The sequence below is a fragment of the Haliotis rufescens genome, unplaced genomic scaffold, assembly GCF_023055435.1.
Source record: "Haliotis rufescens isolate VD_foot unplaced genomic scaffold, xgHalRufe1.0.p SCAF_18, whole genome shotgun sequence".
Lineage (NCBI taxonomy): Eukaryota > Metazoa > Mollusca > Gastropoda > Lepetellida > Haliotidae > Haliotis > Haliotis rufescens.
In genome coordinates, this window is record NW_025963868.1 from 13,529,221 (window position 1) to 13,673,399 (window position 144,179).

The following is a 144,179-nucleotide window of genomic DNA, read 5'->3' on the forward strand; positions in this document are numbered from 1 at the left end:
TTGTTCCGCAATCTGTTGTTGCGTTTCCACAATCTGTGGTTCCTCGTTCACAATCTGTGGTGTCACCTGTTGTGATTGTGTCTCCATTTATATTATTAAGTGGACACGTATGTTTAAATTGACAATACCTAGCCGTTATTAAAGCTGTGGTGAACGGAGCTAAGAACATTCCGAATCTATGATAAAACTCACAGCTCACTGCGCTTATAGCGTGTTCGATGAATGGGTCTTTCTCGAGAGATTCGCATAAATACAGGCGATGTTCTGCCGGGATGGGGAGAAACGTACTAGCTACGGCTGTGTATAGTTGTAATATAGAAGACCCTATCGTTTTAGTCATGGTAGCTCCCAGTCTAGACTCGTAACGCGCGTACAGTTTTTTAATCTCTTCGTCGGTCATGTTATCAATTTTTTCGATGGTATAATTTTCCCCAAAATATTGGGAACATTTTCCACCGGCTACCAAAGCGGCAAGTCTTTCTCTATGTTTATCTGTAACTACTTCAGCATGTTGATCAACATCAGATTCTTTGAGCATTTGTTCGATGAGTTCGTCGCATTCCATAATGTAATACCTAAGGAGATATTTAAGTCTAACATAATATAATATGACATATCCAATACATCCCCTAATAATGAACTGTTGTGAAAGAATGAGGATTTCGAACCACATTTTATGTAATATTAACCGCTAATGTTCAATTTGCTATAATTTGCTACATTTTGCTATAATTTTGCTACAATTTGCTATAATTTGCTAAGCAATTGCATAAGCAGCTGGTTGATCGGTTTTTAATACGAGTTTACAGTGCTTCGTTGCCGCTAACACTTTTCTGACTTTGTCTCGTTCGCCCTTGGTATAAATGACATCATTTTCGCGTAAACATTCCTCGAATGAATCTCGATCTTTGCAATGAAAAAGCGCTACCCATTTGGTCTGCTCTCTGAGATCTTTCAGGACAGAGTTGTATTTTTCAGTAAGTACCCAAACGCTATGTTGAGTATGCCGACCGGAGAATGGTAAATACGAAAGCATATCTTTCTTTTTTGTGAGTTCTTTACTCGCGCTGCAGTCGTCTATTACGAAAAGGGTTGATTCTCCTTTGTATTTTTCGTGACATACTCGGAATCAGTCTTTATTAACGCTTATAGTCGGGCACAGAATAATGATATGATCGAAAACGTCCTGATATTGACTTTCTAAAATATCTAGAATAAAAGCTGTTTTTCCGCAGCCTGTTTGCCCGCATATGATAGCGCAGTGCGGATCTTTAGGTAAAAGATTATCAATAGATTGCTTGCACGAATCTCCCATTCTGTATATTAAGTTGCGCATCCATAATCACGTACAAATATATGTTTAATTTACCAGCCGCTTCCTGGAGCTTCGTTATCTGTATGGTGGCACCCTCGCTAGCATTTTCTATTCTCCTCCCACTTCCGTGTAATTGGTCATCGTCCGTTGTTCGCATGTCGAGCCATAGCGCGTACTTCGTGGTGAGGTATTCGCCCATCGATACACTCCCGAGAGACAGATCTTTCACGACCGCGTTAACTTCCGGAGAACGTTTTATAGAAGGAAGTTTTTTAATCTCATCCCACTGGTGATACGCTAGCATTCCTTGGCTATATAGTTGATTAGGAACGCCCTCGATAGTCAATTCTACTTTTGTAATCTTGGGATTGTAGAACTTCTCGGTATTTCTTTTAAACGCATCGGAGGGGTCCTCGAACAACATTAAAATACCCTTCAACGACCTCGTGGGAACGTTTAGATTGATATTCCACATCGTATCTTTTTTGTCCCTCGTGATCTTTCGGTGTCGCAGCACGCGATCGTACAAAATGGCTAAACTTCCGGTATACTGGTTATGAATTTGTCTGGCTAATTCGGGATCCGTTATCATATCGTACTCCAGCGAGATATTGTCAATGGAATAGCTAGCATCATCATTAGCAGATCTGATTACTCTACCGTAGTCATTAAAAGTGAGTTCGTATTCTAACCTATCGCCTAGGGATGCTTGATAAAAGGGCATGTGGGAATCTAGTAATTCAAAGTCTAGGGGAACATAGAATCTGTTACCTAATGCGTCGGCAACAGCCTTATCTTTTTCGTTGGTATCAACACCATTTTCAGCGCCCACGCGCAGTCTCAATGTGTTCTTATTACAAATACCTTGGTACTGTAAGTTTTCCCGCTCTTTATCCGTTCTCCAGAGATCCATGTAGCAATAGTATACATCGCTATCGTCGATACTCAAAACCTCATTACCGCTAATTTTAATGGCGATTTTCTTGACGATAGCACGACCTATGTTCTGAACGGGCTCCCTGTTAACGTCTGTAGAAGTCAAACTAATCGTAAACGCTAGTCAGACAGTTCCCGGAACTAACACATCGTGTGCGCCGAGATTAGGAAAGCGAACCAGAAGCGTTTGATTCTGATCTATGGTACTAGGGTTATTAGTTATAGTTACAGACTGACGAATTGCTTTGACCCCTAATGGATCTCGAAGTCTACGTTGTGGGTTTAACTTGCGTCCGTATTGCGAAGACATTGTTTATATTGAAATTATGTACCCTATGTTTAATATAAAAATGGCTAATTTTGAACATAATGACTTAGATCTAAGTACACTTGATGACTTTGATAACCCAAACGAAGAGGGTACTGATGAAACCAACTTTGGTGGCACGAATCTTAACGATGAAATTTTACAATCAACCGTCAATGATTATTACGATGCCTTAAAAGATGATAAAAATTATGTTATCCCAATAGGTCGTGAGTATTCAAAGTTTAAGCTAGATGGTAAAGGAATATTGCGAGTGCGTGACTCTCCGCATATTGATCTTATGCATTATAGTACTCGTAAGCCCCTAGCCTTGTCTACTATAGCTGGTAAACATAGTCGCGAGTTTGTTCGTGATAAATTAGGTTTTGTAGAATATGGACGAGCAAAACTTCCCGCGAAGACTACTAAGGTTCTTCGAACCGTGCGTACTGAACTCGGTAATACAGATGATTTGGAAGCTGCCTCTAACGTGGCCTCGAACGGACTCGGAGAAATCTTAGATACCTATTACGATAATTCCACGGTCAGTGTATCACCATATTCAGAGTTCAGTATTAGGGAATTACGAGGTCTTGACAAGGCAATGCGAACAGTGCGGGGAGAACTCATCAATAATACAGCCAAGATATCCGAAATCGACAAGCATATAGCTAAAGAGAAAACAAAACTCGAACAGGCGGGCGATGAGTTCAGTAGACGCCGCGTAGCGGAAAGATTACGTAACTTAGAAGACAAAAGATCGGCCCGCCTCGAAGCTGCTTCCAGTAATAGAAAGGCACTTCGTTCGCAAATCAGTCGTATTCGAGAAACTATCGATCAAGTCCTCAACGATGACACTACACTGGCCAATAAAATTAAAACATTGTTCAGAGAACAGGGAATAACCATTGCCAGTATTTTAACCGCGTTTGGATTTATTATATCGACTTTGACTCTCTCGTTAACAGGTGGTAGTACTGGTGGCGGATCACCGCCTAGCGATAAAAATGGTATAAAAGAGTGGATAAAAAAGCATTTAAAAGCATTAGGTTCAGCACTGGGAAAGCTCGCTGAGAAAGCCGCAGCCGCACTTCCCGGTATAATAGGGAGTGTTGTTTCCTGGCTATTGAATTTATTAGCTAAGACCACCACTTGGCTTAGTCAAAACTTGTGGGGGTTGATCGTAGCAATTGCAGGGCTGTTGTACGTGTTCGCTAAGAACTATTTAACCAAATCATGAGTAAGCCAATCGAGACTCCACCCACCACAAGCGCTGTTTTTTCATCGATATGTTGTTGATTTTTAGCCTCAATATGCGGTGGTACTTGAGCATTAGTAGATGGTTGATCGATAGTTGGTGTTTGTGGCTTGACTATTCCCTTTTCGCCCGTGATCGTTTGCGTTATTAATTCGACGTTAATATCTGAATTTATACCTGGTTTTTGTTGATCGGTAGCGATAACAATTTTATTATTATAGCCTATCACTTGACCGATCTTAAGTTCCATATTACTCGGGGACATGTATAGTCCCGGCGCATAAACGAAGTCCACTTTGGATTGAGCGTACTGTAATGCATCTTGAAAACGCTTTATAGACGATGGTATGTCAACTGGTGAATTAATGGCGTCCTCCACGTTTGCGACAAACTGTTTTTGTGCATCGAGCGCCGTCCCAGTACCGATAATGGATGTTCGTGTTTGCGATTGTGCACCGAGAATTGCCCATACATAAGTTCTTATCGATTCATTAAATCTTACAAATCCTGGGTTAGTAAAATTATTTTCCGTTTTATCATTAAGAAATTCATTCCAAGCGTTTGCGGTATCGTTCATTTGTATAAATTTTGTAACAATATAAGCCAAACCACCCTTAAAACTCATAAGGGAACCTCTCCAATCGTTACTCGAAAGTTCCCAGCCATGATTAAGATTATGCAATCTTACAAAAAGATTGTCTTTCTGTAAGAATTTAAATGGATTGAATGGTTGATGAGTTTTTTTAACTAAATCATCGCTGACTTCTTTAACAGTTCTTTGTCCGCTGTATGGAACACCTAGACCATGGTTTGCTCCTTTAATACGCCAATCTTTACTCGTAGAAATATTAAATTCATTACAAATACGCTCATACGCGGACCTATCATAATTATTATTTGTGGAATTCCATGCTCGATCCTGCGGTAATGGAGCACTAATTTCTTTAAGTATACGTCTTATCTGATAATACACATGAAATAATAAAACAGACTTATTTAGCATAAATCCTGGGGCATTAACAGATACGCCACATCCCGATGTGACACACCATATGGCAAAGTTTAACTGATTCTGCCAAAATTGCATCGGATTGTGAAACCAATCGTGCACCATTTTATCGCTAGTTGCCGTGACCCTGTACTTTTCAAAGATATCTGGGAATGTAACGAAAATTCAGCACCAGAGGCAGTTACTATAATCGATTGATTAGTAATGTATCTCGATTTCATATTTAAGTTATGATATAGTATCATTGTATATTTAATATGTATGTTACACTACCTGGAATAACAAATGGTCAGTCTATTGAACTGCTTCATACTATCGATAACTCGGATGGACAACTCGAAGTAGCTCTATGCGATGTAACGTATTACCAACGGTGGACCAATATAAGTGCTGCGAGAGGTAATAATAAGATATGGATATTAGATGACCAAAATAGAATTAATAGAATTTTTACTATACCTGATGGGTATTACAGCATAAGCTCACTCAATGATTATTTTAAGGCTGATATGGAATTTTCATTTTTAAATACTATTAAATTTAGTATCACACAAAATGAGTCGAATTGGACAATGAAAATCATCAATGGAAACGAAAAAATACTTATTGGTGAGAACTTAGCATACACACTTGGATTGGGAAAAGAAACAACATTATCTCCCGACGTAAGAATGTTTTTACCTAGTACATTATCCGATTTAGTTCCCTATAAAGAGTTGTTCATTCATCTTGATCAAATAAGCACGACGGATAATATTCAACAAGAAAGTCCTTCAACTCTTCTCAGAAGTGTTCCAGTTAAAAATGAAAAATATAATAGCAGTAGAACGGAATCTTTCTCGTTATTACAATATAAAAAAATGAAGCGGGGTATTATTTCAGACCTTAAAATTTCTGTATTAGATGTAAAACATCAACCTGTACATATAGGATACTTAAGTGTAACACTCCATATTAAAAATAATGGTTAATTCCATATTTAAGTTATGATATAGTATCATTGTATATTTGATATGTATGTTACACTCCTGGGAATAACAAATGGTCAGTCTATTCAACTGCTTCGTACTATAAATAACTCGGATGGACAACTTGAAGTCGCTCTATGCGATGTAACGTATTACCCACTGTGGACCAATATAAGTGCTGCGAAAATTAATAATCGGATACATATATTAGATGAAGATGCTCCTGACAAATACATTACTATACCTGATGGGTATTACAGCGTATGCTCACTCAATGATGAAATTTTTAAGCCTAATGGAATTAGTCTCTCACAAAATGAATCGAATGGGATGCTGAAAATCGACACTGGAGAAAATGGTGTAATTCTTATCCCATACTTAGGAATTACACTTGGATTTGAGCTTAAAATTATAAGTTCTAACGAAACACAACATGGAAATACATTGCCCGATTTAGTTCCCTATAAAGAGTTGTGCATCCATCTTGATCAAATCAGTACGACAGATAATATTCAACAAGAAAGTCCTTCAACTCTGCTCAGAAGTGTTCCAGTTAAAAATGAAAAATATAATAGCGGTAGAACGGAATCTTTCTCGTCATTACAATATAAAAAATTGAAGCGTGGTATTATTTCAGACCTCAAAATTTCTGTATTAGATGTAAAACATCAACCTGTACATATAGGATACTTAAGTGTAACACTCCATATTAAAAATAATGGTTGATGCATCAGGCCCTGGAACAGTAAGACAATGTAATACAATTGCGCTTTCCGATCTCGGAGACACGGAAGGATTTGATAAACCCGGTGACAATGGTAAGTTATACGCTTTACACTTACACGATAATGTATACAAGCGGAAAGAAGTCACATTCATGGGTAATCTAGGAGATTTAAGCGATGTCGACGTTAGTAGACTCCTTAAAAACACTTCGTACAATATTACTCGCAACGATGATAATAAATGGACTATGGTCGAAGCAAACATCGAGTGGCTACTGAATATCGTCATTATCCCACCTCATGTGATGATGGGTAAGGGACATAATTTAACTAAGATAATAAATAGTGGCATCGTACTCGCGGCTTATATCCCGTCAAAACGAAAAAGTGTGTTGGTCACTCCCCTGCCAGAAAACCCAGGTCATATGTTATATAGTCGTCCGTCCTTAAAAAACATTAGTTTAAATTTGGTTACTGAATTCGAAGATATTAAAGTTAACCTGAGTGCAATACCTAATATTTCTACGCTTATTATTGAAGTCTTGTTCGGAGATGTACCGGTAGATGCCTTCGAAATATTACCAGGTCTATCGATTAAATGGTTCAAGAATCACGAGCGTCAACGTTGCAGTATTATTCATATCGGAGCATCGCCCGTTGCAACCCTCGAGGGGGTCCAAATTATTAAAAGTGGTAGTATTTCTCTTTCTAAGATATTCTTGCCGTATAATATACATTTAATAAGGTTGATGTATAGTCTCAAAACATTTAAGCAAGACCAATTAAAGACTATTATATGATCGTTATATACACTATGAGTTTATATCCGGCGCTCAATGAAGCATTTGAAAAGATGGAAACTGTTGATGGATTTCGATTACATCAAATAAACGACATAAAACATCGAATAGAGAAGGATAGGGAGTTGAGACTTGGATTGTATAAAAAGTATCGCAGAGCCGTGAATGCTCTGGACGGAGTTCACACCGCTCTTGTAGTATCTGGCATGGGACTCGGTGTAGCGGGTATCGGTTTACTATCAACTATAATCGCCGCGCCTATCGTGCTCGGCATGGAAATAACCGCTGGAGTCTCGGGACTGGCCGGAATAGCGATAAAATTCATTTCTCGTAGGTTACAAAAGAAAGCATTAAAACACGATAGTATTCGGATACTCGCCGAAGCAAAGTTGAACAGCATTGAGGATCATATTTCGACAGCAATGGCCGATTGTAAGATATCCGAGGATGAGTTTCGTTTAGTGCTGTCGGAACTCACCAAATACAATAAAATGAAGCAGGAGATTCGATCAAAATCTCGTAAGACCAGTGGTATTAGCGAAGACGAGAAAAAAAAGTTCATAGAAGAGGGGAGGCAACAAGCGCGTCAATTATTCCGTGCCAAAACCAAAGAACTGGTTGGAGATTAAAAATAGATTGCTTACTATCGTGTGATTACATTTAGACAAATGCTAACATAAATATATAATAATGGAGAAAGCTATTCAATGGAAAGAATTACCACAAGGTTTTTATTATATCAGTGATGCCAAACCAACCAAATACGGTTATCAGTTGTTTCTTATGAATTTACAAAAAGAGTGTAGTTATATAGTCTGGTCTCCTAGTAAAATGAACGAAGAACTTAATAAAAATGTTGAATATCGCTTTATCGATAAAAATAATAAAGAATATTTTTATTACCATTTAGACTCATCTAAAGCAATGATTGGCCCCAGGTATTGGTAGTGGTCCAGAACCATCATTACCTATAAAAATTTATATCATTGACTCCACCTAGAGCCAATTTAACTTAATCTTATGACTATCATTAAATCGCATCACCATTTTGGCATAAAAAATTCCTCCTGTAGTAGCAGTATAGGTATATAAATCCAGCTCCAGTGGAGTTGCGGCAGAACCATCATTACCTATACTACTCAAAGCGAAAATATGGCGTAAACTCTACGAGCGTGTACATTTACGACTGCTTTGTGAAACGATACCCTGGTTTGCAGGTCAGTCATATACTCGACACTTCCAAAGTGTCAACTCTGTACATATTCTCTTGTGTCCTGGATTGCAGGTAAGTCGTATGCTCGATATACCAAGGTCCAGGTGAGTCATACTCTTTATACACCCAGGTGCAGGCCATTCCTGTGCTAGATAGACCAGGTACATGTCAGCCATATGAAGGACACACTCAGGTATCGGTCAGTCTTGATAGTGTCTTATTTTCATGTCCTCATTGTAAATGTATTTTTGTCTCTGATGCTCAGATAAGAAGAAGAGGTACCAGCAGCTGCAGTCCGGCGAGGGATTGTACTTGTCCATGCCTCAATGACAGTCCGTTATGTTGGATTGTACTTGTCCATGCCTCAATGACAGTACTTTGTGTTGGATTGTACTTGTCGTTGCCTCAATGGCAGTACTTTGTGTTGGATTGTACTTGTCCATGCCTCAATGATAGTACTTTATGCTGGATTGTACTTGTCCATGCCTCACTGGAAGCACTTTATGCTGGATTGTACTTGTCCATGCCTCACTGACAATACTTTCTGTTGGATTGTACTTGTCCATGCCTCAATGATAGTACTTTCTGTAGGATTGTACTTGTCCATGCCTCAATGACAGTACTTTGTGTTGGATTGTACTTGTCGTTGCCTCAACGGCCGTACTTTGTGTTGGATTGTACTTGTCCATACCTTAATGATAGTACTTTATGCTGGATTGTACTTGTCCATGCCTCAATGACAGTACTTTATGCTGGATTGTACTTGTTCACGCCACAATGACAGTACCTGAGCTAAATTATGGTTGGACTATTAAATCTCAGTCTTGGTGCGTTGTCCGTCGTGTGATGACTTCGGTATTAGACAGACACATTGTGCCTAAACCACTGCAAACATTTAAATAAACCATTGGTTTCAAACGCTTGTCTGTCCAAAGGGCATAATATCTTCTTTCAGCGCTGATCAGCTCATGCACCCAAGTGTTTCCTCTTGCCTGTTGAAAATCAGCTGGATGTTGCTGATAATATCAATCACTGGTATGTCTAGTCCAAACGTTTACATCCAGCCATGTTACTGTTGGACTTAAGACCCTGTACACACCCTCTAGTGTCCTGTTGTGCAGGTGAGTCATATGCTAGATACATTCAGGTGTGGGTCGACCCGTGGACATCCTGGGTACAATAGGTCTTCAGCAACCCATGCTTGCCATAAAAGGCGAATATGCTTGTCGTAAGGGGCGACTAACGGGATCATCGTATCCCAATTGCGTTGGCCGATGGTCTTGATGTCAATCACTGGATTATGCAGTTATCATATACACAGCGGAACAAGCCGATTAAACTCGGAATGTTTTATAAATTGCAGCCATCTAGCGTTCTTTGTTGTCAACGTTCTTTCGTGCTCATTGACATTCTTTAGTACGCATTGTTCTTTTCGTAACATTTGTCTAATAATATTGCGTACTTTTGACCTTTACTTCAACTTTGTATTTGTTTAGCCGGCGTCTGTTTGTTTTGTATTTTGACCTTTATGAGAAACATTTAATTCTCTATTCGCAACATTTGACTATTATTGCGTACTTTTGTCCTTTATTTCAACTTTTGTGACAGATTTGTCGCCATTAGTTGTCTCTGCTGATCAGATAAGAAGAAGAGGTACCAGCAGCTGCAGTCCTGGGTCAGGCGAGGGATGGTCCCCACATTTAGGGACAGCGGTCAGTTACAGGACAACCCAACCAGACGGGAGAAGGCTATTGTGTCCAAATGTGATACAGCTCAAGGGAATTGCAGAAACTCTTGTAAGTCTATAAAATGCCTCGCTACACTCTATATTTAGTCAACAAATATTGAAACTGACGTCATAGGGCATTGTTTCATCGGTATACCTTGCAACAAAAAATTTGCAAATTACATCACAGGGTACTGTCACGTGTTTGTAAGCTTTGTGGTGTGGAATTCTAAAGGCAGCCAGCCAATAGTTTCTAAGAAGACGAGCATGTGGACAACAAACGCAAGTGAACACACTCGGGTTACTCGTCAAAGTTGTTTTGGAAGACATTCTCCTGTGCCTTAGCTCCCCACTTTTGTGTGAGCTATGACATGCACTTATTCATTCTGTAATTTATTATTGGAAATTTAAGGTGGTTTTGAAACAGAACCTCTGACACGCAAGTGTTTGGTAACAATACTGGGACCATAAGCTCTAGTATCTTCCCGTGATAGCACAAAGTAAGGCTTTAAATCCACTGATGTAAGTAGATACTTGTATCTTCCCTTTACAACACACAGAAGAGAACTAAGTTCATATGTTCCCAGTTTCTTAAACATCTCCCATACCGCAAGCTGCGTTCATTCGTTCTGTAATTGAATTAAAGTCTATATTATGTTATTACCTCATTAATTCTGCATATCTATAGCTTCTAATAAAGTTACTACCCTTTTCCTGGATTTCAGAAAGTCGTGAATAGTGAAAATAATTATTTCTTAATATTACATTATACGTTATGCTGAAGAAAATTAATATCATGAAACCAATCCTACGATGTTGAACCGGCATTATGATTTATTTGTTAGTGGGATTTCGAAATAGATGTGTTTTTCACATAAAAACAAGTGTTGCTGGGACACAGTGATGAAGTCACTCAGACGTCAGTCACAGTTATGTATCACCTTAAGCTTCATCTTCCAGTCCTGCATGTTACATCACACGATTCATACTGGCCTGCATATGACCTGAGCGCACTTCCACTTGGTCGTCGTCATAACATCACCCCAGACTACAGTTCATTGACTGAGGTGTATTAAATTCATGTCTTTCACGCGCTTTTCAAGGCGCTCAAAACAAACAGGCGTTGCTTGGACACAGTGGTGGAGTCACGCACCCTTACCTTCATCTTCATGTCCTATACGTTACATCACACGATGCTGGACAAGATCGTTCTGCTAGGACACGCTACGGTGGAGAAGACCTCACTAATACCACAGTTCACAGAGAGATCATACCGCCGGACCTACTCCCCCACGGTCGAGGACTTCTATACGCAGGTTGTCAAGTTTCCAGATGGGTCTGAATATGACTTACAGATATGTTGACGGATGAAATCTTTCAAACCAGGAACAATCAGGATCTAAATTAATGGTTCAGAAATCAGCGAACCTGCCCAATTAAACTTTCATTGTAGGTCAGGTGAAATGGGGTTTGACGTCGCGTTCAAGACTATTGCACTTATACAGCGACGTACATGCACGTGTATGTGTGTGTGTGGCTGTTTGTAATAGTCCGGACTGATGCCGATTTATAGTGCTAGCCCACTGAGATACCATGCCGCAGTTTAAACATGAATACCCCACCCAGACACAGTATACTGACTCCGAGCCGACCAGCCCTTTAATGCCGAGCGCCAGGCAGAGTAACAATAGGTACCATCTTTTAACGTCGTTTGGTATGACGAACCCCGGACCTTCTTGTCTCCGGGTGAAAGCTCTACCATTGGACCGCGGAGGTGGTCACTTTCATTGTAAGAAGAATCAGAAGGAGAATCGTCAAATACTGTAGCATATGCTGCTACTACTACTACTACTACTACTACTACTACTACTACTACTACTACGTGATATGACTGAGTGTCACCGATGGTATAGAAAGCTGCTCATTTTATCAATCACTGGACTGTCTGGTCAAAACTTGATCAGTTACAGGCCACCGAAATATAGCTGGAATATTGCTGAGTGCAGTGTTAAGCAACAGTTCCAGTATGAATTTGGAAATTACTGGTTAATCAGAGGCCTGCGTGGGCACTATCTGTGCTCCCCCTCTTGCTGATCTGTTTCTTAATGCATATGAATCAGAAGTTTTGCTGGGATTGGCAAAGTCAAAACAAGATGTGTACTTTAAGCCTCGGAAATATCGATGATCTGATATCGTCCATTACCCACTCAATAGACAATTGCCTACCACTGCCTTTCCCATCTGATCATGAAGTAGACATAAAGACGACCAGTGAGACCGCCCCGTCCGTTTCATATTTAGAACTAAGCATAAAGATTCAGAGTGACAAAACACTATCGCCAAGACTGTATGACAAGAGGGATGACTTCAACTTTGCAATAGTCAACTTTCATGTTGAGCAATATTCCATCAGCTCAAGCTCCAACATTTCACATCAGTGATAACAAATGATGTCCGATGTAATTCCCTATTTTGAATTGAACCATATGTTTCCCTTTTTTCAGAGGAGCATTTGACTTGCCTGTGCATGTGTTTGTGACGGGTTGATTTTGATTCATAAACACGTGCTCATGAATAGTACCATCAGTTGTGCTTTTAGAAGACATTTCTTGTGGCCATTGAATTTTGTTTGTCTTAGGCCTATGTAACATACCACTGTCACGTGAAATAATGTATCGGTCGCCGAGTGTTCGGTATTTATATATGACGTATTTATCTTACGTCTGATAGTTTGCCTTGACAAAGTAAAGTGACAGTTGATTTGAAGATGGCCTATTTCGAGCTGTGGAGATCATCGACACTTCCGGAGGAGATAACTTGCGAATCACACAGGGAACAATTTTCATCGTAGTGTACGACCTAGACGACATGCATTCTTTGCATGATTTATTTGTTAGTGGGATTTCGAAATAGATGTGTTTTTCACATAAAAACAAGTGTTGCTGGGACACAGTGATGAAGTCACTCAGACGTCAGTCACAGTTATGTATCACCTTAAGCTTCATCTCCCAGTCCTGCATGTTACATCACACGATTCATACTGGCCTGCATATGACCTGAGCGCACTTCCACTTGGTCGTCGTCATAACATCACCCCAGACTACAGTTCATTGACTGAGGTGTATTAAATTCATGTCTTTCACGCGCTTTTCAAGGCGCTCAAAACAAACAGGCGTTGCTTGGACACAGTGGTGGAGTCACGCACCCTTACCTTCATCTTCATGTCCTATACGTTACATCACACGATGCTGGACAAGATCGTTCTGCTAGGACACGCTACGGTGGAGAAGACCTCACTAATACCACAGTTCACAGAGAGATCATACCGCCGGACCTACTCCCCCACGGTCGAGGACTTCTATACGCAGGTTGTCAAGTTTCCAGATGGGTCTGAATATGACTTACAGATATGTTGACGGATGAAATCTTTCAAACCAGGAACAATCAGGATCTAAATTAATGGTTCAGAAATCAGCGAACCTGCCCAATTAAACTTTCATTGTAGGTCAGGTGAAATGGGGTTTGACGTCGCGTTCAAGACTATTGCACTTATACAGCGACGTACATGCACGTGTATGTGTGTGTGTGGCTGTTTGTAATAGTCCGGACTGATGCCGATTTATAGTGCTAGCCCACTGAGATACCATGCCGCAGTTTAAACATGAATACCCCACCCAGACACAGTATACTGACTCCGAGCCGACCAGCCCTTTAATGCCGAGCGCCAGGCAGAGTAACAATAGGTACCATCTTTTAACGTCGTTTGGTATGACGAACCCCGGACCTTCTTGTCTCCGGGTGAAAGCTCTACCATTGGACCGCGGAGGTGGTCACTTTCATTGTAAGAAGAATCAGAAGGAGAATCGTCAAATACTGTAGCATATGCTGCTACTACTACTACTACTACTACTACTACTACTACTACTACTACTACTACTACTACGTGATATGACTGAGTGTCACCGATGGTATAGAAAGCTGCTCATTTTATCAATCACTGGACTGTCTGGTCAAAACTTGATCAGTTACAGGCCACCGAAATATAGCTGGAATATTGCTGAGTGCAGTGTTAAGCAACAGTTCCAGTATGAATTTGGAAATTACTGGTTAATCAGAGGCCTGCGTGGGCACTATCTGTGCTCCCCCTCTTGCTGATCTGTTTCTTAATGCATATGAATCAGAAGTTTTGCTGGGATTGGCAAAGTCAAAACAAGATGTGTACTTTAAGCCTCGGAAATATCGATGATCTGATATCGTCCATTACCCACTCAATAGACAATTGCCTACCACTGCCTTTCCCATCTGATCATGAAGTAGACATAAAGACGACCAGTGAGACCGCCCCGTCCGTTTCATATTTAGAACTAAGCATAAAGATTCAGAGTGACAAAACACTATCGCCAAGACTGTATGACAAGAGGGATGACTTCAACTTTGCAATAGTCAACTTTCATGTTGAGCAATATTCCATCAGCTCAAGCTCCAACATTTCACATCAGTGATAACAAATGATGTCCGATGTAATTCCCTATTTTGAATTGAACCATATGTTTCCCTTTTTTCAGAGGAGCATTTGACTTGCCTGTGCATGTGTTTGTGACGGGTTGATTTTGATTCATAAACACGTGCTCATGAATAGTACCATCAGTTGTGCTTTTAGAAGACATTTCTTGTGGCCATTGAATTTTGTTTGTCTTAGGCCTATGTAACATACCACTGTCACGTGAAATAATGTATCGGTCGCCGAGTGTTCGGTATTTATATATGACGTATTTATCTTACGTCTGATAGTTTGCCTTGACAAAGTAAAGTGACAGTTGATTTGAAGATGGCCTATTTCGAGCTGTGGAGATCATCGACACTTCCGGAGGAGATGACTTGCGAATCACACAGGGAACAATGTTCATCGTAGTGTACGACCTAGACGACATGCATTCTTTCAGGGAGGCCTTCAAATACTGCAACATGATCAAGACATGCAGGAGTACACCCACATACAGGGTTCATGCAGCACTAACAATTCTGGAAAAGCTATGGGATAATTTATATTATTTCATGCCAGGAAATGTTTTTAAAAATAGAAATAACCAAGAAGTTACGTTAATATCAAGGAACCTTTGCGCCCGCACATTTTCCTTATAGAAGTTTATATCATTTGTTTTAATGTGTTTATAATAGATCAATTTCAAGGAAAAATTGAAATTCAGTGTTATTTGACGACTTCCAAATTGAAACAATAACCAGATATCTATAAACAAAAGAGTTCAAACCAACCAACAACAATAAGTGTACTATAAAATAAAATTCAATGATTTCAATTTTCATAAATGATTATTTTCTACCTCAGGGGTAATATGCTATGCAATGCGCCAGTTTTCTTTTCAATTATCACGGATCATGAACATGAACATACCTTTTGATCACGAACATAAACTTTTGATCTTTTGATCACAAGGCTACACCTCACAATCTTCAGGCTACCATTGTGGTGAGTGCGAGTGTTCATTATTTTCAAAACGAAAACCGTTACCAATAAAAGTTACATTTTTTTTAAAATAACAGTGTTTACTCACTCAGAGATCATAACAAATACATGAAATCACTAATATCGCATAGTTTTTATTATGTTGACTGGACCAGTCGTTTAAGTCGTTTTGCGCAATATTTAAGTCACGATCTAAACTTTTTCTACAACTAGGATATCTAATATCTTTTAAAATAGCTGAAGCCGTGACGCCAAGAAGGAGAGTCCATTTCCCTTTGTTTCCAGTGCAGACAGAAAATGAAATTAATAAATACATAAAATTATATTACATAAGGAGACTACAACAGCTAAATATACACAATATATACTCTTCCAAAAAAGAAACGCGAAGCCAGATTTGTGTGAGGGAGGAACATACATTTATACGAGGAACCGTAAATGGTATTGAGCCAAAATGTTTGTGATTGTAGTCATCTCAGTTATCAGTACGTAGGAAAAGTCCAAAGTGAAGGTCAGCTACCATCAATAACGCGTATGTCTCCCGTTGGAATCGATAGCGGCCTGACATATTCCTGCCCATGGAAGAGACGAGTATGCGAATCACATCCTGGTGAAAGGTAGCCCACTCGGCCTTCAACGCAAAACCCAACTGCTGCAACGTCTGGGGTTGTGGTTGACGTCGGCGTTGCCATCTATCCAATTCATCCAACAGGTGCTCTATCGGGTTCAAATCCGGGGATTGTTGTTGTGTAGACATGCTCTTGTGATCCGTGCTGTATGCGGTCGAGCGTTGTCCTGCTGGAATACACAGTTGCCGTTGGCTGCACTTCGTAGGATGTGTGGTAGGAGAATTTCGTTGATGTATCGTACAAGACATTGAGTTGAAATAAGGTCGAGTAAAGCTACATGTTGTAAGAAGGTTGGCCCTCTGGTCGTTATATACAGGGCATAAAAGTAAAACATGTTCTTCCTCCTCGACACAGTCTGTACAGTTAAAACAAAAAATTTCCTGCCATGACGAGAAATATCCGCCCACATAATAACGCTACCCACACCAAACCAGTCTCTTCCTTAACGCTGTTTCCGGCGTAACGTTCTCCCCGACGTCAGTAGGCCTGTGCTCTGCCATCCCCATCTCCATCACTGTTAAGGCCATATCCTGTGTTTTCGACACTAATGCAGTCGTTGTTGGCGATAGAGTCGACTCAAAATGACGCGTCGAACAGGACGTTTTGCTCGTAGGCCTGCTGCTCTTACACGGTCTAGTCGGAGATTCTGCGCAGTCCGGGTATTTGGGATGCGGTTGAGGTGGCTGTGGTCGGGATGGTTACTCTTGGTCGTCCCGACCTTGACTGATCACGTGTTGACCCATGCTGTTGAAACCGATCCCACAGCCTTGCGATGGTGCTGGGTGCTACTTTGAAAACCCTGGCTACACTGATCGGGATTCCCTTGTCTGCAGGCTGCCAGTGACATTTTTATTTGCATTTCTGTTAATCTTGGCATGTTGTTGAACTGTCATTGTTCGGTTGATGCAAATGCCTGGTAATACGAAACCCTGCCCTCTAAAAACAGCTCCATGGTCCTTTTGTTAATGCACGGGGTTCCTTTTTTCGAATCGTACGTTTTTCCCGACTGATAGTTTGCATGTCCTTATGATCATTTTGATTCGGGAAATATGTCACTGACACTATAACACATTAAACCTCTTCATTTTGCACCTCTAGGTCCGCTTATTTTGCTTTTATGGCCCACATCTGTATTGTGGTTCTTTCGTCGAAGAGTATACTTAAAATATTCTAACGTATATATTTACATATACATCACATACATTATCTGTATAAACTCTGTCAGCGCTTACTTAAAATAGCATAGCAGGTTTTTGGCAATGCCAAAGATGAGATCCGTGTTTACTAAAATACTACTAAAGTGGTCTGTACAAGACATTGAGTTGAAATAAGGTCGAGTAAAGCTACATGTTGTAAGAAGGTTGGCCCTCTGGTCGTTATATACAGGGCATAAAAGTAAAACATGTTCTTCCTCCTCGACACAGTCTGTACAGTTAAAACAAAAAAATTCTTCATAGGTTTACAGCGCATTCATCGCCACGCTAATAAAGTGATTTTCCGTTATTCTCAGCGTATTGCAGACTCTAAATGGGGTATTGTGTTGCATAGGGATGCACTTGTTCATTAAACAATAGTACAAAGTGGCATTTCATCAAATTCACCAGCGAAAGGGTTGGACACAGCGATGTCAACGTTGAAAAATGCCGTTTTTTGTTCACCGCATTTTGAGGCATTTGTCTATGAGAAAGATCCACACAAACTAAAAGAACTTGGTCACGAAAATAAATTTTGCATTCGTTGTTAAAAAATAATCCGTGACAACAACACCTACAGAGGACTATGCACATTGATCAGATTATATTCAAGTCAATATACTTGGCACAGTTTAGGTGTACATAAATTCAGATAGTGCATAGTCTTGCCTATTGAAACCCTTGTACTCTTTTTATTCTGCAGGAAAGACCTCTCTTATTTTATTCACAAAACATGCAAGATGAACTTTTCTTCATTTTTAGGACATCTTTCGTAAACTAGACTTGAAGTTGAGAATCTACTGTATGCACAGTATCTGTATTGAATTGGGTTCTCATTTAAAAATCAGTAGAAAACAAGTTATACTCACCACCATGTCAACCATATGCACCTTTCTGTAAATATTAAACAGAATATATGACACAAATGAAGGTGTGGTAGCCACTGGTTTAAAAAGTAATATCATGTATATGTACTTGCCTTGGGAATGCCTTTCCTACAAACGTTAATGTGAAAACAAGTGTTCATGTTTTATTGGAGTGAGTGAGTTGGGTTTAACGCCGCTTTTAACAGTATTCCAGTTATATCGCGGCGTGTCAGCTTAATGTAACAGGAAAGCCTGAACTGATGCAGGTCTCAGACGTTTACCACTTCGGTGAAACCCACGAGCACGGGTATAGACTGACAAACCTAGAAACATAAATGGGATGAAACGGGATTCGAACCCACAATCATAGGTTTCTGGCGTGCCCAAGGGACGCAAAACGGGGCGTAACGCTGGCCGTCGGGTCGGATGTTGTGTTTCCCTTAACGGTTCTGCTACTAATTAGTCTCAATTCAGGAATTGTTCGAGCTGTTAATGTGGCAGTTCGGTGTCGATTCAGTAGGTGCAACAACTGAATACGGTTGTCTTGTTGACGTGACTTTCCACGTGGACGATCGGCCCGTGGCACGTGACGTGAGGTGCTTATTACTGTGTTTCGATGAACATTAAATGTCTGATAACATCGTTTTGCGCCATTCCTGATTGCAGCCTACCCAAGGCGCGTTTATGTTGATTTCCACTTACCCGTAGCATTGCGTGAACGTTATGTACGGTTGTATAAAAGTGTGCTTTTTCTGAGCACGTTGAAGCAAGACAAATAAGTTTTTTAAAGATTTTATTCCCTCCTTAAGTTACGCTTAAACCCTAATAACAACACTTAAATGCAAATTAATTCCAAATTAACTGACACTAGCTTTACCTATCTAAGCCTATTTCTACTAATACGTAAGTCCTACTAACAATACTAACAGCTACTACTAATGCTAATATCTTACTACTAACAATACGACGATCTCTATGATACTATACTATTACTAATAGTCTATTTCTAACCATACTAACATAATACTAATACTAATGTCCAGATAATAACAAAACTAATACATACAATGAATTGATAATAGCACGGATGTACGTATATACAAAACAACAACAACGCCACTCCACTGTCTCTTTCATATTAGCTATATACATAATTTTCAGAGTTTCTGATGAGGCCAGTTCACAAGAGGACACTTCCTCTTTTTATTGAATAGGTGATCTTCACATCCAGGCGAGTTGAGACTGCCTGTGTTACTTGGCTGTCACGGCTGTGTTCATCCCACTGCCACGGAGATACTTCTCATTACGTTGTGTCGGAGGTACCTCTTTTCTCCTTACTTGACTCTAAGGATAAGGAGTCAGTTACGTAACACTTAATAGTAAATAGTTTTCGGAAGTAATTGAAAAAAAAAGAATTTTGGTAATTCCTTAAACTGTTGGTAATATAAACCTTTTGAACTTGATGAGATGCATTCTCGCCACTGTTGAATAAATTGGTCTTTAAGAATTATCTCGACCTTTGAAACCAGCTATGATTTGGTTGGTTGGTTGGTTGTTTTACGCCGCACTCAGCATTATTCCAGCTATATGACAGCGGTCTGTAAATAATCGAGCCTGGACCAGACTATCCAGTGATTGACATCATGAGCATCGGTCCATGCAATTGGGATACAATGACATGCATCAATTAAGTCAGCGAGCCTGACCACCCGATCTCGTTAGTCGCCATGAAGATAAGTTTAGCAATACTTCTGACAGTCCGACATCATTTAGTATTGTTTTACTGTTGCTATCCATTTTGAATTTATATCATAATCTTAATCACTAGGCTACCCTACCGCCAGAGGGTACAGAGTCATCGTTTCATAAGAGCAATCAAATAACTGGTAAATATCAGAAACATGTACAGTATGTGATATGACAGTAAGTTCATTTTTAATACATTGTAATAATTGTAAGATATAGTTTCTAATATTTATCAGTTCATCAATGCTTGGGCGGCGGGGTAGCCTAGTGACCAAAGGACAGTCTTCGATTTACCACATGGCCACAATGTGTGAAGACATTTTTGGTGTCCCCGTCTTGAAGTAGCTGAAATGTTGCTGAAAGCGGCGTAAGACTATACTTATGCACACAATACGGATAGACGATCCCAGAGGCGTAACCAGCGTTACTTTCCTTTGTTTGTTTGTTTGTTTCTCTGGACTAGACAATCCAGTGATTGATATCACGAGCATCGATCCACGCAATTGGGAATGATGACATGCATCAACCAAGTCAGCGAGCCTGACCACCAGAAACCCGTTAGTCGCCTCTGACGACAACCATAGTTGCCTTTTACGGCAAGCATGGGTTGTTGAAGACCTATTCTACCCCGGATCTTCACGGGCCGTGCTACATATAATATATTGGGATATATATATATATATACTACTGAAAAGAAGTTAAGGATCACCTGATGCTGATTCTTTCATATTACTATCGTTAATCTCTCATGGCATGACAGATTAACTTTACCATGATAAAAGAATCGGGTGATCCTTAACTTCTTTTGAGTAGTATATATATATATATATATATATATATATATATATATATATATATCACGACCAGCGATCTTTGGTTCAGAAGGAACGCAACTCAGCACAGCAAGTCTATTGGCTGATAAAATACGTTGTCGTTTATACAGATTTGTGAAAGAGTAACATATTTGAGGGTCATCAGCGATACACATTATACTTATTGGCATGACACACACGTGTTATCTTGAAGGTAGACGCTATTAGTGGAAAGCCCATATCAGTGGATAAATGTTCGGCATTGTTACATTAAAATAGATAGTATAAATAAACAGTTGATATCATTGGCAACATCTTTCCCCCGTGGCCTACATATTTGTTATAGGCAACGTAGAGTTGATAGAAAAAGTCGTTATTGTCCGGTGAACAGAAACGAAAATTGAAATGAAAATATTTCCTCACAATTGCAAAATGCATCCTATTTGAATTTCATTGCTATTGAGTAAATTTAGGTAACAGAAAAAGACAAATTGGAAAACTCAAAAGTGTTTAATACTTTCAGAAACTGGGACACCAGAAATGGGCTTCACACATTGTACCCATGTCGGGAATCGAACCCGGGTCTTCGGCGTGACGAGCGAACGCTTTAACCACTACTTAGAATGAGAGTGTTACTATTCTACACCTGCGCCCGTGCCCCTGCCATGTGTGAACAACTAACTGCCTATAAAACATCTCTGGGAACTAAATATTTCACCTTTTCTTGCGCTTGATATGTTCCCTGACTATTAATAGTGTGAATATAAACACCCATTTGACACTTCGGACTAACATCATAACTTTGTTTTCGCTTGCAAAACTCCTTTGCCGCTGCAATGTTTGGTTGGGAGAACCCATGGAAGGAATTTGTTCTCCGTATGGGAAACTTCCCGCGAATCGGATCCGGAGAATCCTTCTCACTTGGGAAGCAATCAAAGAGGCGTCGTGTGACTTTGTCCTCATTCTTTGGCTGAACTGTGCTTTCCTTTCCTTCAGCGAGCTTCATCGACAGGACCATTTCGAACATCACCTTGACATTCAAGTTCCATCTGGCGCTCACCTCGATATAGGGGCAATTTAACTTTCTTGCCATTTCTAGTGCCATCTCTGATGTGATGATTCTTTTTTTGGCGTTGTCCAATTTATTAGCAGCGAGTAGAATAGGAATGTCGACTGTTTCTGCAACAAATTATGTAAACTTTGAAAAGGCCAATTAAAAGAACTCATCGAGGGACACCAAAAGCCTGGAAGACCTTAACTTACACGTGACTATGAATACGTCAAGTTGGAATAACCTTTCTTCACCAGCAGTTTTTGTACAAGCACAGATAGTCGTGCGTCAAAGATTACAACCCTGGTCGTCTAATGTTTCGAGCTTCACTATGCCTGTGTTTTCTAACCATGCATGAGTGGTTTACCCATGGCTCGGTGTACTCCGTGTACTCATGGGCCCGTATACTATGTTTGGGAGAGACTATCAATGGGCATACGGGTGTTTGGGTCGGGACAACTTAAGATAGTGCTTCAATATAGAGATAATTTGCACTGTATTTATTCAAATACTGAGTAATGGGATAAGGTTAATTAAAGGTTGTTGTTTTTCAATTAGGAAATGTACGTGAAATAAACAAATGTTAGACAATACGGACATTAGCAGATAATAGATTGGAACACTTTTTAAAAGGATACGATTAATTAAAGGCTTTTTTTCAATTAGGAAATGTAAGTGAACTAAAAATTGTTCGACAAAATGGAGATTAGCAGATAATAGTTTCGAACACTTGGTAATGGGATAGGATTAATGGCATTTGTTTCAGTTAAGAACTGTAAAAGTAAATGCGTTCGTAAATGCGGGTAGTTGGAGTATGGAAAAGCATAGCCAAGATTTGGAGTGGAGTGTGGAGTTCTGCAAGTGTAGAGCACTTGTTTGGAATATATGAGGAGTTTATACAATTCCCAACCAAGGGAATGACAAGCGAATACTGATTTTCGTAACAAAATCTAACTTGGAACATTTCTGTGATGCAGACATTATATATGCCGATGGAACATTTTATCCGTTACAGTGTTTTTTCGGACAGATATACACCCTTCATGTGAAGAACCAGGGACACGTGTACTCTGTGGTATACTGTATCCACAGATAAATAAATGATGCAATAAAACATAAATGTCTTTTTTTTTTAATTCTGTACACCCCTGTTAACAGTAAAATGGGTTGATCAACATGCCTACTTTGTCTAACCAGCAAAGTTATTCATCCCTGACTATACATGGGTTGTCTAATTGCTACTGTTTACCTGTTATTAAGAGATGACGGAGCAGGTTGATACCCCAAAGATAGCATGATAATGAAAACATCGTGTCGGCAGTAAGCAGTTTTTGGAATCAGTGTTCGATGACATACGGTTGGAGATGAAAAGGTTTTTTTCGAGAAGAAGTAGTTCAGAGTATGATTCGTTCAAATTGTTTGAACGTTTGTTACAGGCGGGGAAAAAGATATAATCCAACCTTTTCGAAATTGACATGATTAACATACTGTTTTTCTAATACACTGGCAGAGTGAGTGAGTGAGTTCGGTTTATCGCCGCTTTTAACAGTATTCCAGTTATATCACGGCGTGTCAGCTTAATGTGGGAGGAAAGCCCGAAGTGATGCAGGTCTCAGACGTTTATCATTTCGGTGAAACCCATGAGCACGGGTATGGTGCTGACAAACCTAGAAGCATAATGAGGACGAACCGGGATTCGAACCCAAAATCATAGGTTTCTGGCGTGCCCAAGGGACGCAACTCTGCACAGCGAATCGCGGGGCCTTAGACGAGTGCGCCACCCGTGCCCCCACACTGGCAGAGACAACCTTGATGAGTGGACGACGAAATACCAACAACAAATTGAAGTAAATTCCATATAAGATATAATACAAACCATTGAGTAACACTAATTTGGAGGGGAGAAGGTGAAGTTATCAAATGTAATCGCCTTGTGATGTCTACTCAAATGTATTTTAACGGCCATATTGGATTTTTGGCTAAAGACGGTCATGGCACTGAATTTGAAAAAATTTATCTATTAGGAACGCATTAGAACATAAGATACACTTTAATAAACAAATGTTTAGCCATGAAAGGTTCCATGATATTTTCATGACTTCTTGGTTATTTTTCATTTTCCAAAACATTTCCAAGTTGTATTGTATAAAAAATATTGTATAAAATGCCATGATGTTTCCATGACGTTTACTCCTGCTCGAACCCTGTATGTGGTTACTTACTCCTACATGTCTTGATCATGTTGCAGTATTTGAAGGCCTCCCCGAAAGAATGCATGTCGTCTATGGCGTACACTACGATGAACATTGTTCCCTGCATGACTCGCAGAGATCTCATAGCAGGAAAGTCATCTCCGCCGGATGTGTCGATGATCTCCAAAGCTCGAAACAGGCCATCTGCAAATGAAATGAAATCACTACACCTATTCAAGGAATTTATAGGCAAACTATTCGACGTATCATATATACATTGCGGGGAAGATAGAGGCGAGACATTATATCACGTTAGGGTTTTGACCCAGGCCAAAGACTAAAAATATAAAGCAAGAAAACCCCATCCATTGCCAGGAATCTCTGCTGAAAGAAGAGGTGATCGTACGATTCCAACTGTGTCATGAGCATGTGTTCATGAATTACTATCAAATAGTGATGACACCATGAGTTTGCGATACAGTGAGCGAATTTGCCCCACGTTGACACCCGTCACAAACACACGCAAAGACACGTCAAGTGTTCACCTAAAAACACAGGAACACAATATAATAATATATATATCGTTAAAAGATCATGTTTCCTTCCAGACCTCTACAACACAATGTATACTGTCACTGATCCTCACAACACTCTGCTGTCAGTGACCCTTTCAAGACATGTCTACTGCCACATATCCTTACTGAACATATCCACTGTCACAGGCACTTTCAACACAGTGCCTATTGATACCATGATACCATGATCAATGTTCCATACCATCAGGATCGAGGTTCACGGTCTGCCTTCTCGGTTCCAGTTGACTCTGACGACAAGGCACATGAAATCCCTATTGTTTGATTGTTGCTTTACGCTGCAATATTCCAGCTATATGACAACGGCCTGTAAATAATCAAGTCTGGACTAGACAATCCAGTGAATGATATTAAACGTTCTACGCGTTGAACACCCGTGTAGTAGCCTGATAGTAGTAGTAGTAGTAGCAGCAGCAGCAGCAGCATATGCTACTGTTTTTGGACGATCATTATTATTATTTGTATTATTATTATTATTATTATATTTACAGATTAAAATAACGAATTCAGCAACGAGGGTATTCGTGTTCCTGGCATAGTCAGTTATTACACACAAATTAAAATAAAAAAAATGCAGCAAAGAGGCACAAGACAGGCTGGTTAGGCTCATCATCAGCTCAGGGTCCTTGCCCCCTCTACACGCAGCCCAGACAGCGAATAGGACTTCTCCCAGGAAGCGCTGCCTAGCCAAACCCACCCAGCTCTTTTGGGAGAATGTGAAGACTCCCCAACACTGCAGCCTTTTTTCATTACCCATATTGTCAGAAAGGCTGTATTCCTGGTAGCAAACCCGCGTACTCCCAATGTCAGTCAACCGATTTGGAGGCACCCACTCTAAGACACCGAGACCAATGGTAAGTCGGATAATTTGGTACTTGGGATGCAAGCATGACATTTCGAAAGCGAGGTCTGCATATTTGCCATGTTTTTCCTGAATCTTGTCAGACAGAAAATTCAATAATATGAATGATATAATTGGATTTATCAAAAAGGACAAGATCAGGTTTGTTGGCCTGGATACGTCTGAGGCTGTATACGGGCCTATTCCAAAGAATTTTGTATTTATCATTTTCCATGACGCTCTCTACATATTCTGGGTCGAACCGGGGATGGACCTCTGTGTCAAAACCACAAGCATAGCGAAGACGGTAATAAAATGATCGAGCCACTCCATCATGTCGCTTAAGATACTGTGTCTGTGCCAGAGCTGGGCACCCACTGACAATGTGTTGTGCAGTTTCATTAAATTCATTGTATAATCTATATTTCATATCTACATTTTGATGCAAAATCTTAGAGTGACGGTTTCGAGTCGAAAGTGATCAGTCCTGAGCAGCAAACAGAAAGCCTTCTGTTTCCCTCTTCAGGGGAGTCAACTTCATCCAAGCAAAGGACCCTGCAGGGTTCTCAACACACTGCATATCAACTCGATACAGTGGTCGTTGAAATAGCCTCTTCTTGAAAAGCTGATCATTGAGCCGATGTGATAGAGCACTTCGCTTGGTTGACACTCATTTCTGTACCGTCCAGCAGTACAGACCCATCAACAAATTCAACACTTACATTGAGATTATGTCCCACATTAGCTCGTTTACGAAAATTGGTATGCCTTCTTTTCATCATGAGTCTTGACATGCTTCACAAGAGGATCATCAGACAAATGAATGTGAGCAAAAGTGCACAATATTCTATCATAAAGGGCCCAACCGTTAATCAAACCACGCCCTCCCATAATGATTGGTAAATATAAGCGATTGCGGGAAGAGTGAGGGTAGTGGGATCTATTGTCTGACATGATTCTTCGTGTGAGGGTGTCAATACCCTGGATTTCGTGTTTCGTCCAATCAGCATCACCAAAAGAATATGAAAGGACGGGCAAGATTATGTTTTTGTGACTTTAACTTTATTGCGAGCGTTCAGCTCTGAAATCCAGATTTTCTTAAACCTGCATTTGTACTCTGCACGAAGTCTTTCCTTGATATTGTCATTCTAGAGTTTGTACCTAACCTGCATCCCCAAGCGACCGCCTCTGTGGTCTAGTGTTAGAGCGTCCGCCCGGAGATCAGGAGGTCCGGAGCAGATGATCAGCTCGGAGTCAGCATACTTTGTCTGAGTGGAGTGTTCATGTTAAACTGCGGGATGGCATGTCAGTGGTCTAGCACTATAAATCGACATCAGTCCGGACTAGTAGAAGCAGCCACACACTCACGCGAGCATGCACGTCGCTATATAAGAGCAATAATCTTGAACGCGACGTCAAACCCCATTTCACCTCACCTTCAATGACAGTTTAATTGGGAAGGTTCGCTTTAAATTAATATTGTAAATTCTGAACCATTAATTTAGTCTAGAATTGAAGGAGATCCTGATTGGTCCTGATTTGAAAGATTTCATCCGTTAACATAACTGTAAGTCAGATTCAGACCCACCTGGAAACTTGACAACCTGTGTATAAAAGTCCTCGACCGTTGGGGAGTAGGTCTGGCGGTATGATCTCTCTATGAACTGTTGGATTAGTGAGGTCTTCCCCACCGTAGCGTGTCCCAGCAGAACGATCTTGTCCAGCATCGTGTGATATAACGTATTGGACTGGGAGATGAAGGTAAGGGTGCGTGAATCCACCACTGTGTCCAAGCAACGCCTGTTTGTTTTGGGCGCCTTGAATGCGTGTGAAAGACATGAACACACCTCAGTCAATTAACTGTAGTCTGATGTGATGTTATGACGACGACCAAGTGAAAGTGAGTTCAAGTCATATGCACTCAGCAATATTCAAGCTATATAATAATCGTGTCTGGACCTGACAATCCAGTGATTAATATCATGAGCATCGATCCACGCTTTTGGGTTCGATGACATGTATCAAACAAGTCAGCGAGCCTGACAATCCGAGCCCGTCAGTCGCCTTTTATGACAAGCATAGTCACCTATTACGGCAAGCATGGGTTGCTGAAGACCTGTTCTACCCCGGATCTTCACGGGTCCAGTAGGAAGTGAAGTTGGGGAGAAGGGCATGTGTGTAAGAGATATTTCTCAATCCATCCAAGGTTTTCTTGTTTGTATATTGAAATGCACACCATAGATGTGGAGCTGAGGCGTCCAAGAACGTCTACCTAAACAACATTGAGGAGTAGCCATGGTGGGATCACGTCCGATGGTTGTGCGAACGTTCGTCTTCTTTGTAAATATTGGAGACCGTTTAAAGGCTCCAGGGTAGCTGCCTTTAGAATTCAGCACCACAAAGCTTACAAACACGTCACAATACCACATTTCTTTATTTGTGTTGCCAGATATACCGATGAAACAATGCCATGTGACGTCAGTTTCAAGATTTCTTTACTTATTTAGCATGTTATAGCTGCAAATAGTTTGTGCTTTTTCCTTAGAACTGTATCACACTTGCACACAATAGTTTTTTCCTGTCTGTAGGTTGACCTCCCAGCCACACGGTCGATAGTTGACCACAAGCTATGGTTTGGTTGTTCTGTAACTGACCGTTGTCCTTAAATGTGGGGACCATCCCTCGCCGGACTGCAGCTGCTGGTACCTCTTCTTCTTATCTGAGCATCAGAGACAAAAATACATTTACAATTAGGACATGAAAATAACACAGTATCAAGACTGACCGATACCTGAGTGTGTCCTTCATATGGCTGACTTGTACCTGGTCTATCTAGCACAGGAATTGCCTGCACCTTGGTGTATAAAGAGTATGACTCACCTGGACCTTGGTATATCGCGCATACGACTTACCTGCAATCCAGGACACAAGAGAATATGTACAGAGTTGACACTTTGGAAGTGTCGAGTATATGACTGACCTGCAAACCAGGGTATCGTTTCACAAAGCAGTCGTAAATGTACACGCTCGTAGAGTTTACGCCATATTTTCGCTTTGTTTACGCCATGGACTAAGACTGTTTCACAAAGCTACACTAAAACTGCCGTCACCTCGGCCAACTTACAAACCCGTAAAACACTACGACTGGAGCTCTTTCCCTTTGTGAGGTAGGAAAATCAACACTAGAGTTATCTACCGTGGCAGGTGCTCTGAGCAGACGACGAAGCGCAGTAAAATGGAGGACATTTGCGAAAAGAAATCATGGATAATAAACTTTTCGGCCACAGAAGTCGAAATTCTCACTGAAGAAGTTGGCAGCAATTCCGGTGTGTTGTTTTCGTTGTTTTCGTCCTGCATCACAAACAATCGAAAGAAAAAGATATGGGATGACATTCTGAGGTTGAGGATATACAAAAAGTCGCAAAGTTTGTGAAGGATTCAGCGTTTCATTTATCATATCTCTGACAGCTAGTAATCTAACCATTATTCAATACAAGCACTGTCATGGAGGCATGGACAAGTACAATCCAACATAAAGTACAAGTGCATAAAACGTCAGTTTTGAAATACAGGGACGCGCCAGTGCACAGCGGCGACGCCGACGCCTTCGCACCTGTGGCTTTGAGGAAATATTGTCTTATCGTGGTTAATTTTGTAAGAATTAGTAAAATCTTTAAGATACCACTGGTCCTATTGCTGAATGGGGTGTTATTGGAAACAAGATACAATTGCTTCGATTGCAAAATATCTTGATCAGCGGTCTAACAAGACTCTCCAGCGTTTTAGTCCGTGAGCTGTAGGGTCCGTCAGTTGGTTGATCAACGGTCAAACAAGAGACTCTCCAGCGTTTTAGTCCGTGAGCTGTAGGGTCTGTCAGTTGGTTGATCAACGGTCAAACAAGACTCTGCAGCGTTGTAGTCTGTGAGCTGTAGGGTCTGTCAGTTGGTTGATCAACGGTCAAACAAGACTCTCCAGCGTTGTAGTCCGTGAGCTGTAGGGTCTGTCAGTTGGTTGATCAACGGTCAAACAAGACTCTCCAGCGTTGTAGTCCGTGAGCTGTAGGGTCTGTCAGTTGGTTGATTAACGGTCACACAAGACTCTCCAGCGTTTTAGTCTGTGAGCTGTAGGGTCTCTCAGTTGGTTGATCAACGGCCAAACAAGACTCGCCAGCGTTTTATTCTGTGAGCTGTAGGGTCTCTCAGTTGGTTGATCAACGGCCAAACAAGACTCGCCAGCGTTTTATTCTGAGAGCTGTAGGGTCTGTCAGTTGGTTGATCAACGGTCAAACAAGACTCTCCAGCGTGTTAGTCCGTGAGTTGTAGGGTTTGTCAGTTGGTTGATTAACGGTCAAACAAGACTCGCCAGCGTGTTTTAGCAAGGTAATTGTTTGAAACTGTTAATTATTGTGATTAAATTTGGGAATAATTAAGATAGTAACAGAGGCATAATGTTGGTACATTGTGCAAATTGACTTATTGCTAGGTGTCACACCGCCTTCAATTAATTCATTTTCAATTAAAAATCATAATTGGAATGAAATACAAATTTCTAAGACTTTGCTGCTTTTTTTTCGCGCAGTCTGTTTACAAATTTCACTAATGAAAAAAGTAGGCCAAAAGAGGAATGAGTTTAAATGTTGTTTAATGGTGCCTGTCAAGAGCGGCTCAGGAGCAAAGTTTCCCTTTGGGATTGTTATTCAAAAGAACACAACAATTTATTACTTGTAATTTTACTACCGATCCTGCGGATTGTCTTAGCAAAATGTGTTAACAAAGTAATTACGAAAAGTGCACTTGACATCCAACATGGCAGCCATCAACCAAAACATGCTCCTCACAGATTCAGCTAGAGAAAAGTGTGCCAGAAAGACCACATCAAACTCATTATACTTGGCCTGAAAATTGTTGTGTTTTGGCAGATCATAATCTCTTAAAATAATAGAACCCAAGAACACCGTGGGAACCCGGGTTAGAATCTGTCCCCATCACCCCATTGCTGGTCGTAAATGGTGACCAAAGTGGGCAACCCGTTAGCCCAGGGTTGCGCCCCAATGTCGGTGGAGGAAGGGAGTCTGGTGATTGAGGGCGCTGGAGCCAGAAACAAGGTGTTCCTTTTGCCGCACACATCACTTTGACCCTGACTTCACCAACAATCGGCTAGTCATGCCAAACCATATGCTTGAAACTTGTTTGTTTTGAGGTTAGTAAAATTTATTCTGTGTTTGGGCTAAGTATTGCTTGTCATAATTACAGTTTACTGATATATGTGCCTGGCGTCCCATGCCAGAAGGCTGTGGCCAATCTTGTGACGTCAACCTCGACGTCAACGAATTTGATATGTCCTAGGCAGTACCAGATGGACATTTAATCCGCTCAAGTTGAACATGTCCGCTATCTCGATGGGCATCAAAATGTCACTCGTCTTCGCACTCGATCTCTCCTCGCGGAATATGAACACTGACAACGGTCTATCCATCTGCTGGGGTTAAAGCAGTTTGTAAATGTCTCGGTTGTGTGGGTCCACAGTAAACTGAACTCACATGGAGGAATCATTAGAGATCGCGCTCTTTGTCTCTCAGACATGAGCGAGGAAGAGATTATTTCAGAATTAACACGCCAAGGAGGTACTGCAATCAAAAGATTTACAAAAACAAAATGACACTTTTACCAAAACAAATACTTACTTTTGAACTCTTGCTAAGCCAAATCTTTCAACATCTATGGAAGCCGGATATTTCAAATATCGGAGTGGAGGTGAATGTGCCAAATCGACTTCAGTGTTACACATGGTAAAAATTTGGTCATGGTGTCAAGGGGGGACGGGTGGCCCAGTCTTCTAAGGCGCCGCGATTCGCTGTGCAGAGTTGCGTCCTTTGTGAACGCCAGAACCCTGGGTTCGAATCCCGGTTCCCCCTGATTATGTTTCTAGGTTTGTCAGCACCATACCCGTGCTTGTGGGTTTCACCGAAGTGATAACCATCTGAGACCTGCTTCACTTCGGGCTTTCCTCCCACATTAAGCTGACACGCCGTGATATAACTGGAATTCTGTTAAAAGCGGCGATAAACCCAACTCACTCACTCACACATGGTGTCAGCATCTGCACTCACAACATAGTGTGCTTCCGGTGCAGTGCGGCTCACGACAGCAACCATTTGGGAATTTTGGTATCATACCAATCTAAAATCCTAAAAGTTAAATATACGAACAAGATTTCATTTCTGGAAGCAAAAAGGTTGGTTCCTGAACCCTTTTAAACTCTCTATGTACCAAGATAGGATTTTGAGTAATATCCTGGGCTTGAAAATAGTAAAGTTTTCTGGTCATCATTAAACCGTTTGTCAGCCAGTGGACCTCAGCCTAAATCTTTCATTGAGATTGATGCTTGGTTTTCCTATTTCACGCAACAGTTTGATGTTGCTAACAGCTATGAAGGCTAATGGTGAATCTGATGGGAATATTGATTATCTTACCCAGATCATATTAGATTCACCAATTGGTGAGCAGGAAGTTATACATTCAGTGAACGATTAGAAATGTGGTAAATCGGCAGGAAATGATAAATTAATATCTGAGATGTTAAAACATTCACAAGATATGTTGGTTCCATATCTGACTCTTCTGTTTAAGTCAATGTTTGACTCTGAACTGCTAGGTTCCCACTACTGTGGTCTTCTGGACTGGTACCAATTAAAAGGACACCTGCTATCAACCTTCCATTCTTAGCATTTTTAGTAAGATTTATACTTTTACAAAAGATTGCAGTTTGGGTGTGATGCGTACGATAAGCTTGTAGAGTAGATATCCCATAAAACATAATATGTACATTTTGCAGTCTGTACTTGAGTTATATCTGGCAAGAAAACGAGGTAAATGTTACACCTTAGTCGTAGACTTTGGTGACGCCTTTGATTCGATTAAGGGGTGAACATTATGGAGATTTTTTGTTTCAAAAATTCATTTTTCACCCAACATGATTAACTGTCACCAGTTCATCTTTAGCATGTGCCTGTGAAGTAACAACACTTTTTCAGTGTTAGGCAAGGCTGTGTATGAAGCCATCTGTTGTTTGGAATGTTTATTAATGAATTGGTCTAGAAATAGAATAAAATTGTAGCACAGGAATTCAGCTTCATGAAGACGTAGTCCAACTCTTCTTACTCTGATTTTCCGACGATGTTGTCCTTATTGCAGATACATTATATCGTCTTCAAAGGCATATTGATTTATTGGAACAATATTGCAATAATTATTCCTAGGAAGGTAACAAAAAATGTTGTGTTTGAGAAGGTTTGTGTACATTCCAAACATGAATTATGTTTTTGGATGGTATAGCGCTGGAGTGTTAAATTGGTATAAGTATTTCGGTGTATCATTCTCAAGAAATGTAACCTTGTCGAGGTATACTGATAAGTTGTCTTGCAAAGGAAACAAGTACTGTTTTCTATTTTAAGGTCATGATGCCATATGAAACCAAGACCAGTAAACTTATTCTGTAAATTCTTTGATGTCAAAGTAACACCAGTTTTATGCCGATGAAATATTGGGAATTGACAACTGAAGACCTCCATGTTCTGACTGCATGTCGGGGTCACAGAAACTAAAGATGACAGACTTACTTGCGTCCTCTTTATTATAGGTTACACACGTGGAAATGGACGAACAAACAATCAAAAGATATAAATTTGACCTTGCACAAGAACAGTATTGTGCCTTGCTATTTCTTCTCAATATTAAACTAGTTCAACAGTGATTTCACAGGTTGCCGGGACAGTTTCAGCTGCATCAGGAATACATGCCCAGTCCCATACTTGCCTTTTTCGAAACTTGAACAAGACCAGGGAACACAGTCTCCCTTTAATGGAACAGGTGTTGGACATTAGGTTAGATGGAACGAGACTATGAATCAAAACAGACAGATATATGTACTTGTCTATAACGAATTTTACAAGTATCCCCAGTAACCAATAACAATAAGTAACATACTGTATAAACGATGGTGTAATTTTCATCTTGACCTGAAGCAATGTGGTTATATGACGACTGCAGGCTGACCACGTATTTTAGCAGATCTGTGTTGGCTAGGCGACGAAGAGTGTTGATTGTATGGATACCGCGCGTTGACTATTCATAATAAGAACGTTGTTTCATGCTGACTTCTGTAAAGACACAATGTTTCACGTGTATTAAAGTATATAGTGTTTGTACACTGCTGAAGAGTATACAATGTAGAACATGCAATACCGTTTGATTCAGAACTGCCATCTGCTGAAACAAAGGTATGTAACGTTTATTAACGTATATAGTGTATGTACGCTGCTGAAGAGTACACAATGTAGAACATGCAATACCGTTTGATTCAGAACTGTCATCTGTTAAAACAAAGGTATGTTACGTTTTTAAAGTATATAGTGCATTTAAGCAGCTAAAGAATATAAAAGGTGAAACATGTTATTTTATTTTACGTAGATCTAAACAAATCTGGTCGTTCCTTCAGGTAAACGACGTAGCCGTAGGAATCTGTCGTGTACTCCAGCAGTGATAGGTGGTCGACAATTGTTCTCACGTGGTTTCTTTCCCTCTTTTTATCACATTTCTGCAGTACCTCATTCTTTCCACACAAATAAATTCCAATCAATGCATAAACGGAATTTGACGCTTGTTTGCCACAACATTAAATAATTGTTTTTACCATATAAAGTCTAACGCGCACCTGGCAAAAGGTTAAACATCACTGTTCTGTCAAACCAAAACCAAGACCAAGACAATTACTTCTGAAAAATGTGTGCATATGTATTTAACATAGTAACATATTCAGTAGTTTGAAAATAGAATGAAATTGCTATTAATTAACCTGTTTCCTTAAAATTACAATGAATGGTACACTCCAAAGGAAATACATACATGTTGCAGTTACATTTACATTTCATCTTCTAACAATTGTCTTAAGGTAAGGAATATCGTACACAAAACTACTTGATTATTCCTATGTGAACAAACAAACGGGGGACTATTGTGTGGCATACGAATGATATGATATTAAACATTGATAAATATCCATCGTGAAGTTAATTGCGTGAAAAAAAAGGAAAGAGATATGCATAAGAAACTGTAAGCAGCAGGATACAATGATCGTGTGTTCTTTCATTTCTCTGACATTCGCTGCATTGAAAATACCAAATATGTACAACAATGTTGACGTATGACATCACTACCTCTGACAGACTTTTACAAAATGTCGTGTTCAATGACATCAGTACGTGGGAGTTTACGAGGGGTCTTTCGTTGATTCAGGGATCGTATATACATATTTGTAATGTGTCATATAAGTAATCAGAAACATTCTACGTATTATTGTTTCTATTTTTTCACCATAACCAAGACAAAGGTCAGACATCCCGATAGTTGAATTTACCAAACACATTATGACGTATCTAGTATTAATTCCCTAAGTTGTCTTACGGTTCTCTTCCTATGCCTATTCTAAAAAAATATGAGCTGATGTTTGCAACGAATAGACGAATGGTTCTCTCAAAATATAAGAACATGTAAAATGTGCTTTGTGTGCATTAAATTTTCAAACAAGTGCAGTTTTCCGAATACAGCGTTCGTTCTTACACGATCCATAATATGCAGAGGTCATTTTCATAATGAGGATTTAGGGTGGATACAAGTTAGACATTTTTCAACTTCGTTTCCGTCATTATTTCTCATTTATTGTTGCTCAAGACCTAAGTGCTTTGTGTATACTGTCTTCATTTGTGTGATATGTCATGCAGATACCGACACTCTCCAAATATATATTAATCCCAACACATTCCATAACGGTCTGAAACTGTTATATTTCAATCATTAGGTTTAAATATACATACTAGAGTTAAATAATGGGCGATCTTTTGGTTCCAAAGGGCTATAACTCTCCTTTTGAAATGATGTACGCCACGGTCCAACCTGTCGCTTCCCGTCTGGTTCCCGAATCAATGCGCGCTGCGACAACTAGTGACATGTAGAGACGGAGCCAAGCTGAAGCGTTACTCTGTTGCACCTTCGTTCAAAACGGTCGTTTACAACTGAATTTTTTTAACTAGCAGATGTTTTGTAGTGATTATTAGTTTATAATATCAACATTTGTTGAGTCTTCAACTACAAGACGAATTGTCACTTTAGAAGATAGCGGGAACAGCGTCATGAAAAACAGTATATTGCCACGGTATTTTCTACGTCAGAAAACAGCGAAGCATTCTGTCAGTCTAGGCCAACATATTGCATCAATGAAATAATACAGACTCATTTTATTTATCAGCCTTTGTGTTATTTCCCACCACAATTCGAAGCATTTAAATCTCAACAAATACCACCATGGACTTTAATTTAATAAAATTAGTGATACGCCTAGATTCTACATTTGCAGCACACAGAAATCTCTGACAGGCCCAGACCTTTACCAATGATCTATAAAGTAAGTATACATACGTGCCTTTACAAATATCTTAAGAAGAAATAACATTCAAAATAATAAAACAACTGATTTTAAATGTTACTTTTTATATCAAAATTAAAGTTGCATCTGAATATTTAAATTTGTATTATTTATTAGAAATGTGCCAAATGAAAATCTACCATGCATCAATTAAGCACTCAGTTACTGTGTTGCAATATACATATTAATCATCATGATTTGAAATGAGAGATTTACCAATATTATTCTGCCCCTTATAACATGTGTCCCACCATTAAGTGCTCTGAGTCATCATAGGTGTTGTTTAATTCATTGATCCATCATTTCTTACATGCTCTTAAAATAGAAGTAAATTACAGAGATTTGTCCAAACAGACAACAAATCATACTGACTACACCACAAAATGTGTATGATACATAAATAGATGTAAATCATAGTTTTATCTTCTTGTTTTAGCAACATTATATTTATTTTAATCTTGACAAATTACTTCCCATACAAACCCACACACTAGCCTGCTGAGGCTATGTATCCTGATTTTCATTTAACAGTACTTTCAAGACACCTGGGGCGGTATTCATAAACATTGTCCGACCTAAGATTTACTCTAAGAGTTTCACTTAACACTTACCTAAAAGTTACGCTCCGAGTCCCTGTGATTACACTCCTAACACATAGCTAAGAATTTTCTTAGCGAGTTAAGAGTATTCTTAAGAAAATTCTAAGAATGTTTATGAATACCGCCCCAGTAGTATAAAGTATATTTTGTAGATATTATTATCATATAGCAAATAGGAATTTAGGATGTTTATCATGAAATCTTCTGATGGTTAAATAAATGCAAATTGAACCCCACAATCATTCCATGTAGATAAATGGATTTATTTATGTTATTTGCTTTTGCATATAACAGATTTTACTAACATATATTACAGTCAGTGTCTATAATCAGGCCCAATATGTATACTGACTGAAAATTTCAGTCAATATGTATACTGACTGATTCACTCAGGCAAAGTATATATTTGTTCTTAAATTTTCATTCATATATTATTGCCTGAAAAATAGGACTGGATTATTCTAAGAATGTTTATGAATACCGCCCCTGTAGTATAAAGTATATTTTGTAGATATTATTATCATATAGCAAATAGGAATTTAGGATGTTTATCATGAAATCTTCTGATGGTTAAATAAATGCAAATTGAACCCCACAATTATTCCATGCAGATAAATGGATTTATTTATGTTATTTGCTTTTGCATATAACAGATTATACTAACATATGTTACAGTCAGTGTCTATAATCAGGCCCAATATGTATACTGACTGAAAATTTCAGTCAATATGTATACTGACTGATTCACTCAGGCAAAGTATATATTTGATCTTAAATTTTCATTCATATATTATTGCCTGAAAAATAGGACTGGATTTTAGACAGACTGACTTAAATGAATTAGACTGCATAATTTAATCTCCTCAATTTAATTTGGATCTATTTTGATTTTATGAAGATCAAAGTAACTTATGTAGGAAATTAAAAATGTTTTCACAATGAAATTGATTGATTCTCCAAACATGAAAGGAGTCCTTTTTATGTTACTTATCTTTATTGGCATAATATTCAGTTCAGAAACATATGACTGCTAAAAAGTCATGCACGTGTATCAAATACTAGTACTAGTGCACATGCACAAGTATGCAAAGATATTAAATAAAATAATAAGAGTCATTGTGCAATGCAGATATCTGTTGGTGTGAAGAGAAAAAAGAATAACATTAATAATTTGTTTATGTTGGAATTTGAAACATCAGTTTAGAACAAGGAAACATAAAAAGCAAGGCCTAATGAAGTTAAGAATGAGCCTTATCTGTGTTACAATCATATGATTATTGTCAATACAAACTGGATGTAGACACTGCAATGTAAATACAATCAACATTATAGAGATTGAAAATTAGTATGAATATATTGTCTTATTTTATAAAAATTGTAGTTGGTACAAATACTCTTGAATATGTATTTTAATATATAGGGTCATCTGTGTCTGAAAAAGATTTTTCTACTTTGTAAAATTTGAAAAAGGCCAAAAAAGTCTATATCTTTCATTGATCATATTGAAATATAATCATGGTAGGATTTGGCAACAAACAGCCACCATTCATACATAAAATCCGTTTATACAACATGCATCAATTAACCCTTAAAGGGGCACTGATCTAAAGCAATTCCCCGGGACTGGTTGTTGCCTTTGTTATTGTTTTTCCCCGTGAGTACCTGGATGATATAGCAGAAACCTAGACTATGCTGCGCAATTCGTAAGCGCATTTGTCACTTTTATTGATAGTATAAAGGCGTATGGTCACATCTATCAACAAAAGGAAATACAGTTTTGGAAATAATAAGGACATGTAGGTATCTTTGTGGGTAGCATCGGTAATGGTGACAAACTTTTGATAAGTTACTTGCTTGGTAATTGTGCGATTTTCGTTTACACTATTTTGACTTGCAACACAAAATAAATATTTCTCCTAAGCATTGCTTATTTTATCGTGTTTATATTTTTTACAGTAAAAATGTGCAAAATTTCCACTTAGGAAATTTATTAAAAGCCCGAATATTCAGTAATTTTACAAATTGACTGGAAAATATGTCCATTTGTATTATTATGATAACGAATTCCAAACATTTTTATATTTAATATAATCACCAAGTGACTGAAAATGTTACGATGAAAAGTATATTTCTATATTGTTTGGCTTCTAACCCTACATAATAATCTATTGTGATGTTTATAGGCCCTTTTGATCGTCTTAATCAGTTTTAGTCAATTTGTTAAAGAAATAGACAGATTTTTCAGTCAAAATTACTGAAATATTTACACATTTTATAAATTGCCTGAGAAAATCACATTTTACAAATTGACTGTAATATATACACGCTTACAAAGGAAAAGACTTGTGAAAACAACGTCTATCGCGAATCGAATAATTTCCCAACCAAGACGTAGAGGAACAGGAATGAATCTGTCCAATGCTACAGCAAATAAAGGAAAACAAAATGCAAATGTCATAATTACAACCTACCAAATGTATGTGTATAATTTTAGGCAACTTAAGGTTACTGGTACTTCCATTTTCTGGCCGCTGCACATGGCAAACACGTACGCTAGTTGATATTCTCACGATCTTACTAAACTGAAAAAAAAGGTTTTATTGACTCCACTGTATTTTTAATTTTAAACTCCCGGACGTCTGATGAAACCTCCCGGACGTTTTACACTCAGTGAACCATTCTGGGGCCACACTAAACTAGAAGTTAAACCATACATCAAACAGGTCAAACAATGTTCTAACTGCCTTAGATATAACCACACCCAATTAATGTACATTCAAAAAAGCTAAATGTAAAAAATGCGCCCAAACCGATTGCCCAGGCACATGCTCTCCCTGGTGCATTCATTGCAAATGCATAAAACATACATCACTCTCAAACCAGTGCCCGCACAGACATGCCCTAACACAACAGGCCAACAAACACATAAACATAGATTCGGCCAAAATCCAAGCCAGAAAATATGCACCTCCTGCATCCAAAACCTCTCCTCCACACATAACAATCAAACACCACGCACAAACTCCCGGATTCTGTCTGGGGCAACCACATAGAAACCGCAACCCATCACATCCACACATCACCTCACACAGCTACCTACCAACTCCCCCATACCACACACTCCCATAACATCAACACCCGCATGCAAAGCAAACAGCAAAACCACAGACACACAACGACCCTCAGCCAAACACTCTCCAGCCCCCAAGGCAACAACACTTCCCAACAAGCAAGCACAACAACAAAACACAAACACTGAGGAAACCACAGCTACACCCAACACGCAAGCACACTACAAACACCTCCACAAGCCTCCACAATGGAAACTGAGGATTTAAATACCCTCCTCCAAATAGGCAATCAATCTACAATCTTCCTAGGAGACTTTATTGCCCACCACCCTACCTGGGGTATAGAAGATAAAATAGACAAACACGGAAAACTCATTTCAGAATGGATAGAACAAAATGACCAAATACTACTAAATAACAACCAACCTACTAGATACGACAAAATACACCACAAAATGTCGGCTATCGATTTAACCATATGCATCCCAGATTTAGCCCAAAGTATTCAATGGGAAGTACACGGAGTACCCCTAGGTAGTGACCGCTTCCCCATAAATATAACTATAGGAGACATAAACATCCAAACACCAACCCAAAACCAGGAACCTAAATTTCACTACAACAAAGCCGACTGGGACGAATATCAGGAAATTTGCAACCAGGCTAACCTAGCTGACCTAGAAAGTAACGACCCCGAAATTTACTGTAAAAACCTAACTGACTATATAATAAACGCTTCAAAACAACCAACATAGGCAAACCCTCTGTTCCTTGGTGGAACGAGGAGATAGAACAAACTAGACGTAAACGTGACTTCAAACACCTAAAATTAGCACACGAACTAAATCACAAAGTACAAAGCTTAGTTAAAACAGCTAAAACTAGAGACTGGAAAAGATTTTGCGAAGAAATTAACCATCATACAGACGCCAGAACAGTTTTGCGCAAAATCCACGCAATTAGGGGCATTAAACGTCATAAAAAAACTCCCGACATAAACAATTCAACAAACCCCACTCAAAAAGCAAATAACCTAGCAAATCACTTCTCAGCCGTCAGTAGCAACAGCAACTTCAACCAAAAATTCCAGGAACAACTAAAATCAGAAACCAATTTTACCAAAGAGCCAAAAGATAAAAACCTAGAAATTAATCTCCATCTCACAATGGAAGAACTACTTCACGTCCTACAAAATAGGAAAAAGGGCACAGCCCCAAGCTTAGACCTTACTTCATACCAGATAATTAAACAACTACCACCCTAACTACTCCAAACTCTTCTAAAACTCTATAACCTTATATATCTAAACGGACAGGTCCCATCACCTTGGAAACAAGCCCTGGTCATACAAATCCACAAACCGAATAAACCAGCTGACCAGGCTAATTCATACAGACCAATCTCCCGAACTTCTAACTTATGCAAAGTAATGGAATCAATAGCAAAAAAACAGGCTACAACACTACTAAGAACAAAACAACATAATAAATCCAGACCAAAGCGGTTTCACTCCTGGACGCTCAACCTTCAATAACCTCGCCCGACAAGGCAGAACATTAAAACAGGCCAACTTAACAAACAATATACTACAGGCATCTTTCTAGACTTCTGCAAAGCATTCGACATGGTTTGGCATAACGGGCTAATACAAACACTACAAAAAATAGGTCTGAAAGGTCAAATAATCACCGCAAAATCACCGTGGGCATAGACCAAACGCTATCGGACCAATGTCCCCTAGAAAATGGCACTCCCCAGGGCAGCATCCTAAGCCCCACGCTCTTCAATATTATGATTAACGATCTATTCGAGGGGCTATTCCCCAAAGTAAACACATCAAAATTCGCGGATGATGGAGCCCTCTGGATCCGCACTAAAAGCATTAAAATGGCCCAAAACTTACTACAAAAATCTCTAAATAAAATACAAAAATGGGCTGACAAATGGGGCTTCTCCCTAAACTCAGAAAAAACACAGGAATAGTATTTAAACACAAAAATATGCAACCCGCCTCCCTAAACCTCCAACTAAACAACAAACCAATCAAATTTCAAAAACAAACCAAATTCTTAGGATTAATCTTCTATGAACATCTCACCTGGGATGCTCACATTAAAAACCTAGTAACCAGATGCAGCGAAGACCTAAACACCTTAAGATGCCTAACCGGCTCCAACTCTAAAAACACCCTCCTCTCACTCTATATATCACTAATTAGATCCAAACTAGACTATGGCAGGGCCATTTACGACACCCTTAACAACTCTCTCATTAACAAACTAGACTTAATCCAGTATCAGGCCCTAAAACTAATCACACGAACTCAACATGGCACCTCCTCCACCTCACTCCAGGCCTTAACAGGAGAAATGCCACTTAAACTACGTAGGGAACAACTTACCCTAAACTTCTGGGCCGCGTCCCAATCAAACCCTCTAATCGAAAACTTAATAAAAAAACAATATAAGCCCTAGAAACCAAGCCCTAGCCCGGACAAATCCACTACTTTCTCTTATTTCCCAAAGAATAACCAATTACCTAAATGAACACAAAATAAATAATCTTAAACAAAACAATAAATCATCCAATATCTTCACTCCAAAACTTAAAATACCAAAAATAGACACAACGCTAGCCGATACACTACATAAACAGACTGATCCTAACATCGCTAAAACCACCACACTAGCATACATACACATAAATTGGCCAAATTGGTGTCACATACACACAAATGGATCCTCAGATCCGATCTCAAAACACACAGCTTTCGGAGTCCACATCGCATAACCAACCAAAAACACCCAATCTTACCGACTCCCAAACAACCAATCCATATTCACGGCCGAACCCATGGGCATGGCCTCAGCACTACACAATCAGCAATCTAAAAAACACCCAAAAATCCTCATCCTAACCGATTTCCTCAGTGGACTACAAGCCCTCAAAATAAAAACACTAAAAACCGCCCCAAACTAATAAATCAAATACTCAAAAGCTCAAACAACTTAACTAAGGCAGGTAAACAAATAGAGTTCATTTGGATCCCCGCCCACGTAGGAATCTTTGGAAATGAAAACGCAGATAAAGTAGCAACATTATCCCTTAAACTCCCAGAAAAAAGCTTAAACTTACCCAGCTCAAAATCAGAAATCAAAAGTGTCACTAAACAAAAAATCAACAAAAAAATGGCAAAATATATACCAAAACTCAAATCAGGAAAATACTCAAAAAAAACTAACTTAACCAAAAATACTATACCCATCCAAAAACATCGACAGAATAATTACTAAACTACAAACAGGCCACACCAAACTCAATAATCACCGTAAAATAGCTAATCTACACACAACAGGAAACTGCCCACATTGCAAACAACAAAAAACACCAGAACACGTACTCATTCACTGCACACACTACCAAACACACCGAACAACACTACAGACCACCCTAAATCTTAAAACCGCACTTACACTAGAATCAATCCTAAATCCACAAAATAAATTAGAAAAATTCAAAGCCTTAGGCATATACCTAATTAAAACAGGACTAATTAGTCGCATTTAAATTAAACCCAAATACAATATCAAAACCAAAACTACCTAATCTAACAACCACCCAACTCACACAGCTCCCTTAGTTCGTCCTCCACCCACTCTTGGCATTCATTCCAAATCTCAAAATTACTATATAAGCAGCCCCTAAAGCCCCCCTCCTGGGTTGCACAAACTTACTTTTCCCCTTTTCGGAAACACATTAAATGGCCTGGCCGGGCCCGTGTGCGACATACGCTTGCAGACGGAAAGCGCACATTAAATCTACAATATAAGTAAGTAAGTAAGTAATAAAACATTTTTTTCTCAGTTTGGTAAGATCGTGAGAATATCAACTGGCGCATGTGTTTGCCATGTGCAGCGGCCAGAAACTTCCGGTTACTGGTACTTCCATTTTCTAGCCGCTGCACATGGCAAACACGTGCGCCAGTTGATATTCTCACAATCTTACCAAACTGAGAAAAAAATGTTTTATTGACTGCACTGTATTTTTTATTTTAAACTCCCGGACGTTTCCGGACGTTATGGAATAGTATACAGAATGTGACACTATAAAAGAACATTATTTTTGTCCCATAAGCAAATTTACATTGTATCCTTCAAAACCTATATTACGAATACCTCCTCAGTTCGAATAAAATCAAATCGTATTTGCTTCGCAGATTCACAATTTGAAAAGAAAAGGGGTGTATGTATTTTTTTTCCAGCTATATGGTATTTTGTATAATTAATACAAGAACACAATTATATAGAATACACTTTATTATTTAGTATCATTCTCCCGAACGCTCCCGGACGTTTCCGGGCGCCGCCGGGCGTTATTTAGTAGGACCGGTGTTTGTTTCTCAACTGATCACTTAGATTGTTTCAGGTGTTTCACATAGGTGTCATGTCTCAAAGGTCGGCTAAGAAGGCCCACGTGACAACTATTTTCATAACTTCCACGGTTCCTAAAAAAGTCCATTGAGTTAGATAACAATGAGCAATCAATCAATATATTATCGGTTATCCCTTTGAACAAAGTATGTAGTTTTTACATCGGCACTTCAAACATGAGTGTATTCCCTTTGTTTTAGTAAACCTAGACATGTAAACACTCACTTTTGACATATCCACAAGATAACAGTGATTAATCAATCAATGTATTTCTGTTAGTCATTTGATGACTAGGAACGATCCGTTGATTTACAAAAAAGTAAATCAACTGATCATTCAGCTACCACTAATTATACCTGTAATAAATTCATTAACTGAGCATCAAGTGAATGACGACAAATACACACAAGTGTATGGTTATACGAGAAAACGTGGATGACAACAAGGAAGTAGTAATCGTATTATCGACGCAATCCGAAATCCGAAAATGATTTCACTGCAGGGATCCTCTTTTATTATTAAACCATAACAATCATTTAACTATTTCCAACTGACGACATCCGATGAGCTTCTTTTTTCTGTTTGTTTAGGCTGAAGAAATTAATTAACATGCGCCCTTTGTCGAAATCTTTATAGATTACGGTCAACCAATCAGTGTTCAAAAATGAGTAAAACAATTATTGCCTCCAAGTTTGTTCAGCTGTCCTTAAAGAGGGTAGTCCAGTCTCTTGTCACGCTCTGTTGCGTTGCGTATCATTAGGGTTCTCACGAGGAAAATACAATAACAAAGGCAACCACCAGTCCCGGGGAATTGCTTTAGATCAGTGCCCCTTTAATTATCAAAACAGATTTCAGTGATTTCCATTTCTTTTATTTTGAACATTGTATTTTGATGTGGAGTTGATGACATAATTTTACAGTGCCTGTTTCTCATACAATTTCTTGAAAACATTTCTCATTGGTCTCAGCTAAATATCTGACAAATACTTACATGTGTTGCTGTCAAAATTCATAACATTGAGGCTACGGGCAACTTTACGTTGCATAAGACCTTCACATTTCGCGTACCGCTGTACAAACTGAAATGCATGCATATGATGTAGCCTGGTGATGCTACAACATAGATATAGGAACGTATACAAAATCTACTTAATTTTTAAAAGTGTGATACATCATACATCAAGGGCAACACTTTCATTACCGATTGCAAAACGTCAACAAAGCGACCTGGAATGAACGATCAGCTGATCTCACCGCATCGCTTCGAACGCCTATCTAGTGGTTCATCCCTGATGTATCATTAAGTCAAGGAACATTTATTTCCGGCCATGACAATAGATAAATCTTTGTTTAGGCGAAAAGATATGCTGTCCAGGTGAAGCTTATACTAGTTAACTGTCTATAGGCGCCATAGTAACATGCAGTGCTCGTATCGGGTAACCACATGCGCCGTCAGTTTAAGGTTGGACCGTCCGGGTCAGCGCACCTAGCGGGTTAGATCGCCCATTAAGTTACGTGTGGATATGGTCTGAGTGATGTGAGGTGAAGCTATGTGCTGTGCACATACTGGTGTAAGGATCTGCTGATTGTGGTTTTGTGCCACTTTTGTTTGTTTTGGTACATCATTTAAGAATAACTTCCATATGATAAATACGTTATCCACAAATAACTTGTTGCTTTATATTTTGTGAGGAGTGTATGCATCTCATCATCAGAAATAAGTCACAGAAATGTAAACGAGTAGGAAACGGACAGAGTGCAAGAAACTGTTTCAGTACGTTACAAGTTAACCTCCGAATAATTACGTACGGAAGTAATGAGTAAAACGCGGAAGAAAACACAACAGGATGATATTATTTAATAATTTTATTAAAGCAGAGACGCAAAAGGAGATACAATGTCAATTTATCAGATGATACAGAAAATATAGGAACATCAAATCGTTAACTGTGAAAATATGACTATATGTTGTGTTGTTAACTGTGGAAATGTGACAATATGATGTGTCGTTGTTAACTCTGGAAATATGACAATATGTTGTGTCGCTGTTAACTGTGGAAATGTGACAATATGTTGTGTCGTTGTTAACTGTAAAAATGTGACAATATGTTGTGTCGTTGTTAACTGTGGAAATGTGACAATATGATGTGTCGTTGTTAACTCTGGAAATATGACAATATGTTGTGTCGCTGTTAACTGTGGAAATGTGACAATATGGTGTGTCGTTGTTAACTGTAAAAATGTGACAATATGTTGTGTCGTTGTTAACTGTGAAAATATGAAAAAATGTTGTGTCGTTGTTAACAGTGGAAATGTGAAAATATGTTGTGTCGTTGTTAACTGTGGAAATGTGACAATATGTTGTGTCGTTGTTAACTGTAAAAATGTGACAATATGTTGTGTCGTTGTTAACTGTAGAAATGTGACAATATGTTGTGTCGTTGTTATCTGTGGAAATGTGACAATATGTTGTGTCGTTGTTAACTGTAGAAATGTGACAATATGTTGTGTCGTTAACTGTAAAAATGAGACAATATGTTGTGTCGTTGTTAACTGTAAAAATGTGAAAATATGTTGTGTCGTTGTTAACTGTGAAAATGTGACAACATGTTGTGTCGTTAACTGTGGAAATGTGACAATATGTTGTGTCGTTGTTAACTGTGGAAATGTGACAATATGTTGTGTCGTTAACTGTAAAAATGTGACAATATGTTGTGTCGTTGTTAACTGTGAAAATGTGACAACATGTTGTGTCGTTAACTGTGGAAATGTGACAATATGTTGTGTCTTTAACTGTGAAAATGTGAAAATATGTTGTGTCGTTAACTGTGAAAATGTGACAACATGTTGTGTCGTTTACTGTGGAAATGTGACAATATGTTGTGTCGTTGTTAACTGTGGAAATGTGACAATATGTTGTGTCGTTGTTAACTGTGGAAATGTGTATTCTGTTGTGTGGTTAACTGTAAAAATGTGAAAATATGTTGTGTCGTTAACTATTAAAATGTGACAATATGTTGAGTTCTTGTTAATTGTGAAAATATGTTGTGTCGTTGTTAACTGTGGAAATGTGACAATTTGTTGTGTCGTTGTTAACTGTGGAAATGTGACAATATGTTGTGTCGTTGTTAACTGTGGAAATGCAAAAATAATACATCGAAAACGAAATAAAAGTTGTGCTGGAGATGTGCTGAAGTCGTTCGACCTTCAAAGAGTTGCTGAAAATGTATTACTGTTTCCCGGAGTACCGTCTTCTTTCCTCCCCGTCTTATAATAAAGGACACTGATTGTGTCTAAAATATGTTTCCATTGTTTTGTTTGAAAGTGGTCATTCATCAATTGAACAGGGGGATGTGTTCATGATCTGTTCGAATAATTGAGCCAATTTTCATCCTCTGACAGTTCGAAAATTACATTACAGTAAACTACGGTTATAACGAACTCAAAGGGACCACTTATTTTAGTTTGTAATAACCGTAGTTCGTTATAGGCATATATACAGCATTTATACAACAAATGGTCGGGACTAAAAAATAAGTTTGTTATATAGGTCAGTTCGTTATAAGCGTGTTCGTTATAAACGTACTTTACTGTACTTGACTCAAGGCCAACACATTATGTTCAACACAATGAATCCAAACGAGGCACAGTTAGAAAAGTTCAAACAGAGGAACAATAGTTACGCTTTAAAAGAGCTATGATGTGTATGGCAATGCACGTGCTTCTTTAATTGTTTTGTGAATAGTGGCATTGTCATACGAGTGTAATATGGACACAACTGCATTGCAATTGTGTCGGGTAATGAGGAAAAGAAAAGACAAAAATCCACATCTGGACCAGTTTCCTTATAGCTAGAAGTTCACATTGAGAATTGTTTGAAATATGAAGTTTCACCATGTGACCGGCGACTTCCTTGTAAATAATGTTTAATTCTGGTTATAGTCATTCAGCGAGAATAGTCAATTAATGTATGTACATGACCATAAACATATGTTTTCAGGTTTAAGGAACATTTTGAATGCTGAGTTAACATATCATCATTTCATCCATACAGAGATGTCGACTTAGATGACAACACAGAGTGGTAGAAGCAGCCTGACAGGTATGGGCACACTGATACAAACAAAGGATAAACGTGACGTCCTGTGTGAAAAAAGAATTATTATCCTGCAACATATCAGCTCCCCAATTACATCAACAAACCTGAAACCTTTCGTATACAACAGTAGGATATGCTTAACAGCTGATTTGACCTGCGCCGTCATTGAATAACGTATGACGTCACAGTCTTCTACAACAATCAAATACGGTATTCGTGTCGCCATGCATTCTAAATCATTGTGAGACTGAAAATATGCATAAACACATACTATCATCCATTATTTATTTGAATGAAATAAACATTTATACACAATTAAATGGATCCTTCCGCTAGATTTATATCAGCCTAGTGCATGTAAAAGGAACATCCTCGAAAAACTAGAAAGTTGTTCATAAACAAATCTTATTACCGTGTGTTCTGAAATAAAAGAGCAGGACTGATTCACAGTAAAACCCTTACCATACGGTTCCGACTATTTCATGAGCATGTGTTTATGTATCACTATCAAAATAATAATGACACCAGATGTACACGAAAAGATGAGCGCATACTGTCACGAACCATCCGTCACGAACACATGCAAAGGCAAGTCAATTGTTCATCTAAAACAACACACATAATTCATTCAGTTTCTGAACTGTAAAAATCCTACTTCATCAAAAGTATTTTTGAAATATAATTATTATCTAAATAAATCTTCGTCGTAGTATGTGTTTTGGGTCTACCTTTCACTCTGCTGTAACTGCTGCACAGGGAAGTTCAGGTCGGGGTTCGGCTTTGTTTTTATTCAAAACTGCATACAGCTCCTTGTCAACATCAGGCTCATCTGTCCCTGCAGGTGTGTCCACGCAACGATGTTCTGACAGTTAACCTAATTCAGGTTAAGCATGTTCACCCTGGCTTGCCCTCCAGGCATCTCAGGAGGACCAACATCTTTTAATGGGTGTTGTCGCCCTCCACAGATAGCTCACACAGTGTACATGATAATCAGGAGGAGTATCAGAAAGGAAATTCTGACAACAATGGTTGTAGCCTCAGCACTGAGGTTGGTGTCTGTACTTGCAGTGGTTGCAGATGTTTCAACACCGGAGGCACCTGGAGGATGTTTAATCGAACACATGGTAAGTCACAATAATTATAGTTATAATGTGCATATTTGTAAAACACCAAATCAACCCTCAATCAAGTTAACAGTCGCATTGCTATCTCATCATACAGTGAGGAGGGGGGCGGTCGAGTAGCCTAGTGGCTAAAGCGTTCGCTCGTCGAAGACCCGGGTTCAAACCCCGACATGGGTACAATGTGTGAGGCCCATTTCTGGTGTCCCCCGCCGTGATATTCCTGGAATATTGTTAAAAGCGGCGTGAAAAGATACTCACTCACCCACTCACTCATCCTACAGGGTAGCCATTCACTGATGAGTTAAGAGAGGTAACATTCTTCAACATCTCAGTCATACTATGACTGCAGTAGCTACAATACTTAATACAGGACAAGTAAGGAGAAGCATAATGGTATTATCACTCATCAAGTACAGCGATATCTGGAATAACATAAGGTTATCAGTGTGTTAAATGTGGATATAGTTTTACTTACGTTTGAGAAGGTGTTCTGCTCCATCACAAGAAACATCCCAGGTCCGAGTGCCACAGGTAAACCTAAGCTTCACATCAGCAAAGATTAGCTCTGTTACACTGACGGAAGTGACAAACACATCATCAGTTATGTCAGTGACAGTTGTATCCATCAGATTTCTTGCGGTGCGTCCGGTCAGAAGTTGAAGGTGGGTCACTTGAGAACAGTAATAGCCTGTAACCACTGTCCGCACAAGGACGTCATCGCCACTTAGACCACTGGTGTTCTGGTCTGATGTTATGTTACATGAAGGAGCCTCTGAAAGTCAACCACACACCTTAAAACCTATTCTTCGTGTTATAATCATAAAATAATGTGTGAAATATTAAACTTGATGCAGAAATGATAGGTATTCAGTGTTATTCCTTTTTTTCACATAAGGAAAAAGACATGTTACACAGAATGTACTTCATAAGTATTCTTCAGTGAAAATAACTAATTGCTACTTACTTGCAACAGTCATGTGACAAGTGTCATGGTTAGCTTGATTTGCATCTACACTACATGTCCATTTCCCACCATGTGACTGCAGCACAGTGGGTATAGACAGGACACTGCATGTGGTGTTGATGACAGATGCGCTGAAGTCACCAAGTTGTATACACTTTCCATCTGATAGGTCACACGAAGCAGCAGTATTTCCACGAGGTGTTGAGTAGGAATGGGCGTTACTGACATGCATAATATTACATGTCAGATTTGCAGGGGCGCCTAATTCGACGACTTCTTCACAGAAGAGATCAGCTGTAAATGTGACAATACAATGGCGTCAGTGATTTCGTCAGGAATACCTTGCAGGTCAAGTTTAGAAGTATGTATAATGTGAAAAAATGTAAGGAAGCAAGGAGCACCGTTATCAACAGTGACAGAGGAGTTACTTTCATCTGGAGTACAGGTGATTAGCTCTAAGATACTTGCCTTTAATGAACGGCATCCTCAAGCAGAATAGGAACAAGACAAGAACTATTGCTGCATGTGGACATGACCTTCTCACAAGTAGCAACTGAAAATATTGCACCAAGAAATGCTGCAATTATTATGCAGATATAAAACGAATTAACATCATAACAATCATTTGAAAAACCATTAAAGGTGTGTCGTGGAAGTGCAGTTTTCAATGTCTTAATAGTTTTTGGATTAAATAAGTAACAAATACAACTTACCATTCCTGTACGATAGTTGAATCTTCAGAGACACGTCATGATGCTGACAACCCGAACTCCGCATGTGTTGAATACGCGGGTTTCATCAAAGCATACATCAACAGAAACCATACTGAATATATATATTTGGAGCCTTGTGAAAGTGTGTTCAAAATAAGTCAGTTTCCTGCACTATTATTACCATCTAACAATGTCAGTTTGACTCAATACAAAATAACCCAATGCGTTGCTTCGTGATAAGTTTCCCGCTGGGTGCGAATGATAACACACTCCTCTGTTATATGCTACATGAGATGTCGGTTATGTTTTATTCATCTAAATGAGTCCACAGGAAATGGAAAATACTTTTTTAGCCTGGCAAATCCAACTTCCGTCATTATTACACTATTTGAATATATAAAAGAATACCTTCAGAATGAACGTGAAAAAACGTGGAGTCAGCAAGTTTAAAATGTTAGCCCCTTTTTTCTCTGGATATTGTTCAAGAGGGAATGTTCAAGTGCCATCACACTGACGAGCTTGGTAACCCGCTGTCTATATATTTTTTTACATATTCTTGTCTCTATACAATAAGATCTATCAAGACACCCATAAAACAACTTTACGTGTAGCAAGTACATTAACTTAATGTTGCATATTTTACAAGGCAAATGAGCATGAAATATGAAATTGCATATTCAGTATGTGTACAATATAAGAGAGACTACATTCCACATTCCATTGCACTTTTTTAAATCAGTGTGAAGACCCTGTAGCCAGTTTCCTGTGTGAAACTAAAACGTTGCTCTGGTGTTATTAAAGTGTCCGTTAAAATAATAAACAACAACAAAAACGTTCGCTTAACCGTAATAATCATTTTTATGACATGATGAACGAAAACGAACCTAGAAACATAATCGAGACGAACCGGGATCCGAACCCACAATTATAGGTTTCTTGATTTCCCGCCGAACCAGATATTCCAGTGACTCGATAACGCATGTACTGATTTTGTTGAAACAAATAAAAACATGTTTATTTTGAATTGCGTCTGCTGTGTACAAATGCAGAGATTCTGCTGCTTACAATTAAAAAAATCGTTTAAGAAATAAATAGAGGGGGATGGGATGGGGCGGGGGTAGGTTTTCTTTGGTAGTTGACTCAACATACATAACTCTACTGAATTTCATTACACCTCAACCCGACTTCCTTGTGTATACAGTCATGATGAGGGCATGAAGCTGAACCTAACACCAGCCTTCCGTGTCCACGGGAGATTTGCAAAACAATTTCCTTGTTGGACACATTAAGCAAGTAGCGAATTTGTTTCACAAATGGTAATCAAAGCTAGCTGCCCTGAAAGTGAAATATGAACTTCAGCAAGCAAAAAGTGGTTAAAACAATAATAATATAATGTTTTTATGTACTGTTTTCCACACGGTATAATGTATCATAGCAAACGGCTCAGACTAGTGTTGAGACGGGTTCTTATTATACTGTAATATATCCATGTCAAAGTGTTTTTGTCAATGCAACACAAGTGATACTAACTTCACCTTTTACGATTAGACTCTAACTTGAGGGAAACAAACCCAGAGCATAACTCTTGTGTGTGTTCTCCCTTCACAAACATGAAACCAGTTCCAGAACAATGTATAGGTACGAGTAAACTGCGCGTGAAATAGCAGCTATATCTCACTGTACTGTATCGCTCCTAATCTTATCAACACAAACTAAATAATATAACAGTACATTCATGATCAATTCCCTTAATTTGACAGCTGATGGGACCAATTGTATATTTTCAAAGTGTGTCACGAAGCATTTGTACTGCTGAATCTAAATGCTGTTATTGTGGTGGTGACAACAGTGCTCACTCACTCACAACAATGAAGGACACTAATTGTGTGTAAAATATATTTCCATTGCTTTTCCTTAAAGTGGACAGGCAACAACTGAACAGGAGATCGTGTTCATGTCGGGTGTTCGAATATCTGATCCAATCTTTTTCATTTCCTGGCAGTTCTAAATTACAATTACCGACTCCATGAAAGGCATCTGCACGGAGAGCTGAAGGTCGGGGGTTCGAAAGATAGTTAAAAGATGGTACTTGTTGTTACCCTGCCTGAAGCTCGGCATTAAGGGGCTGAAACAAGGACTGGTCGCCTCGGAGTAGTATGTGTTCAACACAATGAATCAAAACGAGAAACAGTAAGACATATCTACGCAGAAATATATTTACGACGAGAGATATAATGTGTATTGCATCATACATGCTTCTCCAATGGCATTGTAAATAAGTGACACCGTCAATAGTACAAGTGTTGTGTGGCACCGCTGCACTGCTACTATGTCGGGTAATGGGGAACGAAAGAATAAATACACACCCTCGAGCAGTTTCCCTGACAGTGATCCGTAGCTATAAATGTGACATTCAGGACTGTTTGAAATATATAGTTTCACCACGTGACCTGCGATTTCCTTGCAAACAATCTTTAATTATGGATTTTCATCATTCAGCGAGAATAATCATATAGTTTGTACATGTGCATGGAAATATATGTCATCCTATGTTTTTGGCTTCAACGAACAAGTTGACGATTTACTTATTACTGGGAATTTCACTAGACAACTTCGACTGATGCTTTTGATCAAAGTTGGTTTGGATGGTATTTTTATTATATCAGCGTGTGCATGTTTACAGCGTGCGTTAAAATTAATCGTCGCAACATCTTCATTTCATCCATATAGCGACGCCTGCTAATTAGGTGGCAAAAAATACCACAGATAATCCCAAGAATACGAATATACTGCTTCTGACACAGACATTAATATGACATCACAATTTCCTATTTTCTGAATACAGCATCCAAGTCATGCTGTTAAACCATGCTGTCAAAATCATTTCAGAGACATTCTGTGTGTAAGTTCAAATTTAACATTGTAAAAACAGCATCATTTCATTCACAGAGCGTTGTCAACTTAGATGACAACAGGAGTAGCAGAGGCAATCCTACGGCTATTGGCATTCTGCTACAAAAAGGAGCAACGTGATGTCCTGGCAGAAAAGAGATTCAGTTCAGTTTTAGATATTATCCTTCCAAGTATCAACTCCTCAATAACATCAACAAACCTGAAATCTTGAAACCTGAATTGAGATACGAAAGCTGATTTATTCCGTCAGAATGAAAATTCAGGGCGGGCGGGAGATTGGAAACTCAGAAAAAATACGGACAGCCTTAGTGGTACCCTATTATCAATAACGCCGCACTCAGCAATATTCCAGCTATATGTCGGCGGTCTGTATATAATCGAGTCTGGACCAGACAATTCAGTGATTAATATCATAAGCATCGATCCACGCAATTTGGATCGATGACATGCATCAACCAAGTCAGCGATCCTGACCACCCGATCCCGTTAGTCGCCTTTTCCGGCAAGCATGGGTTGCTGAAGACCTATTCTACCGTGGAATCTTCACGGGTCTCAAGGCGGATTTGCTGATTTTTTGGTGCCATGAATATCATTAGGGTGCTCTTATGCATGGAAATGAATACCGGAAATTGGTTTATCCTTCATCTTGATTGGCGCCGTGTTATTCCCTATTGTATATCAGTACTTCCTTTGTTGATACCACATATTCGATTTTGAGATGTCAGTAAATCGAATATGAGATATAACAAAATGAAGTTTTGATATTACAAAGTCGATGTTTGTTCATCGTTAACTAATTTTACACACACAAAAGCGAAACGTATTATTGGTATTAAGAAATCGAATTTGTGACATCAATAATGTACGTCTTGCAGGCATTTATTTTACGGATGCATTTTATTGTGCGGATGTTTGAGCAAAGACGAAAAGGTTTCAATACGTCGTGCCACGTTCTTTGAAGTGGTGAGGATTTTCTCTGAACATAATAAAAAGCGAATCAAGATAATATTTAAGATAATTGGAGACAAACTATCAAGTACAAAATACCTTTCTAAGTTCTATATAAACACACAGAGCAAACAAACTCATACTCTGTCAAAACTTGAACCCATAACGCGGCTCTAAAATCTACCCGGTTGGTCGCGGGGTAAGGGAGGTAACCATGTGGGCAAATTCCCTGTTTCCGGGGAAAATCCCCGTCGTTTCCGCATCACGAGCTCACGCGCTACTCCGGCAGGTGAATCATATATCATAATTTCTACATTCTGGTCGTTCTAAGGCACCAATATTTGGACTGTCAAACTCGTTTCGTCCAAAACATCGTGTGTAGCTTTTTAACTGTGTTATATGCATGTTTGTATGACGATAAGACCCAAGGTCAAACCACGCTGTCTGTACAGGACTGCATCAAGTACGTTATTATCGCCTCTCGTTGAAGTGCCTAATGAATACTACAGCCAGCTTGTGTTTTATTCATATACACTGTGTTCTTAGTGCAGACTAAACTACTCTCGAAATATACAGCCGCCCTACCTGAACATTGTCTTTCGCACATATTGAAAAGAGCCGCTGTAAAATCATAAGTGACGGGTAAGGGAGGCAATCAGCATTGTCTCCCTGCTTCCTATCGTTTCTTCTTGGTTACTGAATGACTTTGTTTTGTTGTTAACGTCGCACTCAGCAATATTCCAGCTATATGACGGCTGTCTGTAAATAATCGAGCCTAATCCAGACAATTCAGTGATTGATATCATGAGCATCGATCCACGCAGTTGGGATACGATGACATGCATTAAGCAAGTCGGCGGGCATCAAAGTAGGAATATTTTGTGCAAAAAATAAATGTTTATTTTCTTGATATGACGTCTCTTTATTCATGTATTAGGTACATCATGAAATCTACATATTATGTTTTCAAATAATTGTGTAAGTCACACAGATGAGGAGAATCACTATTATAAGTTAGTATCAGTCAATAGCATATATGAAACTGGGTACTGAAAATCAGATGGTTATAGATTATGTATGAAATTAGGAGAAATTATTCTGTTGAATTAATAATTATGATTAATTCCAAACAATGAAAGGAAATGTTTGCACAATTTACGCATCGAATACCCTTAATCAACGAAGCGCAAACCTACCCTCAAGTACAGCTAAGAAATAATATTTATTTTAAAAGTGTCTTTTACAGATATTCCACAAGCGATTCGAAGGCAGAAGATGGAGATTCGACATTGCACAGGTAGCACACATGACGGCATTCAATACACACAGCATTCGTATAGGGAGTATTACGTGACGTCATACTTACAGAGGGTATTACGTGACGTCATACTTAGAGGTATTACTTGATGTCATATTATAGGGAGTATTACGTGATGTCATCAAATTCAGTATGACTGTAATTGATTTATTACCAACGCTTTGTCATAAATTGGAGAGATAACTATTATTATTGATTTTATGATGAAATGCTGTATTTACATGAAAACATATGATCGATATTTCACTCCAGTGAAATAACACGTCTATTCACTTGAGTGAAATAACTCTTAATGCCGCATCTACTTTCGGCCTGCCTCAATGAAACTAAGGTTTTCAGCGAAACACCGTAAAGGTCTGAAGGAAAATACGTAATAAATAGAACATTTGTATTTTCTTGTGAAAAAAGATGAGCTGATGCTTGCAAAGAATAGACGAATGGTTCTCTCAAAATATGTGAACATGTAAAATCTTAATTTTGCTTTGTTTGCATTCAATTTTCAATGCAGTTTTCCGAATACAGCGTTCGTTCTCACACAATCCATAAGATGCAGATGTCATTTTCATAACGAGGATTTAGGGTAGATACAAGTTAGACATTTTTCAACTTCGTTTCCGTCATTATTTCTCAGTAATCGTTGCTCAAGACCTAAGTGCTTTGTGTATACTGTCTTCATTTGTCTGATATATCATGCAGATACTGACACTGTACAAATATGTATTAATCCCAACACATTCCATAATGGTCTAAAACTGTTATGTTTCAATCATTAGGATTAAATATACATACTAGAGTTAAATAATTAAGTTACGTGTGGATATGGTCTGAGTGATCTGAGGTGAAGCTATGTGCTGTGCACATAGTAGTGTAAGGATCTGCTGATTGTGCTTTTGTGCCACTTTTGTTTGTTTTGGTACATCATTTAAGAATAACTTCCATATGATAAATACGTTATCAACAAATAACTTGTGCTGCTTTATATTTTGTGAGGAGTCTATGTATCTCATCATCAGATATAAGTCACAGAAATGTAAACGAGTGGGAAACGGGCAGAGTTTCAGTACGTTACAAGTTAACCTCCGAATAATTACGTACGGAAATAATGAGTGAAACGCGACAAAAAACACAACAGGATGATATTATTTAATAATTTTATTAAAGCAGTGACTCAAAAGCAGATACAATGTCAATTTATCAGATGATACAGAACTATAGGAACATCAAGTCTTATATCTTATCTTATATTAAGAAAAGGAAAATACGAACTGTTTTGTTTTTGTCGCACCAATTTGAGGCTGGACAACCGGGTATAGGCATATATACAGCATTTATACAACAAACGGTCGGGACTTAAAAATAAATTCGTTATACAGGTCAGTTCGTTATAGGCGTGTTCGTTATAAACGTACTTTACTGTACTTGACTCAAGGCCAACACATTATGTTCAACACAATGAATCAAAACGAGGCACAGTTAGAAAAGTTCAAACAGAGGAACCATAGTTTCGCTTAAGAAGAGCTTTGATGTGTATGATAATACACATGCCTCTTTAATTGTTTTGTGAATAGTGGCATTGTCATACGAGTGTAATGTGGACACAACTGCATTGCAATTGTGTCGGGTAATTAGGAAAAGAAAAGACAAAAATGCACATCTGGATCAGTTTCCTTAACACTGATATAGCTAGAAGTTCACATTGAAAAATGTTTGAAATATGAAGTTTCACCATGTGACCGGCGACTTCCTTGTAAATAATGTTTAATTCTGGTTATAGTCATTCAGCGAGAATAGTCAACTAATGTATGAACATGACCATAAAAATATGTTTTCTGGTTTAAGGAACATTTTGAATCCTGAGTGAGTGAGTAAAAATTTAACATATCATCATTTCATCCATACAGAGATGTCTACTCAGATGGCAACAGAGAGTGGTAGAAGCAGCCTGACAGGTATGGACATACTGATACAAACAAAGGATAAACGTGACGTCCTGTGTGAAAAAAGAATTATTATCCTGCAACATATCAGCTCCCCAATTACATCAACAAACCTGAAACATTTCGTATACAACAGTAGGATATGCTTAACAGGTGATTGGACCTGCACCGTCATTGAATAACGTATGACGTAACAGTCTTCTACTACAATCAAATACGGTATTCGTGTCGCCATGCATTCTAAATCATTGTGAGACTGAAAATATACATAAACACATACTATCATCCATTATTTATTTGAATGAAATAAACATTTATACACACTTAAATGGATCCCTCCGCTAGATTTATATCAGCCTAGTGCATGTAAAAGGAACATCCTCGAAAAACTAGAAAGTTGTTCATAAACAAATCTTATTACCGTGTGTTCTTAAATTAAAGAGCAGGACTGATTCACAGTAAAACCCTTACCATACTATTCTGCCAATATCATGAGCATGTGTTTATGGATCACTATCAAAATAATAATGACACCAGATGTTGACGAAAAGATGAGCGCATACTGTCACGAACCATCCGTCACGAACACATGCAAAGGCAAGCCAGTTGTTCATCTAAAACAACACAGATAATTCATTCTGGTTCTGAAGTGTAAAAATCCAACTTCATCTAAAGTATTTTTGAAATATGATGATTATTTAAATAAATCTTCGTCGTAGTATGGGTTTTTGGTCTACCTTTCACTCTGCTGTAACTGCTGCACAGGGAATTTCAGGTCGGGATTCGGCTTTGTGTTTATTCAAAACTTCATACATTCAGGCTCATCTGTTCCCGCAGGTGTGTCCACGCAACGATGTTCTGCCTGATAACCTCATTCAGGTTCAACATGTTCACCCTGGCTTGCCTTGCTATTGGGGATAAAGCAGATGAATGTCCCCAGGCGGTTACGTCGTCCTCTGATGTCTTTTAATGAAGCGTAACCATATTCGTCAGGAAGATCAGGCATCTCAGGAGGACCAACATCTTTAACTGGGCGTTGTCGCCTCCGCAGATAGATGACAGTTGTCATGATAATCAGAAGGAGTATCAGAATGGGAATACTGACAACGATGGCTGTAGACTCAGGGCTGAGGTTGGTGTCTGTACTTGCAGTGGTTGCAGATGTTTCCGCATCGGAGGCACCTGGGGGATGTTAAATCGAGCACATGGTAAGTCACAATATATATAGTTATAATTTGCATATTTGTAATACAACAATTCAACCCCTTAAAGCATGCACAAAGTGCTACCTTATTTCTGGCCAATAGAGATTCCCGCCTGCCCTTAATTTTCATTCCGACGCGGCGGAATACATAAGCTTTTGTGTCTCAATTTTCCCCGCCACTAGGGAAAAGTATGGCCTGTTGTGATAAATAAAACACAACTACGATTGCATACTCATACTTGGTGAGGTTAACTTTTCTTCAACTGTGTAATAAAAAATCATTTTCGAAGCAAAGCGACACCATCTACGTCATATTTTTTAATTCTTATAACCGCCTGATATAGTTCCAAGAGTGGGGCGGTCGAGTAGCCTAGTGACTAAAGCGTTCGCTCGTCGAAGACCCGGGTTCGAACCCCGACGTGGGTACAATGTGTGAAGCCCATTTCTGGTGTCCCCCGCCGTGATATTGCTGGAACATTGTTAAAAGCGGCGTGAAACGATACTCACTCACCCACTCACTCATCCTACAGGGTACCCATTCACAGCTGAGTGAAGAGAGGTAACATTCTTCAACATCTCAGTCATACCATGACTGCAGTAGCTACAATACTTGATACAGGGCAAGTAGGGATAAGCGTAATGGAATACTCATCAAGTATAGAGATATCTGGACTTTGTAATAACATAAGGTTATCAGTGTGTTGAATGTGGATATAGTTTTACTTACGTTTGGGAAGGTGTTCTGCTCCATCACAAGAAACATCCCAGGTCCGAGTGCCACAGGTAAACCTAAGCTTCACATCAGCAATGGTTAGTTCTGTTACACTGACGGAAGTGACAAACACGTCATCAGTTATGTTAGTGACAGTTGTATCCATCGGATTTGTTGCGGTGCGTCCGGTCAGAAGTTGAAGGTGGTTCACTTGAGAACAGTAATAGCCTGTAGCCACCACTGCCAGCACAAGGACGTCATCGCCACTTAGACCACTGGTGATCTGGTCTGATGTTATGTTACATGATGGAACCTCTGAAAGTCAAACCACACACCTTAAAACCTATTCTTCGTGTTATAATCATAAATTAATGTGTGAAATATTAAACTTGATACAGAAATGATAGGTATTCAGTGTTATTCCTTTTTTTTCACATAAGGAAAAAGACATGTTACACAGAATGTACTTCATAAGTATTCTTCAGTGAAAATAACTAATTGCTACTTACTTGCAACAGTCATGTGACAAGTGTCATGGTTAGCTTGATTTGCATCTACACTACATGTCCATTTCCCACCATGTGACTGCAGCACACTGGGTATAGACAGGACACTGCATGTGGTGTTGATGACAGATGCGCTAAAGTCACCAAGTTGTATACACTTTCCATCTGATAGGTCACACGAAGCAGCAGTATGTCCATGAGGTGTTGAGTAGGAATGGGCGTTATTGACATGCATAATATTACATGTCAGATTTGCAGGGGCGCCTAATTCGACGACTTCTTCGCAGAAGAGATCAGCTGTAAATGTGACAATACAATGGCGTCAGTGATTTCGTCAGGTATACCTTGCAGGTCAAGTTTAGAAGTATGTATAATGTGAAAAAATGTAAGGAAGCAAGGAGCACCGTTATCAACAGTGACAGAGGGGTTACTTTCATCTGGAGTACAGGTGATAAGCTCGACGATACTTGCCTTTAATGAACGGCATCCTCAAGCAGAATAGGAACAAGACAGGAACTATTGCTGCATGTGGACACGACCTTCTCACTAGTAGCAACTGCAAATATTGCACCAAGAAATGCTGCAATTATTATGCAGATATAAAACGAATTAACATCATAACAATTATGTGAAAAACCATTAAAGGTGTGTCGTGGAAGTGCAGTTTTCAATGTCTTAATAGTTTTAGGATTTTCCTATACAGGAACAAATACAACTTACCATTCCTGTATGATAGTTGAATCTTCAGAGACACATCATGATGCTGACGACACGAACTCCGCATGTGTTGAATACGCGGGTTCCATCAAAGCATACATCAACAGAAACCATACTGAATATATTTGGAGCCTTGTGAAAGTGTGTTCAAAATAAGTCAGTTTCCTGCACTATTATTACCATCTAACAATGTCAGTTTGACTCAACACAAAATGACCCAATGCGTTGCTTCATGATAAGTTTCCCGCTGGGTGAGAATGATAACACACTCCTCTGTTATATGCTACATGAGATGTCGGTTATGTTTTATTCATCTAAATGGGTCAACAGGAAATGGAAAATACTTTTTTAGCCAGGCCAATCAACCTTCCGTCATTATTACACCATTTGAATATATAAATGAATACCTTCAGAATGAACAGAAAAAAACGTGGAGTCAGCAAGTTTTAAATGTTAGCCCCTTTTTTCTCTGAAAAGTGTTCAAGAGGGAATGTTCAAGTGCCATCATACTGACGAGCTTGGTAACCGGTTGTCTATATATTTTCACATATTCTTGTCTCTATAAAATAAGATCTATCAAGACACCCATAAAAATAGCTTTACGTGTAGCAAGTACATCAACTTAATGTTGCATATTTTACAAGGCAAATGAGCATGATATATGAAATTGCATATTCAGTGTGTGTACAATTAAAGAGTGACTACATTCCACATTCCATTGCACTTTTCAATCAGTGTCAAGATCAGTAGCCAGTTTCCTGTGTGAAACTAAAACGTTGCTCTGGTCTAATTAAAGAGTCCGTTAAAATAATAAACGACACCATAAACAACAAAAACGTTCGCTTAAACGTAATAATCATTTTTATGACATAATGAACGACAGCAGGTAGAATTACATGTGATGAGACACAAGGCACGAGACAGACTTGCGAAGGTTATGAGAATATATATAAACCAATACATTATACAATGCAGTGAGCAGGCAATGACAGTAGTGTCGGGACAACTTGAATCCAGTGTGTTAGGAGTGAGTGAGTTGGGTTTTAACAGTATTCCAGTTATATCGCGGCGTGTCAGCTTAATGTGGGAGGAAAACCCGAAGTGATGCAGGTCTTAGACGTTTACCACTTCGGTGAAACCGACGAGCACGGGTATGTTGCTGACAAACCTACATACATAATCGGGGCGAAACGGGATTCGAGCCCACAATCATGGGTTTCTGGCGTGTCGGGATTCAATTTCAATGTCTAGGCCAAAACATGTCTTTAGTAGTTGACTCAACATACATAACTCCTACTGAATATCATTACACCTCAACCCGACTTCCTTGTGTATACAGTAATGATGAGGGCATTTAGCTGAAACAACTGACACTAGCCTTCCGTGTCCACGGGAGATTTGCAAAACAATTTCCTTGTTGAACACATTAAGCAAGTAGCGAATTTGTTTCACAAATAGTAACCAAAGCTAGCTGCCCTGAAAGTGAAATATGAACTTCAACAAGCAATAAGTGGTTAAAACAATAATAATATAATGTTTTAGGTAACTGTTTTCCACAAGGTAAAATGTATCATAACAAACGGCTCAGGCTCGTGTTGAGACGGCTTCTGTTTAAATTATTGTACTGTATTATATCCATGTCAAAGTGTATTGTCAATGCAACACAAGTGATACTAACTTCACCTTCACCTCACATTAGGATTAGACACATTATGGGAAACAAACCCAGAGCATAACACTTGTGTGTGTTCTCCCTTCACAAACATGAAACCATTTCCAGGAAACTGCGCGTGAAATACCAGCTGTATCTCACTGTACTGTGTCGCTCCTAATCGTATCAACACAAACTCAATAATATGACAGTACATTCATGATCAATTCCCTTAATTTGACAGCTGAGGGGACCAATTGTATATTTTCAAAGTGTGTCACAAAGCAATTGTACTGCTGAATCTAAATGCTGTTATTGTGGTGGTGACAACAGTGCTCACTCACAACAATGAAGGACACTGATTGTGTGTAAAATATATTTCCATTGCTTTTCCTTAAAGTGGGCAGGCAACAACTGAACAGGAGATCGTGTTCATGTGGGTGCTCGAATATCTGATCCAATCTTCTCCATTTCCTGACAGATCTAAATTACAATTACCGACTCCATGAAAGGCATCTGCACGGAGAGCTGAAGGTCGGGGGCTCGAAAGATAGTTAAAAGATGGTACTTGTTGTTACCCTGCCTGAAGCTCGGCATTAAGGGGCTGAAACAAGGACTGGTCGCCTCGGAGTAGTATGTGTTCAACACAATGAATCAAAACGAGAAACAGTAAGACATATCTATGCAGAAATATATTTACGACGAGAGATATAATGTGTATTGCATCATACATGCTTCTTCAATGGCATTGTAAATAAGTGACACCGTCAATAGTACAAGTGTTATGTGGCACCGCTGCACTGCAACTGTGTCGGGTAATGGGGAACGAAAGAATAAATACACACAGTTTCCCTGACATTGATCTGTAGCTATAAATGTCACATTCAGGACTATTTGAAGTATATAGTTTCACCACGTGACTTGCGATTTCCTTGCAAATAATCTTTAATTATGGATTTTCATCATTCAGCGAGAATAATCATATAGTTTGTACATGTGCATGGACTTAATATATGTCATCCTATGTTTTCGGCTTCAACGAACAAGTTGACTATTTACTTATTACTGGGAATTTCACTAGACAACTTCGACTGATGCTTTTGATCAAAGTTGGTTTGGATGGTATTTTTATTATATCAGCGTGTGCATGTTTAAAGTGTACGTTAAAATTAATCGTTGCAACATCTTCATTTCATCCATATAGCGACGCCTGCTTAGGTGGCAAAAAACACCACAGACAATCCCAAGTGTTCTATACGGCTTCTGACACAGACATTGATATGACATCACAATTTTCCATTTTCTGAATACAGCATCCAAGTCATTGCTGTTAAACCATGCTGTCAAAATCATTTCAGAGACATTCTGTGAGTGAGTTCAAATTTAACATTGTAAAAACAGCATCATTTTATACACATAGCGTTGTCTACTTTCATGACAACAGGAGCAGCAGAGGCAATCCTACGGCTTTTGGCATTCTGCCTCAAATAGGACAACGTCATGATCTCCTGGCAGTAAAGAGATTCAGTTCAGTTTTAGATATTATCCTCCCAAGTATCAACTCCTCAATAACATCAACAAACCTGAAATCTTGAAACCTGAATTGAGATACAAAATCTTATTTATTCCGTCAGAATGAAAATTCAGGACGGGCGGGAGATTGGAAACTCAGAAAAAATACGGACAGCCTTGGTGGTACCCTATAATCAATAACGCCGCACTCAGCAATATTCCAGCTATATGTCGGCGGTCTGTAAATAATCGAGTCTGGACCAGACAATTCAGTTATTAATATCATAAGCATCGATCCACGCAATTTGGATCGATGACATGCATCAACCAAGTCAGCGGGCCTGACCACCCGATCCCGTTAGTCGCCTTTTCCGGCAAGCATGGGTTGCTGAAGACCTATTCAACCGTGGAATCTTCACGGGTCTCAAGGCGGATTTGCTGATTTTTTGGTGCCATGAATATCATTAGGGTGCTCTTATGCATGGAGTGAATACCGGAAATTGGTTTATCCTTCATCTTGATTGGCGCCGTGTTATTCCCTATTGTATATCAGTACTTCCTTTTTTGATACCACATATTCGATTTTGAGATGTCAGTAAATCGAATATGAGATATAACAAAATGAAGTTTTGATATTAAAAAAGTCGATGTTTGTTCATCATTAACTAATTTTACACACACAAAAGCGAAACCCATTATTGGTATCAAGAAATCGAATTTTTTACATCAATAATGTACGTCTGGCCGGCATTTATTTTACGGATGCATTTCATTGTGCGGGTGTTTGAGCAATAACGAAAAGGTTTCAATACGTCGTGCCACGTTCTTTGAAGTGGTGAGGATTTTCTCTGAACATAATAAAAAGCGAATCAAGATAATATTTCAGATAATTTGAGACAAACTATCTAGTACAAAATACCTTTCTAAGTTCTATATACACACACAGAGCAAACAAACTCATACTCTGTCAAAACTTGAACCCATAACGCGGCTCTAAAATCTACCCGGTTGGTCGCGGGGTAAGGGAGGTAACCATGTGGGCAAATTCCCTGTTTCCGGGGGAAATCCCCGTCGTTTCCACATCACGAGCTCACGCGCTGCTCCGGCAGGTGAATCATATATCATAATTTCTACATTCTGGTCGTTCTAAGGTACCAATATTTGGACTGTCAAACTCGTTTCGTCCAAAACATCGTATGTAGCTTTTTAACGGTGTTATATGCAACGACTATCATGTTTGTATGACGATAAGACCCAAGGTCAAACCACGCTGTCTGTACAGGACTGCATCAAGTACGTTATTATCGCCTCTCGTTGAAGTGCCTAATGAATACTACAGCCAGCTTGTGTTTTATTCATATACACTGTGCTCTTAGAGCAGACTAAACTACTCTCGAAATATACAGCCGCGCTACCTGAACATTGTCTTTCGTACATATTGAAAAGAGCCGCTGTAAAATCATAAGTGACGGGTGAGGGACGCGATCAGCATTGTCTTCCTGCTTCCTATCGTTTCTTATTGGTTACTGAGTGAGTGAGTGAGTATCGTTTTACGCCGCTTTTAGCAATATTCCAGCAACATCAGAAATGGGCTTCACACATTGTACCCATGTCGGGAATCGAAACCGGGTCTTCGGCGTGACGAGCGAACGCTTTAACCACTAGGCTACCCGACCGCCCAATTATTGGTTACTGAATGACTTTGTTTTGTTGTTAACGTCGCACTCAGCAATATTCCAGCTATATGACGGCTGTCTGTAAATAATCGAGCCTAATCCAGACAATTCAGTGATTGATATCATGAGCATCGATCCACGCAGTTGGGATACGATGACATGCATCAACCAAGTCGGCGGGCATCAAAGTAGGAATATTTTGTGCAAAAAATAAATGTTTATTTTCTTGATATGACGTCTCTTTATTCGTGTATTAGGTACATCATGAAATCTACATATTATGATTTCAAATAATTGTGTAAGTCACACAGATGAGGACCATCACTTAGTCTATTATAAGATCGTATCAGTCAATAGCATATAAGAAACTGGGTACTGAAAATCAGATGGTTATAGATTATGTATGAAATTAGGAGAAATTATTCTGTCGAATTAACAATTATGATTAATTCCAAACAATGAAAGGAAATGTTTGCACAATTTACGCATCGAATATCCTTAATCAATGTAGCGCAAACCTACCCTCAAGTACACCTAAGATATAATATTTATTATAAAAGTTTCTTTTACAGATATTCCACAAGCGATTCAAAGGCAGAAGATGGAGATTCGACATTGCACAGGTAGCACACATGACGGCAATCAATACACACAGCATTCGTATAGGGAGTATTACGTGACGTCATACTTACAGAGGGTATTACGTGACGTCATACTTACAGAGGTGTTACATGATGTATCACTCTCCTACCCAGAGTTCCTTGCGCCCGGCAGCCAGCCATCATAGTATGAAATAACACGTCTTTTCACTTGAGTGAAATAACTCTTAATGCCGGAACTACTTTCGGCCTGCCTCAATGAACCTAAGGTTTTCAGCGAAACACCGTAAAGCTCTGAAGGAACATACGTAATAAATAGAACATTTGTCTTTTCTTGTCAAATATTTATCTCACCTCGACATCGTATCCCAATTGCGTGGATCGATGCTCATGATGTCAATCACTGGATTGTCTGATCCAGACTCGATTATTTACAGACCGCCGTCATAAAGCTGGACTATTGCTCACTGCGGCGTTAAACAACAAACAAACAAACAAACAAACAAACAAACCTGGCAAAGCAACGCCACTTATGAACACATCAACTTTGTCAGATCACTCGATGAGATAAACTTCTTATCTGACAAGAAAATACAGAAAAAGTTTATGTATTTGTTTATTTACCTTGTCCACATGAATGTCAACAGTGACGGACTTGAACGTCGCATGGGGCACGGTGTTGGCCCAGTCGGCTGAGGCGCCGCAATTGGCTGTGCAGGGTTGCGACCCTTGAGCATACCAGAAACCTATGATCATGGGTTCGAATCCCTGATTATGTTTCTAGGTTTGTCAGCAACATACCCGTGCTCGTGGGTTTCACCAAAGTGGTAAACGTCTGAGACCTGCATCACTTCGGGCTTTCCTCCCACATTAAGCTGACACGCCGTGATATAACTGGAATACTGTGAAAAGCGGCGTTGAACCAACTCACTCATTAAAACGTCACAACTATTGGGACATCATCACGCATCACGTTGACAATGCTGTCTTGTTTATAGAGGGGAACACCATTATAACCTTTAGGCATACAGGTTAAGGAAATGCGACGTAAAGGAGCGTGTCTGCCACTAAATGCAATACCTCGATGCTTCAGTGATCAGTTTTTATTGTGTCTCAGGCGCTTACAAATTGAGAATGAACTAAGTTTGTGATGATACAGTGATCAGTTTTCTATTATGTCTCAGGCCCTTACAAATTGAGAATGAACTAATTTTGTGATGCTTCAGTGATCAGTTTTTATTGTGTCTCAGGCGCTTACAAATTGAGAATGAACTAATTTTGTGAATCGTCAGTGAACAGTTTTCTAATATGTCTCAGGCCCTTACAAATTGAGAATGAACTAATTTTGTGATGCGTCAGTGAACAGTTTTCTAATATGTCTCAGGCCCTTACAAATTGAGAATGAACTAATTTCCCTTGAGTCCTGTGTGACGCCAAAAATATGTCTGCTTGAAACATATTTTTTTCAAAATTGTTACATACAACTGGCATTTCTATTCAGGATCTATTCTAAAAATTCAAATCTACATCTGATATACGCAAATGGCTTCTGAGCATGTTCAGTAATAATGAGTGAGTGAGTATGGTTTTACGCCGCTTTTTTAGCAATATTCCAGCAATATCACGGCGGGGGACACCAGAAATGGGCTTCACACATTGTACCCATGTCGGGAATCGAACCCGGGTCTTCGGCGTGACGAGCGAACGCTTTAACCACTAGGCTACCTGTTCAGTAATATGACAATTCTTGAAAATTACCTGAAGCATGCCCCATATCGCCAGCCTGGGACCCCATTGTTTTGCGTGGGTCCCCCAAAATGTATTGCGAGTCTGCAGGACACGTAACGAGAAAGACTAGGTAAATACATATGTGATGACCGGTCATAAGGACGACATCAAACATCAAACTAACTGACAATTAAAGAACTACGCTGTGAAAGTGTGTTTCCGACACCATGTGTTTGCTTTGTTTGTTGTTTAACGCCGCAATCAGTAATATTCCAGCTATTTGAGGGCGGTCTGTAAATAAACGATTCTAAACCAGACAATCCAGTGATTTTCACCATGATCATCGATCCAAGCAATTGGTATATGATGACGTGCATCAACCAAGTCAGCGAGTCTGACCACCCGATCCCGTTAGTCCCCTCTTACAAGCATAGTCGCCTCTTACGGCAAGTACGGGTTGCGGAAGACCAATTCGAACCCGGATCTTCAAATGTTTTTGCAAGACTGACGAGTCCATCCAAGCCCTACCGGCCACGAGCTTAGCTTAAGACAACGAATCACAAGTCGTCAACTAATATAATACCGCAACCAACCATTTGAAGAAAGTTGTCAGATGCAGCAAACATGTCTAACATTTCTTCTTCTTTTTTCTTTCAGATCGACGTTTCGAAAATATTTGTGGTATGTACCATCTTCCAAAACTGGCTTCCACAGAATATTTCGCTCGGTTGAGTTCAAACATTGCTCAGGAGATACAGCTTCAGTGAAAGTGCATCACAATGCTTTGCACACCATAGCGATGTCATTCGTTACCAGTGAAAAAATTAAATTAAAGAAAATCATGATTTTGGGGGCTAATTAAATACAGCCTTTGACGGGTGCCCACCTAACAAGGAAATACCTGGAATACACCATCAACGGCTGTAACACCTGTTGATATGTTACTGTACGTCGATGATAAAATGTTGTAAAAGGAACCTGATAAACACACTTTCTTACTTCAATCTAGAAGGATTTTATGCTTTAATGCATCGAATGCCTTTAAAAAGTCGATAAAAAGACAATAAAAACCTTCCCTTCTTTTTACAAGAATATTTTGTAATTTTAAACTGAAGTGTAAAACTATGGTCAACGGTTGAGTAACAAGCTATTAAGCCAGCGGGGGCACGGGGGCCTAGTCGTCTAAAGCGCCGGGATTCGCTGTGCAGAGTTGCGTCCCTTGGACATGCAAGAAACCTATGATGGTGGGTTCGAATCCCGGTTCGCCCAAATTATGTTTCTAGGTTTGTCAGCACCATACCCGTGCTCGTGGGTTTCACCAAAGTGGTAAACGTCTGAGACTTGCATCACTTCGGGCTTTCCTCCCACATTAAGCTGACCACATCACGCCGTGATATAACTGGAATAATGTTAAAAACGGCGTTAAACCCAACTCACTCACTCACTATAAAGCCAGCCTCTGACTCATTAAGAATATTATTACTTTCACACCATTTATATAATCATTTGCTTAAAACAGATGTAACAATTTACATATAGAGTTTGATAAGGAAGTACCTCTGTCATTATTATTGTCTGATTTATGTTTATTTATGCTTTTACCCCATGAAGTGGACGAAATATCAGCAGTGAAATTTCTGTTGTACAATGTAGTGAATATAGCAGTTACCAACACAATAGAAGATATGATATACCATTAAATTCTAGAGTTTGTGGAACAGTTCTTTTTGTTCTGATCTGGATTGTCTGTCTACAATAGGGTGGCCATGTTGCGTATGCAGTAGACTGTCACTTGTGTGTTATGGAGACTGGAACTGTTCAAACCGTTGCCAACATGATATCTGTTTTGAAATACCTTCACCAAATATATTTTCCTAAATGATTCTCCAGAGGAGAAAAGGATCAGATCTAGCTGGTACTAATTTTTGCAATTTGAACGCATGGTTATCTTTTGGTGACCTGGGAATAACGTATGTGTCTCAAGGATAGACAGAAAATCTAAGTTAAAATCCTGCATGTAGGCAAGAAAGACTTTCATTGTAACATTTGACCTGTTATGATCCGGAGTAGAATAGGTCTCCAGCAACCCATGCTTGTAAAAGGCGACTATTCTTGTAGTAAGAGGCGACTTACGGAATCGGGTGGTCAGGCTCGCTGGCTTGGTTGATGAACTTCATCGATCCCAATTGCACATGTTTTCCATCTTGATCCCATGTAAACTCTTCCTACTTTCATCAGGTTGGCTGAACGTCCCGATTTTAATTCCAAATTGTCAGGTTTCTATCCCCATGTCAGACAACGTCAAAAGTACGACCTGCTCGCTCGCTCAGTCATGCGCCCTCCGTTTCCAATACAATGCAATATATATTATTTATGTGGCTAGACGTAATAATCTATATCAACTATGTTCACGGAGCCTCATGGTGGCACCATGATTGTTCCTGGCATAACTTCAGAATGGTTTCATACGAAATATCTGACATTATCCTGAAGGGATCATACGCAATCACCGAAAAACAACCCACAGAAACGGCCCTTCTGTATTCTGAAACGAAATTGCATCTTTCAATACATATTCATAAAGACATCTCGACATTAAGTTCGTGATTCATAACGTTCATGTTTATGCATGGCGCACAATGTGGATGTTTCCTTGGAGCATGATACTTGCACACGTGTTATTCATGTGATCCGCAAACAGTGATTGTTTAGCTAACAGGTGCTCAAGTCTTTGAATGACATTTAGAAGTGATGTACATAAGGTAGAGAATTTATGGATGTCAACTTCTTCATTATGTGGAGTATATACTTACTCCTTCATCAGGTGCATACATGCTATGAAGCAGAGAACAGACATGTGTACCTGTAAGAACAACAAAAATTAAACGATAACAAAACTGGAAACATTACAAGAGAAGCCAACCGTTAATTGGCCTTGATTGGTGATTAGCAATGGACAAGTGGAAGCCAACACTAAACAGTTTATTAACACTGATAGTTGACACTTGATAGCGATGGACAACTGGAAGCCAGGCATTGGCAATGGGCAAACTTGACCTAATTAGCACTGATAGGTAATAGTGGCAATGGACAAATGGAAGCAAGCTTGATAATTCGCACAGTCAAAAATTCAAGTCGCAAGCACTGGGCAGATAGGGTCACGGTTCATGGCTGGCTGTTATCTCCTGGCTGCCCTTTACTTTTTTCCGGTAGTATATAAACATCTGTGTCCAATCTAAAAATGTAACTTTATTATACATATGTGTCTGGACATGCTCAAGTGAAGGTAATTAGCCAACACTTGAACATGGAATCGAATTTATTTTGAAAACGTCTTCTTTACTCCAAATACAAAATGTATAAAGCAAACATTAAATATAATTTCTTTCAAGTCACGAATGATAGAGACGTGTCTGTTTCTTTTTCAGATTCAACGAAGGCACTCCTCACTCATGAAGACACAGGGTATGTATCAACCTATTATGAGAGGTCAGCTATGAGGCTGTTGACAGAACATGGCCGGATATTCATCAAAGGGAGATCTGGTTCTGGCAAGTCAAGGCTTGGTATCAGACTTCTGGCAACACTATCTGAAAACAAAAGTAGAACACCTGTTTTACTAACCTCAGCTGAAGAATGGAAATTGATACCCAAAACAACTGCCCATGATCGACGCAGGTACATTGTGATGTTAGATGATGTATTTGGATCCAGTAATTTTGTCCCTTCAAGTGTAGATGGATGGAAAAGAACATTTGATATTATGTGGCCATCAATTGAATCAAAACATATTTTTCTTGTTATCACATCAAGACCAGAGATAAGTATTCAGTGTGAGAATGAACTGAAGAAATATGACTTGATGCAGGACATGCCTTGTGTCACGTTGGATGAGGGAGAATATATACTTCAGGAGAGTGAAAAAAGAAAAATGCTGCAAACTATCTGTCCAACCAAAAGTGGCTTGATGCCAAAAGAAATACAAGATATTGCTTCAGCAAGAGCAACTCTTGGTTTTCCTCAGTGTTGCAAGTTTTTTGCAAGCAGTAAGCAAGCACAGTCTAAAGGAGTGAGCTTCCTTTTTCAGGCCGCATGACTATGTCTTGGAGGAGATAGACAGACTAAAAGAAAGCGACAGTTTAGGGTACCTTGTTCTACTTCTGGTACTCATGCAAAATGGATGCATGAAAAAAACACTACTAGAAAGGAGAACAAAAGAGTTAAGCAATATGCTTGAAACTTTAAAGGATGTGTGCGCAGACATGCCTGTATTGTTTCCAAGTCTTGTTAGAATCCGAGAAAAAGCTGATGCACTCTGTGGTGTATACTTAGTACTCAGTGCAGACGGATATAAGTTTCAGCATCAGTCAATATCAGAGTGTGTATTCATCACCTTGTCAAACATCGACACCAACTTATGCATCGAAGCATGTCCTGTACCACTGCTTTTAGAGCTCATTCAAACGAGAGTAAATGATCAAAATGAGAATGAAATAGTGATATTATTGACTGAGGATCACTATCCTGCGTTTGCTGATAGAATTACAAAACTATTGTTAACCTCAACTTCATCAAAAGAAATCTTGAACCATACCGCTTTTCAGGATGATGACTTCATTCGGTGTTTGGTATCCAAATGGACATCTGAAGGTAAAGTGCCAATTATTTGGCAGCATAACTTTGAATCAAAAACACAAATGTGGTTCACAAGTCAGCAACCAACGTCATTTAGCATCAATGTGGCATTGTTTGAATTTCAGAAAATTGTTCCGTTTCTGATTCTAAAGAATATCAAAACGCTTGTGGACACTTTGATTGCATTGAATAAAGATGAAGGTTCAGATGTCCTCCAGGAGTGTTTACCTTGTGCAGTTTATGTTGGCAGAAACGACCTTGTGAAGACCCTACTTGATTATGGAGCCACACCAGATGACAGTTTGTCCAGCAAGACATATAGACACCGATGTGGCAGATACCATTTTCAAAGTTGTTGTGGCAGTGCACGAGGAGGTTGATGGAGCGGATCCCGATAAAAAGTTGACATGGGATTCCATATCCAATCTAAGAGATCTCTTCTGGCTAGCAGTAATGAATGGAAACGTACATATTGTACAATTACTTGTCAAAAGGTTAAAGAGTGAAACAAACAGTTTGACAATCTTCAAGAATGCCTTGGTAGGTCTTGTCAAGGAACTTAGTAAAGGCCATAGATGTCCAGTATTTACGCCCTATAACATGACACACCTGAGTGAAATAATTAAAATTCTCCTGGGCACAGGATGCAAGGTAGATCTTGAGTATCTCATTTTGCAGGCAGCAACCCACACTGATGCTACTGCGTTACGTCTTTTTCTTGCACAAGGTGTACATGTGGATGATATATATGTTGCAAAAGAAGACGTTTACAGCACCGAAGATTATTATCCAACACCTTTACAGCAAGCAGCAGCTTATGGAGGGGAGGATTGTCTGGAAGAAATCCTCAGTTGTTCACATCTAATTAGCAGTAACCATTCATTATTGCACACTGCAGTTAAACATGGTAACACTGAGTGTGCGTCCTTGCTCATTCAGAAAGGCGTCCCAGTCAATACACTGGACAGAAATGGCAATGCACCTCTTCATGTTGCTGTCAAACACAACCAGTTGAAAAGTATTGAGCTACTACTTTCAAAGCATGCATCTGTTGACATAGAAAACAGTGATGGGTGTATACCATTATTATGTATGGAATATGCATCCCCTCCCGACATAAACATTGTTGCAACTCTTATAGATGCAGGAAGCAATATTAATGAGGTTGATAAACAACAAAGGACACTACTTTATAAAGCAGCAGAGTACGGTGACCTGGCTACTGTGAAGTACTTATGCAACAAAGGCGCCAACGTGAATATTGACACACAACAGTTCAACATTTCCTGTATGGCAATCAAAGATGAACAAAGGCTGTGTAAGAGAGTTATTCTTGCTGCGTGCAGAAATGCTGATATTGACACCGTAAAGTTGCTCTGTGAACATGGTGCTGATGTTGACATAGTTGACGTCAATGGGGAAACAGTAATACACAAAGCTGCTGCATCCCGAATCGATGCTGTAGAGAAACTTCAATATCTTCTGGACATCAAACAGGTGCCTCTTAGTATACCAGACAATTCTGGAAGGACGGCCTTATTTCCAGCAGTGATGTCAGCTTTACAAACTGGGTATTTGGAAGTTCTGCACTTTCTTGCGTCTCGAAAGATGGACCTCAAGCAAAGGGATACTTATGGGGACAGTTTACTGTTATATGCATTAACCCTAAACCCATTGGATTCAAAGCATACTGCATCAGAAGGCTTCATTAACCTGATGCTAAGCCATGGAATTGATCCAAACATAAAGAACCTACAAGGAAGAGCAGTGCTTCACTATGCTGCAGTCAGGATGACAAAGGACAAACTAACCTTGCTCCTAGACGGAGGTGCTGATCCGTGTGTTCAAGATGAAACTGGACAGACTGTGCTCCATTATGCTGTAAAGAAACGAAGTGTTGACAATGCGAGGTTGTTCTTAGAAAAGGGTGCCGATCCATGTGTTCAGGACCAAGACGGTAAAACAGCCCTTCACTTTGCAGTAGAATTGAAAGATTCTGACACTGTTAAGCTGCTCCTTAATAAAAGAGCTGACCCTTGTGTATCCGATAACTATGGCAGGGATGCCTTGTTTTACGCTGTAAAAGGCCAGAGTAGTCTCATCATGAAATTACTCCTGCAAAATGGAGCCAATCCTTGTGTACAGGATAGGTATGGCACTACAGTACTTCACATTGCTGCGAGGTGTCTTGATAAAGAAAACGTCATGCTACTGCTGGAACATAAAGCAGACCCACATACTCAAGATCAGCATTTCCAGACGACACTCCATTTTGCTGGCCGCAATACAAACAGTGAGGTTGTCAGATTACTTCTGGAGAGAGGTGTTGATTCCTTTGTGCAGGATGACAGTGGAATGACGGCTCTTCACTGTGCAGTATTAAACTGCAACACTGAAAGTGTTGAGTTACTTCTGGAAAGATGTCCAGTAAGGGATATACAAGATCGAGAAGGAAAGACGCCACTTCACCATGCAGCGGAAACAGAATACACAAATATTGTTAAGCTTCTCTTAGAAAAAAACTTCGACCCCAGTGTACAAGACCGTTGTGGTGAAACATCCCTTCACTATGCAGCAAAGAGAGGGTATAATGAGAGTGTTGAGTTAATTGTGGAAAAAGGTGTTGATGTGTCTATCAAAGACCAAGAAGGCATGACAGCACTTCATCATGTGGCAGATATCAGTAAGGAAAGTGTTCAACTACTGCTGGTACATGGTGCTGATTCCAGTGCAAAGGATCATATGGGGAGAACTCCTCTTCACCTGGCAACAGAAGGAGGATGCAATGATAGTGTAAAGCTGCTTTTGGAGAATGGTGCAGATCCTTGTGGAAAGGATGATTTGGGCAAAACACCACTTCAATAAGCAGCAATTCACAATGAAGATATCATTAATATGTTGTTTGAGAAGGGTGCAAACGCACATGTGCAGGACAAAGAAGGCAAAACGCCACTTCACTATGCATCAGATTGTAATTTGTGGAATTGTGCTCATCTGCTGTTAGAAAACGGAGCTGACCCCTGCCGACGGATCAACAAGGCAAAACAGCCCTGCACACTGCAGTTGAAGCTGAGTTTAGCTTTGATGTATTTGCGTACACCCACACGTCATACCGGTACGTAACGAAAAGAAAGAAGAAGAAGAGTATTGTTAAGCTCCTCATTGATAAAGGGTCCAATCCATGTATGAGGGACAAACAAGGAAGAACTGCACTTCATTATGCAGCTGAGAGAGGTTGCAGTGATAGCTTTCATCTTTTATTGGGAAATAATCCTATGCCATTCATCAAGGACGAACAGGGAAGAACTCCTCTGCACTGTGCAGCAGCCAAAGGAAGCAGGGACAATGTTGAACTGCTCTTGGATAAAGGTGCAGACCTATGTGCAAAAGATCAACAGGGAAGAACTCCTCTGCACTGTGCAGCAGAAGCCGAAAGTGATTGCAGTGAAATTGTTAAACTTCTCCTTGAGAAAGGAGCTGATCCCCTGATGATGGATCAGCAAGGCATGACAGCCCTTGACTATGCAACTAGATGTGGGAACACTGCCAGCGTTAAGCTATTGCATGGAAGGGTTTCTGAGAAACAGTGATTGTGAACAGAAGATAGTACTGTATTGTTGTCGGGTTGTATTTATCCATAAAACTAGATATGAGGAACTGTGTGGATATGAAGAGGAAGCAAGAGAGTTATGTAGTTGATTAAGTGTCCAAAATGACAGGTAATGATTGGCAAGTTGTGCTATGCACTCATGTAGTTGATTTATTTCTTATAATGTCTCCAGTATATGGGATCAATTTTTAATAGGTCGTGTTGTGTAGTCACGTAGTGGGTTCATTGTCTGTAATGCCTTAAGTATATGTGATCAAGTATTGATAAGTTGTGTGATGTGCTCGTGTAGTCGATTTACTGTTATAATTGTAATTGTAATTAATAATTGGTTGTGTAATTTGTGATAAGTCGTCTACAATCCATAATTATGTCATGTATTTTATCACCATTTACCTGTGTGAGTTATCCCTCACACGTTGGAGATACCTATTGACGGCGCGGTAGCTTAATTTGTCCAAATCCATCAACAGAGAATACAGTCAACATGACATCTGCAGAAACATGCTGTTTGGTTGTGTATTTGATTCAAATGCAGCATGTAAGCATAGAACGTAATGTACTTAATACATGCAACCTGTTAAGGATGTACTACACATACTTTGCTTGTCTTTTTAAAGCCACCCCTCATACATACTTGAATCAACAGGGGTTTGTTTGTTTGTTTGTTTGTTTGTTTGTTTTCAAGAAAGAAGTTCTGAAATATAATTTTATCACATTTTCTTGATGGATGTGGTCAATTTGTTAATCTTCAGCAACCTTTGCTTGTCGTAAGAGGTAACTATGCTTGTCGTAAGAGGCGACCAACGGGATCGGGTGGTCAGGCTCTCTGACTTGGTTGATGCATGTCATCGTATCCCAATTGCGTGGATCGATGTTCATTATGTCAGTCACTGGATTGTCTGGTCCAGATTCCATAGCTTGGACAAAGATGTACAGCCTAGGGTCACCCTAGGGAGCGTCAGCATATGACACAAATGGCAAGTGTTGTGCGAAAGTAAGCGTGTGTGTGATTCCTATGCACCTCGACCACACTCTCTCGGTTTGGGGTATATAAATGTCAACATTGTTATCAGGAGTGAAGAGATGAAACGCCATACTGGAGTTCACCTATATTGCCATTTATTGCCGAGAGCCAATAATAATAATAATAATAATAATAATAATAATAATAATAATAATGTGTACTTATATTGCGACATCCTCAGTGCACTTGGTGCTTGGACTGTTGGTTTGACATGTAACTGAACTGAACTTAACTTTGTTACACTCAGACCGCTATCAGCGTCATTAGAGGTACAGCACTGATCAACATATACATCACTATATACAAATACAATATATATATATCAACAGATTTACCGAGCAGTGGCTTCAGTAAATCAAAATACGGGACAGAGTTCAGTTACAAGACATATTGATAGGGTTAAATAGCAGCATTATAATTTTACAAAAACTGGATAATAAGTGTTTTTAATCTATTATTATTTATTATTTGGTAAAATGTAAAAAAATATCTTCTAATTAGCTGTTTTCTCTCATTTTGAAATAGCAGATAGATAAGTAGATAGTGGAACTCATCACCTAAATCAAATGATTTACAAATGGACATTTTCTTTCAGTTAAGGTATTTCATTTCAATCTTCAATGGGGAGATTGTCATTGGAGGTTCTAAATTAAAATAAGTCGCTCCAAATACTTACTTTTATATTTAAATAATTTTAGGCCAAGATCATCGAAGATTTGTTTTAAAAAGGTTATCCATTTATGTTTGTGTTTTTCAAATATACTGAACAACAAAAGTTCCTGTGACATTGAATAAGATCTATGCAAAGCTATGGTTTTTACCAAATCTGAAACAATTTCGGTTTGCAACAGATAAAAGACCCCTGTAAGTGTTCAAATGGTTTAATTTGCCATACTGACTTCAGAAAATGCGTGATTTTTATCAAAAACAACAACATTTTCATACAAACATGTCAATTTACAAATCAATAGCGTGTGTGTCCACCTCTGGTTGCGATGCAAACAATACATCTTCGTCTCATGGAATGGACCAGGCGTCGCAAAAAGTCCTGTGGGATATCTGTCCATAAATGCTGGAGCATGTGTCGAAGTTCCTTGGGTGTCTGTGGAACACGTGGTTGACGTCGAGGGCGCCGATCCATCTCATCCCACACGTGCTCGATTGGTGAGAGATCAGGGGAGCGAGCTGGCCAGGGGATGACATTCACGTTGTTTTGTTGTCTTGAAGAGAATCCTGAACAAGTCGAGCAATATGAGGCCGGGCGTTTTCATGTTGAAAGGTAATGCCTGGGCCATGACGACCCAATAAACGGTAGAACAACGGGGCCGATGATCTCGTCGCGTTAGCGCTGTCCATTGAGATTTCCCTCTACCAATATCAAACGGGTCCTCTGTCTTGCTGTAATCCCACCCCATACCATAACCCTGCCGCCCCCGAACCGATCTTCTTCCAATGATTGACGCTACGTTCACCTCGACGTCGGTACACTCGAATCCGTTCATCGCTGTGGCTGAGGTGAAACCGAGACTCGTCAGTGAATAGAACTTGTCCCCTTTGCATGGCCGTCCAGCGTAGACGCTGTTTGTACCACTGTAGACGTGCTTGACGGTGGTTTCCTGTCAAAATTGGACGTCTGGCGGGGCGACAGCCGTCAAGCTTCCGAGACGGGCCAAGGCGGGGGTGATGAATGATCCACGCACGAAAGGTGGTCTTGATGTGATGAAAAGTGTGAGAGATGCGTAAACACGCTCTTTCCCCCTTATATAGCCTAACTAGCTATTGGAAATTTCTACAGTGTCCCCATCAGTGTAGCGGTTCCACAACATTCCACATGTTTCTTTAACACACTATCACCATCCGCGGTATACCGGAAGTTTACACACAACACTAGCATCTAAATATAGTTACTTCCTGACGAGTACTTACATTAAATAGTACGACAATCCTGACGACTAATCATTGTCCAAACACAATGCAATGAGCGTCTACCGAATCTCCTCAGAAACAATGTAAGACATTTACAACCACCGTTAAACAATAAAATACACTGCCGTATAACAATATGTACTCACCACAGGGACTCATGCACATGTCATAATTAGTTGAGAATTGATTAAAATGATCGTTCGTTATAGGCAACATACCTCGTTCCAACTTCATATCAAGTGTACGTCCCCCTTAACAGGTCAGGAATATCTCTCGGGACATAAGCTTTACGTGAATGGCAAGAAAAGTGGGTATCAGTACAGATGCACATGGTATTAATGGTTGCATGTTTGATATATTCAGTAGGAATGATACACATACTATTGAGGCACATACGTATTCAAAATAATCTTCAACACTACCTATCACTGATGATAATGGGTTAGAATAGCTGCACACGTGTCGTATAAGAAGACATCTTCCCGAGGCAAGTGACTTAACTGACTATAAAAGTCCAGTTTCCATCCTTGCTGAACTAGGCTGGTATTATGGAGTTACATGTTGGCTAGACTAACCAGTCCAATCAAAATCGCGCACCGAAATCGAAAGCCGGTTCGTAAACTGTCATGCAGTTTTCGGTCGATTGGAGGATTTGCAAAGCATGTGCACTGCTAGCTTGTCTAAATCTTTACATGTTTTCAATCAAGGTGCTCACGTGATTTGATGCACTTCGCGATTTAAGACTCGTTTTATCACAATATAGATCTTGATTATCGATCAAATCGTCTTGACTGGGCGCCGCCGTTTTGTTTGAAGCAAATGCAAGTGTAACGAGAGGTGGAATTTGATTGGTCCATAGGAGAGTGCTATGAGTACTATGACACACACACAGTGATGAGTACTATGACACACACAGTGATGAGTACTATGACACACACGGTGATGGGTACTATGACACACATGGTCATGAGTACTATGACACACACACAGTGATGAGGACTATGACACACATGGTCATGAGTACTATGACACACACAGTGATGAGGACTATGACACACACATGGTGATGGGTACTATGACACACATGGTCATGAGTACTATGACACACACAGTGATGAGGACTATGACACACTTGGTGATGGGTACTATGACACACATGGTCATGAGTACTCATGACGTGTGTGTCATAGTCCTCATCACCTTATGTCATAGTACTCATCACAGTACCCAGTGTAACTAGTGTATCTTGTATAAAGTATCACCCCTACAAGACTCACCATGTCTCCAAGCCAACAGATAACAACAAATTTCATGTGCTTTGATTGGGTGATTATACCAGAGCTTTATCCACTTGTATGTACATCGATCAGTGACAACATGCTACAGTATGCTGAAGAAGTGCTGGCTCCCTGTCGAACAGGGCAATGGCTGGAAACACAAGTAATAGAGCCTCTACTTCACGTCTTACCAACGTTTCCTTTCCTGTACCTCACGCTGACCATCATTGTATGGCCTATAGCATGTTTAGTTCCACTAACAGCATGCATAGACGATATTTGTTTGTTTGTTTGTTTGTTGTTGAAAACCTCACTCAGCAATATTCCAGCTATAAGACGGCGGTCTGTAAATAATCCGAGTCTGGGTTGCATGTGCATCGATCTACGCAATTTGGATATGATGACATGTATCAACCAAGTCAGCAAACCTGACCACCCGCTCCCGTAAGTCGCCTTTTACGACAAGCATAGTCGCCTTTTACGGCAAGTATGGGTTGCTGAAGACCTATTTTTCCCCGGAATCTTCACGGGTCGCAGAGACGATAAAAAATTTGAAATGTTATATTATAATTTATAACTTAACATGTCAACTATGTCTGCTCAAAACAGCATTCAAAATAATTTTAAACCCAACAAGACATTCAGGCAGGTGACCCAGGCGGGCACCCAATTATTACTAAAACAAATTAAGGCGATCACTGGCTGGGAGGGGGGTTTGATGCCAAATAGTTGACAGAGACCAAACAGGTGCACTTCTTGTGAATAACACATCAGTCTGCATAAAAACCTTTTGAGTCTACTGGTACCTCTCAGTGTCACTTGATACTATTTTCAGCATTTCAACTTATGTATGTACTTTTATTAACCAAGCTGACTAGACCGAAAGACATTTTACAACAGACTACAGGCTGAAGTCAGAGTAATATACATACTCAGATCTATTTAATTTCTTGAATTATGGACAACAATACTAGTAGTGAGTGAGTGAGTTTGGTTTTACGCCGCTTTTAGCAATATTCCAGCAATATCACGGCAGGGGACACCAGAAATGGGCTTCAAACATTGTACCCGTCGGCATGACGGGCGATCACTTTAACCACCAGGCTACCCAACCGCCCCGACAACAATACTAAACATGCTAAAGTAAACAAAAGAAGGATCAATCAGTCAATCCTCTCATTTATTAGTTCTTTATATTGTTGGTGAAACACAGCTTGTCACATTGGCCTCAGAATAGCAGGAAACCAAAAGGTTGGGAAATAAGCATGTCAAGAGGAAACACCATGGACTCAACAAAGGTGATGCACTTCACCTTCATGAAGAGAGCACAAACAACAGGGTAAAAAAAGGTTTTTGTCCATTGTTCCAGCCCTCAAGGAGACGTGCATACAGTCTGGCAGCGAAGCACAAGAGACAGCCTTCCATACTTGACCAGTCTTTCAGCAGTTCATTCTCTGGGATGAGCATCTCAAACTGTTCCAACGTAGACATCCAGAATCCCTTCGAATACTCTTATATAATTTAGTGAGTAAGAATTTATTAACGATTAAGTTTATCAACTTACAATAAATCCAGCCTCCTGTTAAGAACACCAGACAATGGATTAACAAAGTGTAATTAAATATTAACATGTTGTATGTTTTTGTGGTGCTTTGATTAGATTATTTTCCCCATGCAGGGTATCGGATCAACTCAAATTCCTGGACATCGCTGCTATCATCCAAAACATCCTAAAGTTTAAATTGTTTTCTTAAATTATGAAATGATTTTGAAACATTTAAGCATGCAATTATGATCCTAACCGTTTCATTGGCACTAAAATGCAAGGAAGTTCGAACACAGTACTTCCAGGAAGATGACAAAAAAACAGACACAGTCCAAATGTATTTCTGGAACAATGTGAGATGGCTCCAAGCCAGGGCTCTGCTGCTGTGTACGATGGAATATGTCAACACTGATTCACAAACACATGTCCATGTTATGAGTTTTTGGCAACAAGAACTCCGCCAGACTTTGTCTCCTTGTCTTGTGTTTCTGGCGTGTCTTTAGTCTCCTCGCCCCGGATCTTCAGGCCGTGATGTTCTCTGTATTTGTTGATATCGGTGCCCTTTGTTTCCAACTGCTTCGTTAATGTGCCCACCAAATTGTTCATCTGCAAAAAGAAACGTGTTTACTCGTCATCTTTTTTTGGACACAAACAACTTGTTTTACATGGAAAAAAACACATGGAAAAAAACTCTTGTCGTGAGTGAATAGATTTTGTCACGAGTGACAGTTGTTTACTGGTACTATTGTTATGATACGCCTATTTCATGTATCAAAATATATGTATACCATGTATACAAAGGTAGCCACCATTCGTCAAATCTGACTAATCTGCAGCTCATTTCGGACTGGTGGTTTTTGCAAACTAGCTAGATTTTGGTACAAAACAACTGGTTCCCCTGGATTTTCTGAACTATAAGCCATGTCTATCCCTGTATAAATATATTCTGTTTTTTTTGTTTGTTTGTTGTTTAACACCACACTCAGCAATATTCCAGCTCTATCATGTCTATGACGACAGTCTTTAAATAATCAAGTCTGGATAAGGCAATCCAGTAATTGACATCATGAGCATCAATCAATGCAATTGAGATACGATGACATGTACCAACCAAGTCAGCATGCCTGACCACCCGATCCCATTAGTCACCTCTTACGACAAGCATGGGTTGTTCAAGACCTATTCTAACCCAGATCTGCACTGGTTCCCAAATTCATGCAGGCCTCCGATGTTTACCACTTTAAAGAAACCCATGAGCATGTGTATGGTGCTAGAGCAAAACAGGATTCAAACCCACGATCAAATGTTCGCTGCATACCCAGGCGACAAAACTCTGCACCACAAATTGCAGCACATCACTCACTATCTGAGTAGGTAACTCAGATATATACTGACAGTATTGCAAACATATTCTCACACAGCAATGAAGATAGAGAGTTTTTCACCCAAATATCTTTTGATATGACATATATCTACATGAGTTGATAAAAGTTTAAAATTCCAAGGCTTGTCAAGCAACAAGCAGAGTAAAAAAGTAATCATGCTAATTTCCAACCCTGAAATGTCTATTCTTTACTAATATGAACATGTCCAATAACTTTCAGAATCATAACGATATCTCTAAATTTTCCATAACATTCAAAACTACTATTTACCAGCATGTCCAGTGGGAACCAAACATCACTCATCCACACAGATGAATTCTTCCAGTTATTTCTGAGAATAATATATTAATAAAACTTCAAAGGTTGAATATCGACAATACTGACCTGGTCCTTGTTATTGACGAGCGCGGGTAGGACATCCTTTACCGTTCTCTCAACCAGAACCCCGCCGACCATACGGAAACACTTCCTGTCGGAATCTACCTCTTTCAGTGTCTCGATCACCAGTCTGAAAACAACATGGGAAGGTAAGTCCTCAGTCCAGAGTGAGTGAGTACAGGGTCAGAAACTAACAGTTTTCGTCCACTAGTCCTTATAATGATAACATATAGCAAAACCCTTAAAAAGGGCAAATTCCTACTAGTCCTTATGATACTTTTACCATTGGGCAGTTTGGCAAGGACCATAGAACTAGTGCCAATTTCTAACGCTGGAGTATGGTTTTATGACACTTTTAGCAATATTCCAGCAATATCATGGCGGGGGACACCACAAATGGGCTTCACACATTGTACCCATGTCGGGAATCGAACCTGGGTCTACGACGTGACAAGCGAACGCTTTAACCACTAGGCAACACAACCGACCCTGTCAGTCCAGAACATCAGACCATAAGTCAATAACATGATGCTAAACAAGGAATGAAGGCAGGCAGACAGTCAGTTATTTCAGACACCGTCTGAGAGCATACACAGTGAAGTCATACAGTACTCGAATATTCCGTGATGCACAACAAATCAGGGGAACCGGAACTACAACGTGAACTGTTTTGGGTTTCAGGTTGAGATCTATGGAATTGTCCTCCATTTAGCGTACTGGGTACTGTTCTGTATTCTGAGTTTGGTAGGTTGCATTACCGTAGACACAAACATACGTGGGGTTCAAACCTGTAGTACCTGTGCCAACAACAAACCCTTCTGCTGCAATTAGATGGCAAATACCACTTTGACAGGTCACATATGGTTAAAATGTTTATTCATATTTTGACAAAACTGTCAACATCGTCCACCACAACATCAGTTTTTTCTTAAGGGAATTTTATTTAACATATTGAGAATGTTTCTTATCAAGTTCAAATATGCCATTTGTCATCAGAATGATCATGAAATAATTACGATTTTGACAGTGGTTTCTGTCATTTTATCATCAAAGTTCATGGTCATTTTTAACTTTCTCACAAAAGTAAAAAAGGAAACAAATGCTTTTCAATGACAAAAAGAAAGTATGTTTACAGTTGGGCTGGGACAGGAAACTTGGGTCAGGTGGGTACTTAGTAGGACCCGGGTACCCACAGGACTACCCAGGGCCCATGCCAGTAACTAGGGCTGGGACGAGTCCAAATTTACTACCCGGGTACCCACCCCGCTATTACCCAACCCTACCCATGTACTCGCTGAAGGTCTCAAGAGTGGGTACAAAATGTCTGATTGGGAATAGTTTGACCGTAGCCCTGGCAGAATGATTGAGATACACGAATAAAACGATATGGTCATGCATACACTGAAGTTGACTGAAGTTTTATCCATACATTTTGGCAGGGCTACGCTCAAACTATTCAAAATCGGACATTTTGTACCTGTCACTTAAGACCTACCGTGGGTACCCGGGTAGGGTCGGGCAATAGGGGGTGGGCACCCGGATAGTAAACATGGGCTCGTGTCAGCCCTAGTTCACAGCTAGATGGTAGCATGCAGGTGCGTCTTGTGATGTTTTCAGACGGAGGCACGTGTGCATGTAACTAGGGTATAATGTCACTAAAGAAAACTAAATCCATACTCATGTTCTTTCATATCCATCTCTATTTCGGATATCTTCGTTGCTAGTATCCTTTGTTGCTGTCGGAGTTCTTGAAAACCAGCAATAATTTGTTCTTGCGATTTTCCTTTCGCTGCTTTCTGTGCATAAGTCGACGCCATTTTCAAGCAGCCTCGTTACCATATGACGACAATACTTTCCTAACGCCTTCAAGTGGAAGACTTCCGTTGCTAACGTTTTCTGTCGATGAAACGACACACAACACATGCGAACACTCTTCAATGGTCCCATCAAATACACAAGTCTGGGAATTTCATTATTAATGATTTTTAGGCAACTTGTGTGTAGTTGTACGTCTTTGCATTGTTAACTATATCTCAACAGTATGTGGTTTCGGATTAAGTTTCAATAGAGACCACATAATAGATTATATGGTCTCAGAGATCGACATAAAAATATATAAAACGTTTCTCTTTAAAATGATGTCTTCAAAACAAAGTTGGTGGGATATAATATAACTGCAATAAAATAATCAAACGAATGAAAAAGTTTATTTTTGAAAGTCAATTCAAATGGCAAAGTCCCACCCACTGTTGACTGTCTAAAAAGTTTTCGTTGCTAAAATCCTTCCCAGAATAAATATACTCTACGGAAATAAAAACTGAGTCATGTACACGCTAAACTGCTTTGCGGGTATACAGGTATTTCTGAGACATTTCACTCTCATCAGTCAGCCAAGGCAGCTGTCACCACAATGATAAGAACGAAAGATTAAGACAACAGGCTGCAATGGCTGCATCGGTGAAAGGGGGGCTGGTGGACAATCCGTACCCACATAGATCCGTTCCTTGTATATTTTGGCGGTCCGTACACAAATGTTGGATAACCCGTTACCACCAGTACCAAATCGACCCTAAAAAAAGCGTATTCGTACACAATGAAAATATATATGGTTTTAAACATCGATCGCTTCTATTTGATTATTTTAGGTACGGGTTAGCCATTTTCGGTGGTACTAGCGGAAAGAATAGTGAGTGAGTTGGGTTTAACGTAGCTTTTAACAGTATTCCAGTTATATCATGGCGTGTCAGCTTAATGTGGGAGGAAAGCCCGAAGTGATGCAGGTCTCAGACGTTTACCAGTTCGGTGAAACCCACGAGCACGGGTATGGTGATGACAAACCTGGAACATAATTGGGGCGCACCGGGATTCGAACGCACAATCATAGGTTTCTGGCGTGTCCAAGGGACGCAACTCTGCACAGCGTATCGCAGCGCTTTAGACGACTGGGCCCCCCTCAGACATTTTAATGTTCATCGAAACACAATATCATCTGTTTGGAGATGTTGTCAACAGCAGGGTAACACTCATGACTGGCCACGGGCCGGTCGTCCACGTGTGACGTTACGTCAACAAGACAACCATATTCGGTTGGTGCGTCTACGGAAGCGATACCAAACTGCCACATTACAGCTCGGACATGTCCTGGGTTGAGTGGCAAGGCCGTACGCAACCGGTTGAGGGAGCACATCATCCGAACCCGACGTCAAGCGATACGCCCAGGTTTGCTTGTCACCACCAGGCACGCCTGTCTTGGCGTAGACAGCATCTGAGGTTAGGTAGATAAGACTGGGATAGTATACTGTTCACAGATGAGTCCAGGTTTAATCTTGACAGCTCTGATGGTCGTACAGGGGTCTACATGCGTCTGTTTTAGCGACGTTTGGGTCACTCAACGTCATCAGTTTGGGGGTAGAAGTGTAATGGTATGGGGTGGCATCACAACTCATGGGAGAACACAACTCACCATTGTTAATGGCAATGTGAATGGCGTACGCTGCCGGGACGACATCGTTCGAGATAATGTTCGACCCTTTGCGCCAATGCAGGGACGTAACGTCACGTTACAGCAGGGTAATGCCCGCCCACATGCTGCACGTGTTGTAACAGACTTCTTGAGGCAGCGTAACATTGCTGTACTGCCATGACCGGCTATTTCTCCAGACCTCTCCCCTACAGAACATGTCAGGCATGAGATGGTAGGACGCCTACGACAGGACAAGAATCAACTGGTAACGCTAGCTCGGGCCAATCTTTTGTTGACATTTGGAACAACATCATCCAGGTTGTTTTCAATCCTCTGGTGTCTGTATCAACGCAAATGGTTGTCACACCTGATATAGACATTGTTAATTGAGTTGTTACACCCCCTCCACCTTTTGGGACGTGTCGCTCGGTCTTCTGTTACCAGGTATGGGTTTTGTTAATGAATTTGTTATAATAAAACATTGATGAGACGAATGACCAAATATTATGTTGTTATTTTCAATTCCATACCATTTACACTACTCTATATAAAGCACAGTTTCTTTTTTTTCTCCTTGGTTCACATAACCTCGTAAATGCACACCCGGAAGAACTGGACGAATCGCAATCCCTGTACGTACTTCCAAATCTATGAAACATATTATTTATTCCACCTTACAACAATAAATCGTTACAAGGGGTAGCAACCGGGGCCTATATAGTACCTTTTTAAAAAGAACACAGACAGACAGACAGACAGACAGACAGACACACACACACACACACACACACACACACACACACACACACACACACACACACACACACATACGTACAAAATCCCAAACGTTTATCCAAAGGTATGTCAAAATTACACATGCAATAATCTAAATATATACACAGCCAGTAATAGTTGTTGTAATAATAACTAGTTTATGTTGATCCGGTAGACGTTCATGTTAGCTGAAATGAAAATAATATGTTGTATCGAGAACACTCGCTCTACAGATATACCGGAAGTTGTGGAACATCAATGGCGGCGGACTTGAAAACAAATCGCGATCAGTGAATATGCATTTTCTGTAATTAGGTTATGTGGACACATCAACATGGCGTCTTATGATATTGAGAATCTCACAAGTTGTCTGATTCAATAAGGGCTATGGGAATGGAAAGACTAACGCACAGATCAACGAAATTTGGGTGAGAATATTTCCTTCGTGCGATTGACAGGCCTGTGCTTGTTTCAACAGCTCTGAAGTGTCACAAAACATTAAAAGCATTCATATTTTTACCGGGCGCTGCGGCCTTACTGTCTCGCTACTGTATGCATATTCTTTGTAAATGACAAAAAATACGATTGCGAAAGTTAAACTATTTTCATTCAGCTGTTGGGGTCGTCGTCACAGGTCCTAGGCCTAAGAGAAAATACCCAGAAATGTGTATCCCCGGGTGACTTTCCGCTCACACAAATATACCAGCTGTACACTATATATGCCTAAATCAGGGGTTTACATGATGCAGAAATGTGTGTCCCAGGTGCCTTTCCGCTCACACAAATATACCCCAGCTGTACACTATATATAATCCTAAATCAGGGGTTTACATGATGCAGAAATGTGTGTCCACTATGCACAAATGTTTGGAGTGGACGCAGAATAAATATAGTGCATCCATCAGGATGCACAGTAATATCATTAGGACTGTATAAAAAATATTGATTATCGAAATTATCATCCATGGAAAGAAATGTTAATGATTATCAATACGAAATTGTTGTCATCGATAAAAACTTTCATAAACTATTGTAATGAAATAAAGTTTAGATTTACTGAAACAGACCTGTTATTGTCAATTGTCGAGGACGGAAAGCACCTGTTTTAGTTATGTCGCAAATGTGCACAAAATAATCCATGCATAAATGTATCACTGCTCACCAGTTGTGTGAAATATGCTGATTTCTTTTGGGACTTTCAAGCACATTTGCTTATGGATACTTGTCTGATATTTATCAGTAATTGATCGATATTTAGTTTGCGGTTATTGATCTCTATGGTCTATATTGATAGCCATCCCTAATATTCATAGTACCAAATTATTGACAAGAAATATAAAGGTCCTGTAATTATAGTAATTATCAAATCATACAGTACAGCACACTACCCCATTTTTGTAATTTACAGGACAGTCATATTTCATGTGAGGGCCCTTGAAATTAATTATTGGAAGCCTCCTGGGACTAGCGGCTAAAGTTACAGACAGTATTTATTTTCTGAAGCCTTGTCCAATTTATACCAGAACGAAACAGACTTAAATGTTAAAAAAAGAATTGCCAACAGTCGAAATAAAATTATTTTTTTTACACTGTTGTCATTTTCTGATTGTGATTTTTTGTCGAACTTAAGGAACTGTTACTTTACTAGGCTTTAGTAACTAATTTGTTATTTGTTCTTGCAGTGATCCCTTTGGTCGGGACCCCCCTCCTAAAGCTTTTTACCATCCAAGTAAACAGAAAAAGTTGGGAAAGAAACAGAAAGAGGTTTGCAACTGAGTTACCATGGTTACAATTGTTATTTCATTACTGTCACAGGGACTGCAGTGACACCATTGTTCAGCCCCAAGTCTACATTTCTCAAGACATGCTGTTATAGTTATAACTAATGTTATGGTTTTGTAGAGGTGACATGTATTTAACTGACAACAGGATCAATCCAGAGGAAGAGGCTTTAATTCTTATTCTAACACTATTGTATTGAATGCAATGTTAAAATTCAAAGTTAAAGTTAGAATTTTGAAAAATATCTATTAAAAAAATCCAAATTTTGAACAAATAAATGGTTCATCCCAATTTACCTGCCTGCCTGGGAAGTAGCCTACACTATATTTCCTCTTTATTTGAAGATTATTTAAAAAACTCAGAATAAACTTGAAATAAAATAATCAAAGTAACGAGAAAATAATTCAAATAAAGAGAAAATAATGGAAGTAACAAGAAAGTTTGAGTTTTTTAAATAAACTCAAAGTAACAAGTTAAAACTCGAAGTAGCGAGAAAATTATTGAAATAACAAATACCAAAGTGGCATCTTTAGGCTTTCATTAATATGAACTACTATTAGCTGCACATACTAGACCAAAAAGAATTTTACTTAACTCAATCTTTGGAACAGCGGTTTAGGCCATAGACTGATGTTGACTGCTGAGAAATTGCCAATATATTCCCTCCTCCCCACCTTAAGGAACACAGTTCAAGCACATCAAATTTATGTTTCTGACACTAACAGTGATCATTAAATTGTACAGATTACCCTGAGTCCAGCCCGTGATGGCAGCAAGGCTAGACGAGTCAGTCCGACAGAGGATATGTTCCTGAAAGGAACCAACATCTTCTCGGTGAAGACTCCTGCAGAGCGGAGTGACCACTCATCTCAGTTTGACGAATCCTGGCCCAGCAGTGACCGTCCCTCAAGTAGCAGGTAGTGATAAGGGGGCAGGGGAGTGGTATAGGGATCGGCGCCACGGTGCAACGGCGCCACTCTCTTTCTGGCCCTGAAAACTCCACTATGTGGTTCTTTGGCTAAACAATGGAGAATATTAGGAAGCATGTTGATGTTGAATTAGTAACGTCTCAAGTCGGAGAGAAACTTAGGAAAGTAAAAGATGGTCCAGCATATGATAGAATGTGGTATTCCATATTGATTCAGGGGATCAGGTAGCCTAGAGGTTAAACTTAAAGCATTCGCTCGTCATGCCGAAGACCCAGGTTCGATTCCTGACATGGGTGCAATGTGTGAAGCCCATTTCTGGTGACCCCCACTGTGATATTGCTGGAATTTTGCTAAAAGCGGCACAAAACCATACTCACTCACTCATATTGATTCAGCAGCATTACATATGAAATAAAAAAGGACCCACATGGAGGCTGTTTCAGGGCCTGGGCCTGGACGGGCGTGGCACTGTTCCCTGTACTACTAGGGGCTAGGCATAAATATCCAGGTCAAGGGTGGCACTGTCATCTAACATGCCACACATCGCTGTGCAGAGTTACTATCCTGGGCACGCCAGAAACCTATGATTGAGGGTTTGAGTACCAGTTTGTCCTGATTATGTTTCTAGTTTGTCAGCACCGAACCCGTGCTTGTGGGTGTGACCAAAGTGATAAACGTCACTTCAGGCTTTTCTCCACATAAAGCTGACACACAGTGACATAACTGGAATACTGTTAAAAGCGGCATTATACCCAACTCTCACACACACTCACAAAAATATCCACAGTGCCCTGTGGGAGTTCCAAGTTAGAATAGCTCCCAAGCAATCTGTGCTGGTCAACTGAGTGACTTGGTTGACTTGTGTGTCATTGTACCCGGATATCTGGATCATTCCTTATTATGTCAGTCAGTGGATTGTCAGGTCCAGCCTGGTTTACATGTACTTACAGGCAACCGTCCTATAGCTGGAATGTTATAGCGTGGTGCAATAAGGTGAGGTGAGGTGAAATGGGGTTCAACATCGCTTCCAAGATTATTGCACTTATATTGCGACGGGCATGCACGTGTGTGTGGGTGTGGGTGTGGGTGTGGGTGTGTGTGTGTGTGGGTGGGAGCGTGGGGCTGCTTGTACTAGTCCGGACTGATGCCGATTTACAGTGCTAGCCCACTGAGATACCATGCCGCAGTTTAACATGAATACCCCACTCAGACACAGTATACTGACTCCGAGCCAACCAGTCCTTGTTTTAGACCCTTAATGCCGAGTGCCAGACAGGGTAACAACAAGTACCATCTTTTAACGTCTTTTGGTATGACGCGGTCAGGAATCCAACCCCGGACCTTCCGCTCTCCAGGCAGACGCTCTACCACAAGACCACGGAGGTGGTCCGTGTGGCAATAAACAACAAACAGACCGAACTCATCGGCAATATGGTCTGCTAAAGCATTGCCTTTTACAATGTCTGCTTAATGGTTAAAGTGACAGTCCACCGAGATGGGGGAAATTTGACAGATCTTCCTTAATGTTTCTTGTCTTGGGTTAATTTCGAACCCGGTGTTTATTTTTTCTCTTTAAACTACTAATTTTAGATCTAAGTTCTCCCAAATATTTCTCATTGCCTCAATTTGGGGCTGGCATTTCTGGTGTTGCTCATGATATCAACCATTGGTTTGTCTGTCCCTAACTCATTTTTTCAGCTGTTGCGATGTTGCTGAAATATTGCGTGTTGCAGCGTTAGATAATGTTCACCCTCTTATTTGTAGAACTTTCCCTGACTGATGTATGATATTTCTGTTAGTCCTGAGTCCGGGGGACATCGCACAATGCTGGACTCCCTCTCACAGCTAAAGTCAGCACTAGACAGGACGGACAGGCAGTCGGTTAAATCCACTGATACCAGGACACAAACAAGGGAGACAACTGCAGAGAAAGGATATGTGCTACAGAGGTGAGACTCTTGTTTGGGTTCTGGGCAATTTTTCACTCAAAGCAGTAAGTTTGATACTGCTTTGAACAGCTTGTTAGTTGTTAAATGCTCTACTCAGAAATAGGCCAGCTATACGACGGCGGTCTGTAAGTAATCAAGTCAGGACCAGACAATCCAGTGATTGACATCATGAAAAGTCATCTGCACAGTTAGGATACAACAGCATGCTTCAACCAAGTAACCAAGTCAGGGACCTCCTCTGTGGGTAGAGCGTCTGTCCAGAGAACAAAGGTTGGGGGTAAGATCTCCGGCCGTGTCATACCAAGAAACGTTAAAAGATGGTACTTGTTGTTACCCTGCCTGGTGCTGGGCATTAAGGGGCTAAAAGAAGGGCTGGTCGGCTCAGAATTCATAAACTCTGTCTGAATGGGCATTAGTCTGAACTGGTACTAGCAGCCACACATACACAGACACACTGGCTGTGAGGCTGAAAGCTTTAGAAATCTGAGTTTGTTCATGTATAATTTTCTATGTGTTTGTAACTTGTGACAGTTATCCCTTGTTTCATAATAATACTTATCAGCACAAGGAGCTCATATGTTTAAACTGTGATTTCTAAGTGTGCCCCTGAGGGATAGGGAACTCATCTTAACCATGCCATTGACCGTTAAAGACTTAAAGCAGTGAGAGTCTTCACCTGTGTTCACTTAGCTGCCCATACAACCTTGTCACATTGTTTGTAAATGTTAGTTTTTGGTCATGAGTGTCATATGGATAAGATTCTAAACAATATGGGTAACTCATTTTTAGATCTTATTAAAATCAGATCTAAGTTCCCGCTACCGCTACATAAAGTTCTAGGGACATCCCATTACGGGTCACATCAGAACGACCTGTCGCTAACTTTGACCAACCAATGAAATGACCAACAAGAAGTCGACATTAGCCAATCAGAAAGTACCTTTTGCTTGCTTTACAGCACTGGCATCAAATTGGCGATTTCTTTTCCACATTACACTTTGAAAAATATCCATTCAAAATTTGAAAACTAAACGAACAAAAGAAAATTCTAGAATGTCTAATAGGTGACAGGGATTGTATGGCAGGACTACCCATCGGGCCATGGAAGATTAAATAGTTTAAATTTTTAAATAGTTTTCCTATTGATGGAAGAGATATTCGATGATTTTGACGGAATCAGCCTGTAACTTTCGTTTGGAATATCAGTGTTAACCATGTCGAGGTTTCATAATTAGAAAACACATTTAATTGTAACTTTTCTGATCTGGTCAGTGACGATTTCGGATGAAAGGTCTTTCTTTCATGACCTGTAATTGGTGGTGGAGAGAACGAAGATCTGCTTTTAATGAGATTTGTAGTTTTTGACTGATCACGCAAAATAGTGGTTGGACTTGAACTGTAAGTTCTTTTAGCCTCTAGTCCGTAGGCCAGAGTCTGGTACAACAGCCTGCCAGACTAGTGTCATCTCTTGTGGAAGATCAACTGGTCTAGTAATGTCTTTCTCACATGAATCTGTTGTCTAACAGTTAAAACTAAAGCATTCTGTTCAGCATTTGCTGCACCACACATTAAACACGTCATTGAAACGGAATACTAGTACTGTAAATCGTGAAATTAATGCGTCTCAAAAAAAGATGCGACCACTGTCCCCTAGCCAATAATGCGACTCAATATGAATGCGACACCCCTCTCCTCTCAAGCATCAGTGGATTTATTCCTTTAGAAAATGTCCTCTGTCAGGTTTACAGGAGAATCCTCACCTTAATCCAACCTTACAGTAATCCAATAACACACCAAATAGCACCGCATTTTAGCGCTGAGTAGAGTACTTCCGCTAAAGCAATACATGTGCACTGGCTCGTGCCGGCCTTTGACGTAGTCGCAAAGAACAAAGACACTGTGTTGCGTGGGTAGAGTCTGTCTGGACTTGCAGGTGGACATAAGTTAGTAGAACTCTTGTCTTGACCCCAGCAGTGACAACTCAAAGGATGTAATTAGTGTTTGAATGACATTGTTTATATACTTGTTACCAGTGCTGCTCAATAAACAGTGATATGGAATACATACAGCGTTAGAAATTGGCACTAGTCCTGTAGTCCTTGCCAAACTGGCCAATAGTTATGGTATTTTTAAGGGTTTTGCTGTGTGTTATCATTATAAGGACTAGTGGACTAAATATGTTAGTTTCTACCCCTGATATAGTTGTTTGTTTTCAGCGTATGTCTAAGTTGGTATTTCTGCTATCCAAAATGTCTTATTGTTGATATAAATGCAATGTTTAATAATGCGAGCAAAGACCCCTCGCATTTTTCGCATTTAATTCACGTTCACGTTAATTTCAAGATTTACAGTATTTGTAACTTAATGCAAACTTTTATCATGCCACTGTACAATTCAGAGGTACTGAAAACGTATTGCTATATGATATTTACAACCTTTCACATGATTTACCTTGTGTCTTCTGTGATACGAAGTATTAGAAACTAACTGTTAAAAATAGAAGTGGTATAGTCCACTATTCCTTAAGATGATAGCATAGAGCAAAACCCTTAAAAAGGGCACATTTCTACTATTCAGTTTGGCAAGACCTGGGACTCTTGTACAAACGTTTCTTGTCAACTGCTGATGTGTTCTTGGATATTTCAGTCTATATATTTAAAAAGTGTGTTAATGCAAATGAAGTGATGAGATGTAATTCCTAGTTGCATCCCTTCAGCGTATTCACATATTTATGAACAGGTGACAACAAATGAACTTGGTCAATACAAATTTGAAATTTGAGATAAAACATCACTAGACCATGTAGACATGATAATTTACCAATTACCGGTAAATTGTATTTTCCTGTTCTGCTAGGCATTGATTTATATGCAGAGATTGAGATTACCTTGCTTATTGTCTTATAAACTAAGCCGGAAGCAGCAATCACAGCTGTACACATGTTTCTGGAATCTAGCTGTGATTCTTTTAAAAAGTACCCAATAACTTCAAAGAATTTTGGTATAATAATCAGAAGAAATGCATCTGAAACTATTATTTTATCAGGAATTTTATATTCCAATGTCATGTTATTTTATTTTCAACTGTACTATATATTTTTTTAATAAATTAATAACTATAAGTGTAGCCCTTTGGTACAGCTGATTGCTATTGCCGAATATTTGTACTAGAAGTTGACAAGAAACCTTTGCAGTCAGTACGGGAAGACAAAGCCATAAATAGACATGGGAAGTTTCACTCTCCTACCCTTTCAAAATTATTTTTTTGGGAAATAGGATCAAAAGCACCTTGAAATAAAATGAACTAATTTTAGATCAAACTAATGGAGTGACTCCATATTAATGATCTTCGATTCTTTCAGCTACATTGATCGGTTTCGGTATGGAGTTCCAATGAGTCGTGCGGAGCGATCACAGAAAGAGGATTCCAACAGGCCAGATTTCTGGTGGCTAGCTCATAGCCCACCCACACCCAGCGACACCTCCACCCCCAAGGACGACCTCCACCCCAGGAGCAGGCAGTTCACAGACCAGGGGGAGAAAGGAGGGGTAAGCTCTGTCAGGACACATGTGAGGGGGCCATATTACTGCTGAAGTCTGCGGCCAAAAATATCAAAATTCTGCTTCTGCATTCTCTTGAGCTATTTTGCTTTTGTGAAATAGGTACATTTCTGCATTAATAGGACAATTCCGCAAAATATTCTGGGACCGCTTGTTGAGAGTAAAGTCAAGGGGAGGTAACTTGGGTTACGCCAGACAAAATTATTTCCCCTTATGCCATTGTTTATGATTTTGTCTTGTCATAGGAAACATTTGTGTAATTGGTATTAATCTACCTTAATATGGTGTAAAATTTATTGTTGACCATTAATGTAAATACAGGGTTTAAAATTTGTTTGGGGGAGTGCAGATGGCATGGGTAAAATCAAAATGGCACAGTTATAACAATGTCTACCCCTTCCCCCACAAAGGTAGGGGAGACATTGTTTTTGACCCGTTGGCATGGAGTCAGCATCAGTGTTCTTATCCTATTCAGAGAAGGTCTCAGACAACTCTAGGCTTTGTTTCCAGGCCATAAATCTCCCACTAATAAATATTTTTGCATTGAACTGTACATATGCTCAATTATTGCTTTTTCAGTTTTCCATTTTTCATTTTTTTAATTTGTCATGTTTCCATGGAAGCAAGTCTCAAACAAGTAGCGCTTGTTTCCCACCAAAACCCCTCTGTTAAAGAATATTTCTGCTTGAAACCATTATCTTTCTAGGCTGTAATTTTCTATTATTGTTTTTAGGATTTGCAAATACATTCCCAGTAACAACTTGAACTCATGTATCACAAAAAGGGAGAGAGACACCTATGTTTGTCAGTAAAGCACATTCTAGTTAGTTCAATGTAGCTGATGGACACACCTAAATATTATGTATTTTATCTTGTGATGAAGTATATAATACAAATCCAGTGATAAATGTTCTTTCACAAAAATAATCTGGACAAACTTGTAAAATGAACATTAGAAATGCTGTGACAATAAAATGAATTTGGGGATTCAGAAATTGAATCAGACGTTATTATTCTCAGATATTGGAATCTGAGAAGGGAGGCAACAACTTTCTTCATACATCTTTCTGTCATGAGCTTGTGCTGAAATTACATTCACAAAAAAATACATTTCCATCTCTGAAATAAGAAAACGCCCAGACTGAAAAATCATATCCTCTTTCTAAAATACCTGTACATGAGATTTTTCTCCAAATGTTGTAGATTGTTGGATCATTTGACTGGTACTAGTGTTTTAATTCTAGCTTTATTTGTAATGTGAGATTATAGCTCAAGTTAGTGCTTGTTTAAAATAATCCTGTTTTGGTAGTTTGAACTGGAATAGAATCTCTAAAGTGTACAAGTGTTGTTCTCTAGCCTACAAGGAGAGATCACACCGGGAGCGTGATGACGCTGCAGGGACTGTCGGAGCCAGCACTAGATGATGTCACGCGGAGGCTTCAGGAGCGAGCGGCCAGGCTGCTAGAAGAGAGGTCAGTGTGTCAGTTAAAAGCTGTCGCCATCTGAAGGACCGTCCGTGTGAAGTTTGTCAGTATCTCATTGCCATGTTTTTCTTGCTATCGCATGATACTGTTTAGTATTTGTTAAAGTATTGACTCGTCATCCAAAGAGCCTGGTCGGGATTCTGGTTTATAAGTCCCCAAGAACCTATGCTTGTTGTTTGAAACCATAAAATGGATGTGTGGTCAGACTCAGTGACTTGTTGACTGTGTGTCATCATACCCCGATAATGAGTGTCGATTCTCATAATTTCAATTACTGGTTTGTCTGGTCCAAACCCAATTATTTATAGCCAGCCATCATATAACTGGAAAAAGTTTCCTTTGTCCTGTGTTGCAATGACCAGTGTCCTATGTCCTGTAGGGCTGGCTATTTATATAGATTGTGGAGACTATATATTGATCAATTCTAGATAAATATCGGAAAAGTAAATTTAAGCAAATATGCAATAAAGTCCTAAAGGAAATCAATATATTTCACACCACTGGTGAGCAGTGACACATTTACTCAGGGATTACATTGTGGACATTGGAGATATAACAAAAATAGTTGCTTTCCGTCTTTGACAATTGACCTTGTTGACAATAACAAGTTTGTTTTGGTTAATCTAAACTTTTTTCATCACAATAATTTATGTAAGTTATTATCGATGACAACAATTTCATATTGATAAATCTTAATATTTCTTCCCATCAACAATATTTCTGAATATAGATCTTTTTAGCCAGTGCTAATGTCCTGTGCCCCGTGTCCCGTGTCCTGCAGTGTCCCGTGTCCCATGTCCCGTGACCTGCAGTGTCCTGTGTCCCGTGTCCTGTGTCCCGTGTCCTGTGTCCCGTGTCCAGTGTCCTGCAGTGTTCAGTGTCCTGCAGTGTTCAGTATCCTGCAGTGTTCAGTGTCCTGCAGTGTCTAGTGTCCTGCAGTGTCCCGTGTCCTGTGTCCTGTGTCCCGTGTCCAGTGTCCTGCAGTGTCCTGTGTCCTGTGTCCAGTGTCCTGCAGTGTCCTGTGTCCTGCAGTGTCCAGTGTCCTGCAGTGTCCTGTGTCCTGCAGTGTCCCGTGTCCTGCAGTGTCCAGTGTCCAGTGTCCTGTGTCCTGTGTCCCGTGTCCAGTGTCCTGCAGTGTCCCGTGTCCTGCAGTGTCCCGTGTCCTGCAGTGTCCAGTGTCCTGCAGTGTCCCGTGTCCTGCAGTGTCCCGTGTCCTGCAGTGTCCCGTGTCCTGTGTCCTGCAGTGTCCAGTGTCCTGCAGTGTCCCGTGTCCTGCAGTGTCCAGTGTCCTGCAGTGTCCAGTGTCCCGTGTCCTGTGTCCAGTGTCCTGCAGTGTCCAGTGTCCTGCAGTGTCCCGTGTCCTGCAGTGTCCAGTGTCCTGTGTCCAGTGTCCTGCAGTGTCCCGTGTCCTGCAGTGTCCCGTGTCCTGCAGTGTCCAGTGTCCTGCAGTGTCCAGTGTCCAGTGTCCTGCAGTGTCCAGTGTCCCGTGTCCTGTGTCCAGTGTCCTGCAGTGTCCAGTGTCCAGTGTCCTGCAGTGTCCAGTGTCCAGTGTCCTGCAGTGTCCAGTGTCCCGTGTCCTGTGTCCAGTGTCCTGCAGTGTCCAGTGTCCTGCAGTGTCCCGTGTCCTGCAGTGTCCCGTGTCCTGTGTCCAGTGTCCTTCAGTGTCCCGTGTCCTGCAGTGTCCCGTGTCCTGCAGTGTCCAGTGTCCTGCAGTGTCCCGTGTCCTGCAGTGTCCCGTGTCCTGCAGTGTCCAGTGTCCAGTGTCCTGCAGTGTCCAGTGTCCCATGTCCTGTGTCCTGCAGTGTCCTGCAGTGTCCAGTGTCCTGCGTCCCGTGTCCTGCGTCCCGTGTCATGTGTCCTGTGTCATGCGTCCTGTGTCCAATGTCCTGTGTCATGTGTCCTGTGATTTGTTCTAGTGGGAGCAGCCTCCATTCCTCAGAGCCGGCAGTCAGCACTGATGGCCTCGGAACAACAAGTGGCACCATGGGCAGCAGCTTTGAGGAGATGCCGTACCGCCCGATGTTCACACGATTACATGGTGAGGGAGACAGTCTGACTAATGCTGATTTACATCTCTTGTGGCATATCAGAATTTATTAATTGCACACAGCATTCAATTACTACGCTATTATTTGAATTGTTTGTATTTCATGTAAATATAACTACTGTGATGGCCAGGTCCAGCGCTAACAGAACCAAACAAGAAGAAGAAGAGTTTGACATTCTTCTAATGAATGTAAAAATACTCCTGAAAAGCAAACTTTTGAACAAAATAACACTTTTTCCCAACTTACCTCAACTCATATCTTGCTCACTCACTCACTCCCTGCACTCATTTGGTATGACAAATTAAGTCATCAATTTGTTATACAAAATTTGTGCCTGAAGTTTATGTCATAAGGAGACAGGTCAGGACATTAATATAGTATGTTCTTATCAGTGTTGAGTGCCTGTTGGTGTAGGTTGAGGCCCTGATGGTGTAGGTCAAGGCCCTGGTGGTGTAGGTCGAGGTCCTGGTGGTGTAGGTTGAGGTCCTGGTGGTATAGGTTGAGGCCCTGGTGGTGTAGGTTGAGGTCCTGGTGACGTAGGTCAAGGCCCTGGTGGTGTAGGTCGAGGTCCTGGTGGTGTAGGTCGAGGTCCTGGTGGTGTAGGTCGAGGTCCTGGTGGTATAGGTCGAGGCCCTGGTGGTGTAGGTTGAGGTCCTGGTAGTGTAGGTTGAGGCCTTGGTCGTGTAGGTTGAGGCCTTGGTGGTGTAGGTTGAGGTCCTGGTGGTGTAGGTTGAGGCCCTGTTGGTGTTGGTTGAGGTCCTGGTGGTGTAGGTTGAGGCCCTGTTGGTGCAGGTTGAGGTCCTGGTGGTGTAGGTTGAGGTCCTGGTGGTGTAGGTTGAGGTCCTGGTGGTGTAGGTTGAGGTTCTGGTGGTGTAGGTTAAGGTCCTGGTGGTGTAGGTCGAGGCCCTGGTGGTGTAGGTTGAGTTTCTGGTGGTGTAGGTTGAGGTCCCGGTGGTGTAGGTTGAGGTTCTGGTGGTGTAGGTTGAGGTTCTGGTGGTGTAGGTTGAGGTCCTGGTGGTGTAGGTTGAGGCCTTGGTGGTGTAGGTTGAGGTCCTGGTGGTGTAGGTTGAGGTCCTGGTGGTGTAGGTTGAGGCCTTGGTGGTGTAGGTTGATGTCCTGGTGGTGTAGGTTGAGATCCCGGTGGTGTAGGTTGAGGTTCTGGTGGTGGAGGTTGAGTTTCTGGTGGTGTAGGTTGAGGTTCTGGTGGTGTAGGTTGAGGCCTTGGTGGTGTAGGTTGAGGTCCTGGTGGTTTAGGTTGAGGTCCTGGTGGTGTAGGTTGAGGTCCTGGTGGTGTCGGTTGAGGTCTTGGTGGTGTGGGTTGAGGTCCTGGTGGGGTAGGTTGAGGTTCTGGTGGTGTAGGTTGAGGTTCTGGTGGTGTCAGTTGAGGTCCTGATGGTGTGGGTTTAGGTTATGGTGGTGTAGGTTGAGACCCTGGTGGTGTAGATTGATGTCCTGGTGGTGTAGGTTGAGGTTCTAGGGGTGTAGGTTGAGGCCCTGGTGGTGTAGGTTGAGGTCCTGGTGGTGTAGGTTGAGGCCTTGATGGTGTAGGTTGAGGTCCTGGTGGTGTAGGTTGAGGTCCTGGTGGTGTAGGTTGAGGTCCTGGTGGTGTAGGTTGAGGTCCTGGTGGTGTAGGTGAGGTTCTGGTGGTGTAGGTTGAGGACCTGGTGGGGTAGGTTGAGGTCCTGGTGGTGTAAGTTGAGGTCCTGGTGGTGTAGGTTGAGGTTCTGGTGGTGTAGGTTGATGTCCTGGTGGTGTAGGTTGATGTCCTGGTGGTGTAGGTTGAGGTTCTGGTGGTGTAGGTTGAGGTCTCGAGGCCCTGATGGAGCAGTTTCTGCCTGTTAGAATTGGTCCCCAGCATCTGTCACTGGTTGTATGAGGTGACCACATGTTAACGTCCTGACTCGATCACTTACAGGCTGTCTTCATATAGCTGGAATATTGCTGAGTGCGGTGTTCTCTTCACACAGCATATTTCACATCAATGTGTTTTATTCATTTTAAAATTATTCAATGATGTTGCCAGATCCAATAGGTCGACCGGATGTACGTTCTGCCCCCATAAAGCTACAGCGACCTTCCAGACCAGAGGAGGATATTCTGTACCAGTGGAGACTGAGACGGAAAATGGAGACTGCTCAACAAGGTCATCCAGGATTAGGGGTCAAGGTCACAGGGTCAAACAAGGTCAGTAAATATTTCACACTTGCTAAAACTGGAGAAAATGCAAATGTTGAGAAGCATTAGGTTAATAAAATTAAGTAACACCAAGGTTATATTGTTTCAATATATTGAATTAAACAGAATTGTTTTCGAATGGGAATATTGATCAGGTAGATGAAGAAATAAAAGTTTGTCATGTGTCGGAAAACAAAATCACATAAAAATATGCTCAGTCAACAGTGTACTATAAAGTGTCCAATGTTCTGCTGAGGCAGTGGCCTCGCGGGATTGTCACAATGTTTTATTGATTGGCGCATGATATATACTCTCAGGGGGACAAGTGAGTGAGTGAGGTAATGCTTTACGTCACATCGGCAATATTTCAGCCATATCGCGACGAGTCAGGGGGACAAGGGTGCATTTGTGTAGTTGGGTTTGTTTTATATAATAATGGGAGTCATTTACTGTCTCAAAAACAGTTTACATCACAGGACAGCTGCTTCTATATGTAAACATTGGGATTTTCGTTGCTTTATGTGACTCAATTTACTATCAGCGCCTTTCATTGGTTTAAAGTCACAAATGTCCAATCAGAATCAAGTTTACACACATCTGCAAATATGGCAGTCATAGTCCTGATAATGTCTAAAATGTTATTGCTTCAAATGACCGCGGTAACACATGTCGCATGGCTCACCTGAGAGTGACCGTGGCGACACACTGAGGAAACGGCAGCATTACGGCAGCATAACTCTAGAAGAAATACTACGACATGTCATCTTTGTATAATGCATGTGAAATCTAATTCAATAACAAAGCGACATTCTAATTTTATAATGAGTACATTCAAGAGACTAACGGCAGTGATCACAAACAAACTATTGAGGCTAATAAAGATGTGACATTGGATGTTGTTGCTGCAATATGTTATATCTAAGAAAGATGCCTTGCTAAATTCTGTGTATCATTGATGTTACTTGTGGACGGCGATTCTGCATCAATAACCTGCATACCATAGGAGTTTAATTTTTACTATGTTCTCTCAGAGTGTGGCCCCAAACGTTTTGAAAATGACCCCATGTATTTATGCTGAAGGGGTCCCTGTCCCCACTCATTCAGTTTCTTGGCAATCTCATTAATTCAGATCTTAGTTCTCGCTACCGCTAAACAAAGATCTGAGGACATCCCATTACGGGTCACGTAATCTGATCTTTATCAGTGGCATTTTTTCAGGATATCGACAGTAAGCTTGACGCCTTCCGGCGACGTCTGACAGGTGCTGTTGATCCAGATCCTATGACAGCCAGGGAGACCATCTCCAGAGAGACCTCCCCCAGACAGACCACCCCCAGTCATACTGCCTCATCCGTCCACTTCACTCCTGCGCCTTCAACAGACAAGGTGAGCTGCTTATCACCGGTGGTTTCCGTTTGTTTGATTAAGGACACGTGCATACACATCTCTACATACAGTAAACTACAGTTACAATGAGCTCAAAGGGACCCCTAATTTTAGTTTGTTAGATCTGTTTAGTATACACATTTCGACCGTCAGACATCTTTTATCGAGTCATGTGACATCATGTTACTCGATAAATAACAAAAGTTTGCACTGTACATGTACACAATATATCCACTTCAATCATTGTGATTCTATTGTTAGTTGAGGGTGTAATTTGAGGATAAGGTGTCAGTGCTTAAGCGTAAATCAATTGCCTTCAATTGTTTATTGAGGCTTAAAAAAGCTGCGCCTGGCCGCGGATGTTTTGATGGCAGATTGGTGACACGTGAGGAGTTCAGCTCAGGGATTACCAGTTCGTTATACGCTTAAACATTATCGTTGACATAGTGCCCACAAAACCACAAGGTGATTTCGCTATATCCGTTATTTCGTTATGAGTGTGTTCGTTATATCCATCTTTATATGATAAAATATATGGCAAATGACTCTGACAAAAAGAACAGTTCGTTACATCCGTCAGTTCGTTATAAGCGTGTTCGTTATGAACGTAGATTACTGTATGTGCAATAATGTTGAACGTGATGTTACACCCCGCCTCACCTACATTACCATATGGTCGTGTCACACAGTGTACAGTGTACATGTTGTTGTTGTTTGAACGAGGAAATGCTTCTCCTCAACAGGTGGATGCACAAGTTCAGACCAGAAAATCCTTAGAAGCAGGCCCGCCTGAAAAGACATCCGTGCATACGCCTCCAAAACAAAAACCGTCTTCCAGCAAGCCTGAGATTGCAAGCCCAACACTACATCGACACAAACATTCCGGGATGAAAACAGACCCTCATCTTCATCTCATGTGTGACCTCCTGCCTTGCCCTCATGCACAGAAATATTCCAGAAACCACCCCGAACTTTACAAACAATCCAGTGAGTTTTCAGAATCTGAGGAAGTGTCCTCGGATCAAGCCGGTGTTCAATATAAACAGTTCTTACAAGCTGAGAAGCCGCATAGTGAAGAAAAACGACTAAGACGCAAACATGATTCAGACAGGACAAGAGATAAAGATGAAGAAGTGGATGAAGATGATGATGTAGGATCTGGTGAGGAGGAGCAGGTGAATATTCAGGTTTCGGATGGGTTAGATTTATCTGAAAGTGATGGGCCAAGTCCAAGAAGACAGTGTAAAGGGAGACAACTTCGGTCGTGTAATAATGAAAAGGGAGGTTACTATGCTGTTGAGGGAAGACAATTGGGGAAACATTTGCAGCACAGACAGAGTAAGAACAGAGAGATAGTGGGAAGAGATGAGCATGAGAGAGGTGTGGAGAGAAGCTCAAGAGAAGGACCATCTCAGAATGTTCAAGGTGTCACAGATTCCAGAGGGAAGGCCGAGACGAAGCGAGTCATGTCTGGTACAGCTGGTGTCCTTCCCCGACCAGCCCACTCAAGCAGCCCTGCTAGAAAACCACAGTCACTGTCCTCAGCTATTGGTCAGGTAAGGCTTGCTTAGAAAAAGCTATTGTTGTAGCATCTTTACCTTGTCAGCTGCTGTGGTTACAGAGCGACAATGTTCCACAGTCCATTGTTCATGATGTGAAACTGCAACACTGTCTGTGTAAATAGCTAATCATTTTGGAGATAAATCTATTGTGTTTTTAATTGGACCCAAACGCTTTTGCAGATTCATGTACATGATCAAGGCGATCGTTAGATTGATGTCTTTATGTCAGAATAATCACAGACATTATTATTTAAAGACGGCTGGAATATTGATAAGTGCAGGTTAAACAATGAATAACCTAATCTGTAAAACTGTGTTTGGACCAAGAATTTCAAGGACTTGTTTATGTGATGATATATTATATAATTTCTACTATCCGCCTACAGACTGTGTCAGAGCATTTGTTCGAGGGCTCGGCCAGCTGTGTGCTGTCCAGTGTAGACTCCTGGGCTTCAGCCACTGACCAGTCGCAGACACCGTCCATGTCTGCTGCCCAACGCAGGTCACAAGCTCCGCTACAGTCTGCTGACCCACAGAGGTCAGAAGTTCCGCCAACATATACCCCGCCTAGTTTGGAAGCTCTGTCCAAACCAACGACACAAGATGAAGGTCAGACAGAGGTCAAGGTTCCAGTTACAGCCAATCAAGAAGACACAAGTAAGATTCAAAATGTTCAACATCATTTGTGGAATTTTGCACAATCATTTTGATTACATTACAGTGTCTATTAAGCTGTTTTCACTCGTCACGCCAAAGTTTGTTTGTTTCTTTCTTTCTTTGACGCCACACTCGGCAGTATGCCAGCTATATGATGTCGGTCTGAAAATAATCTGGGCCAGACAATCCAGTGATTGACATCATTAGCATCAATCTATGCATTTGGGATCAGTCACATGCAACTAACGGGATCGGGTGGTCAGGCTCGCTGACTTGGTTGATGAATGTCATCCCATCCCAATTGCGTGGATCGAGGTTCATGATATCAATGACTGGATTGTCTGGTCCAGACTCGTTTATTTACAGATTGCCGTCATATTGCTGGAATATTGCTTATCTACTAATCTGTAACCATGGTAACTACATCAGCCATCATGTCTACATTGCTACAAACACCCGAGTGCCTCCGTGGTGTGGATCATATTTACAGACCGACTTCATGTAGCTGGAATATTTCAATAGTGCGGTGACAAACAACAAACCAACCAACCAATTCATACAAACTTTTTACCCTTACACCGCCTGATACAAACGTGAGCGAATCTTGTTTTTTGACTGATGTGGAGTCTATTTATGGTGTTGCATCTCTCCAATCGAGACACTCCTCCTGTATAAACGGAAGTAGCTCTGGTCAAAATTGAAACTAAGCGATACAATTAACAGCAGAGTTTCATAATCTCATAGCTGTATGGACTATAGGTTCAATACTGTCAAATATTTTCATGGGGAATCCTTTCTATATCCTCCTTTTGGGAAAGAGTGTTCCTACTTTTGTGTTTTTATTGTTTTTAGATGAAGTGTACGAGTCTGATGGTGACTACCCTGATGACCATATACTGAAGATGCTTCGGCAGCAGAGAGCGGAGTACGAGATCAAACTCAGGTAGCCTCACTTCTAAAATGTGCATATGAACAAAGTTAAACACTCGGCCACTCGTCTGTAGCTAGTGGAACATTGTTTCTTCCTTCTTGTCAAAGATAAGCGAGAACATGTGGTTTATAAAGGCTTTATTCAATGGAGCGTGTAGAATGGGATGCTGAGTTCCCTACTTGGTCTCTCTGCCCTAAAACATACATACAGTCAAGTCTCGTTAATCCGACACTCGATAATCCGACAATCGGCTTTATCCGACACTAATTATGGGAACCGATTAAATCAGTGCTATTTAGACCCGTTAAACCGACAGTCTCGCACTCCAACTCCGACACACCTTATATGCAACGAATTACCGAAATCACTCATTAATCAATCTTGTTAATCCGACACAGTGATCAGCGTACTCCGTGGTCATCTCCCCGCGAGTACACAGCCCTGTGTTTTGATGCAAGACGAGTCGGCTGGAAGCTGCATATTACAACAGCTGCAGAGATAAACCTGCTTGACAATAAACAATTAATGCTTTAAATAAAGAAAACAGGATTATTCACATGCTTAGATGACCTCAATCTTATTAAGATCAGATACAAGTTCTATCACCGAGGACATCCCATTACAGGTCACGTCAGAACAACCTTTCGCAAACTATGACTACCAATGAAATTACCAACAGGAAGTCGACGTTAGCCACTTAGAAAGGAGCTTTCTTAAGCTTTGGGTACCAGTTTCAAAGTTGAAACTTCCATTCCAGACTATGCTTTTTAAGGTATTTTGAATCGGTCATACAGTCCGTAACAGTTGTTTTGTGTTAAACTTTAGAGGTTGCATGATTAGAAAACATATTCCGCCAACAATGTAACATAACAATATGAATATATATTTTATATTTTTTATTACGTATTTGAATCCTTATCTATCGTGTAGTTGTCCGATTTTCGATCACGAACGTTGATACTACTAAATTTCCTTTATCCGACATACTCATTAATCCGACATTATCATATGCAACCATCAATGTCGGATTAACGGGACTTGACTGTAATTGATTAATTTACAATGTCCTTCAAAGCACAAGACCTCACTTCAACATGATCGGCATTTCTGGTGTCCCCCGCCGTGATATTGCTGGAATATTGCTAAAAGCGGCGTAAAACCAAACTCACCCACTCACTCACTCAACATGATCGGTACGAAGACTTTACAGTACGAGTGATACACTTGGATCATCCTTATTGGAACAAATCCCTCCAGATAAAACATATTAGACATATGGAGTTAATCATCCACTATTTACAAAGCATAAAAATAATACCTCATCTCTGGAATGTTCACAGTCGGAAATGGGGCTGTTGGCTAGCCTAGTGGTTAAAGCATTCTGTCATCACACCGAAAACCCCGGGTTCGATTCTCTGCATGGGTACAATGTGTGAAGCCAATTTATGGTGTCCAACGCCGTGATATGGCTGGAATATTGCTAAAAGCTGTGTAAAACAATACTCACTCCAGTCGGTGATGCAGTCAATAGCACTGAAGAAATAAATATTTCTTGTAGAACCACAGTTGTAATATACTACTCAAAAGAAGTTAAGGATCACCCGATTCTTTCATAATGGAAAAGTTAATCTGTCATGACATGAGAGATTAACTATAGTAATACGAAAGAATCAGGTGATCCTTAACTTCTTTTGAGTAGTATAGAATATATGGAATATTAGCATAAGAAATACTACAAGGAAGGACTACAGTCAAATTTGCTGGGACTACGCGCATGGCCACCCTTTAACCACTTTACCCCTGTGAAGATGCGGGTTAGAATTGGTCTTCAGCATCCCATGCTTATCATAAGAGGCGACGAACGGGATCGGGTGATCAGTCTTGCTGACATATTAGGCCTTTAGAGTAAATCATGCACTATTTTCAAAACGTAAATATAATACCTCGCCTCTAGGATCTATCCATTCAGTGATGCAGTAAATAGCACTGAACAAATATTTATTTGTTTGTTTGCTGTTGAATGCCACACTCAGCAATATTCCAGCTATATGACGGAACACAGTTCAGGAAGTTTTCACTACCTTTCAGAAATGAGTAGAGATAAGCAATACGTATAAGGTGAGGTGAGGTGAAATTGGGTTTAACGTCGCGTCCAAGATTATTGCACTTATATAGCAACGTGTATGCACGAGTGTGCGTGTGTGGCTGCTTGTACTAGTCCTGACTGATGCTGATTTATAGTGCTAGCTCACTGAGATACCATGCCGCAGTTTAACATGAATACCCCACTCAGACACAGTATACTGACTCCAAATCGACGAGTACATGTTTTAGCCCCTTAATGCCGAGCGCCAGACAGGGTAACAACAAGAACCATCTTTTAATGTCTTTTGGTATGACAAGGCGGGTGATCGAACCCGGACCTTCCGCTCTCCGGGCGGATGCTCTACCACTAGACCACGGAGGCGGTCCGCAATAAGTATAAGTCAGGATAAGCATATATGATATCTTTACCCTAAGAAAAAGACTATCAACCAGAATATAAGTTGTACAGACTATCATAAATAATAGGATAAAAAGATACAGAATTCTGGATTTTGTTCACATAGATTTCAATGTAAGTAAAGCAAGTGATAGATATATTTTATTTGTTTCCAGGTTTAGTTAAGTCCATATGTAAATGGCAATTGACTTTTCGTTTTGGTATTGTAAGATGACTTTCTGAACATACCACAAGGTGGCAACAAATGGACATGGTGCTCCGAGACTGACTTGGTTATAGCTATGTAGTGAGGAAAGAGAATCGCTATGCTTCGTTTGTTGTTTAATGCCATATTGGCAGTATTCCTGCTGTCAGTAATCAAGCCTGGTCCAGACATTCAAGTAATCTATGCATTTGGGATACGGCGACAAGCATCAACCAAGTCCCAAAATCCTGACCACCGATCCCGTTAGTCACCTTTAATGGCAAGCATGGGTTGCTGAAGACCATTCTAACCCAGATGTTCACCTGGGATGCTGTGAAACAAGTGTACAACAAGTAGCTAATCATATTTAAGTATTAGACATTGTGGTGTGATGCAAATAAATTGTCAATTGTAGCTATTGAGATAGAGTGTGTGGCTTCGAATGATCCTGTTTACCACTATGGAAACCGACCCGGGAAGATCCGGGGTAGAATAGGTCATCAGCAACCCATGCTTCCCGTAAAAGGTGACTATGCTTGTCATAAGGGACGACTAACAGGATCGGGTCGTAAGGGTCGCTGACTTGGTTGATGCATGTCATCGATCCCAGTTGCATGGATCGATGCTCATGATATCAATCACTGGATTGTCTGGTCCAGACTCGATTATTTACAAACTGCCATCATATAGGTGGAATATTGCTGAGTGCGGCGTTAAACAACAAAGCAACCAACAACTATAGAAACCTATGATCTTGACCGACCTAGGAATTAAACCCAAGACCAGGGGAGGCTAGCCAACCATGCATCCACACAAAGTTAAACATCAGGTATCACCTTCTGAAGCATAAATATATCTCACCACCTGACTCGGAATATCACAGAAATTGAGATCCAAATTCTTTATTAATGCAATATATTGTGTTTTCTTCTCATTTCAGTCAAATAGATGACCTCCTTCAGCAATCTTCATTTGCCCAGAGGTGAAAGAAGAGACGTGTTTTCCATAATCCGTCCAAGTATATATTCCTCATCCCAGATGACAGAGTAGGCATGGCCAGTCACAGCAGCATGACTGTACACCATCTTGTCAGTATTAGCCTCACACTTGTATGTAGACCTGTGAATAATATGATGTATCTTGCCATTGGTATTCCTGTTTTGATATATATACCGGAGAGCAGTCAATCTCATTATGGGTCACGTCAGAATGACCTTTCATCCGACAAATCAACGCTTACCAGATCATGAAAGTAACAATCAGAATGTGTTTTCTAATCATGCAACCTGAAAAATGTTAACATGGGGTATTCCGAACTACAGCTACGACCAGAAAGACTGAACGACTGATTCTGTCAAAATGATCATCTATCACTTGTGTGGGATAATTATTTGAACGGACGAGGCGTTGCACAGTACGTGGGAAGCACTGCCATACAATCGCAACCATATAAAGTAGACATTCTGGAATGTTTGTTTCCCTCAGTTTTCAAAATTTTAATCAAGAACTGTGTCAACATATTTTTCAAGCGTAGTCTGAAATGGAAGTCGCAAGGTTGAAATGAGTGCTGTAAAGCTCGATGTCTTCTTCTTGTTGGTCGTTTCAGTGGTCGGTCAAAGTTGGCGACAGGTCGTTCTGATGTGACCATAATGGGATGTCCTCAGATATTTGTTTAGCGGCAGTGAGATCTTAGATCTGATTTTATTGAGATTGGAAAGCAGCAGATTCCTGGCTGCTCAAAAAAGACATTGAAGGATGGTACTTGTTGTTACCCTAAAACAAGGACGGGTCCACTCAATGTCAGTATACAGTGTATACAGTTTGTGAACTGGGTATCCATGTTTATCCTTGGCAAGGTATCGCTAACACTCCGCATTGGTCCGCACAACTTCACAAAGACGCTATATACACTAACATCGCCAACTGTTGTCCAAATCTTTCATCCCATCATACTGACAGTAGCGGGTGACCTCGCCTAGATGAACACGACAATCATAACTAAGGAATATTTGCACCTTCAGTAAGAACTGTAAGCAAAAGTCAGTGAGAATTTCAGTTTCATACTATAAATATATCTAATGTTACTCCACATAGTTTAAGGGACACGGGTGGCCCAATCGTCTAAGGCACTGCGATTCGCTGTGCAAAGTTGCGTCCCTTGGGCACGCCAGAAACCTATGATTGTGGGTTCGAATCCCGGTTCGCCCCGATTATGTTTCTATGTTTGTCAGCACCATACCCGTCCTCATGTGTTTCAAGTGGTAAACGTCTGAGACCTGCATCACTTCGGGCTTTCCTCACACATTGAGCTTACAGCCGTGATATAACTGGAGTAATGTTAAAAGCGGGTTTAGACCCAACTCACTCACTCCAGATTGTCTAAACTTACATAAGAAGATAGGTGTGTATGTACCGGACACTGACGAGCAAATGAAACTGGACCAAAATCTTTTGGTTTTAGATTTAGGATTCGAACAGGAAACAATGTAACCGAGTGTAGATATGCAACAGGCACTGGTGCAACTGAAATCCCCAGGTAGATCCTCAGCAACCCATGCTTGCCGTAAAAGGCGACTATGCTTGTCGCAAGAAGCGACTAACGGGATCGGGTGGTCAAGCTCGCTGACTTGGTTGAATCATGTCATCGATCCCAAATGCGTGGATCGATGCTCATGATATCAATCACTGGATTGTTTCATCCAGACTCGATTATTTACAGACCGCCATCATATAACTGGAATATTGCTGAGCGCGGTGTAAAACAACAAATCAACCAACCTTGCTGTGGTTCAGTAAATTCCGGGTAAATGTAACCTAATCACTGAAATTAGAAACGCAGGTGTAGCATGATCACAAAATGCCCGTGGGTAACAGCTCACAACATTCGTCAATGCTTAAGGAATCAACAGTAACATGGCACCATAATGGGCACAAGGGAAAGAACTTGTTGGTATGTTGTTGTAAGTCATGGGTGGAATTGGCTTAGAAGATCTGTGGGCTACTGTCTATGCCCCAAACACTAATCCATATGATGACAGATCACACATATGCTCGTACAGTCCGTACTAATCTGTAACTTCAGCAGCCATCATGTCTACAAACACCCGAGTGCCTCCGTGGTTTGGATCTTATTTACAGACTGCCGTCATATTGCTGGAATATTGCTAATCGACTAATCTGTAACTACAGCAGCCATCATGTCTACATTGCTACAAGCACCTGAGTGCCCCAGTGGTGTGGATCTCACTGGTCTCATGGATGTACACAAAACACTGTTGAATGCCGAATGTACCACCGACTGTGGTAAATAAGGAATCTGTCCACTAGCTCACAGGCATTATGGGTAATATGATGGGGAATGCCTCAAATCAGAAAAGCAATTGCAGGAGATCTCTGGAGATATGGCCGGTGGTGGAGCAATCACGGACAGCACAATCGTCAAATGTGTGCAAGCTGGGCAAGTCTGTACAAACAATAGCTGTCATCAATGGATAAAATGTTCGGAAAGTATTTTCAATGAAAGGGGCTTCAGTTTCTGTTGGTTTCAGTTCCTCCTCGTTTCCTTAAATCTATCATTTCGTTAAGATAATGTAATATAGCAACTAAAACATGGAATGCAGAGATTATACATTCTTCATAAGGTATCACATATTGCATATTTAAAACTGAACTCGTCCTTGAAAGTAATTATGACTAGCAGTTATCCCTTTCTCGTGGGCTGTAAAATTCCTTCTGTTTAGAACCTCATGCCACCATTTACCTATTGAACTAGGTAGGTGTCACAAAATCCCTGTCAATGAACGAACGTGTAAACTCTGAGACATGAGCGATGTTGGTGATGAATTCCATTATATTTTTCTTTGTCCTTTTTTTAAACCCCAACGGAAAATATATGTACCAATTTCATTTGTTAAAAACCCAAATATGTTAAATTTAAAGATTTTTTTAATTGTAAAACATTAAATGTTATAAAGAAACTCTTAACATTCTGTAATGTCATTATGAAAACTATAAAATCTTCCATGTAAACAAACCACCCCGCCATCTTGTGTATATACTGTTTGCAAATTTGTACCTCATATGCCGAGGATCCCAGACTGAGCGTAAATCAAGTTCTGTTCTGTTCTATGCCCCGATGCATTCCAATATGAAAAGTTCACCGGAGAACACAGTCACTTGTCTGACCACCTTTTGGACAAGCAAGGAAGTAGCACAACCAGTGATCTTAAGGCCTTAAGACATTCCTACATTGGCTATAAGTGATGTGAGGACGGGGCGGAGAGATGTTGGGGCGGGGAGACGACAACAACATCATAACAGACAAACAAGAAGTTGTTTCAAGCATGTGTTTTAACTGTTCTTCTGAGATTATTGGGGGTGACCCTGGAAAGGGCCGTTGGAATATTTGGAGGGGATAGTGGCTCCTGAGACGAAGTCGAATTAGTTGGAGAGATTCATTGTAGCGCCGAGTGCAAACATTGAACCCACAATTCTGAGGGGAGACTTGAACCTGGGTCCAATCAGTCGGAGTTTCAGATGTCTCTCTCTTGGGGGATGGTTGTTGCTGTTGCTGTTGCTGTTACGGAGGTATCAACGCCAGTCTGTCCTGGCATTTCAGTGCAGTGACCCCCAAACGTGCGAGTTGTGTCCCGTTTTCGCTGACTGGTGTCACGAAATAAAAAAAGGTAACTTGATTTATTTCATGTATCAATGTACTGCAAAGATTGTATATGTGTGTAAATTGCTTCAAACACGAAATATGAGGCCCATGATTTTGTATAGAGACTGGATATTTTGTCAGCTAAAAAGCAGAAAAACCTGATATCTTTTCAAATAAAAAGTATAAGGCCTAAATAAAAAAAACATGTTGCAACAATGTATTTTTGTGGCTTTTTGCTTCAACAGTCTGAATCATGATTACACATGATTATTCAAAGATCACCCCCCACCCCCATACACCCAGAATATTAATGAGTTTAAATAATTTGTTTTACTGTATTATTATAAAGTTTATTAATTACCGAAATTAGATCATTTGTGTCAATTCCAGAAGGGAATGGCTGTGAAACTAAAAATACATTGAAATCACGTAACACAACTTACTCCACCAACATGCATTAGCTGCATACTGCAATGATCAGCTGATGGCGGAGTATCGACATAACCATGCAGGAAGTGAACATGTGGACGAGACAACATATCGCAGATATTCTACTAAAAAATTGTCTGTTTAATAACTAAACAGCAAACTTACCTGAGCTACTTCTACTTTACGGCATTTGTTTACAGAAACAGCCCAGTCAGGGTCTGATGAGAGTGCTGTCCCTTTAGCCCGTTTCCATATAAGGATCGTACACCACCCGCTTGCGTTTAGTTTCAGAACCAGCAGGTATAATCTCTCGCAGAACACGACAGTAACTCAGCAAGAGTCAATATGCGCAACACAAATGAACGAAGAAGCAACATACAACGAACCCTTCCCACCATCATCGCGAATCTTACAGTTCGTTATCAATGCAATAATTGTTGTCTTCTCAGTCGCGATTTTGGAAAAGACATAATTTAGAGTAATTGTGCTTAGCGTTGTGTTTTGAACAGCGCGGCACAGAACAGAACAATAGGCTGCTCATCTGAGAAGACAGAACCACACACCTGTACCCACACTTATGACGTCATTCCTTTATCAATTGGCACCAATTACGTCATATTGCAAGGGGCATAAGCCATGGTGTGTTTATTATGGAAAGATGTGAAAAATTTGAACCGATTTAATGAATAAAATAAATTAGATATTTGTGTTGTTTTGCCTCTGAAACTACTAAGTAATTATACTTTTCATAAAGAAAAAGTACAAGATAATTAGGTTTATTTTCGTGTGAACTTGCCTTTTATAGCGTCCCTCGCCGTAATATTGATGGAATATTGCGGCATAAAACCATACTCACTCTCTCACTCAAGTACACTGCCCCCTGTCTCTCACTTCAGAAAAGCAATTAATTAAGGGTAATTGTCTAGGGCTACCTGCGCTCCCCGTTTGACACACTTTGACTACAGTTACATACATACACAGATACATCCATATACATTTAATATAGTGGTTTACATATATAATAATAATCCATGCGCATCAAAACATTTTCCAATTATTATGTATTAATTATATAGATATAACTAGTGGTGTAAGTTTACAAACCAAACTCTCTATAATTCACTTTCGATAAAAGATAAAGAGGATTTTATTGCTTGGCATGTTATCGTCCTCCTTACAAACCGAACAATGTGATCAGCAGTCTGCAACTGAAATCTACTTAACATTTAAACAAACCCATTGATGTAAATAATTTATATCTATTCATACCTGGTTGGAAACAAGATGCTTTTTTGGTGGTATGACATTCGCTTAATGTAAATAAATAACACAGATTTTCACAAAACGAATCAGTCCTGGTGTTGAATTTCTGTTAATTATTGTTCAGGTCCTGTAATGAGTAGATTTATGAACTGTTTGAGACAATTGTTTTGTTCGTTGTTTAACGCCTCCACTTGAGCTATATCATACGGAAGCCTTTTAGGGCCACTAGTTTTTGAAGTTTTGTATATGTTTTCAAATGGGTATGTTGAAATTTCAACATGCTAAGTTGAAAATTCAAATTCAAACCTTAATATTTCAACTTAATATTATCTTGAAATTCAACTTGGTATGTATCTTAAAATTTCAACTTCTTATCTATAAAAAACGGCTCTGAAAAGGATTCCTTCATATGACGCCGGTCTGTGATAAATTCATTGTAGGCTGGACAGACCAGAGCAACACAACGTCACGGGAATTCAACCAAGTCACCGACACTAATATTTTCTACAGAAGTAAAAATAACCCACGCTCTTCCCACCTCTTACAGATAGAATATATCTGAGATCATCGTGGACAACAGATAAGACAACGTGACGAACACCTTATAGCAGCTAGAAAGTTCTGTGGGATCGGACACCAAGTGACGTCACATCAGGAAATACACCAGATAGTGAGGCCATTACAGAGGTGTCATGGAAGCGTTCATAAGTCTTCTTATCAGACCTTCATGATCTGCTTGTGTGAAATGTGACCGTCATGACCCTGATGTATTTGATTACCTTTCGGTGATTCATCCCAAATGTCATGAATCTTTCTTTTGGCTTGTACCATTAACGATTGAATTGCAAACGAAGTGTACACGTTCTCGTGTTCTTTCCATAAGCAGTCTAAGTCGATGTCTACTTTTTTTAGGTCCGTAGGTTAGCTTATTACGTGTCGTGACCACACACTGGATATTGCAGTAGATGTGTAACTCAAGTGATCAGTAACCCTATCGTGCCTGGCTCCCAGGTACAGCATACCAAAGACCCCTTCTCCCCGTTGTGCGAATTAACGTGAAATGTTACTGTTGACCCTTATGCATTGGTGAATGATGATGAATGTTGTGATCCACATGCAGACCCCTTATGCATTGATGAATGATGATGAATGTTGTGATCCACATGCAGACCCCTTATGCATTGATGAATGATGATAAATGTTGTGATCCACATGCAGACCCCTTATGCATTGATGAATGATGATGAATGTTGTGATCCACATGCAGACCCCTTATGCATTGATGAATGATGATGAATGTTGTGATCCACATGCAGACCCCTTATGCATTGATGAATGATGATGAATGTTGTGATCCACATGCAGACCCCTTATGCCTTGATGAATGATGATGAATGTTGTGACCCACAATATGTATTATTTTTTACCCCATTCTACTTAATTTTCGCCTTTTAGAATATATTCATTTCATGGTGATTAGTTTTGTTGCGACAAAAAACATCAAAAAACATAATTTTTAATTCTTACATACGATTTTTGACCATTCAAATTTCACCTCTCTTTTGTCTTCTACACCCAATGGAATCTGTTTTGACAGATAATTGAGACAGAAGTTTCTCTGCCGTTGACGTTTTGTCCTAACCAAAATATTAAAACCATTAAAAGTGACTAAATATAATTTGACTAATTGCAGTCACCGCCCCCTTGGAGATTCCAGTATAAAATTTGTCCCAGAGTGACGAGCGACCAAATGGTTAATTGTTGTCATAGAACCACGACTGCGAGGATCGATATTCACAGTATCGAACATCTTTAACAAGCCTGAAATGAGTTATATAGCTCATATGTGTTTCCATATTTCAACTATCAAAATTTGAGTTTTTAGTGTATCATGTATCATTCAGCGTATGTTCAGTACCAGTTAGTGTGCTGGCGGTCGACATGGAGAGGTTAAGACAATTGCAGTTCATAGTTTGGATCACATACGCTGTGTATGAAGGCAGTAGCTTGCTCAGTGATGTTGCCTGTCGCCAACTGCAGCAGCTGGACAGCACCTGTTACCAGTCAAATGTACACCTGTGTCCACGTTATCACAGAACACGTCTCAGACTGAACGGTGAGTCTTGTGTGGGGTTTACAATCTCTCTCCAACATGAAGGGAAGGTGTAGCCATACATAAAGTCATGCACCCTGTAACAGGGTGTGAAATGAAACACGTGTTTACGATGATACAAGAAGTTAAATGAACAGTGACAGGAATGGGGAAAGGGATACACATAAAGTGAGTGAGTGAGTGAGTGAGTGAGTTGGGTTTAAATACATAGTGATGGGAATAGGACAAGACACAGGAATGGGTCGAAGGACGCACACAGTCACGCACAGAAGGAGACACAGAGTGATGGGTAGAAGGACGTACACAGTCAAGTACAGAAATAGACACATAGTGATGGGTAGAAGGACGCACAGTTACGTACAGAAGGAGACACAAGGATGGGTAGAAGGATGCTCAGTCACGAACAGGAGACACAGAGTGATGGATAGAACGACGCACACAGTCCCGTGCAGAAGGAAACAGAGTGATGGATAGAAGGACGCACACAGTCACGTGCAGAAGGAAACAGAGTGATGGATAGAAGGGCGCACACAGTCACGTGCAGAAGGAAACAGAGTGATGGGTGGAAGGACGAACAGTCACGCCCAGAAGGACACACAGTGATGGATGGAAGGACACACAGTGACCTACAGAAGGACACACAAAATGATGGGTGGAAGGACACACAGTCACGTACAGAAGGACACACATAATGATGTGTGGAAGGACACACAGAGATGGGTAGGACACATAGTGATGGGTGGAAGGACACACAGTGGCCTACAGAAGGACATACACAATGATGGGTGGAAGGACACACAGTGATGGGCGGAAGGACACACAGTCACGTCCAGAAGGACACACAGTGACGTACGGAAGGACACACAGTCACGTACAGAAGGACACACAGTGATGGGTGGAAGGACACACAGTCACGTACAGAAGGACACACAGTGATGGGTGGAAGGACACACAGTCACGTACAGAAGGACACACAGTGATGGGTGGAAGGACACACAGTCACGTACAGAAGGACACACAGTGATGGGTGGAAGGACACACAGTCACGTACAGAAGGACACACAGTGATCGGTGGAAGGACACACAGTCACGTACAGAAGGACACACAGTGATGGGCGGAAGGACACACAGTCACGTACAGAAGGACACACAGTGACGTACGGAAGGACACACAGTCACGTACAGAAGGACACACAGTGATGGGTGGAAGGACACAGACAGTGATGGGTAGAAGGACACACACAGTGATGGGTGGAAGGACACACACAGTGATGGGTGGAAGGACACACACAGTGATGGGTAGAAGGACACACACAGTGGTGGGTAGAAGGACACACACAGTGATGGGTAGAAGGATACACACAGTGATGGGTGGAAGGATACACACAGTGACGTACAGAAGGACACACACAGTGATTAGAAGGATACACACAGTGATGGGTAGAAGGACATACACAGTGATGGGTAGAAGGACACACACAGTGGTGGGTAGAAGGACACACACAGTGATGGGTGGAAGGACACAGACAGTGATGGGTAGAAGGACACACACAGTGATGGGTGGAAGGACACACACAGTGATGGGTGGAAGGACACACACAGTGATGGGTAGAAGGACACACACAGTGGTGGGTAGAAGGACACACACAGTGATGGGTAGAAGGATACAAACAGTGATGGGTGGAAGGATACACACAGTGACGTACAGAAGGACACACACAGTGATTAGAAGGATACACACAGTGATGGGTAGAAGGACATACACAGTGATGGGTAGAAGGACACACACAGTGGTGGGTAGAAGGATACACACAGTGATGGGTAGAAGGACATACACAGTGATGGGTAGAAGGATACACACAGTGACGTACAGAAGGACACACACAGTGATTAGAAGGATACACACAGTGATGGGTAGAAGGACATACACAGTGATGGGTAGAAGGACACATACAGTGGTGGGTAGAAGGACACACACAGTGACGTACTGAAGGACACACACAGTGATTAGAATGATACACACAGTAATGGGTAGAAGGACACACACAGTGATGGGTAGAAGGACACACACAGTGACGTACTGAAGGACACACACAGTGATTAGAATGATACACACAGTAATGGGTAGAAGGATACACACAGTGATGGGTAGAAGGATACACACAGTGACGTACAGAAGGACACACACAGTGATTAGAAGGATACACATAGTGATGGGTAGAAGGACATACACAGTGATGGGTAGAAGGACACACACAGTGGTGGGTAGAAGGATACACACAGTGATGGGTAGAAGGATACACACAGTGAAGTACAGAAGGACACAGACAGTGATTAGAAGGATGCACACAGTGATGGGTAGAAGGATACACACAGTGACGTACAGAAGGACAAACACAGTGATTAGAAGGATACACACAGTGATGGGTAGAAGGACACACACAGTGATGGGTAGAAGGACACACACAGTGACGTACTGAAGGACACACACAGTGATTAGAAGGATACACACAGTAATGGGTACAAGGATACACACAGTGATGGGTAGAAGGATACACACAGTGACGTACAGAAGGACACACACAGTGATTAGAAGGATACACACAGTGATGGGTAGAAGGACATACACAGTGATGGGTAGAAGGACACACACAGTGATGGGTAGAAGGACACACACAGTGATGGGTAGAAGGACATACACAGTGATGGGTAGAAGGACACACACAGTGATGGGTAGAAGGACACACACAGTGATGGGTAGAAGGACACACACAGTGTTGGGTAGAAGGATACACCCAGTGATGGGTAGAAGGATACACACAGTGATGGGTGGAAGGACACAGACAGTGATGGGTAGAAGGACACACACAGTGATGGGTGGAAGGACACACACAGTGATGGGTGGAAGGACACACACAGTGATGGGTAGAAGGACACACACAGTGGTGGGTAGAAGGACACACACAGTGATGGGTAGAAGGATACACACAGTGATGGGTGGAAGGATACACACAGTGACGTACAGAAGGACACACACAGTGATTAGAAGGATACACACAGTGATGGGTAGAAGGACATACACAGTGATGGGTAGAAGGACACACACAGTGGTGGGTAGAAGGACACACACAGTGATGGGTGGAAGGACACAGACAGTGATGGGTAGAAGGACACACACAGTGATGGGTGGAAGGACACACACAGTGATGGGTGGAAGGACACACACAGTGATGGGTAGAAGGACACACACAGTGGTGGGTAGAAGGACACACACAGTGATGGGTAGAAGGATACAAACAGTGATGGGTGGAAGGATACACACAGTGACGTACAGAAGGACACACACAGTGATTAGAAGGATACACACAGTGATGGGTAGAAGGACATACACAGTGATGGGTAGAAGGACACACACAGTGGTGGGTAGAAGGATACACACAGTGATGGGTAGAAGGACATACACAGTGGTGGGTAGAAGGATACACACAGTGATGGGTAGAAGGACACACACAGTGGTGGGTAGAAGGATACACACAGTGATGGGTAGAAGGACATACACAGTGATGGGTAGAAGGACACACACAGTGGTGGGTAGAAGGACACACACAGTGACGTACTGAAGGACACACACAGTGATTAGAATGATACACACAGTAATGGGTAGAAGGACACACACAGTGATGGGTAGAAGGACACACACAGTGACGTACTGAAGGACACACACAGTGATTAGAATGATACACACAGTAATGGGTAGAAGGATACACACAGTGATGGGTAGAAGGATACACACAGTGACGTACAGAAGGACACACACAGTGATTAGAAGGATACACATAGTGATGGGTAGAAGGACATACACAGTGATGGGTAGAAGGACACACACAGTGGTGGGTAGAAGGATACACACAGTGATGGGTAGAAGGATACACACAGTGAAGTACAGAAGGACACAGACAGTGATTAGAAGGATGCACACAGTGATGGGTAGAAGGATACACACAGTGACGTACAGAAGGACAAACACAGTGATTAGAAGGATACACACAGTGATGGGTAGAAGGACACACACAGTGATGGGTAGAAGGACACACACAGTGACGTACTGAAGGACACACACAGTGATTAGAAGGATACACACAGTAATGGGTACAAGGATACACACAGTGATGGGTAGAAGGATACACACAGTGACGTACAGAAGGACACACACAGTGATTAGAAGGATACACACAGTGATGGGTAGAAGGACATACACAGTGATGGGTAGAAGGACACACACAGTGACGTACAGAAAGATACACACATTGATTAGAAGGATACACACAGTGATGGGTAGAAGGATACACACAGTGATGGGTAGAAGGACACACACAGTGATGGGTAGAAGGATACACACAGTGATTACAAGGATACACACAGTGATGGGTAGAAGGACACACACAGTGATGGATGGAAGGACACACAGGGACGTCCAGAAGGACACACAGCCACGTACAGAAGGACACACACAGTGATGGATGGAATGACACAGTGTCACATATAGAAGGACACACAGTGATGAATGAAAAGGACATACACAGCGAAAGGTGACAACAGTGATTGGTGGAAGGACGTACAAAAGGAGACACGCAGTCACGCACAGAAAGACACAAGGTGTCACGTACAGAAGGACACTCAGTGACGGGTAGAAACACACACACAGTCACCTTCAGAAAGACACAGTGTCACGTACAGAAAGACACAGTGATGGGTGGAAGGACACACACTAACGTACAGAAGGACACAGTCACGTACAGAAAGACACACCAAGTGACGTACAGAAACGCACACATAAATTGATGGATGGAAGAACACACAGTGATGGGTGGAAGGACACACAGTGATGGGTGGAAGGACACACACTAACGTACAGAAGGACACAGTCACGTACAGAAAGACACACCAAGTGACGTACAGAAACGCACACATAAATTGATGGATGGAAGAACACACAGTGATGGGTGGAAGGACACACAGTGACGTACAGGGCACACACAGGGATTGGTGGAAGGACGCACAGAGTGATGGGTGGAAGGACACAGTCACGCACAGAAGGACACACAGAGTGACATACAGAAGGACGCTCACACAGTGACGTACAGGACATACACAGGGATTGGTTGAAGGGCATACAGTGACGTACGGAAGGACACACTGTCATGGTGAGGTGAGGTTAGGTGTAATGGGATTTAACTTTGCGTCTAAGATTATTGCACTTATATAGCGACGTGCATGTGCTTGCGTGCTTGCGTGCGTGCTTGCGTGCGTGCGTGCGTGCGTGCGTGCGTGCGTGCGTGCGTGCGTGCGTGCGTGCGTGCGTGTTTGTGTGGCTGCTTGTACTAGTCCGGACTGATACCGATTTATAGTGCTAGTTCACTGATATACGTCCCTTAATGCCAAGCGCTAGACAGGGTAATAACAAGTACCATCTTTTAACGTCTTTTGGTATGACGCAGCCGGGGATCGAACCCCGAACCTTCCGCTCTCCGGGCGGATGCTCTACAACAAGACCACGGAGGCAGTCTCCACAGTCATGTACAGAAGGAGACACAGTGACGTACAGAAGGACATGCACAGTGATGGGTGGAAGGACACACAGTCACGTACAGAAGGAGACACAGTCACGTACAGAAGGACACACAGTCACGTACAGAAGGACACACAAAGTGAATGGTAGAAGGACATATATTCACACACAGTGATGAGTTGAAGAACACACAGTCACGTCTAGAAGGCCACACGCAGTGATGGGTGGAAGAACACACACAGTCACGTACAAAAGGACACACAAAGTGATGGGTGGAAGGACACACAGTGACGTACAGAAGGACACACATTTACGTAACAAAGGTCACAAACAGTGATTGGTGGAATGACACAGTATCAAGTACTGAAGGACACACAGAGTGATGGGTGGAAGGACACACGGTCACGTAGAGAAGAACACACACAGTGATGGGTAGAAGGACACACACAGTGAGGGGTGAAGAAACGCACACAGAGACGGATAGAAAGTTACACACGGTGACGGCTAGAACGACACGCACACAGTGACGGATAGAAAGTCACACACAGTGACGGGTAGAAGGACACACACAGTGACAAGTGAAGGAACACACACAGTGACGTGTAGAAAGACACACACACAGTAGTGGATAGAAAGTCACACTGTGACGGGTAGAAGGACACACACAGTGACTGATAGAAAGTCACACACAGTGACGGGTAACGGGACACACACACAGTGACAGGTAGAAGGACACACACACAGTGACTAGTGGAGGGACACACACAGTGGCGAGTAGGACACACACAGTGACGGATAGAATGTCACACACAGTGACCGATAGAAGGACACACACAGTGACAGTAGAAGGGACACACACATCGACAGGTAGAAGGACACACACAGAGTGACGGATAGAAAGTCACACACAGTGACGGGTAGAAGGAAACACACAGTGACAGGTGGAGGGACACACACAGTGACAGATAGATGGACACACACAGTGACAGGTAGAGTGACACACACAGTGTTTGTTGGAAGGACACACGCAGTGATGGGTAGGAGGACGCACGCAGTGACGGGTAGGACACTGACAGTGACGGGTAGAAGGACACACGCAGTCACATAGAGTGACAGGTTGAGTGACACACACAGTGACAGGATGAGGGACACACACAGTGATTGGTGGAATGACACACACAGTGACACGTTGAGGGACACACACAGTGACAGGATGATGACACACACAGTGACTGGATGTGGGACACACACAGTGATTTGTGAAATGACACACACAGTGACAGGATGTGGGACACACACAGTGATTTGTGAAATGACACACACAGTGACAGGATGAGGGACACACACAGTGATTGGTGGAATGACACACACAGTGACAGGTTGAGGAACACACACAGTGACAGGATGAGGGACACACACTGTGACAGGATGAGGGACACACACACAGTGACAGGATGAGGGACACACACAGTGTTTTGTAAAATGACACACACAGTGTTTGGTGGAAGGACACACGCAGTGATGGGTAGGAGGACGCACGCAGTGACGGGTAGGACACTGACAGTGACGGGTAGAAGGACACACGCAGTCACATAGAGTGACAGGTTGAGTGACACACACAGTGACAGGATGAGGGACACACACAGTGATTGGTGGAATGACACACACAGTGACACGTTGAGGGACACACACAGTGACAGGATGAGGGACACACCCAGTGGCAGGATGAGGGACACACACAGTGACAGGATGAGGGACACACAGTGATTGGTGGAATGACACACACAGTGATTGGTGGAATGACACACGCAGTGACAGGATGAGGGACACACACGGTGACAGGATGAGGGACACACACAGTGATTGGTGGAATGACACACACAGTGACAGGATGAGGGACACACACGGTGACAGGATGAGGGACACACACAGTGATTGGTGGGATGACACACACAGTGATTGGTGGAATGACACACACAGTGACAGGATGAGGGACACACACAGTGACAGGTAGGAAGAAGCACGCAGTGACAGGATGAGGGACACACACAGTGACAGGATGAGGGACACACACAGTGACAGGATGAGGGACACACACAGTGATTGGTGGGATGACACACACAGTGATTGGTGGAATGACACACACAGTGACAGGATGAGGGACACACACAGTGACAGGATGAGGGACACACACAGTGATTGGTGGGACGACACACACAGTGATTGGTGGAATGACACACGCAGTGACAGGATGAGGGACACACACGGTGACAGGATGAGGGACACACACAGTGATTGGTGGAATGACACACACGGTGACAGGATGAGGGACACACACAGTGATTTGTGAAATGACACACACAGTGACAGGATGAGGGACACACACGGTGACAGGATGAGGGACGCACACAGTGATTTGTGAAATGACACACGCAGTGACAGGATGAGGGACACACACGGTGACAGGATGAGGGACACATACAGTGATTTGTGAAATGACACACGCAGTGACAGGATGAGGGACACACACGGTGACAGGATGAGGGACACACACAGTGATTGGTGGAATGACACACGCAGTGACAGGATGAGGGACACACACAGTGACAGGATGAGGGACACACACAGTGATTGGTGGGATGACACACACAGTGATTGGTGGAATGACACACGCAGTGACAGGATGAGGGACATACACGGTGACAGGTAGGAAGAAGCACGCAGTGACTGGTAAGAGGACACTCGCGGTGGGGAAAAGGCAAACTGATGGAGCGGGTATGGGGTATGTTGGACTAGTTGTGTCGACAGTGCATATACAGCATGGCGAACTGATGGGGATTATAACACCTCTTGTATACTTCCACAACAAGTCGTGGAGGTGACGACAAATGGGTTTATTATTCTTAACAGTACAACGGTGTGGAACCGTTCGATCAGTCATACAGAGTCGGACAGAGCAAGGCGGGGAAGGCAGCAGGTTAACACTTGAGCAGCTGATGGGCTGTCCCTCCTTCGTTCCTCCTTATCCAAGGCTTGTCTTTCGGCTGGTCTGTCTGCTTACTTACTTTCTATTGGAGATTTAACGTGCGCTTTCCGACATTATGCGTATTTCGCACACGGGCCCGCCAGGTCATTTTGTGAGATTGCCAAGGTGGGTGTGTCCGAAAGGCCTGGGGGAAGTTAGGGTTGCTTATTTTCAATTTTGAGAAGTTTGAATATTGAAACTTAGGGTCTAAGGTAGGGGGACTAAGAGAGGTGTGTGGATATGTGGTTTTGGGATTTTTGTTTTATTAGTTTTGAGTTTTGATTAGTGGTGGTTTAGTTTTTTTTGGGATGATATGCGGCCAAGTAGTTTAGTTATAATAAGGAATATGCCTAATGCTATGAAGGTTTGTGCTGCTACTGTTAGGTGAGTGTTGCAGTCTTGTTTGGTTTGGAGTGTTGTTCTGTGTTGTTTGTAGTGCCTGCAGTGTAGTAGTACGTGTTCTAGTGTTTCTTGTCGGTTGTAGTGTGGACATTTAAGACTTTTGTGTTTCTATATTTCATGTAGTTATGAGTTTAGTTTTGTGATCTGTTTGTAGTTTAATTATTGCCCTGTCAGTATTTTGTATCTATGATGAGTCTTTGGATATTGGTAAGTTGAAGCTTACTCCTGTTAGTTTTAGGGCTGCTTTGGCTGCTTTATCAGCGTGTTCGTTTCCGAACACTCCGACGTGGGCAGGGATCCATAAGATGTTTTTTGGGGAATTGGATGGGGTTATTATTAGGATGAAGTTTAGGGATGTTTGTGCGCATTTTGGTATGTTAGAATGCTATTCCTGGTGTTTTTCTCAACATTTTATGAGAAGCCCTATTTATTTGCCCATTTTTGAACTTTGTTTAGTGCCTGTTGCAGTAATGTTTGGGCCATGTTTATGCTTCTGGTGCAGATCCAGAGGGCTCCATTATCCGCAAATGTTGATGTATTCACTTAATGGGATATTCCCTCCAACAGGTCGTTTATCATTATGTTGAAGAGTGTTGGGTTTAGGATTCTGCCTTGGGGTGTACCATTTTCTAGGGGACACTGGTCCGATAGCGTTTGGTCTATACCCACGGAAAGTATTTAGTTAGGAAGTTAATTATTTAGTTTTTGTATTAGCCCGTTGTGCCTAAACATATCACATCCTTTGGAGAAGTCTAGGAATATGCCTTTTATATATTGGCGGGCCACTTCGCCCGCTTTCATTTCTTGCTCTAGGCGGGCGAGGTTATCTAGGGTAGAGCGTCATGGGGTGAAGCCGCTTTGGTCCTTGTTTATTATATTGTTTGGTCTAAGTAATGCTGGAGTCGGCTTTTAACCATTGTCCCCATAGTTTTGCATAGATTAGGGGTTAAGGAAATTGGTCTATATGAGTTTGCCTCGTCAGCTGGTTTATTTGGCTTTGGTATTGGACTAAACAATGCCTCTTTCCACGGTGTAGGGACCTGACCGGATTGGTATATGAGATTGTAGAGTGTTAGTAAGGTTTCTAAATGTTTTGGTGGGAGCTGTTTAATTTTTTGGTATGAGGTGAGGTCAAGCACGGGGGCTGTGCCCTTTTGTCGGTTTGTTAATACATGGAGCAGTTCCTCCATTGTGTACGGGTGGTTCATTTCGAGGTTGTCCTCGTTGGGTAATTTGGAGAATTTAGTTTCGTTTCTTAGTTGTTTTTTGGAATTCCTCGCTCAAGGTACTATTGATGTTTATTGCTGAGAAGGGGTGTGCTAGGTTGTTCGCTTTCTGTTTGGGGTTTGTGGAATTATGTTTTTTTCTGTTTGGGGTTTGTGGAATTATGTATGTTTTGTTTTTTTGCGTCGTTTTATGACCCGGATTGCATGTACTTTTCGCCACACTGTTCTGGCATCCGTGCGTTTATTTCGTCGCAGAATTTTTTCAGTTTCTGGTTTTTGCTGTTTTGACTAGGTTTTGTACTTCGTGATTTAGTTGGTGAACTATCTGTAAATATAAGTGATTTCTTTTGGCTTTGTTGTATGCGCGTTTTGTCCTGGTATTTTTTTATTTCCTCGGTACCAAAGGGTCCGTGGGTGTAACTAATTTTGTTATTTTAAAGGGGATAGATTTTATGTTATATATTAATAATACAATCTGTTTGGTTTTAGCAGTAGATTTCGGGGTCTTTATTCTCAAGGTCCGGTGGATTTACCGGGTTGCACAACTCTTGGAATTTGTCCCAGTTGGCTTGGCCATAATACAATTTGGGTTCTTGGAGTTCAATTTGAGTTTGGATATTGATGTCTCCTATCGTTATGTGGATGGGAAAGTGGTCGCTACCTATTTTTGCTTGCCCATCCTGCCTGCTTTTAAAGGCAGATGACGGACCACCATTCTGCTTGGCTGGTCTCTTTCGATCAGCTTGACATTTCGCAGTTTAAGTAGGTGGACACAGATCGACATATTATGTTATTGTGTTGCTTTCTAAAAGCTTGACAATAGGCGATAAAAAGACATTCAACTTCATCTGGTCAGTCCTAACTAGCTTCACATGTCGTAGCCTCAGCAACTCGTAGAGTACACAGATCATGATAGGTCAAGTACCTTCTAATTAATCCTTAAGGTTTCTAACTGCTCATGTTCCTTTGACCCTCCACTAGGTCCAGCGACTAAACAATATAGTCACTATGATTTGGGAATGCCAATGACAAATAGTGTGACATTCTCCCTTTTCTTGACAGAAATTTTGTCACTACAAATTTTCTATTCCTCTACTTCATTCACATGGTGAATCATTCAGCACTTCCATTACACACCAATATACGTTTTAACGATCACAATAGTGCTAAATAATTGATTGCCTTGGAGAATCCATCGATGCCACATGTATTCCATACTCATCGAAAACGCAATAAAACTACAGTCAAGGAAGCCGATTATGGAGCATGTGATTTCAGCACTTCGACTTGGACATTTAAATACCTTCCTCGAATATTATGAACTTTTCTCCCTCGGAAATTGACTAAATGTATCTAGGAAAATTGATATTTGCAACAAAACCGCAAACATGTGTTTCACGTTACGTGACAATGCACTGTTGTGGATTGCGTTTACCAATCTATTCATGTCAGATAGAATATGTCCTGAACATTATCATAGATCGAGAACTGATACATATTAATATAATTTTACATATGGGTTGACAGGTAGGAAGAAGCACGCAGTGACTGGTAAGAGGACACTCGCGGTGGGGAAAAGGCGAACTGACGTCCTTTACTATGCCCTTCTGACAAAGCTACTCTCGTAGGGATCTTTGGTGTCCGTTACATCGTTACAAGACACAGACCTTCTTATGCTGACTTGTACTACAACTGAGTAACTGTATTGCAGATACCACCTGTAATACTGTATCTGACACTTTAAAATTAAAACATTATTTAATCATAATCATAATGATATATGATACTCCACATAAAAGACACAATGTTAAATTTTCCATGCTCCTTAACTATGAATAATATAGATGCTCACTGACATGGCCGTGTGTATTCTGATAGACACACCAGATCCAGACATTGTCGGTATGCTACGTTGGTCGAAGTATCGCCACGTTGGGAGAATTATCACACCTTTTGCAAAGGAGATGAATAAATCTGTCTTTACATTGCATGAATGCATTAACAAGTGAAGATCCAGGGTTGGAATTGTTCTTCAGCAACCCATGCTACTCATAAGAGGCGACTATGCTTGTCGTAAAAGGCGACTAAGGGGATCGGGTGGTCAGCATCGCTGACCTTGGTTGATGCGTATCCCATTTACATAGATCGATGCTCATGATGTTAATTACTGGATTGCCTAGTCCGGATTATCTACATATCGTACCATATCCAGGTGATAATTACTTTAGGCTACTTCACAACACCCTTTGAGGGTACATAATTCTTGTTAAAAATCTATTCTACCAATTGAGAATATCTCATATCTATATCTATATATATGTATCTATTAAAAACAAATAACTGAATACATTTTCGAAGTGACAAAAAAGATCCTTCAACATGAAAGAGGTATTCGCGTGTGCACCTTAGGACCTTAGGAGGTCAATAACGTCAAAGGTCATCTTTCACTACATACCCATATGTGGCCAACACCACATTGTCGTAAAACCTTCAGTTCTGGACTGACACCCTTAGCTGCTATATCCTTTACTTGGATTGATTGTCATGAAGCTTGTTAGTAGAACCTTGGTGCATTAGATGTCTGATGTAGCTCGCTGAAAGGTATTAGATGTGGCAGCATCAGCCATTGTGTTATCAAAGTCCAACGTTGCTTGATTACCAAAAAGAAGGACTATGCTATTATTGCCGTGTTAGAAATCTAATATTTTCTATGATGCATTCCGGAATCAGTGTAAATAATTTCTAACTTTTTAAACCATCTCAAACATGTATGTATGGGATAAAGTTTAACTTATACATGGACTTCTGACGTGATGTGAGTGGCGACGTTAGACAATACTATTCTGCTGTTGAAATTAACTCATCATTTCCATCAATTTTCACCAGCTACCGCTACCACAACCACAACAACAACCACAACCACAACAACAACCACAACAACAACCACAACCACCACGACTCGACTAGCTTCGACAAAGACTACGCCATGTCCTCCCATTGTTGAGGGTAGGTGTAACTGTTTGCAGCTGCCATTATAGGGATGTCTTTTGCTGATACTTATTTACAAACTATGTTTTTCAAACTATATCTTATTGAACCAATCCAATATCCCAGCAGTTTATTATTGCAGTGTTAGAAATTTTAAATGTTCTATGTCGCATTCCGGAAGTAATGTTATCAATAACAAACTCTATTTTAAACATGATGTATTCCTGGGATAAATCTTAATTTATACAGAGACTTTTGACATGCTGTGAGTGACGCTATAACACCATGATATTCCACTGTTGATATTTACTTTTTCTTTTAATATTATCATTTTCCATTTATTTCCCCTCATGTTTAGTGATAAGCATAACTTACTATCCTTTCCATGTTGACATTCAGCTCACATGTAATTCATAACTAGGTTGCGCAGATCAAAGCCCATGATGTCAATCACAGGATTGTCTGACCCAGACTCAATTATTTACAGACCGCCGTCATAGAGCTAGAGTGCGGCGTTAAACAACAACAACAAAACATAACTAGGTATATTTTAAGCCTTCAAAAATATGTCTATATCCTCTAGTGATCATTATTAATAATTTATTCTTACAGTTCGACACACATACGTTGGGTGTTATGGTTCTATGTTGACATATGTACTTCCACACTACACCAACCCGTTTGGCGACAAAAAAATGAGAACTGTCAAGTGCAAGCGGCAATGCCACAAATACTGCTACACCTACTTTGGAATTCAGGTAGACAAAGATGCATTGTATGTTCCATTGTACTGTTCCAAGTTTAATATTCAAAGAAGTAAGGGTATATACACACACTATTGAGGCATATGCTCAACTGACACAAGCCTCATCACTACGCTATCCCCGATGATACGGGTTAAGCAGGGGCGGTGGGGTAGCCTAGTGGTTAAAGCGTTCGCTCGTCACGCCGAAGACACGGGTTCGATTCTCAACATGGGTACAATGTGTGAAGCCCATTTCTGGTTTAGGATTGGTCTCTGTGTCGTATGAGGAGAGCAAGTGGATTTGGAGTTCGGTAGATTGCATGTCATTGTACCAATATATCAGCCCATGTATCATGTATACGACTAGAAACTTGGTCAGTACATCTGACTCGCACTTCAGAGTAATGCCTTGGGCTGGTAAATGAGACCCGTTTATCAGACCAATACATCAGACTCTTACTTTAGTTTAATACTCCAGACTAGTGCATGAGCCGAGTTCATCAACAGACCAGAACATCAGGTCAATTCGTCAGACCACGTCACGACACCACGACATCAGAACTGTGCATCAGAACATAGTAACAAGGAGGTACCCAAATACCTGTTGCTGGTGATCTGTAGAATTTGAACAATAATCTTTATCTAATTGTCATGAGCACAACAGTACATGTTTCTTTATTTCCTTTTTCAAAATTACAGGTTTAGACATATCCATCAGGTTATCGAGGGTTTATTGTTAGTTTCTCCAAGTATGCTTAAAATCAGATACAGTATTGCTCATGTCACCTCTGATTTCAGTATGGAAGACTATGCCGCTGTGGTAATGTCATCAAAGACAAGTACACCAAGAGACCCGACACTGACTGCAACTACCCATGTCCTGGTGATAAACGCACGATGTGTGGGGGATACTGGAGGATGTCCATCTATAAGATTGTCTAGTGTATAACATCTATTTCAAATGGTCACTTGTTCTGTGACATGCATTAGACATTCAACACTACACAAACTGAGTTACATAAGGCTTATGAACCATGACTGTGGCTCTGTAAAGGGAAGATAAATTGTACAATATAGACATAAAAACAAAATCTGATTACGTTCATTTAGGCAGGTACCAATGGTATCTTTACTTTTCGTAGCGAATCGGAAAGAACTTTTCTTCTTTTTGTTGTCCCGAGTTATGTTATATATTAACTATATAGGCATAGTGGTGGTATAACAGTTCTTATGAAAAAAATCTTATAAACCGAAGTTGTTATCATTTTGAAGACACTGTTGTATTAGTGTTTCGCGCATCACGATTAGGATTACAGAAAGATATATTTATGTTTTTTGTATATGTATCACCAGAATGTTCACCTGTATACAACGCCATGGATACTGACGGTATCTTAAGACTGTCTGGGTGTATGGGACATGTCATCAGCTCCCTCACTAATCACAATATCCCATGATGTGGAGATCTTAAAGTGAGAATGAGAGAATTTCTTGATTTTATTCCAAATGACAACTTATTTCCAGTGAAGACTATCCGTCAGGCAGCTTTGAAATGTTTGTTTGTTTGTTGTTTAACGCCGCACTCAGCAATATTCCAGCTATATGACGGCGGTCTGTAAATAATCGAGTCTGGACCAGACAATCCAGTGATTGATAACATGAGCATCGATCCACGCAATTGGGATCGATGACATGTATCAACCAAGTCAGCGAGCCTGATCACCCGATCCCGTTAGTCGCCTTTTACGACAAGCATAGTCACCTTTTACGGCAAGCATGGGTTGCTGAAGACCTATTCTACCCCGGAATCTTCACGGGTCCAGCTTTGAAATACCAAGAAAAACTAGAGATATTGCATCTTACAACAATTATGGAATCAAAGTAGCCAAACTATACAACAGGTTTGATGTTCACACTCTTAATGGTAGATTAGTTGATGACGAACATGGACATTTCACGTGTGATACTTAATAGTGTAAGTTTAGTTAATTAAATGATTGTTTCATCAGAACGTTTGAACTATTTCAGTTATTTTGGTGTTCCATAGAGAGAGATGAATCTATCCACTTTCCGTTACAATGTCATTTGACACATTTTACACCAATGTCTACAGATAACACAAATAAAACTACTGACAAAAATGATTTTGAAGTTGCGAATTGTGTAAAATATGAGTGGAACAAGGAGAAAGAAAAATCTTTTCTAATTAGATTTCAGGGTTTATTTCTACCAATGTATGATAAGATATCTTCAACAATCCGGAAGGACTAGATCTGTTAGTTAATACTTTTTTCAAAATGCAGCTGAAGACTCAAGTAAATTATATATGGGCAATACGAAACACCACATATCAAATAGACAACCACCCTGGTGGGACAATGACCTTGAACATGCCACAAATATTCATCTCCGAGAGCCCACAGACACTATAGATAAATGTAACTACAGAACGAATTTAGACTATTCGACCAAAAAAAGGAGTATATCAGAAAACCCCAAAAATCTACTTATTGATGCAAGGAAAAATCCTAAACATTTTTAAACTCAAGACTGTCACATCAGCAGACGTTAAGCCCTCATAGTGGTATGATTATTTTGGAAACCTTCTGAAATGTTAAAATCAGTTTGACTATAATTCTGATATACCAGAGGAAAACTCAGCAGTAATAAAGAAAGATCTAGATAAAGAAATCTTAATCTCGAATAAGGAAATTTACTTTGGCTTAAAGTCAATGAAAAATGGCAAAAGGACTTCCAAATGAATTTCTGAAAGTAACAAAGCATTATACAACACCAATTTTTCCAAAGTTTTTAATGGGATACTGAATAAGGGTGAATTCCCAGATGACTGGGGTAAAAGTAGCATGTGTCCAAAACACAAATCAGGTGTGACCAATAACCCAAACAATTACAGGGGAATATCGTTTATCAACTCAACATGCAAACTGTTTACATCAATCGTAAACAATAGCATTAAAACATGATGTGAGTCTAACAAAATATTGTACGAATCACAAGCCGGCTTTAGGCAAAATTATTCAACAATTGATTTGAATTGGTTTAAAATAATATTTATCCAAAAACATGGAGATTTTACTGCCGCTTCATTTATTTCTCCAAGGCCTTTGACAGCATTAACCATGAAACACTCTTTGCCAGCCTGCTACATAGATGAGTCACCTCTAAACTTCTAAAAGTTATTGTATCCATGTGCTCAAAGTTATCTGCCTGTGTACGGACTTGTGGTGGATAAACGGATTATTTTAAAAGTAACATTAGTAAACGCCAAGGATGCATATTAAGTCCTTAAATATTTATTATCTTCATAAATCAGTTAATAACTGTTATGGAAGAAAAAGGGTGGATAGGATCTTTTATTTCTCATGTATGCAGATGATGTTTCTGTTGTGTCAGACACTACAAATCAACTTCAAAAAAAGATAAAAGCACTTGAGCACTTCCGTGAAAGCAAATTTAGATAACACAAAATGATGGTATTGAGGAAAAGTGGACCTCTCCGTCAGTCTGAGAAATGGTTGGTTAGATGGTTTGTTGTTTTACGCTGCACTCAGCAATATTACAGCTGTATGACATGTATCAACCAAGTCAGCGAACCTGACCACCCGATCCCGTTAGTCGCCTCTTACGACAAGCATAGTCGCCTTTTACGGCAAGCATGGGTTGCTGAAGACCTATTGGAGTTTGTGACCATATATAACACACCCTGACACAAAACACACCAGTTTCAGTGCACTCCGTTCAATCCTCACCAGTCCATTCCACATCGCGATTAACCAAACACAAGCAACACATTCATAAATCAGTGATATTCCCAATTCGTTAGTGCCATGGTTGTCGGGGTGTTTTCCATAACTGTTCCATAAACTTCATTTTCAACAGTAGTAAATATAAAATTCATCCTCATGCGCCCGTTCGACTCGAAATGCACCTCTTTAAAACTTAAGTGACGTCATTTATAAATCCACACTTGATGGCTGACCTCGCCTCGGTCCATCGAGTCAGGTTTATATTGTTGTTCACTATCCTGTTACCTATTTTTGAGATTTGATTAATCCCAAATATCGTTTGTCAATGTGTTCTGAGAATAAAATTATCTTAATGTTTACATATTCTCAGATTATGTGGTATATATTCATAGAACTATTTTTCGTTGCGTAATTGAGTATGAGTGGAGAAACGTTTGTGACCGAGAGCCGGCAAATAAAACATTGTTGCAATGTTCTTCCGCGAAACCAGAAAACTTCAAATTTAAGCAAACATTGTTACGATATTATTCGGCGGGACCAATAAACTACAAAGTATGAAATTATAAGAATTGAACGTCAGTTTGGATGGGTTCAATGAAGTGTGAACGATTTAAAAGCGCTGGTTAAACTTTCGTGTGAACCGCTGGTTAAACTTTCGTGTGAACCTCCTCGCAAGCTCCGAGGTTCACCCAGTTTAACCAGCCCTTTTAAATCGTTCACACTTCAATGAACCCATCCAAACTGACGTTCAATTCTTATATGAACGCCACAATTTGACGTTCAAACGTTTTTCCACGAGACCGTGTTCTTGAAATGACATAAACACTGACGGACTACTTCCACATTCCTTGGGAAAATCCTGGGAATTCCCTAGCACGAATACATACAGAAGCGTTCTGTCTGATCATTTAGAACCTATAATCTTGAACTTAGCGTTTTAGTATAAACGTCAGAGAGTTTGACTGCATGATTGTTCACGAATATTCTCACTACGGCCAATCCTAATGAACAAAACGAAGAAATGCACATCCAAACTATCGTAGTATCGACTTGATCCGTTTCTAGGCTGACAGCAATCTATGAATTTACCTTAATGTCTGTTTGACGCATCTTTAATCACTTTTCATTGATCGACCAGTTGATCAATGATGACTAACACATGTAACCGCCACGGGTTCATTAACAACTTCGGAAATCTCTCCCGTCACGGGCCATTTTGGACGTCTTTTGGACGCTGTCATTGTGACTGACTTAGTGAGGTAGGTCTTACCAGACCTTTCTCATCTAATGGTGATATTATTTGAATACGTGTGTTGCGTAAGATGTTTCTGAAGAGCAAGTTGTGAATCCATACGCTCATGTCACCTCTCTTTTTGAGGAACTATTTTATTCCGCGATAAAGCTGGTTGTTGTATGACTGTCAGTGTAAACATGAGGTCACACTAAAATTGTGTATAGATGTTGGCCTACATCCTTTGAGGTAAGATATTGTGAGAAAAAATTATAGGAGGACTTTCACGCAAGCTCCGACGGTCATACAGTTTGGCCCTCAATCTGTGAAGGTGCATACTCCAATGAATTCACACAAAGTGAAAGTCAATTCTTAAATTAACCCCAGAATCTTTAGGACATTCCGATCCACCTAATAACATTATTTACAAATTTCAGATGCAATAATTTTAGACTAACAGTTGAAACAGATGAATATCATTTTCTCATCTTATGCCAAAGATATCAGACTGTCCGAAATAAATACCTAGCACAATAACACATTGCTCAAATTATTTAACATTCTTATCATTAATGTCATCAACAGATAAAACTATTAAAATAAATATTGGAAAGTTGTTGCTGAAGGTTAGAAGTAAAAGAGAAGACCCTTTGGTTGTTTAAGCATAGGTATTTGACTGTATTTATTTATAAACATGACTTGTTTCATAATCATGGCTACATTCCGAGCCTACGTGCATACAGGTTCTATTACATGTATATAGTATTGTATTAGGGACTGGAGGCCTAATCACTGAACAAAATCTTGTCTTGTCTTGTCTTAACTACATACTTACTCGTATTTATTCATCAAACTTTCTCCAATTCCTTTTTTTTCACAAATGATTATTCTTAAAAGCAATGTCTCTCGCAAGCACTCGATTATGTAAATTTGAACAGTTGCGATTGCCAAGTAAAACAAACAAACAAACAAACAAACAAACAAACCTGACAGTCAAACGAAATGTAATCGCCTCTTCCAACAAGCAATTGGGCACTGGGGACATTTTAGACACCCATTGCATTTAAGTCACATTTTGCTTAATTCTAGAGTTAGAATGAAAGGGGTCATTAAGCACAACTGAGTCATTTCTGACAGAATTATGTTCCGACGTTCACCAAAGTCATAGTGTAACAACCTACTTCACGTCTGTTTTGCACGGATAATATCGCCAGGCAAACTTTACACACTGGACAATCAACAAGGTGATTAACATTAAATGTCTTTGCCAACAGCAGTTCGTTACAGGTAAATACTGTTCATGTTCATATGCCTGCTACTCAATATGTGTTTAATACGGGTTCGTATTGTGTGCGTGTGACGCCACAGTATTTTACATATATCACTGCGACCTGTCAGTCATCGATACTGACCTGTGACCAAGACAGAACACACAAGCAACGATTTACACCACTGTACAAGAGCACCCAATCAAAAGGGATACAGAACACATTTAATGTAATCGGCTCTTTCGATCAGCAATAGGGTGCAAGTGAATTATTCTAGCCCACGTTAAATTAGTATTGCATGTTAAATGGATGTTGATTAACGCACTCATTTTGACCAGCAATGGGGTGCCAGTGAACTATTCTAGCCCACGTTCAATTAATATTGCATGTTAAATGGATGTTGATTAACGCACTCATTTTGACCAGCAATGGGGTGCCAGTGAACTATTCTAGCCCACGTTAAATTAATATTGCATGTTAAATGGATGTTGATTAACGCACTCATTTTGACCAGCAATGGGGTTCCAGTGAACTATTCTAGCCCACGTTAAATTAATATTGCATGTTAAATGGATGTTGATTAACGCACTCATTTTGACCAGCAATGGGGTGCCAGTGAACTATTCTAGCCCACGTTAAATTAATATTGCATGTAAAATGGATGTTGATTAACGCACTCATTTTGAGGTGGTGGTGAGGTGAAATGGGGTTTAACGTCGCGTCCAAGATTATTGCACTTATATAGCGACGTGCATGCACGTGTATGTGTGTGTGTGTGTGGCTGCTTGTACTAGTCCGGACTGATACCAATTTATAGTGCTAGCTCACTGAGATACCATGCCGCAGTTTAACATGAATACCCCACTCAGACACAGTATACTGACTCCAAGCCGACCAGTCCTTGTTTTAGCCCCTTAATGCCGAGCGCCAGACAGGGTAACAACAAGTACCATCTTTTAACGTCTTTTGGTATGACGCGGCCGGGGATCGAACCCCAAACCTTCCGCTCTCCGGGCGGACGCTCTACCACTGGACCACGGAGGCGGTCTCCCTCTCATTTTGACCAGCAATGGGGTGCCAGTGAACTATTCTAGCCCACGTTAAATTAGTATTGCATGTTAAATGGATGTTGATTAACGCACTCATTTTGACCAGCAATTGGGTGCCAGTGAACTATTCTAGCCCACGTTAAATTAGTATTGCATGTTAAATGGATGTTGATTAACGCACTCATTTTGACCAGCAATGGGGGCCAGTGAACTATTCTAGCCCACGTTAAATTAGTATTGCATGTTAAATGGATGTTGATTAACGCACTCATTTTGACCAGCAATGGGGTGCCAGTGAACTATTCTAGCCCACGTTAAATTAATATTGCATGTTAAATGGATGTTGATTAACGCACTCATTTTGACCAGCAATGGGGTGCCAGTGAACTATTCTAGCCCACGTTAAATTAGTATTGCATGTTAAATGGATGTTGATTAACGCACTCATTTTGACCAGCAATGGGGTGCCAGTGAACTATTCTAGCCCACGTTAAATTAATATTGCATGTTAAATGGATGTTGATTAACGCACTCATTTTGACCAGCAATGGGGTGCCAGTGAACTATTCTAGCCCACGTTAAATTAGTATTGCATGTTAAATGGATGATGATTAACGCACTCCTTTTGACCAGCAATGGGGTGCCAGTGAACTATTCTAGCCCACGTTAAATTAATATTGCATGTAAAATGGATGTTGATTAACGCACTCATTTTGAGGTGGTGGTGAGGTGAAATGGGGTTTAACGTCGCGTCAAAGATTATTGCACTTATATAGCGACGTGCATGCACGTGTATGTGTGTGTGTGTGTGTGTGGCTGCTTGTACTAGTCCGGACTGATACCAATTTATTGTGCTAGCTCACTGAGATACCATGCCGCAGTTTAACATGAATACCCCACTCAGACACAGTATACTGACTCCAAGCCGACCAGTCCTTGTTTTAGCCCCTTAATGCCGAGCGCCAGACAGGGTAACAACAAGTACCATCTTTTAACGTCTTTTGGTATGACGCGGCCGGGGATCGAACCCCAAACCTTCCGCTCTCCGGGCGGACGCTCTACCACTGGACCACGGAGGCGGTCTCCCTCTCATTTTGACCGGCAATGGGGTGCCAGTGAACTATTCTAGCCCACGTTAAATTAGTATTGCATGTTAAATGGATGTTGATTAACGCACTCATTTTGACCAGCAATTGGGTGCCAGTGAACTATTCTAGCCCACGTTAAATTAATATTGCATGTTAAATGGATGTTGATTAACGCACTCATTTTGACCAGCAATGGGGGCCAGTGAACTATTCTAGCCCACGTTAAATTAGTATTGCATGTTAAATGGATGTTGATTAACGCACTCATTTTGACCAGCAATGGGGTGCCAGTGAACTATTCTAGCCCACGTTAAATTAATATTGCATGTTAAATGGATGTTGATTAACGCACTCATTTTGACCAGCAATGGGGTGCCAGTGAACTATTCTAGCCCACGTTAAATTAGTATTGCATGTTAAATGGATGTTGATTAACGCACTCACTTTGACCAGCAATTGGGTGCCAGTGAACTATTCTAGCCCACGTTAAATTAATATTGCATGTTAAATGCATGTTGATTAACGCACTCATTTTGACCAGCAATGGGGTGCCAGTGAACTATTCTAGCCCACGTTAAATTAGTATTGCATGTTAAATGGATGTTGATTAACGCACTCATTTTGACCAGCAATGGGGTGCCAGTGGACTATTCTAGCCCACGTTAAATTAATATTGCATGTAAAATGGATGTTGATTAACGCACTCATTTTGAGGTGGTGGTGAGGTGAAATGGGGTTTAACGTCGCGTCAAAGATTATTGCACTTATATAGCGACGTGCATGCACGTGTATGTGTGTGTATGTGTGGCTGCTTGTACTAGTCCGGACTGATACCAATTTATAATGCTAGCACACTGAGATACCATGCCGCAGTTTAACATGAATAACCCACTCAGACACAGTATACTGACTCCAAGCCGACCAGTCCTTGTTTTAGCCCCTTAATGCCGAGCGCCAGACAGGGTAACAACAAGTACCATCTTTCAACGTCTTTTGGTATGACGCGGCCGGGGATCGAACCCCAAACCTTCCGCTCTCCGGGCGGACGCTCTACCACTGGACCACGGAGGCGGTCTCCCTCTCATTTTGACCAGCAATGGGGTGCCAGTGAACTATTCTAGCCCACGTTAAATTAGTATTGCATGTTAAATGGATGTTGATTAACGCACTCATTTTGACCAGCAATTGGGTGCCAGTGAACTATTCTAGCCCACGTTAAATTAGTATTGCATGTTAAATGGATGTTGATTAACGCACTCATTTTGACCAGCAATGGGGTGCCAGTGAACTATTCTAGCCCACGTTAAATTAGTATTGCATGTTAAATGGATGTTGATTAACGCACTCATTTTGAACCAAATACATGACGATTAAAACCCCAAAATCACATTATAAAGGAAGTCCTAAATATAGATAGATCTCGTTGGCTGACGCTAATATAACTGAAGATATATGAGGTGAGATGAGTATGGTTTAATGCCGCGGGGACACCAGAACTGGGCTTCGATCATTATACCCATGGGAATAAAACCCAGGGTTTCCACGTGAGGAGCGATCGCTTTAACCACTAGGCTACCCTACCTCCCCATGAAGAGATCTGATAGATGATAAATATCATAATGTAAGATTCAGTTTCACAGTAACGGGGACCCGTGAAGATCCGGGGTAGAATAGGTCCTCAGCAATCCATGCTTGCCGTAAAAGGTGACTTACTTGTCGTAAGAGGCGACTAAGGGGGTCGGGTGGTCAGGCTCGCTGACTTGGTTGATGCATGTCATCGATCCCAATCGCGTGGATCGATGCTCATGATGTCAATCAGTGGATTGTCTGGTTCAGACTCGATTATTTAGAGCTGAAATAAGTGCGGCGTTAAACCACCGAAGCAACCAACCACAGTAACGGGTGATATATAATGTTAGACATATTGATTTTCAACACCCCATGAAGTGACATGATAAGGTTGGAGACAAACAAGTTGGTTGTAAATGATGATACATCAAGACAGTTGGTAAACTTTCAATACGGCCAGTCATACCAGATTACTGTGCCACATCATACTATCTTCACTGTATGACATAACCCCAACGCAACATATGCACGCCATACTATCTTCACTGTATGACATAGCCCCCACGCAACATATGCACGCCATACTATCTTCACTGTATAATATAACTCCCACGCAACATATGAACGCCATACTATCTTCACTGCATGATATAACCCCCAAGCAACATATGAACGACATACTATCTTCACTGTATGACAAATCCCTCCCGCAACATATGCACGCCATACTATCTTCACTGTATCACATAACCCCCCCCAAACATATGAACGCCATACTATCTTCACTGTATCACATAACCCCCACGCAACATATGCACGCCATACTATCTTCACTGTTTGACAGTCCCCACGCAACATATGCACACCATACTATCTTCACTGTATGACATAGCCCCCACGCAACATATGAACGCCATGCTATCTTCACTGTGTGACATAGCCCCTCCCCCGCAACATATCAACGCCATACTATCTTCACTGTATGACATAACCCCCACGCAACATATGCACGCCATACTATCTTCACTGTATGACATAGCCCCCACGCAACATATGCACGCCATACTATCTTCACTGTATCACATAACCCCCACGCAACATATGCACACCATACTATCTTCACTGTATCACATAGCCCCCATGCAACATATGCACGCCATACTATCTTCACTGTATGACATAACCCCCACGCAACATATGAACACCATACTATCTTCACTGTGTGACATAGCCCCCACGCAACATATGAAGGCCATACTATCTTCACTGTATGACATAGCCCCCACGAAACATATGAACGCCATACTATCTTCACTGTATAACATAACCCCCACGCAACATATGCACGCCATACTATCTTCACTGTATGACATAGCCCCTACGCAACATATGCTCGCCATACTATCTTCACTGTATCACATAACCCCCACGCAACATATGCACGCCATACTATCTTCACTGTATCGGATAACCCCAACGCAACATATGCAAGCCATACTATCTTCACTGTATGACATAACCCCAACGCAACATATGCACGCCATACTATCTTCACTGTATGACATAGCCCCCACGCAACATATGCACGCCATACTATCTTCACTGTATCACATAACCCCCACGCAACATATGCACGCCATACTATCTTCACTGTATCACATAACCCCCACGCAACATATGCACGCCATACTATCTTCACTGTATCACATAACCCCCACGCAACATATGCACGTCATGCTATCTTGATTGTATGACATAACCCCCACGCAACATATGTTGTTTTTTCCTGTTCACATTTCAGTAGTTGGTTGTAGGAATCTCAGTCATCAACTATTTAACAAGACGTCGCCTCCTTGGCTAGAACAGGTCCCAGTTACCCTTCGAATCGTGTGGTCAAACTTGGTGGCTATGTTTGGTCTCGTCGGCGTGGTATGCTGCTCATAATATCAACCATTTGTTTATCTGGTTGGGCCGTGATTATTTACAGGTCGTCATATAGTTCGGCATTAAACAACAGTCTGGAAGTATAGAGGTTATAAATACTAATACCTATA

General features: G+C 40.6%; 7 protein-coding genes across 13 annotated transcripts; 3 read left to right on the plus strand and 4 right to left on the minus strand.

Annotated features, from left to right (window-relative positions):
- Positions 1-19,681: 19,681 nt before the first annotated feature.
- LOC124121881 (ras-related protein Rap1-like) lies at positions 19,682-27,392 on the minus strand. Its single transcript, XM_046484966.2, has 4 exons — positions 27,254-27,392; positions 24,262-24,435; positions 21,782-22,167; positions 19,682-19,774 (listed from the first exon to the last, which is right to left on the minus strand). The coding sequence occupies exons 1-4, from the start codon at positions 27,390-27,392 to the stop codon at positions 19,682-19,684; spliced, it is 792 nt and encodes a 263-aa protein (XP_046340922.2).
- Positions 27,393-46,931: 19,539 nt separating this feature from the next.
- LOC124121866 lies at positions 46,932-51,404 on the minus strand. Its single transcript, XM_046484943.2, has 5 exons — positions 51,145-51,404; positions 50,900-50,984; positions 50,432-50,725; positions 49,943-50,239; positions 46,932-49,441 (listed from the first exon to the last, which is right to left on the minus strand). Exons 1-5 carry the CDS (start codon positions 51,145-51,147, stop codon positions 49,314-49,316), a joined length of 807 nt encoding a protein of 268 aa, XP_046340899.2. The 5' UTR covers positions 51,148-51,404; the 3' UTR covers positions 46,932-49,313.
- Positions 51,405-55,244: 3,840 nt separating this feature from the next.
- On the plus strand, positions 55,245-76,220 carry LOC124121870 (serine/threonine-protein phosphatase 6 regulatory ankyrin repeat subunit C-like). Of its 5 annotated transcripts, none has more exons than XM_048398265.1 (4): positions 55,245-55,294; positions 56,252-56,302; positions 69,223-69,246; positions 71,994-76,220. In XM_048398265.1, exon 4 carries the CDS (start codon positions 73,480-73,482, stop codon positions 76,063-76,065), a length of 2,586 nt encoding a protein of 861 aa, XP_048254222.1. In that variant the 5' UTR covers positions 55,245-55,294; positions 56,252-56,302; positions 69,223-69,246; positions 71,994-73,479; the 3' UTR covers positions 76,066-76,220. The 5 variants fall into 5 exon arrangements, with proteins under 5 accessions (XP_048254222.1, XP_048254220.1, XP_046340905.2 ...); XM_048398263.1 differs by lacking the exon at positions 56,252-56,302 and adding an exon at positions 66,811-66,861 and having other exon boundaries at positions 55,253-55,294; XM_046484949.2 differs by lacking the exons at positions 55,245-55,294; positions 56,252-56,302 and adding exons at positions 65,622-65,671; positions 66,811-66,861.
- On the minus strand, positions 57,578-60,973 carry LOC124121864. The gene is made up of 3 exons (XM_046484940.2): positions 60,686-60,973; positions 60,192-60,491; positions 57,578-59,442 (listed from the first exon to the last, which is right to left on the minus strand). Exons 1-3 carry the CDS (start codon positions 60,915-60,917, stop codon positions 59,132-59,134), a joined length of 843 nt encoding a protein of 280 aa, XP_046340896.2. The 5' UTR covers positions 60,918-60,973; the 3' UTR covers positions 57,578-59,131.
- LOC125381606 (serine/threonine-protein phosphatase 6 regulatory ankyrin repeat subunit C-like) lies at positions 76,218-77,492 on the plus strand (the record flags this gene model as incomplete). The annotated part of the gene is made up of 1 exon (XM_048398678.1): positions 76,218-77,492. A coding segment is annotated over one exon (573 nt), but the record flags the coding sequence as incomplete, so codon positions are not given.
- Positions 77,493-82,203: 4,711 nt separating this feature from the next.
- LOC124121863 (prefoldin subunit 2-like) lies at positions 82,204-86,196 on the minus strand. Its single transcript, XM_046484939.2, has 3 exons — positions 86,024-86,196; positions 84,353-84,476; positions 82,204-83,189 (listed from the first exon to the last, which is right to left on the minus strand). The coding sequence occupies exons 1-3, from the start codon at positions 86,161-86,163 to the stop codon at positions 83,016-83,018; spliced, it is 438 nt and encodes a 145-aa protein (XP_046340895.1). The 5' UTR covers positions 86,164-86,196; the 3' UTR covers positions 82,204-83,015.
- A 2,639-nt stretch (positions 86,197-88,835) lies between these two features.
- LOC124121862 lies at positions 88,836-110,879 on the plus strand. Of its 3 annotated transcripts, none has more exons than XM_046484936.2 (13): positions 88,836-89,011; positions 90,266-90,347; positions 91,110-91,282; positions 93,094-93,243; positions 96,605-96,812; positions 98,160-98,275; positions 100,204-100,325; positions 102,359-102,519; positions 103,729-103,896; positions 104,640-105,452; positions 105,845-106,115; positions 106,968-107,058; positions 110,674-110,879. In XM_046484936.2, exons 1-13 carry the CDS (start codon positions 88,971-88,973, stop codon positions 110,717-110,719), a joined length of 2,442 nt encoding a protein of 813 aa, XP_046340892.2. In that variant the 5' UTR covers positions 88,836-88,970; the 3' UTR covers positions 110,720-110,879. The 3 variants fall into 3 exon arrangements, with proteins under 3 accessions (XP_046340892.2, XP_046340893.2, XP_046340894.2); XM_046484937.2 differs by having other exon boundaries at positions 96,605-96,791; XM_046484938.2 differs by lacking the exon at positions 90,266-90,347.
- Positions 110,880-144,179: the final 33,300 nt, after the last annotated feature.

Excerpts from the sequence above, each read along its gene's own strand:
- LOC124121870 (XM_048398265.1), top strand. The coding sequence starts at position 73,480 with ATGGAGCCACACCAGATGACAGTTTGTCCAGCAAGACATATAGACACC.
- LOC124121862 (XM_046484936.2), top strand. The coding sequence starts at position 88,971 with ATGGGAATGGAAAGACTAACGCACAGATCAACGAAATTTGG. Across the intron at positions 105,453-105,844 it reads TGTCCTCAGCTATTGGTCAG|ACTGTGTCAGAGCATTTGTT; the intron begins GTAAGGCTTGCT and ends ATCCGCCTACAG. Across the intron at positions 107,059-110,673 it reads GAGTACGAGATCAAACTCAG|TCAAATAGATGACCTCCTTC; the intron begins GTAGCCTCACTT and ends TTCTCATTTCAG.
- LOC124121881 (XM_046484966.2), bottom strand. The coding sequence starts at position 27,392 with ATGCTGGACAAGATCGTTCTGCTGGGACACGCTACGGTGGGGAAGACC. Across the intron at positions 22,168-24,261 it reads CATGATCAAGACATGTAGGA|AAACAGTCGACATTCCTATT; the intron begins GTAAGTAACCAC and ends AATTTGTTGCAG. Across the intron at positions 19,775-21,781 it reads AGCGAAAACAAAGTTATGAT|AGTCAAGTAAGGAGAAAAGA; the intron begins GTTAGTCCGAAG and ends CCTTATCCTTAG.
- LOC124121866 (XM_046484943.2), bottom strand. Across the intron at positions 50,726-50,899 it reads GAGGATGCCGTTCATTAAAG|CTGATCTCTTCTGTGAAGAA; the intron begins GCAAGTATCTTA and ends TCACATTTACAG. Across the intron at positions 50,240-50,431 it reads TTGTCACATGACTGTTGCAA|AGGCTCCTTCATGTAACATA; the intron begins GTAAGTAGCAAT and ends GTTGACTTTCAG.
- LOC124121864 (XM_046484940.2), bottom strand. The coding sequence starts at position 60,917 with ATGCATGTCAATAACGCCCATTCCTACTCAACACCTCATGGACATACT. Across the intron at positions 60,492-60,685 it reads TTGTCACATGACTGTTGCAA|AGGTTCCATCATGTAACATA; the intron begins GTAAGTAGCAAT and ends TTTGACTTTCAG. Across the intron at positions 59,443-60,191 it reads AGCAGAACACCTTCCCAAAC|GTGCCTCCGATGCGGAAACA; the intron begins GTAAGTAAAACT and ends AACATCCCCCAG.
- LOC124121863 (XM_046484939.2), bottom strand. The coding sequence starts at position 86,163 with ATGGCGTCGACTTATGCACAGAAAGCAGCGAAAGGAAAATCGCAAGAA. Across the intron at positions 84,477-86,023 it reads ATGGATATGAAAGAACATGA|ACTGGTGATCGAGACACTGA; the intron begins GTATGGATTTAG and ends TGTTGTTTTCAG. Across the intron at positions 83,190-84,352 it reads TCGTCAATAACAAGGACCAG|ATGAACAATTTGGTGGGCAC; the intron begins GTCAGTATTGTC and ends TTCTTTTTGCAG.